We start from the raw sequence: 144,179 nt of genomic DNA on the forward strand, positions 1-144,179 counted from the left end.
CTTGCAACATTTGAATTATCCTTTTGGGGAGGGTAAGAAGAGTTGTAGTTGTACACAAAGGCTTTGCCAAAGCTACATTTGAATTTCACTTCTGGGGATTAGAGGGTAAGCTATTGTGTTATGCATAGTAAATGGAATTGACCAAATACACAAAGCATAGTGTAGCTTGTTACGCTTGAGTTTGACATAGAAATGCTCGAAATCTACCAAAAGTAGAGGGTAAGATTGTATTATTATGCTATTTGGGATTGTCTACTTTCATGTCTCATCATGGATTTTTCACCACTTTCTAAATCTTAATGTCTCCATCCCTCATCATTTAGTAAGCTTACGTAATACTATGTTAAAACTTGTCATCATGGGTTGTTCATTGAAAAAGGTACAAGAAAAACTTTGGAAAATGAAGATGGTAGGGTAGAGTAGTACAAGGGGAAGGAAGTTGATAGGATTGGTAGGTATGGGCCATTGTGTCTCCTCATACATCATCTCGATATCTTTATATCTCTATATATTATTTAAAGGCAGAGCTTCACACAAAGCTGCCACGTGGTAAGAATTTGGAGGTTTAGGAAGGGGAGGAGAAGGTTTGAGAAGGTTCGGTTAGAATTTGAATTTGAAGGTTAACTTTCCCAAGCATGGCAATAACTCTTTCAAGGCTAATATGCATATAACGTCCCAAGCATTCAAGGCTAATATGCATATAACATCCCAAGCATTAAAAAGCTTCGCTTTTTAATGCTTATAACGTCCCAAGCATTCAAGGCTAATATGCATATAACGTCCCAAGCATTAAAAAGCTTCGCTTGCTATGGGAATAGGCTTGGTAAATCTCCTTATATATAGTATTTATATTATTGGATTATAAGTATATCATATATAACCATTCATTAAATTATAAACCTTGGTGCGCTACCCATCATGTTTCTCTTACCTTGAACAAGAAAAGGCAAAGACCTCCACTAACCATTAGCAATCCATTTTCGCAAGTCAAAGCTAGTTCACTAGTGGTTTACATAAAATTTGCAAACCATATCCAATGCACATTGTTATCGTGTGTAAATTTTATTTTCTCAAATTTAAAAAATCTGTAAGATTTAAGCATTTTGGCTCAAAAATCTATAAATAAAAAATTCAAGGGTCCAAGTTTTGTGATTTGTTGACAAAAATGTTTTCTAGAAACACTCAGCTATGGCTGCTTTTTGATGGGTGGCACTGCCCTTAAAAAAAAAATCTGATGAGTGAGAATTTACAAAAGGTTTTTTCACGAAAAAGGGGGAAAAAAAAACACTAAAGAACAGCACATGGACTCATCTCCAACCCCTGTATCACGGGGCTAGGGGACATCCAGTGGTGGGAAAACAATCCACGTCAGAAAAGGTCTGTGGCAACAAAGAGAAAGTGCGCTCATCCATAGGGGCTGGTGAGTCAGCGCCACGTGGACAGACTGAGGAGGGATGTGTGTGAGAGAGAGAGAGAGTGAGTAGCTTCGTGTGTCGGACAGGAACGAGAACTCTCCCCGTAATGCTGACCTCCCCTCAGCCATGCCTGCCCCATGGCCAGTCCTCTCATCAGCGACCTTTCGAGCAGCACCACCATCGCTTCAAGGTAAATATCTGTGTGTGGCGCGCCCGTGCGCGCGTGAGCGTGCACACACTCTCTCTCTCTCACAAACACACAGACATGCACGCACTTCCATTCCTCCAACATCAGTAGGGTTTTTTACCTCACGCAGAGTGAGGGTTTTATATCTGCTAATGCTTATCTCCCCATTTCTCTTTGCCTTCCAGGATGCCTCTCTGCTTCATTCCGGAAGGACTGCGAATGCCTCGGCCTCAAATCTTAAAGGTTTTCTTCCCGGCCCACCCCCCACCCCCACCCCCACTCCCCCGCTCCCCCCCCTCCCGTACGTGTCTTCCCCACCAGATACCGCGAGGGAACATAAAGCACGGTATACTTCCAATCTTATGAAGGTATGCATAAAGCACCTTAGGAAATCTTAGCTCAGGGCTGATATAGCCTCGTGGATGTATCATTCACCATGACAAAGAAGGATCGAGAATAATATATGTGGCCGATAACATGGAAAATGTAGAGTTGGTGATCCCACGTGGAGCCGACTCTATACACCATATGGAGGCATCAGTATTGCTGGTTGATGATTGGCAATTGCACATGGAGCCAGCTGCCATATCCATCTAGTTGGACCAGTATAAGAGGTTGATGATGTCCACAGTATAGGGTTGGCCACAACACATTGAGCCAATTCTATGTACCATTTACTTACAAGGATGATGGATGTAGAGGTGCGAGTTGAATCAGTGTACATGGCTGATGATGTCCGAAATGTAGTTTTGGTGACTGGAGTCAATGTGCCATTGAACCATGATCATAAAGGATCTAGAAGTGGAGCTGGATCAGCATATGATGGATTCAACATATGATGGATTCAACATATGATGTATTATATGACCTGCCCCCTTGTAAGAGGTGTGGCATCTGCGATGATTTGAATCTGCACACTATCTTGAGTGGAGGCTAATGCAAACCATCAGCGCAATTGAGGTTTGTGACAACACATTGAGCCAATTCTATGTACCATTCACTTACGTGAATGATGGATGTAGAGGTGAGAGTTGAATCAGTGTACATGGCTGATGATGTCCGAAATGTAGTTTTGGTGACTGGAGGCAATGTGCCATTGAGCAATGATGAGGAAGGATCTAGAAGGAGCTGGATCAGGTCATGAGGCTTGTGATGTCCAAAACGTAGGGTTGGCAACTGCACATGGAACTGTAGGCAACACACTTTGAAATTATATGACTTACCTCATTTCAATAGACACCTCTAGAAGAAGTACATGCGGTTGATGATGTCCAAAGCTAGTGTTAGTGATCACACATGCCACCAACCCACGATGTACTATTTGACCTGCCCCCTAGTAAGAGGTGTGATATCTGCAATAATTGGAATCGGCACACTCTCGAGTGGAGGCTAATACAAACCATCAGGACAATTGAGGTTGTTGACAACACATTGAGCCAATTCTATGTACCATTCACGTATGAGAATGATGGATGTAGAGGTAGAGTTGAATCATTGTACATGGCTGATGATGTCTGAAATGTAGTTTTGTGGTGACTGGAGTCAATTTGCCATTGAACCATGATGACGAAGGATCTAGAAGTGGAGCTGGATCCGCTCATGAGGCCTGTGATGTCCAAAAACGTAGCACATGGAACTGCAGGCAACACACTTTGAAATTATATGACTTGCCTCATATCAATAGATACCTCTAGAAGAAGTACATGCGGTTGATGCTGTCCAAAGCTTAGTGTTAGTGACCACACATGCCACCTGGGTTCAACACATGATGTACTATTTGACCTGCACCCTATGTCACATGCGGAAGCTCTGGTGGCCATAATCTGTACATAACACTCCTTTGGGAGCTTGATGCAAAAGATACTGGAGAACTTTACGTGAGAGAAAACAACAGTTTCCTAAACTACTCAAAATCTTGTATTACTATAAATATATTTTTGTTTTTACAATCTTTGTGGAGCCTTGCTCCTTCTTGAAAAGGTTGCTAGACCTTCTACTTGACTCCTAGACTTACTACGACCCTCACCCCCAAGAGAGGGCTTGGATGCCTTACAAATGCCCCTTTACATAGGGCCTCCTAGACCTGGTCGGCCTGCTGTAGAGGCCTGTCGGCAGCTGGAAACCCCACGACTGCACAAATAATGCATTTTTTAAATGTCTGCTGATGTGGTGCTCTTGCTGACGTGGCACCTACGCAGCCTCTGCCGACAGCCCTTCTTCTTCCTTGCTCCTGCTGACTGCCTTGGTCTCCTTCTTGCCTGACGCTGAGCCAAAACCTGTCCACTGCTAGCCGGAAGCATGTCCACGTGGCATGCACGTGACACCCTAATAAGAGGTGTGGTATTCGCAATGATTTGCACTCTCTTGAGTGGAGGTTAATGCAAACCATTAAGGCCAATTGAGGTTGTGAGAATCTGGCAAACTTTTTTTTGTTTCATTTTTGGCATCAAAGTTGCCAGAGAAACAAGCATACTGCATGTTTTGGGGAAGGCTTGCTTTAATGCCTCTTGAGAAACCTGTTTATTACATATTTCTTTGTGTAATGCATGTTTTTCCCTTTTTTGAACAGGCAAACACCATTCTGGAAGGGCAAGAGGATATGCAGGACCTTATCAGGCTGTTCCCTTAACATCTTCGCCTTGGCAGGGCATTGTGGCCAAGCATTTGAAGAATATACAGTTGAAAAGACTGGTTCATTGCAAAGTCTCAGGGTCTTTGCCTAGACTAGCATCTGATGATGGCCACCAGGACTTAGGAAATGACAGGGGACGGCAGACGATAAGGGTTGAAGCAGCTCGGGGGGATGCTTCGACCATCTCTGTAGATGTTTGGTCAGAGGAGAAGAATGCTGGAAAACTCTTATCGATCGGAAGTGAGCAGTATCGCGTTTCGGAAAATGGTACTGCTATATCAGATAACAGCAGATTTTCACATAATGACAGAAACTTGGTTGAAGCAAACGGCAGCAAGGAGGATCTTGGAAACGAAGCTGTGAGGAAGTCTTTGGTATTTGAAGCAGAAAAAAGGCTTCAAGAAACTCCAGCTACTTCAGGTCTAGCCGCAGAAGAGCTCAATGGTCCCCCATTGAGCTCATCCACAGGTGCTGAAACGAGTTTTATAGACACAACACAAGCCAGTGAACTATCACTCAAAAACTCAACAAAAGGTTCTCAAGTGGTCAAGCATCATGTAGGACTCTTAGAGCACACGGCAAGTACCCAGGTTTCAGCAAGTAGCAAAACTCCGGCAATGAATCAAACAATGGGATTCTGGCAGATTCTGAAGAATGACATGAACTTTACAATGGACGCTTTGAAGTGGATCAAAGAAGATGCTTTGTCTAGCCTTGCTGAGAATGTGGAGAAAGTAATGACAACGAGACTGTGGGAAGACCCTTCTGCTGCTCAAGCTCTTGAAACTCAGCCTTCTCGACTATACTACCCAGGTTTTTGCTACTTTTGATATCGCCTCATGCAATGCCAACCCATTTAATGAAGGTGTTGTAAAGTTCACCTGAAAACATTTTTCTTATGTAATCTAGGCCCATTCTTTACATTTATGTCCTCGTGTTATTGTGTGTGTGCCAATTCCAAGCATGCTGTACATTGGTGCATCCCTACAAGTGAGGTTCTCTTAAATTTTAATGATCAATCATTCCTGCGCCAAATGGTGTTCTTTAGGCTCCATAAAGCCCTATGTTCTTGCAATTTTCCGTGGATGTGTGCTCAAATTCTAGGCCACAAAAATGCTTCAAGGATACAGTGGAGGAAAGAAGCACAGTGGCAAATGTTACCGAGGTATGATGTGACGACTGATTTGTTTACATTGATGATCTGGTATAATTGCCTTGCAGAAGAGAGTGTTATTGCTTAAGGAGGAATGCTTGCTTCAACTAGGAACTTCCAGTTGAATGATTTGGCAGAGGGGGTTAAGACTTGTGAAGTCAAGTAATAGGATGATGTATAATGTGCTTTGATATAAGCTGACAATCTACTGTTCAACCAGCAACCCCTTTGAAGCAAAGGATGGAAGGTCTTCTTGCCCAATATCAAGATATTATGTTGAAGGATGATCTCCTACCCCAGCTCCAACCAGTTGTTGTGAGGATCATCGTATTGAGTTGGTCCTTGGGACATAACTGCCCAGTAAGTTCCCCAATCGCCTTTCTAAGGCATTGGCGGGTGAGCTAGAGTAGCAGCTTTCCGGTGACTCTGAATTGGATTTATCCGGTCCTCATCCTCGCCCTTTGTTGCACCTATTTTATTTGTGCAAAAGAAAGATAAGTAAGCATGATTATGCATGGACTATAGGGCACTCGATAATCTCACAATTAAAAACAAGGTGAGCGACTCAATGGTGCTAAGTTCTTTTCAAAGATAGATCTCAAAAGTGGCTATCGTTAGGTTCGAATCTTTACAATTGACATTCCAAAAACGGCCTTTAGGATTGATTGCGGCACTACGTGTTTGTGGTGATGCCATTCGGACGCACCAATGCACAGGTGACGTTTAACAAGATGATGTCTCGGGTCTTTGTGGAGCTCGTAAGAAAGCGTGTTTTCATCTCTGTTGATGATATACTCATCGTTTTTGCCACTGCAGAGTAGCATGAGTGGGATGTTGAAACTTGAAAAGGTCTTGCAATTATTGCGGGATAGTGAGCTCTTTATCAATGCAAAGAAGAGCGAATTTGGAGTAGTGGAAATCCGCTATCTTGGATATGTCATTAGTGCAGACGGGATTAGCGTTGATCCTGAAAAGGTGAGGGTAGTTCTCGAATGGGACATTCCCAAAAATGCTATGGAGATCCGCTCTTTTGTAGGTCTTTGTCAAGTATATAATTCCCACATGGACAGATTTTCATACCTTGCAAACAACTTTTCCAGACTTGCTCAAGGGTGTGAAGACGCGTTGTCAAAAGGTGTCTGTTATGGGCAAAGCACTGGAGGCATTCCATGCAATGAAGAAAGTTTCCTCCGAGTCTCCGGTTCTCAATTTGCTTCTTGGGATGATCCTTTTGAGGTGATTACCGATGCCAACAATGTCACATGCACAAGGTAGTGCCATGGCTAATCCTAGATCTAATCCCAACATTTAGCCCTAATCTAGGCAATAGTATTAGGTACATACATGCATCATCATCAAGTTAGCATCTTGTCGGCAAGAGATTTCAGCATATATTTGTCAGTTGGTAGCATCAGCCAGGGTCGGGTAGCATTTATCAATATTTATGGTGAAGAGTTTGGCATTTTATGTCACACATTTCATGTTAGAGGACACAGAAGTTGGCCGACAACCCTTGGAACTGGCTGACCGGCATCCATGCGTCATACATAAGGAAATAGTGCATTAGCTCATAAATCATCTTTCTCTCTTTTGGAGATTGGTCATAAGTAGTCAGTAGCCCTTTTGGGAAGGCCTATGGCCAAGCATAAATGTAACCTTTTTCCAATATAATGTACTCAACAGCAATCGCATTTGAGCATTCTTGAGGACCCATACCAGAGTAGAGCATGTCTAGGTTCTTCCGAGGAAAGTATTTGCATCAATGCTAGGGTTTGCATGTAAATCAACAAATTAGGGTTTGCGTTTTAGGGTTTGCAAACAAAATTAGGGTTTGTGTTTTTGCATTAAATCAGCCTTTTTGCATCCCTTTTTTGCTCATTGTTAGCAAAGTATAGTGCTTTAAAGTCTAGATTTCGTATGTAGAAGCCTAGATTTAGGGTTTTGTATGTTTGTAGGGAAGAAAGGTTTCCAAAAAAACTGCATCATGGTCAACCATCCCCCTGGAAGATGGTACATTCATGTACCATCCCCATTTGGTGGTACTCCATTTGCATCCACAAACAAATCTTGCATCACATCAATTTGGTCATCAGAATTATTTGAATCCCAGTTGACTGGCCACAACCTTTGGAAGTAGGATTTAAGCCTCCAACCATTGGCTTTCCTTTTGTGCAAAGTACCATCTAAGTCTTTCAAGTGATAATAACTTGAAGGGAACACAGTGTGAACCCTGAATGGACCTTCCCACTTCTGTTGAAACTTTACATCATGTCTATTATCCAACTTGTTATTATATCTGAGCACCAATGTTCTTTGTTTAATACCCTTATCTCTTGAGAACTGTTCATCAAATTTCTCTTTCCTCTGTTGCTGCAAGGCCTTTGCTTGACTCATGGCATCTTGCCTCTTCAACTGCAAGTCAACCAAGTTAAGCATCCTGTTTACTATCTCTTCTCCAGGTATAGCACTAATCTTCTTGAGGTACCACAAACTAGATACATCCAATTCTATAGGGTGTGAAGCCTCCTACCCATATACTAAGTGAAATGGAGTAAACCTTGTAATCTGCTTGTAAGTACACCTATAGGCCCAAAGTGCTCCATCCAAAGCTTTATCCCAATGCTTGGGATTACCCTCAACAAGCTTAGTGATACGTTTGCAAACAATACCATTGACTTTCTCTACTAGCCCATTGCTATGAGGGTAATAAGGAGTCACATGCCTATGTTTGATATTAAGGTTTTTTAATCCCTCATCCAGCTCTTCCCCAACAAATCCCAAACCATTATCAGATATAATTTCCAAAGGAGCACCAAACCTGCAGCAAATATAAGTGTAGATAAATCTGTGGACATCCTTGCATGTGATCCTGGTAGTGGACTGTAATATGCAGCGGAAGTCTTTGTATTGGATGATCCTGTCACACAAATGCTCACACCGTCTTCTGTATCCTGAGTTTTGTGAGTTTAGCAATCCACTTTAATACTTCAAACTTTAAAGAGATGAGAGAGAGATATATGAGAACTGTACACCAGATTGGGTCCCGAATTACCCACTGAAGGCCCCCTATCCCGATATCGAGATAGTATTTGCTTTATTACTTTAGAGAGAATGACTGTGGACTGTAGATAAGCCAAACGCAAGATCTCAGAGGATTGGAAGTCTGGCTGAACTGTACACGGCTGTAGAAACACCTCAATGAACTGATCTCGAGCCTATGCACTCTTCCCAAGGGCATGAGGAAGGGCTGCACACCTGAGGCTGAGAAAGGACTGCGGTGGAATGTTCTAAGCTATGTAAATATGCTGAAATGCTTATGAATGATATGCTACCTTCACCAGATGACTATAGCATGTATGGATGATGCATAGAAGGCAGGGTACTGCTGTAGAACTGATGCTGGACTGAAAACGCAGGCTGGTCTGGACTGAACTGCAGCCGGCTCTGATCTGTGCAGAAACGCAGGTATGTATGCTGTTTTGGGGCCTGAAAAGGGGCTGAATGCAGGCGCCTATGGACTGTATGCTGCGCCTAGGTCTGCAAGGGCCTGAATGAACTGCTGAACTGCTGTATAAGCTTGCTGATGTGCTGCGTTAAATTGGAGGGGACTGATTGAAGCAAAACGCAAGCTCCAGAAGGGCTGGGATTAGTCTAGGCTTAAGGCGGGAAATGCTCTTAATGCCGAGGATGAAGGCGCCTAGCTTCTGAAGACTGAATGAATGTCTAAGCCCTATGCAAGCCTATTTATACGAACTAGGGGTTGGTCAAGTTGGCTGGTCATAATTTAATAAACTTTATGTTTATAAATGACATTAAATGCTAAATAAATACCATAAAATATTGAAAAAATACCAGATAAATCCTAGTAAATTTCCTAAGGCTTCTGAGATGTTCTAAATGATGCACAAGCATATGAATGCATATTATGCAAGATGCAAAGTGCTTTCTGATGCAAACCCTAAGGCTTCTACTGACTCTACATGCATGAATGATTCTCTCCAAGTGGGTTAAGGGACTTGACTGACTGATTGACCCACTAAGGCTGAGGAATGACCTACGTAGCTCGTGCTTGACTTATCTTGGACTGAGGATGTACAATGGGGTCACGACGTACAACAAATATCATCCTACTGGGTTCTAATAATGTACAAATGTTGCACTGCTGATGATGAGCCATCTTGTCACCATGCATTGAGTGCAAAGTGCATGTGACATTCCCTTCTACTTAGCTTGGCGGCAGGTTCATGGCTTCCAAGTAGTCCGCCAACAACTTGGAGTACTCTTGGAAGAACTCCACGTCTAGCCATACGGTTTCGTGGGTACCTCGATCTCAGAATTTCGTATAGAACTAACGTATCCATCGACCGGAACCATACTTCCATCAATGAAGAAGGATCTGCTCGGGCTCAATAACTTCTGCTTCGTCTACCATGTCTGGTTGCTGTTCATCTGAAACATCAAACACTTCTGGACCAACATATGGTTTTAGCCAAGAAACATGGAAAACATCATGCATTGTCCAACTGGTAGGCAATTTTAACTTCATGGAGACATCACTTAACTTCTTAACTATTGGAAAAGGGCCAAAACTACGGAATGAAAGCTTGGGACAATGTTTGCTCACTTGTTTCAATCTTTGTTTCATGATATGCAGATAGACCCAATCCCCTTCCTTGAAGTGGACATCTCGTCTAGTCCTTGAAGTGGACATCTCGTCTAGACTTATTTGCCTGTCTGCTAGATGCTTCCTGAGCTTTGGTCAAGCGGTCCTTGATTGACTCAATGATATCGGAAAATGCTTCCGTGGTTTTATTAGCCTCTAAAGATGGGAGACACCATTCCCGTCAAAAGAGAAGAAAAACGGCGACCAAAGGTTGCTTCATATGGAGTCCGTCCGACATTGGATGAATGAGTGTCGTTCAAGATAGCTTAGCAATTTAAAATAACCTTTATCTAATTTTCACTAATTTTTAGGAATTTTTAAAATTTTTTAATTTACCCCGAACGTATAAGAATACGAACAGTCAAAAAATTTTGGAATCCCAATGGTCTTCCCGGAATATAAAAAGCCAACAGTTCGAAAAAATGAAAAGACAAAAAAAATCAGAATGTGAAAGGTCAAAAGTTTCCAGAATCCGAAAGGTCAAAAGATTTTCCGGAATTCGGAAAGCCAAAACGTTTTGTGGGAACGCGGAAAGCCAAGAATTTCAAGAAAATAATTTTCAGAAATATCCACAGATTTTTTTTCCAAATTTCGTATTTTCTCCTCTCTTTTTTTTCAGCTTTTTTTTAAGCTGCTTTTTGAAAAAAACTCTTTTTTTTTTAAATATTTTAAAGCTTAAAAAAATAAACCTTTTTAAACTAAGGTTTTAAAAAACCTTACAAAAACTAATTTTGGGGAGAGAGGTGGCGATTTTCGCCCGCCTGCAGTGACCCCCTCTCCCTGCGTGTGCTAAAAACCAGAGGGAGAGAGGGCTCCCTCTCTCCTCTCCTTCTTCTCCATTCCATTCTCTTGCCACCTTCTCCTTCTCTGTAATCAGAGAGGAGGACTAACCATTTAATTAACTTTTGATTAATCTTTTGATTAATCATAATTAAAAGTTAAGTATGATTAAAAATTAATCAACTTGTGCCTATTAAGAGGCGTTCACATGCGAGAGAGAATAAAAGAAGACAAAATCAGAATTGAGAGACGAAGAGAGTCCCACGCACACGAGAGAGCATTCCATGCATCAACATGCTGCCTCCTACTGCATTCCAGTAGAAAATCGACAGAAATTTGATAGCATAACTGCGGAAAAAACCGCAAAAATGTATAAAAAATACATTTTTAATCATAAAAATGCTCTAATTTTTTTTGAAAAATTAGAAAAAATTTCTAAAAATTATAGAAATTCAAGAAATTGATTCTACCAAAAATATCCTAAATAAAATGTGCGGTATTTTGGTAAAACTTTCATAAATGCTTATTTTTAAACCACAAAAAATAGGAAAAAATAGCATTAAACTCACGGCATTCCTCCGCAACGTCGATTCGTCCATTGAATAGAAGAAACACGCGTTCCAACCGCCATATCGACGGTCCACGTGATAATCATCAAAACAAATCAACAAAATAACATTTTTATTTAGTAAATATTAAAATTTACTTTTAAACAAAAATACTAAAAATTAGAATAAAAAGAAAAAATAAGAACAATTAACTAGAGATTGCTCAGATACCACTGTTAAAATCCTAAGATCTCTCTAAATAATTGTTATGCATAAACATGTATAAATGAGGCATAAACTCATCCACCCGACTACCCCCGAGCCCAAGGGATACACACATGAATTATAATGAAATACATTATACCTTTACGTTGATGTCCCATACCATCAAGAGGTATAACTCCAATCCAGTAGCATGTAGCTATAGTGTGAAATCGTAGGTGAGTAGATATAATACTTTATATAAGAATTATTCAGTATATGACAAAAAGCTTTTGGGTGTGATCAGAGCGCTCAAACATTGGAAGCCTTTTCTTTATGGATAGGCTTTCACAGTGAAAACAGACCACCAAGCACTTAAGTGGCTTCAGACTATGCCAAGTGCCCAATGGAGTGATTGACAGGCCAGGTGGAGTCAAATCTTCCAACAGTTTGGAGGTATGATTGACTACATCCCTAGTCCGCATAACCCAGTAGTAGCAGATGCTCTCAGTCGAAAGTCCAGCATCCAGGTTTTCCAAGAATCTACCATTCTTGAAATCACGGGGAAGGACTTGGATAGTATGAAAGACCAATATGTCGACTCCCCTGAGTTTGGTACTCATCAGTACAGTTTGGTCCTCAATTCTGAGCCTAGTCACTATTCAGTACAGAACGATTGGTTGTTCTACAAGAACCGTCTTTGCGTTACTCGGGAAAAGCGTTCTGCTCTTCTCCACGATGCCCATGACTCCTTAGTTGGAGGACATCGGGGTATCAACAGTACCCTCGAGAAATTAGAACGGTCCTTTTATTGGCCAAAGATGAGGCGTGATGTCTATGCACATGTACAAGCCTGCAAGATTTATCAAAAAGTCAAGGTTCCCCATACAAAGAAGGCAGGTTTACTTCAACCTTTGCCTATCCCCGACGGACCTTTCATCGACAAATCTATGGACTTTGTAGGACCTCTACCAGCATCCATCGGATGCCGTAACACTCAGTGTTTTACCATTGTGGATCGCTTTAGTAAATTCTGCATGCTCATCCCATGCAAGCATACGGCCACAACCGAGGACGTAGCCCGTCTGTTTCTCAAGCATTGGTATCCAATTTGTGGTTTGCCTAGCACCATAACATCAGATAGAGATTCCAAGTTTACCTCGTATTTCTGGAAGGCATTATTTGAAAACTTCGGAACTAAGTTGCAGTTGTCTAGTGCATTCCATCCCCAGACAGATGGCCAGACAGAAATTTATAACCAGTTGGCCTTTGATGTTCTCAAGTCATATTGTCATGACCAGCAGTCCAAATGGGAACATTATCTTCCATTGGTTCAAGCTATCTTGAACGACACTCATTCATCCAGTGTCGGACGGACTCCATATGAAGCAGCCTTTGGTCGCCGTTTTTCTTCTCTTTTGACGAGAATGGTGTCTCCATCTTTAGAGGCTCATAAAACCACGGAAGCATTTTCCGAGATCATTGAGTCAGTCAAGGACCTGCATATAGCAGACAGGCAAATAAGTCTAGATGAGATGTCCACTTCAAGGAAGGGGATTGGGTCTATTTGCGTATCATGAAACAGAGATTGAAACAAGTGGGCCAACGTTGTCCCAAGCTTTCATTCCGTAGTTTTGGCCCTTTTCCAATAGTTAAGAAGTTAAGTGATGTCTCCATGAAGTTAAAGTTGCCTACCAGTTGGACAATGCATGATGTTTTCCATGTTTCTTGGCTAAAACCATATGTTGGTCCAGAAGTGTTTGATGTTTCAGATGAACAGCAGCTAGATGTGGTAGATGAAGCAGAAGTTATTGAGCCTGAGCAGATCCTTCTTCATCGATGGAAGCATGGTTCCGGTCGACGGATACGTCAGTTCTATACGAAATTCCGAGATCGAGGCACCCACGAAGCTGTATGGCTCGACGAGGAGTTCCCCCCCCCCCCCCCCCGAGAAAAGATCCTTTCATTAGTTATATAAAAACGCCCGTAGGGCTACAAAAGATCCTCTCCTGCTCTCAAGAAAAACAGAGCAGAGAACAAAGCAAGGTAGCCAGGGAGACTCTCCCTAGGTGCTGAAAATACAAGAATCAGTACAAAGAACTGAGGGGCTTTATCATACAATAGGAGGGGGGAAAAGCCAAACAGGTGGCCTGTAGTGCCAGCGGGGGGACCCTGCGTGTAGGGTATAGAAGGGGCCGTTGCGCCAGGTGGTGTGGTTAGTGGTTGATTTGGATTATACAGGGGATATTCCATTGTTGCATTGTGACAGTCAGAGTGCCATCCCGTTGGCAAAGAACCCTGTCTTTCATGCAAAGACGAAGCATGTGGATGTGAAATATCACTTCATCAGAGAGGTGATAGCATGTTGCGAAACCACTTCCATACGACAATCTAACGCCTATGGGAAAGGCGAAGGATTACAAGGAAGGGGGAGCTGCAGTGAAGTTTGATACATTCAGTGGGGCCAAAGATAAATTGAAAGCACTTACCTTTTTACAGCAGTTTGATGCTGCTTTTTCTGGTGGGAATTACACAGAGTCCTCTAAGGTGAGGAAAGTTGCCACTTTTCTCAAGGGCAATGCTTTGCAGTGGTGGTCTACTCTTCTTTTGCAGGGCATAGCACCCACTACATGGGTCCAATTAAAACAGGTTTTCTCTTCCGTATGGCTCACATCTACATTTGAGGTGGATGTTATGACTGCATGGCACAAATTGGATGCTTCAAAGTGTGATAATTTGGAGGATTATAACAAGAAGTTTTGGGAAGCTTTACTCCCAGTGACTTCTTATCGTGTAGTGCCATTGTCTGAGCAGGTAGAGAAGTATTGTTGTGGGCTGCCCAAAGAGGTACGAGATTATTGTATCAAGACAAGAGTAACGAATATGTCACAGATGATTGAAAATGCTATGACAGCTAATGCGTTACTCACTGGTGGTTCATTTGCGTTCAAAGGCAGTAAGAACTTGAGCAAGAAAGCTGAAAAATCTGGGCATGCTTCTCGTGATGCTAAAGGGTCTTCAGAGACAAAGTATAAGAAGTTGCCAATGCCCAAGAGAACTTCTGAGGAAAGACAGGCTTTGAGAGATGCTCATAAGTGTTTTTACTGTACTGAAGAGGGACATATGTCATTCAATTGTCCCAAAAGAAAGTCCCAAAAGGACTCTGACAATAAAGGAGAGCCCAAGTCAAAGAAACCAAAACCTTGTGCAAGCTTAGTTCTTGATCTTGTGGGGGAACAGCTAGGTGGTGAAGCTACAGAGTTGTGCAGGGCATGGGACAAAGTGAGAGATCAGAATGCTTGGATCTTCTGTGACACAGGTGCTAGAGCCAACTTCATTTCACCAGATTTGGCTGGCCGATTGGGGATTCGCGCAGAGGAGATGGGGCCGTTACATGAGGCTAATATGGCTTGTCCAGGGTATGCAGAACCCGTTACTCCTATTATTGGGAAGCTTCGGCTTCATTTACAGGGTTATGTGGACAGCGAAGAGTTCTTTATCATGCCACTTGATGGTTGTGATGTTTTGTTGGGGATGCCATGGTGCCACAGAGTACATGCGGTGGTGGATACTTACAATAGGAAAATCACTCTGACTCATAGAGGGAAAGAACATGTATTGGATGTAAAACTCAAAGGGGAATCTGTTCCTATTGTATCTGCTTCGGCCATTTTTATAGTAATGAAAAAGCATCTTTCCGCGTACTTGATTTATGTAAAGGATGCACAGGATGATGAGTCTAAGTCTAATTTGTCTATGTTAGATAAGGACAGGACTGATTTCTTATGTAGACTGTTTTTCCGAGTCATTGCCAGGAGAACTTCCTCCTGAGAGGCCAGAAGATCATGCCATTGATCTGATTCCTGGTAGTACTCCACCGAATAGACCGCCGTACTGTGTTAGTGCAGCCCAACAGGAAGAGATTATGAGTCAGGTGCAGGAGCTTCTAAATAAAGGGTTGATACAACCTAGCTCATCACCCTTTTGCTCACCTGTGCTCTTAGTGCAGAAGAAGGATGGTTCTTGGCGCATGTGTATTGATTACAGGGCGCTCAACAAGAACACCATCAAGAATCGATTCCCCATACCAAGGATCGATGACATCTTGGACCGCTTATAGGGCTCCACAGTCTTTAGTCGTATCGACTTGAAAAGCGGGTATCATCAGATACGCATTAGACCCGAGGATGTGCATAAGTCAGCATTCCGAACCACGTTTGGATTGTATGAGTTCTTGGTTATGCCCTTTGGTTTGACAAATGCGCCTGCCACATTTAACAGAATGATGGACAGGATTTTCAGGCCTCATAGAGAGTTTGTGGGCACATTCTTTGATGATATGATTGTGCATTCACAAACTGAGGAAGAGCATAGAAGGCATTTGGCCATTGTGTTTGCAGAACTCAGAAACCATAGGTTGGTTGTTAATGGCAAGAAGAGTGAATTCTTTTTGCAAGAGATACATTTCTTGGGCCATATTGTGTCTGCGCATGGAGTCCGTATGGATCCAGCAAAGGTGGAAGCAATACTTAATTGGCCAGCTTTGAGGACCGTGCATGATGTACGCAGTTTTCTAGGATTGTGTTCCAATTAAAGGCGGTACATACGGCACTTTGCTGAAATTGCTTCACCTCTTCATGCCTTGACAAAGAAGGCAACTCCGTTTAGATGGGCTGATCGGGAAATTACAGCATTCAAAAAGCTCAAAGAAAAGCTTACTTCGGACCCAGTATTGGTGTTACCGGACCTCCGAAAGGCTTTTGTTGTCTAGTGTGATGCATGTGGAAGTAGCATTGGTGCGGTTCTCATGCAAGAGGGACATGTTATAGCCTATGAGAGTAGAATATTGCAAGATGCCGAGAAGCATTTACAGGTTTATGAGAAAGAGATGTTGGCTGTAATTCACGCTCTTTCTACATGGAAACACTACTTGCTTGGGGTTGATTTCACTGTGCAGACAGATCATCAGACCTTGCGATATTTCCTCACGCAGACTAAACTTTCAGAGAAGCATATGCGTTGGGCAAACTTTTTGTCAATGTTTCACTTCCAGATTGTGCATGTGGAAGGCAAAAAGAATGTAGTGGCAGATGCTTTGTCACGCAAGCCACAGGTCTCTGCAGTTTCACTTGCTTATCATCATGAGCTTGATGAAATGAAAGAGCAGTATGCCCATGATGAGGACTTTGAAAGGTTGTATGATCAGATGTCTGAGGGTCAGCGGCATGAGCACTATACTCTCAGAGATGGGTTTTTATTAATGCATGGCAGACTGTGTGTTACCAGGCCATTGCGACTCAAGGTTATGATTGAAAGTCATGCTCCACCGTATGCAGGTCATAGAGGTATTGACGCCACGGTCAAAGCAGTGGAGACTTTCTTTTATTGGCCAACCTTGAGAAGAGATGTTGATGCCTTTGTGAGGCAATGCATCGTATGTCAGAAGGTAAAGTTTGACCGTCAGAAGACACCAGGGTTATTACAGCCTTTACCTATTCCAGATAGACCTTGGGAGAGCATTGCCATGGATTTTATATTTGATCTTCCACGGACACAAACAGGAAATGATGGCATCTGGACTATCATATGTAGGTTCAGTAAGCAGGCTCATTTCATCCCCGTGCTTAAGACGATCAAAGTGGATCATATGGTGAAGTACATCTTCAAGTATCATGGCTTGCCTACGTCTATCATTAGTGACCGTGATCCACGGATGACGAGTTTGTTCTGGAGAGGGTTGTTTGACAACATGGGCACAACTCTCAAATTTTCATCGTCATTTCATCCACAGACAGATGGTCAGTCAGAAGAGGCTAACTCGACAGTATTGGATCTTCTCAAGTGTTATGTGTCAGAGCATAAGCAACAATGGGAAAAGTATCTTCCTTTGGTGGAGTTTGCATATAACAACACTGTACATAGCTCGACAGGCAAGGCGCCTTTTGAGATTGTGGAAGGAGGGTTGAAGGTACCACCCATTTTGCATACAAAGGATAAGATCTTTGAGGCTGATCAGTATGTGGAAAGTTTGGATGAAGCTTATCGGAGAGTTAAGTTGGCACTCCAGAAAACTCAGCAGAAGCAAAAGAAAGCCGCAGACCGTCACAGACGTGATTTACAGTTTGCATTGGGTGATTGGGTTCTTTTACGCTTTGAAAAGGCTAGACTCAAGAAGATGAAGGGTAAAGAGCGCTTATTCCCTAAATTGAGCATGCGTTATTATGGGCCTTTTCAGGTATTGGAAAAGATTGGGGAGGTAGCCTATCGTTTGAAGCTACCAGATCACTGGAGGATTCACAATGCTTTTCACGTGAGTCTTCTTAGACCATTCCGTGGGGATGTGCCTGAGGATGTATCAGATGAGGCTCAGCCGGAAGTTGAGGAACTTGATGAGGTTCCGATTCCAGAGCAGATACTGGCACTAAAGAAAGGAAGGTATGAGGTAAAATTTCCTGTCGCTATCTTGTGAAGTTCAAGAACTATTCACCGATGGATGCGAAGTGGATGGAGGAAGGTGACTTAACAGATTCACCTCAGGTTTTGCAGCTTTATCTCGATGCCTTTGAGTTAGAGCCGACTTGTCACGATTGTGACGTGTTTATGTATCAGATTCTCTCTTCATTGCTGATTACTGTTTTGCAGATGCAAAGAGTAACCAGCCAAAGGGAACCCCTACCCTCGACTGGTTGCGACTCTTCGTCAAAGGATGTACCTCTTCATCGAATAGCCACATCTCTTCGACGAATGGTTGTATCCCTTAATGAATGGTTGTCTCTACATCGACTAGACACATCCCTTAGCCTAAAAGTTGTACCCTTTCGTCTAAGGTCATGTCCTTTCGTCAAAGGACATGCCTCTTCAAATGTGTCTCTTCATCTCCTATATAAGAGACCTATTGTACTCAGTTTAATAACAACAAGTCAATTCAATCTTGTCTCAAGTGTTCTCCTGAAGGTTCTTGTTCTAAGTTAATTACTTAAGTAGTAATTAGTACTCAATATGCAGGATTAACAACATAATCCTCACAGTGGTATCAGAGCAAATTTTTTCCTACCCGTGGGTTGTGAAGCCCTCACCCTCTCCGCGGTACTCCCTCATCCACCTCTCCTCTCGGTGTTGTATGGAAGAAGCAGAGCGATGGTGGACTTGGTGTGAATCCTTGCTCAAAGTAATGTAAACAAGAACACAAGGTCTCACACCCATACACACGCATTGTGTGTATAGCAGAGAGGGACCCCTGCTGTATTTCCGGACTACCCTCCCTCCCTCCCTGCTAACTGGTGGTGATAAGCGTTCACAAATGGTGCCCTTCGCTGCTGAATATGGAGCCCCCCCCCTCTTCGCCTCGTTCGCTGCCAGCTGTCGGCCCGGAGCCCTCACCGCCGATGAGCACCTTCTCTTCGCTTAGTCGCTGCCGGTGCCCTTCAACGCGGCGCGGCCTTCTCTGGCTACCTTTTCGTCACACTTGATCCATGGTGAGCCAAAGCCTCCTCAAGCTCCTGACAAGCAACTTCTCGGCGTACAACACCCACGAGACAGGTTTCTTGTTCTCAGCACAGTTCGGTAGAGACCACCAGACATGAAATACCTTCGTTCGAGCCTCTGCATGCTCGTCGCAAACATTCTCAGCATTACAACAGTTATGAGAAAGATCCATCTTTGAATCACTATCAGCAGAAGCCAAAGCAGCAATATGAAGCTTTCAGAAGATCTCCCCTTGAAGAGTCATCAATCTCTTCGAAGTGGGCTCACATAGTGGCACATATTTCCGACCCTAGTCGAGTACTCGGTCGTGAATGCCGCAACGCTGGACAAGTTCCCCCTTGCGAGCCATGCCATGCTCCTCCTACTATGGAAGCCTTAATACCCGCTGATAAAGCTGAAGATTCAAGAGGTTCTGGTTCATGTGTGGCATCCCAAATGCACACAACTTCTTTGGCTGTGGTCCAGGCAAAAACAAAAGCCTCGTCACCGCCCTTTCAGAATGAAGTCTTTGTCTCTTACACAATAACCGATGCAGTTGCAATGGTGAATGAAGATTCTTCAAGTCTGAAGACTCCAGTTCTTACCTTGAATGGTACAAAGAATAATTCTCATACAGACTCTTGCAGTATGACTTCCGTCACTGCACATGACTCTTTGGACAATACTTGTCCTAGTCTCGATGCACTATCTTTGCAGATGGAAGAGCCTTTAAACAATACCTCTTCTTCATCTACGACAACCCTTGAAGACATCCGTGTTCCAGACAAGCCAATGGAATCCCTTTCAGATTTCCAAATGATGGTCACTAACCAAATGCAAAGTTTGGTGACACAGTCCTTGATATTGGAGATTCAAGACAGTTTGCTTATGGTTTCTCTAAAGGCAAATGAAGATTCAGTCTTTTCTTGGACAAAGCTCGAAGTTACCAATGATGTTAACAAAAGTTCTACTCAAGTTACAGATATGATTCTCATGCTTTTGGTAAAGATGAGACAAGTTGCAGATGCACTTAATATTCAGTTTGATATATGCAAGATTGTTATGGTCAACAATAATGCCATGACATGGGATCTAGCAGCTAGAGCTTTGGATGCAGAAGCAATACAATCATTTCCCTTCTTCCAGAGTCTCAACAACTACCCTTGGGTTTTATTTTAAATGGGAGGGAATGTCACGATTGTGACGTGTTTATGTATCAGATTCTCTCTTCATTGCTGATTACTGTTGCAGATGCAAAGAATAACCATCCAAAGGGAACCCCTACCCTCGATTGGTTGCGACTCTTCGTCAAAGGATGTACCTCTTCATCGAATAGCCACATCTCTTCGACGAATGGTTGTATCCCTTAATGAATGGTTGTGCCTCTACATCGACTAGACACATCCCTTAGCCTAAAAGTTGTACCCTTTCGTCTAAGGTCATGTCCTTTCGTCAAAGGACATGCCTCTTCAAATGTGTCTCTTCATCTCCTATATAAGAGACCTATTGTACTCAGTTTAATAACAACAAGTCAATTCAATCTTGTCTCAAGTGTTCTCCTGAAGGTTCTTGTTCTAAGTTAATTACTTAAGTAGTAATTAGTACACAATATGCAGGATTAACAACATAATCCTCACACGACTCTTGTTGTGGCTCATTCAGGTTCAGCAGAGCATGGGTCTGGAGCATTACCTGATGCTCAAGAGGGGGGTAGCACCTCCACTCCCTTGATACAGACAGGCTCAGATGACATCTAGAGGTCGCTTGGTGCAGTTTTTATCTCACCCGAAGGTACTGAGGCTGATAGTACATCTGTTTATGGGACTTCTATGATAAATGTGTACTAGTCACATGGGATTTTGTGGATATGTATGGTTCACAGTGCTATACAACTTGGACTATTACTATGCCATTGGTTTGCAGTGAATGTTGATACATGTGCATGGCTTAGAGAGATTGGGACGCTGATCTTGCCATATTGTATATATCACTTTGGATATTTTGCTGTATCACTAGAATGCAATCGAGGACGCTTGCCATTTTTCAAGAGGGGGGTATGTCATGGCCCTGTGAAAATGGAACAGCACAAGTGTGGGCATGGTGGTTGCTGAGTCAGAATATTGAATGATTCACATGGGGGGTGCCCGGACAGAGTTAAAGATGTGTGGACATCCCTAGGTGTGAAGGGAGGGAACTAGAACATTAGTATTTTAATGTTTTATTAAAGTTGCCCCTAGGCCTTAGTGGCCCCTAGGGACTTTAATAACTTTTAAAGTGGGGGGGGCCTAGGATTATTATGGGGAGGGGGCCACTCCACTTTTGGAGTGTGTGCTTCTCTCTCCTCTCTCTCTCTCTCTCTCTCTCTCTTCTTTTTGGGAAAAAGAATCGTGGAGCATAAGTGCCCTTGTGGGGGATGCGTGGAAAGCAAGAGGAGAAGAGCAAGTCGGTTGCAGATCTTTCTGGCTGCTGTGTTCTCTGAGCAAACCAGTCGTACAGCCCTGTACGGACAGGCTGCAGGTTTTCTCTCCTGGTACAGGCTGCGCATAGGAGTTGCTGCGAGTATCTCTGCTGGACAGGCTGCGCACAGGTTCTGGACAGGCTGTTGCATATTCTTTGCAGGTACAGCTGTACGGACAGGACAGAAACAGGCGCTGGACAGTACTGCTGCTGGCGGCGCTGGACAGAACTGGTATAGGCTGACTGCGCAGGTACAGGCGTGTACAGATACTGGTTGCCGGCGGCGTATGCAAGGACAGCTTCTGGCACGTGTTCCGAGGCAGTACAGACTGGTACAGTGCTGTTTTTCAGATCTGTACAATCAAGTACAGCATAGAGTTGGATGCAAGGAGGAGGGTATAGACAAGTACATACACACGTGTGAAGCAGGGTTGTGGAAACAAGTACCTGCAAGTACAGATTGGTACCGTTACTTCCTCCAGTGCAGATACACGGGCTGAATTTGGTAAGCTCCACATCTGTTCATCTATCTCTCTTTCTACTGCTTTATGTATGTTGCAGACATGGTTAGTTAGTACGAAAGGTACGATACGGTACGGTACGATAAAATACAGTACTAATTGGTATCTTAAAATTTTTTGAGGTACGGTACGATATTAGTACGTTTTTTTTAAAAATACTTCCTAAACTTAAAAATTGTAGACAAGAAGTTACAAAATAGTAGAACCATGAACATAATGTCATCATGCCATCAGAGTACAAAATTGCTACAAAAGGATAGGCCAAAAACTCATGGCATGGGCGACCGCCAACATGCGTACATACATGATACTACATACTACAATACATCATCGATGGGCTAGAAGGAGATAGATGCCCAATGCCTAGAGAGCTATAACATATCAAAAGTCTACATCATCACCAACATCTGCATGATCATCAACATGATCACTACTAGAGACTAGAGTGTCCATCAAGAGAGTTCTCTGAAGAGGACTCTTCGAAGGTGGACGAGACACTCTGGGGATCATTCTCGCTAAGTAGGTTGCCATCATCATCAAACAAGGGCTCTCTAGGCAGTGGGGTATCATCATGAGGGGGCAATGGAATATCATCATGAAGGCGGGGATTGGAGCTCGAGGATCCCCGCCTCACATATGTGCGAAGGCCACCCTTTGCCGATGTCGAAGGCGGAGGCCTATGAACTCCAACTGCTCGGCCCCGTCCATGCTGACTCCTGGTGCTGCGAGTATCTGCTGCCACAAGCTCACTATAGAGCTCCATGAAGATTGCCTCCTCCTCCTCATCAGGTTGTTGATTGACACTTGCAAAGTTTTCACTCGTCAACGTGAAAGTGTCAACATTGACCTACACATTAAGGCACAAAAGTTAGAGTCTGTACAGTGTACTCAAAACTTAAAAGTTATGAGTCATGACAAGTTAGAGTCTAGACTTGTAACTTACTTGCTTGGGACTACCCATACTAAGAATGCCCTGCATCATGCGCAAGTTAGTGCGGCAGTAGACCAACCGCTCCAATTGTCGTGTGATCAGTCGATTGCGTATCCTCGTGTGTATGAGAGAATAGGAACTCCAATTCCTCTCACATGCACCCGAAGAACAATCCTAGGCTAGGACCCTTAAGGCTATGGGTTGGAGATGCTCTAGTCCATACCCAAAATTGTCCCATCAAAAAAGGGGCTTCACAAGTGACTCCCTCCTCGAGCAAGTGGGAGACGAAAAGGAGGTTTGACCTCTTCGATCAACATAGCAGCCCAACTCCTCTAGAAAGGCATTGTGCTCATCAACTGGCACAGCTCGAAGCATATATGCATCCCGATCTTGTCGAAGCTCCCTATCGGTGCAAACTACTGGAGACTTGTAGGCTGGATGTACCAATGCTGCAAACCTGTGGATTGGTTTGTGCATCCACCTCCATCTCTTCTGTGCAATCTCCATGATTTGTGCTCGCTCCTCAGATGTAATGTCTGTGCAAGCCTCCAACTCCACAAGGGCAGCTCTAAAGAAGTGGACAAGAAGGCCCATGGTGGACCCCTCGCAATCTGTCATCCGCAAGAGCCTATAGAATGGAGTCATAGCAATGACAATTGCTCGGACTCTAGTCCAAAATCTCTTCTCTAGGCAAAAGCGTTGCATGGCTTTGGCCTCTTCAGTGACGTGCTCATCCCAATCGTTCCACATGGTGGAAACAACTGTCTGGCGAAGGGCGGGCCTCACATCGTATAGACGCTCCAAAACCAGCCACATGTAGGCAAAGCGGGTGGCCGATGGCTTCTTCAAGTCAAGCTTGCTATGCTCACGAAACATAGCGAGCACCTTCACCTTTAGCATGAAGAAGTTGACAATAGATGTAGCTTGTTGCACAATCCTCTTCACCCAGCCGAGCTTCGCCACATCCTCCATGAGTAAGTCAATGCAATGACTCGCACATGGAGTCCACACAATGGTGGGGAATTCCTCCTCAAGCAAGCGGCCCATGCATCGACAATTTGATGCATTGTCGGTGATGACTTGCACCACGTTTTGAGCCCCAACCTACATGGTAGATAAATCATACGAGTTGAGGGCTTTGCACAAATGACAAAATCAGCCACACTTAAGTAAAATAATGCTTACCTCTATGATCGCTTGCCTAATATGGCGGTAGATGAAACTCCCGGTAGTCTTTCTCCCCCTTCTCCCGGTGTCAACCGCACGCAAGAAGTATGTGCCAAGCGGGCAAGACACAAAGATGTTGATAATGCCACGCTTCCTTTGATCACTCCATCCATCTGTGAGAATAGAACATCCATACTTCGTCCATGCGGCTCGAATCGGGGCAAGGGCTCGATCAATTCTCTCCTTCTCTTCATCAATCTTCCTCGTGCGCATAGCCGTGTAAGAGAGCCCCGTCCACCCCTCACATGGGCCCACATTTGCAATCACCGTCACCATCTTCTTCCATTGCTCCTTTTGGAGTACATTGAAGGCAAGATTGCATTCAATAATGGTGCGAGCACTCTCTATCTCCGCAAGGCGTTGCCGCTCCTTAAGGAATGCAACCGAACCTCTCACACTACCCGTGACTTGGTGGAGAGAGGGTTGCACCCCTTCACGCTCCACCACCCTTTGCCTTTTGCCCCGTTCGGAGGCGGACCGTGCATCCGTGGAAGTGGCAGTGGAGGATACACCAATGAAAGAGCCGGTGGCCGCTTCATCATGTGCCGATGGTGGTGCCGGTGCGCGTGTTGATGATGCTCCTCTACTTGAATTTGAGCCGCCGCTCATCTTCCATGAAATGTCATCGGCAATGCTTTGCGGAATCTCCTTGCATGGGGCAACTTGTCCCCCAATCTTCGAAAGGTGCTGGAGAAGCCTTGTTGTTCCACTGGTGTATGACTTGCCGCAATATCGACGTGTCCAATGATGGGAGTTGGACTTCTTGGTGTCCTTCTCCACATTGAGGCAATGCAAATCAAAAGCCTCATGCTTCTCCCGAGGCATGATGGATAAGAGAAGGGCTAAAGCGTGGAGTAGAGGAGAGAGCGTAGAGAAGATGAAGTATGGGAAGAGCTTGGAGGAAGAGAACTTGGAGTAGAGGCTCAAGTGGGATGGAAGGAGCTTGGAGGAGGGCGGAGGAGGGTGGAGGAGAGGCTTGGAGTAGGGGCTTGGTGCTTGAGGCTTGGAGTAGATGGAGGGTGGTGGAGGAGAGCCTAGAGGCTTGGAGTAGATGGAGGAGAGGCTTGGTCCTTGAGGCTTTTATAGGGATGAAGGAAAACAACCAAAAAAACGGGCAGAAAACGGCTAGAAAAACGGGCAGAAAACGGCTACTTCCAACGGGCAGAAACAGGCAAAAGCTTGAGTTATGCCAGATGTATGCTCATGGCTGCCCTGCTTAGTGGTCTTGGCTGATCAGAGGGAGGCACAATGTGTTGCTTTGAAACACAGATCTGTGTGCATGGATCCTCTGTGCTAAGAGGTATTGTGGGCCGTCAGATTGGACATACAGGTGTAATCTCTTGGCTGATTTTTGGTTGTACTCAGCCTTTCATACTTTTGGAATTGAATAAAGAAATACTGCAAGGGGCACCAAGCTTTGGGGCCAACAGGTGTCGTTTTGTTTTCAGATTTGTTCACTCTAGCCCCAATCTTTTCTGTTTTCATATCTAGACTACAAGTGGACGGGTGACTGCTAGTCTACCGCACTCTGGTTTCTATCAGAGGCCAGTTTCACCCTCTTGCTCAGAAAAAATCCCAAGATCTGTCTAGAGCCTAGGGCTCTGATACCATGTCAGAATATGCAGTGGAAATGATAACCAAACTTGGGTAGACAAGAGCAAGTAGACTGCAGAAAATAAACAGCACAAGAAACACAGAGAGATAGGTGTGTAAACTCTTCTCTATACACAAGATCCCGAGAAAACTGAATGAGGAAGTGGTGGGGGCAAGGGGGCTATATATTCATCCCAGGGAGAGCAGTCGGCCAGCATATAGAGTGCCCACGACTGTTGAAAAATGGTCCCACGACTGCATAAATGCAGTCGACCAGCAGATGAATGCCCACGACTGAGAAACTCCAGTCGGCCAGCAGCCCAGTAGCCCACGACTGATAAACATGCAGTCGGCCAGCACTGGAGTGCTCCTGGCATCCTCTGGCAACCCTCCCACCACTAGAAAAAATGAAAAAAATAGGGAAAAATACGGGGAGTGTGGAAAAATGATAAAACACCTTATACAGGGCGGGCACACCCACAACAGAGGCCCTGGTGTATGAATATAGACAGGAGATGACTTCTAACAGTGACATGATCTTAGGAATTCAGTGGTTCCGTCAGTATGAGCCTATTTCCGATTGGGGGCAGGACACTTTTACTATTTGTAAAGGTTTTCCTGAGCCTGTTATGATTCGTGGGGATAGAAGCATTCTTGGCATCCCATTGATTTCACATCTCTAGGCCGGACGAGCTATCTGCAAGGGAGCAATTAGCGGACCTCCTATCCAGACACCAGGACATTATCCTTAGGGACGATCTCCCGCCCAGTCTCCCACCCTCTCGCCCTGAGGACCATCACATTGATTTGGTCCCTGGATCAGATCCTCCTAGTAGGTTTCCCTATCGTCTTTCCAAGACTTTAAAGTTTAGAGGGCGAGTTAGAAAAGCAATAATCTGAGCTTCTTCGTGCCGGATTCATTCGGCCTTCTTCCTCCCCATTTGCTGCACCTATCCTATTTGTCCGAAAGAAGGACAAGTCTGCACGCCTTTGTGTAGACTACAGGGCATTAAACAAACTCACTATCAAGAATAAGTTTCCTATGCCCAGGATAGAGTACATTTTGGAGCGTTTAGACGGTGCTAAGTTTTTCACTAAGATCGACCTCAAGAGTGGTTACCATCAGGTCCGCATTTTTGAAGCTGACATTCCAAAAACAGCTTTTTAGACAGAGCGTGGTCACTACGAGTTCGTAGTCATGCCTTTTGGGCTTACAAATGCACCCGCAACGTTCAATAAGATGATGTCTAGGATTTTCGCAGTCCACATTGAGAAGTGTGTTTTCATATTCCTTGATGACATACTAGTCTTCTCAGCCACTGCGGAACAGCATGAGAAAGATGTGGAGAAAGTCTTGCAACTTTTGCGAGATAAGCAGCTCTACATAAACGCCAAAAAGTCTGTGTTTGTTGTTAAGGAAGTTCAGTATTTGGACTACATCATCGGTTCCGATGGGATTAGACTGGACCCATCAAAGGTTCAGGAGATGTTAGATTGGGATATTCCTAAGACCGCCTAAGAAATTTGTTCATTCGTAGGTCTTTGTTAGGCCTATAGTACCCATGTCCATCCGTTTTCCAACCTTGCAGCACCTCTTACCGACTTGCTCAAGGGGGTGAAGACTATGCCAAGTGAAAACAGACCACCAAGTGACTAGGCTTTCACAGTGAAAACAGACCACCAAGCACTTAAGTGGCTTCAGACTATGCCAAGTGCCCAGTGGAGTGATCGACGGGCCAGGTGGAGTCAAATCTTCCAATAGTTTGGAGGTATGATTGAATACATCCTTGGTAAGCATAACCTAGTAGCAGATGCTCTCAGTCGAAAGTCCAGCATCCAAGTTGTCCAAGAATCTACCATTCTCGAAATCACGGGGAAGGACTTGGATAGTATGAAAGACTAATATGTCGACTCCCCTGAGTTTGGTACTCAGTACAGTTTGGACCTCAATTTTGAGCTTGGCCACTATTCAGTACAGAACGGTTGGTTGTTTTACAAGAACCGTCTTTGCGTTACTCGGGAAAAGCGTTCTGCTCTTCTCCACGATGCCCATGACTCCTTAGTTGGAGGACATAGGGGTATCAATAGTACCCTCAAGAAATTAGTACGGTCCTTTTATTGGCCAAAGATGAGGTGTGATGTCTATGCACATGTACAAGCCTGCAAGATTTGTCAAAAAGTCAAGGTTCCCCATACAAAGAAGGCAGGTTTACTTCAACCTTTGCCTATCCCCGACAGACCTTTCATCGACATATCTATGGACTTTGTAGCCTCTACCAGCATCCACCGGATGCCGTAATACTCAGTGTTTTACCATTGTGGATCGCTTTAGTAAATTTTGCATGCTCATCCCATGCAAGCATACGGCCACAGCTGAGGACGTAGCCCGTCTGTTTCTCAAGCATTGGTATCCAATTTGTGGTTTGCCTAGCACCATAACATCAGATAGAGATTCCAAGTTTACCTCGTATTTCTGGAGGGCATTATTTGAAAACTTCGGAACTAAGTTGCAGTTGTCTAGTGCATTCCATCCCCAGACAGATGGCCAGACAGAAATTTATAACCAGTTGGCCTTTGATGTTCTCAAGTCATACTGTCATGACCAGCAGTCCAAATGGGAACATTATCTTCCATTGGTTCAAGCTATCTTGAACGACACTCATTCATCCAGTGTCGGACGGACTCCATATGAAGCAGCCTTTGGTCGCCGTTTTTCTTCTCTTTTGACGAGAATAGTGTCTCCATCTTTAGAGGCTCATAAAACCACGGAAGCATTTTCCGAGATCATTGAGTCAGTCAAGGACCGCTTGACCAAAGCTCAGGAAGCATATAGCAGACAGGCAAATAAGTCTAGACGAGATGTCCACTTCAAGGAAGGGGATTGGGTCTATTTGCGTATCATGAAACAGAGATTGGAACAAGTGGGCAAACGTTGTCCCAAGCTTTCATTCCGTAGTTTTGGCCCTTTTCCAATAGTTAAGAAGTTAAGTGATGTCTCCATGAAGTTAAAGTTGCCTACCAGTTGGACAATGCATGATGTTTTCCATGTTTCTTGGCTAAAACCATATGTTGGTCCAGAAGTGTTTGATGTTTCAGATGAACAGCAGCTAGATGTGGTAGACGAAGCAGAAGTTATTGAGCTTGAGCAGATCCTTCTTCATCGATGGAAGCATGGTTCTGGTCGACGGATACGTCAGTTCTATACGAAATTCCGAGATCGAGGCACCCATGAAGCCGTATGGCTTGACGAGGAGTTCTTCCAGGAGTACCCCCAGTTGTTGGCGGACTACTTGGAAGCCATGAACCTGCCGCCAAGCTAAGCAGGAGGGAATGTCACATGCACTCTGCACTCAGTGCATGGTGACAAGATGGCTCATCATCAGCAGTGCAACAGTTGTACATTATTAGAACCCAGTAGGATGATATTTGTCGTACGCCGTGACTCCATTGTACATCCTCAGTCCAGGATAAGTCAGGCATGAGCTACGTAGGTCATTCCTCAGCCTCAGCGGGTCAGTCAGTTAGTCAAGTCCCTTAACCCACTTGGAGAGACTCATTCATGCATGTAGAGTGAGTAGAAGCCTTAGGGTTTGCATCAGAAAGCACTTTGCATCTTGCATAATATGCATTCATATGCCTGTGCATCATTTAGAACATCCCAGAAGCCTTAGGGAATTTACTAGGATTTATCTGGTATTTTTCTCATATTTTATAGTATTTATTTAGCATTTATTGTCATTTATAAATATAAACTTTATTAAATGACCAGCCAACTTGACCAACCTCTAGTTAGTATAAATAGGCTTGCATAGGGCTTAGTTTCTCATTCAGTCTTCAGTGTGCTAAGAGCTTTCCTTCTCAGCCCGAAACTAAGCCCTTGCATAGGGCTTAGTTTCTCATTCAGTCTTCAGTGTGCCAAGAGCTTTCCTCCTCAGCCCTAGGAGTTCCCTTGCCTTTAGCACTAGACTAGTCTCATCCAGCCCTTGGAGAGCTTGAGTTTGCTTCAGCCAACCTTGGTTCTCCAACACATGCAGTTCAGCAGTCCCTATAGCCATAAGCGCAGCCATACAGTGCATCTACAGGCGTGAATCAGCAAGAAGACCTGCGTTTTCTGCATATCCAGCAACCGGCCTGTGCACAGCAGCCCCTACAACCTGCGTTTGCTGTCCAGCATCAGTACAACCTGCGTTTTCTGTCCAGCATCAGCATTCAGCCTGCGTTTCAGTCCAGCATCATCCTTACAGGTCTGCGTTTCAGTCTACAGCAGTTCTCAGCCCTGAATCATCAGTTTACATCAGTATCCAGGCTTCAGTGCATCATCTACATCTGCCCCAGCCCTCTGGTGAAGGTAACCAAGCATTCATACACGAGACATCAAAGCATAGTTTACCTGTAAGAGCTCCGCTGAATGACTTTTGTCACGAATTCTATGCGATCTTTGAGGTCTGTCCTCTGTGGTCCACTCGGAGGGAAGCTCCGTAACACCCGACACCCGAAGGGTGTTCAATAACCACCTGGGTACTCGAAGAAAACGTGGAGCCTCCTGTTGCCGCGGGGACTCATCTCCAGCCGCGGGCTCAACCTCTACAACTGACTGAGGCTGTCCATCTTTAACAATAGACTGGGAATCATCTTCGGACTCATCTGGGTCTCCAAGAAGTGGTGGCTCATCAACAGAGGAAGCTGGAACATGCTCGTCAAAAACATCATCTCTGCTGACAACAACCTCGTTCCGCTCTGGGTCATACAACGTGTATCCTTTGGAAAGAGAGTTATATCCCACAAATACAAGCTTCTAGGACTTCGAGTCAAGCTTTCTCCTCTGCTTCTTTGGAATGTGAACATAGACATCACTCCCAAACACATGGAAATGGGAGACATCTGGTTTCCTGCCAAAATGAGCCTGAAAGGGAGTCATCTTTGGTACTGAAGTCATCGGAGATCGGTTGAGGATATGGACAGTTGTAGTCATAGCCTCTTTCCAAAGTGGACGAGAAAGATCACGATGCTCCAACATCGTCCTCGCCATCTCCACCACAGTCTGGTTCTTACGCTCAACCACTCCATTCTATGAAGGGCGAATCTGTATTGGCCAGCTCTCGCATGATGCCATGTTCCACACAAAATCTCACAAACGCATTGGAAGAAAACTCTTGTCCTTTGTCAGCCCCCGAAGAGTCTTTATCTGCAATCCAGACTCTTTCTCCACGATCACATGCCACTCCTTGAACCGAGCAAAGGCTTAGTCCTTCTGGGAAAGAAAATCAACCCATGTGAATTTGCTACAATCATCAACAAGCAGCATAAAGATGAAAACCAAGTGGGGGGACGTAAGAATACGAGAGGAATGCTTCCCTCCTCTGCCATCGGGAATGATCTCTATCCTGTCCTCACCATGATCGGTATAGTGGAATTGTCGCCAATGAAAATGCGACCTGACCGCCGTTTAAGATACTGTAAGAACTCACGGGAAGGAGTCATGTGCCTGGAAGCACCACTATCAAGAATCCACTCCCGAGTATCCCTTGTGGTGAAGCCAACTGCCTCCTCGCTCGAAGAAGATGAAGCATCTGTGTCCAAAATCTCCAAGTGTACAAAGGCTGTAGTCTTTGCAGAGCTGAAGCTGAAGAATCAGCACTCTTCCTAGTATTCCGCTTAGGACACTTTCTCCAACAGTGGGGGTGTGGTGTGAGTGAGAGGCCGGTAGGGATACTGCGGTTCTGGGTGGTGGTCGGAGAGCACGGTAGATGGAAGTCTTCATCGGAGAAGTCTTCTGAAAAGAAGCCCGATTCAAACCGTGAGAAACTAAAGGCCGAGCGGACCTGTAACGATCGGTCTAGGTTATTGGAAGTGTCTGAGAGCACTGACGGTGATGGCGGTCAGAGCAATTGGGGAGCTTCGACGGTGACGGCGACGGTCAAAAGGTGGAGGGCACCAGCGATGCCAGCGGTCAGAGGACATCGGTGGTCGGAGGGGTCGAAGGGAACCGATGGTGATGGTGGTCAAAGGCATCGGAGTGCACTAGCGATTGAAGCGAGTTGGAGAAAAGGGACCGTGGATCCTCTCAGGGAAGTATACCCGCCAAGGATGAGTCAACCTCACTAGCTAGACATGCAAGACCTAGTTCGTAAAACGCTCTTCCTGGTCCAAGACCATAGGCACAAGCTCCTCCCATGTGATGGTGCTGAGCTTGCCACTGGTGATCAAAGAGGAGTAAAATGCTGAGTATTGAGAGGGCAAATGAGACAACAACGTGATGGCCATGTCCTTTGAAGATATCTCTTTCCTTGCCTGAAGAACCTCTTGCTGAAGAGCCTACAACTTGTTGATGTGCTCCCGCATTGTCGAAGACTTTGCAAGATTTATCACCTGCATCTGCACTTCCAAGGAGATCCGCTTCATGGGTGATACCTTGTTATACAGAGAAGCCAAATGTTGCCAAATCTGCCAAGTCATAAGACTCCAAAACGGACTCCATCATTACCTTTTATATGCTGTAGTTGTTCCCGTCCGACTGTTGGTCCCCTGGGAACGTGGGGAGTGTAGGGATCTTCACGTGCTTCTCAGCCATCTCAAGCAAGTCTGCTATCTCAAGGGTTCACAAGGTCTTGTGAAGGGGGGGTGGGTGGGAAAAAAGAAGAAGAAAAGGCTGCAAATAATATGCAAGGTGGCTGTCCAACGGTGATGGCCGCCTTCTACCCGATTTCCAAGTCCTGAACAACCCAAGCAATCTCCAATGAGCACCTCAAATCAGCAAACCCTCAAGGTTCCACTGTCTCCAAGCTTCAGGGAGAGAGAAGCTGTATAAACTCTATATATACACTAGAAAAATCCTGGAATGGTACAATGACAAGTGTGGGGGACAGGGGCCATTTTATATGGGCCCAGGCTGCTGGTCGGCCAGCCCAAAACAGGCCGACAGCACCCAGATGTCCACGACCAGGTAAAAAAACACAGTCAGCCAGCAATAACTCAGTCGGCCAGTACTGGATCAAGTCGGGTAGCAACTCCGCCAGTCGACCAGCAGAAGATGACAGCCGACAGCCCTCCCACACCTAGAAAAAATGGGAAAAATACATGGAAAGTGAGGAAAAATGGGGGAACACCAAAATTGGGCGGGCACACCACACCCACAACAGGGCCCTGGTGTAATGTACAAATTGACTGCTAACATTTGGGTTCTAGGTAACAGTCCAATAGCATCTATGCCCCATTTTTCAGAAGGCCCCATAGCAGTAATAGGTTGTCTCGGCCCTTGGGTAAGTCTTCTATCCCTTGCAACTTGACAAGCATGGCATGATATACACCAATGCTGCACATCAACATGCATACTAGGCCAAATATACCATATACCCCAATTTGTAGAATTTTCTTCACTGTGAGATCATGAGCAAAATGGCCACCACAATATCATCATGCACACCCTTGAGAATTTTGGGCATTTGCTTATGTAAGTATGACCATTTGAAACAACTTGTCAGAGAGTTAAAGCCTTGTTTAACTCATTTGAAGAGGTTCAATCATATTCCAAGGATTGAAAATCAGGAGGCTGATTCTTTGGCCAAGCAATCAATGAAATAGGGTGCTAGAAATGTTTGTGTTCTATCCAATGTTTCTCTCCAAGAGCCTAAATATCAGGGCTTCGAACATCTTCACAATATGGTTATGTACTTACAATTTGGAGAGTACCCAATTGATATGAAAAGGTACAGGTTGGCCAAAAAGGCCCTATCATATGTTTGGTTGGAAGGAATGTTATATCAAAAGGGTTCAGATCTGATTTTGAGAAGGAATCCCAACAATGATGAAATTCGGCGCACACTATATACGTTATTGTGGTTGCCTGAGACAGGAGCTTCAGAGATGCCTGGTTGGGGGCAGTATTGATATTCTGATGATGCAGGAGCACCATTTGGGTGAGAGCAGGATCCGGATATACGGTTCGGTGATGCTTGGTAGATGGGACACCTTTTGGTCTGCAGGGTTTGGCCCCTTGGGTGGGCAGGGAGGAGTATGTATGGTCATTGCGGATGTATGGCGGCAGGCCATTGTGGATCGCGGGATCATTGTGCCTGGTAGAGCACAGTATGTCATTGTGAAAGATGCATGATGAGCTCTTTGGCGTGCTCAATGCGCCCAACCATGCTATTGCCAGAGCAGAGTTCTGGACCCAGGTTACGGATGCATTGCCAGAGGCCGCACATTGGTGTGTCGGGGGAGACTTCAACATGCTTGAGGACCCGGCCGATAGGGTGGGAGGCAGTCATGTTACAGTGCACGGCACGGAGCTTGCAGCTTGGGAGCGATTTTGCATGACACTGAGGATCACTGATGCATGGCAGCATGAGGCTTTCTCCCGCTCTCAGGACAGTCTTAGTTTCTCTCGGTCGGATCGCCGGCAGGGAGGGACTAATCTATCACGGATTGATCGCTTCTAGGTGGGCGATAGGTTAGGGGAGCGTGGGGGCTCCGTTGGCATTCTCGCTGGCACCTCTTTTTCAGACCATGCGCCAGTTATTTTGACACTTGAGGAGAGGACACGGGAGACCAGCTTGCAGTTGTGGATCCCAGAGAGGGTACTAGGACATTGAGAGGATATGGCATGATAGCCAGAGCTCTGACCAGGATGCAGTAGGCCAGTGTGCCCAGGGACTCATCGAGCTCAGCTCTTTTTTGCATGCTGCAGCCTTGACATGGCTGGGAGAGACTCGCAAGCGGGAGCGTCGGTTGAGACGTAGCCTTGCTTTGCTTCAGCGCCAGCAGCCTACATGTGAGTGGGTGGCGTATTAGCTGAGCCAGGCACGCCAGGAGGTTAGAGAGGCAGAGGAGCAGAGACATGAGTTCTACTATTGTTGCCAGGCCTCTCAGTGGACGCAGCTTGGTGATAGAGTGACTGGGGAGTTTTTTGAGATTACTGGACCCCGCCATGCTGGAGCAGGAGTCCGCTAGCTCAGGAGGCAGGACGGATCGGTAGCCACTGAGCCCGGGGGGATCAGAGCCATTGCCACTGAGTTCTATAGGGACCTGCTTTTAGCGGAGCCAGCCACTGAGGCTCGGGATGCTTGCAGACAGACTGTGTGGGCCCATGTGCAGAGGAGGGTCACAGATCGTATGCGCACAGTTCTGGGTGAGCCTCTTTCAGAGGTTGAGCTTGCTGAGGCCTTGAGGGTCCTTTCGCGCCATAGTTGTCCTGGGGAGGACGGATTGACGCCTGCCTTTTTTATGCGCTATTGGGACCTTTTGGGGCCAGGCCTCCGCAGGGGCTTTCAGTATGTTTTGGACACTGGGGTGATGCCACAGAGCTTTTCAGAGGGCTTGATCTTTCTTGTTCCCACGGAGGAGGGAGTATCAGATGATATTCGGCATTAGAGACCTATTACGATCCTCAATACTGTCTACAAGGTCTTAGCAAAGGCCTTGAGTTTGAGGATCCAGCCCGGGGGAGTTGATTCATGATACCCAGACATGATTCGTCAAGGAGCGCAGTATCCTTGAGAACATTTTCACCTTCTAGGAGGCGACGGCCCGAGCTAGATTTCTCGGTGAGGACCTGGTCGTGATGCTTGTCGATTTTGAGAAGGCATACGATAGAGTCGATTGGGGTTTCTTAGAGGGCACTATGCTTCGCTTGGGCTTTGAGCCAGTTTGGATTCGAGGAGTGGCGGCTCTATATTCCACAGCTCATAGCCAGGTGTTGATGGCAGGAGGACGGGGGCCGAGTTTTGAGTTGACCAGATCAGTCCCTCAGGGGTGTCCTCTCGCCCCTTTTCTTTTTTTCTTCTTTGCTGAGGCTATGAGCATGTATCTGACGGCAGAGGAGGTTGGTTTGAGAGGACTCCAGCTCCTAGTCCGGGGGGAGGACTTGCTCGATGCTGAGTTTGCTGATGACACGGGTTTATTTTTGCATGGCCAAGAGGCGAATCTTCAGCGGGCAGAGTAGTCGCTTCAGGTTTTTAGTGCAGCTTCGGGAGCATTGATCAATTGGCGCAAGACAGTGGCCTTTTGGATCAATAGCGCTCCCCGTCCGGCATGGAGCCCAGACCCGGGTTTTAGATGGATTTTTCCTGGCACAGCAGTGTGGTATTTGGGATGCCAGATTGGACTAGATTTGTCCCCTGAGCAGCAGATTGCCCCGCTTCTTCTGAGCATTCGGAAGAAGCTTTTGTATTGGAGTACAGCTCGGCTATCCTTGGCTGGGAGGGTGGTGGTGGCAAATCAGGTGCTTTTAGCGACCATGTGGTACATCACGTCTTGCTGGATCTTCTCGAGCTCTTGCATCAGCCAGGTACAGAGGCTGATGAGGAACTTTCTTTGGTCTGGGCGGGATGGTCAGCCAGCCCGGGCCAAGGTTGCCTCGGCAGTTATTACACTTCTGCTGGCCCAGGGGGGCTTGGGCATTATAGATCCAGTTGATCAGAGTAGAGCCTTATTGGGGAAGCTTATTGTTCGGGTGTTGCTTCCAGGCACTGAGTCTTGGAAAGAGCTTCTTTTTCAGCAGCTGTCTGCAGGCTAGGGCTCCCCCAGCAGGGGTTAGTTGGGCACCAGAGATACGATGGATCTTCATAGAGATGAGGAGGACAGGCCTCAGTAGAGGATGGGAGGACAGATTTGCCTTGAGCATCCTTCGAGCTTGGGAGTTGCTGAGACCGGGACTCTCTCAGAGACCTCCTTCTTGTGATGAGGAGCGGGCCAGACAGTTGCTCATCTGGAGCCCAGCGGTACGCACAAAGCAGGGTCATATGCTGGGTTCTCGGCCTCGTCTAGCCTGGGGACCATTGGCGGGGCAGGCCCAACACGTAGTTTTGGAGACTGGCAGGCCTTCTGCAGTCTCCCAGAGGAGGAGATCCAGGTGGAGAGGGTGAGTCACTTCAGAGGGGCGTTGATTATAAGGGATGACATTCAGGAGGCACTCACAGAGGAGTGGTTCACGCCTCTCGAGCGAGTGGCCCCACGGTGGATGGGAGCCTTTACACAGTTGGAGATCCTGATTGCTGTCAGAGCTTGCACTGAGGATGGTAGATGCCTCTACTATGAGATCCAGGATGAGGGCAGACTTCAGAGAGTGGAGGCGGAGTCGCCTTTGGTTGCAGAGTGCATCTTTCAGAGGATACGGGTAGTGGCCGCCGCTTCCCGGAAGTGGCATATTGATCCAGACCCTGCAGATGTGGACTTTGATTGGCGCATATGGGCATATGCAGCGCACCCCTTGGCCCGGCTCTAGTGGGACCCTGGCGAGTATGAGTGGCATGATCCTTATGCATCCCCCGAGGCCACAGAGATCACCTTTTTCCTGTACATTGTTCGGTTGGGGAGACATATTTTGAGTGCAAGGAGGATGGTCTCTCCAGCTGCATCGGAGCATTGGCGGCTACAGGGACTCTCACAGGAGTTCCTAGAGGATTTTTGGACCAGGCTTTGGGCTAGTCGACAGGCACGCAGGATCTCGACTTTCCACAGGGGCTCTGCAGTTGGCACCTGGCTTGTCTACAGTGGTCTTCCGGTGGCCTGCGTTCGATGCGGCCACCCGTTGAAGACACAGAGACATTGCCTATGGGACTGTCCTCAGGCGCAGCATATTTGGCTGCGGATGCTGCGCATTCTGGCCCCCCTCTCTCCAGAGGGCATGTATACGTGGGGTGCCGCTGCTTGGTCGACTTCGTCAGGGCCTGCTATGGGCTATGAGACGGAGCAGCACAGCCAGGCCATCAGATTCATTAGGGGCCAGCCTCGCCTTGTTCCTTCACCGGATTTCTCGTCTGCCGGCTGGACACAGGAGAGGGATCTACGATGGGAGCTTCTCAGCAGCCTCACCATCTGGTTCACCTGGAGAGCCGAGTGTTTCAGGGCCTTTGAGGGGAGATTGGAGCCACCCGCAAAGACTGTTCGGGGGATTTGGCAGGAGTTGATACACACCCTGCGAGGACAGTATGACCGCATCCGGGGCGACTCGAATGAGGCGATCTTGCGGCGCCAGGCCTTTCACACCACTTGGCGCAGCGGCCCCTTCTATACCCTACACGCGGGTTCCCCCCCGCTGGCACTATAGGCCACCTGTTTGGCTTTTCCCCCCTCCTATTGTATGATATAGCCCCTCAGTTCTTTGTACTGATATTTGTACTTTTCTGCACCTAGGGAGAGTCTCCCTAGCTGCCTTGCTTGGATCTCTGCTCTGTTTTCTTATGAGCAGAAGAGGGTCTTTTGTAGCCCTACGGGCATTTTTTATATAACTAATGAAAGGATCTTTTCTCGGAAAAAAAAAAGTCTTGTGGGTTGACTACCATGAGTATATAACATGCACTTTCTTAAAAGTTGAATTTGGGCATGTTTCTGGATTCATCTAGGTATATATATATAGAAATCTACTCTCCTCTCGATCCCACACACATCCATCTCTACCTACCTGATCACACCCAAACATTTAGCCTTGCTAATATCTACCATGTATGGAACCTCATGAATTTTCAGCCCCGACTTATGCATAAGGACTTTAGACATGATGCTGTAATATGCGGAAGCTTCGGAGAAGGATCGGTAACTTCAATAATCAGAATTCAGCACTCTTTTCGCGACAGAAATTAACGCACAAACTGAAAGGAGAAGTGCAGAAAATAGAGAGAGAGAGAGGGAGAGGTGGAGAGGACACAGTATTGGGTCCCAATTACCCTCTGTAGGGCCCCCACCATGGATGGTGTATTTGCTTTATTAGAATGATGAGAAATCTGAAAGAAAAATACAATAATCTTGGACCTTTTCTTGGCTGGGAATACTCTGCCCTTCACCTGAATCCTTCACCCCTTTGCTTAGCACCCTCTTGGCTTTGTCTAGCCTCTTATGCTTGAGCTCTTGGTGGAGAATTAGATGAATGAACTGAATTATACCTTGGGTATTTATACCCCTTTAGTATGCTCGTCGGCTGGTTAAGTTTCCCTCCACGACCTGTTTTAATAGCATTTAATGCTGAAAATTCCCACGTGTGCACACTGGACTGCTGGAGTGTCCTGGCTGCCTCTGTGGGCTGCTGTCCAGGCCAGCACAGGCTGCTGGGCAGCACCTGGGCACTGGCCGCAGGCTGCCCTATGGGCTGGCCCAAAAGCAAGTCGGCTGCTTGGCCAAGCCCTCTTGGGCTGGCCAACAGCCTGCCCAGCCCCTCCTTGGGCTGGTGGGTAAGTCCTGGGGCTGCCTGGCCCCCTTGGGGTGGCCCATAGTCTTCCCCGTGTCCAAACCTGATGCATACCTACATCTACACAGCTGTCTGACATTTGGTGGCAGACCAAACATACAGAACAACTGACATCATTCCAGAGGGAGACTCACAGCGCGGACTGGCACTGTTTCATGTGCATACCTACATCTGGCCCATAGTCTTCCCCGTGTCCAAACCTGATGCATACCTACATCTACACAACTGTCTGACATCTGGTGGCAGACCAAACATACAGAACAACTGACATCATTCCAGAGGGAGACTCACAGCGCGGAGTGGCACTGTTTCATGTGCAGGACAGTGCACACCTGACCTTGGACTCATGTGCAGGACAATGCACACGTGACCTCGGACGATTGAGATGGATCCCTGGCTGACTGGTCCCGGACTGGGCTCACATGGGACGAGTTCACCATCCTCGGTCCTGCACCTTTTGTACAGAAATGTCTACGTGGCATCCAAGTGCAAGATGCACGTGACATCCCCTTCTGCTTAACTTGACGGAAGTTGCATAGCCTCCAAATAATCCGTCAATAACGTTGGATAGTCTTCGAAGAACTCTTTGTCGAGCCATACCGCTTCATGAGTTCCTCGGTCTTGAAACTTCGTGAGGAACTGTCGTAATCTTCGGCCTGAGCCATGCTTGAAACGGTGGAGAAGGATCTGTTCTGGAACCATTACTTCTGCTTCATCAACAATGTTTGGTTCCGCTTCGTCTTTGACCTCTAAAGGGGGTGGATCTGCATATGGCTTTAACCAACTGACATGAAATACATCGTGCATAGTTCAATTGGGAGGTAGCTTTAACTGCATAGACACCTCATTAATCTTTTTCCAGATGGAAAAAGGTCCGAAGCTCCTGAAAGACATCTTTGGGCATCGCTTGCCCACCTGCTTTAATCTTTGCTTCATAATCCGAAGATAAACCCAATCCCCTTCCGAAAACTTCATATCCCTTTGGTCTTTATCGGCCTGTCGAGTGTAGGCCTCTTGCGCTTTAGCCAATCTGTCTTTTACTGACTCTAAGATCTCCTGGTAAGACTCTGTCACTCTGTTCGCCTCCGGATTGAAGACGAAGTCCTGGTTAACAACGACTGGAAAGGTCTTCCAAACGCTGCCTCATATGGAGTCCTGCCAATAGCTGAAGAAAAAGAGTCATTCAAAACAGCTTCAACTAAAGGCAAATACGATTCCCACTTACCTTGCTGATCGTGGACATAACACTTGAGCACATCAAAGGCCAACTGGTTGTATATCTCTGTCTGGCCATCTGTCTGTGGATGGAATGCACTGGAAAAATTCAGCTTAGTACCAAAATTATCAAACAATGCTCTCCAAAAATGACTGGTAAACTTGGCATCTCGGTCTGACACTATGGTTCTAGGAATCCAGGTACCAATGCCGAATGAACAACTGGGCAACATCCTCGGCGGTCACATTGGCCCTGCAAGGAATAAGCATAACAAATTTGCTAAACCTATCAACAATAGTTAAGCACTGTGTATTACGCTTACTCGGACTGGGAGGCAGATTTGTGACAAAGTCCATCGAAATGTCCTGGAAAGGACCCTCAGGAATTGGCAAGGGCTGTAACAACCCTATCTTCTTTCCACGAGGAGCTTTCACCTTTTGACAAATGTCACAGCGTTGTACATATGTAAACACATCACGCCTCATCTTTGGCCAATAGTATTGCTGTTCCAATTTCTCCAGAGTCGAAGTCATGTCCCTATGACCACCTGTAATGGCGTCATGGGCATCATGGACAAGAGCTGCCCTGAACAACTTCATGACACACAGTCGACCTTTGTAGAAAAGCCAACCATCGAGTATCAGAAAATGACATGGTCCTGTGGCATCCAATGCCTGTTCCCACTGTGTACCGAATTCCTCGGAATCCGCGTACGTGTGCTTCATGTCCTCTAGTCCTGTACCAACAAGCTCAAGTCTAGTGGTCTGAATCGTAGACACTTGTCCCTTCCTGCTCAAAGCATCGGCCACTGGATTGGCCTTTCCTGGAAGGTACTCAATCATACCACCGAACTGCTGGAATATCTGACTCCAGCGGTGTTGTCGATCACTCCACTGTGCACTTGGCATCGTCTGAATCCAGCGTAATGCCAGATGGTCAGTGCGAACCTTGAACGGCCATACAGGAGACGTTTCCAATGTTTCAAGGCTTGTATAACTGCTAAGAGTTCACGATCATAAACTGAGTAGTTCGTCTCGGCGGGCAGTAACTTACGAGACATGTAAGCTACTGGATGCAATACACCTCCAATTGTGATGTCGGTGATCACTTGAAATGGTTCGTCCCATGAGGCAAGTGCTAAACAAGGCGCTTCTGATAAAGCCACCTTGAGGTTCTGGAATGCCTCCAACGCTCGTGGAGTCATTCGAATCTTTTGCCTTCTTGTTTTCACTGCCTTCAACAGATCGGTGAGATCTGCCGAGAGGTCAGAAAACTTGTCGATGTGGGTGGAATATGCCTGGCATATACCCACAAATGATCTGATGTCATAGGTTGTCTGAGGTACTTCCCAGTTGACAATCTCGACCACTTTAGCCCGATCAAGTCGAATGCCTTTAGCACTAATTATATATCCCAAGTAATGCACCTGGAACAGATAAAATTCCGACTTCTTTTCATTGATGTAGAGCTCGTTGTTTTCCAGCAACTTTAGAACTTTCTCCACATCAACGTCATGCTGCTCAATCGTAGCTTAAAATCTTAGTATGTCGTCCAGAAATATGAACACACACTTTCCAATCAAATCCTGAAAAACACGCATCATCATGCGGTTAAATGTAGCTGGGGCGTTTGTCAAACCAAATGGCATGGCCACAAATTTATAGTGGGCCCGTTCTGTACGGAAGGCTCTCTTGGGGATGTCCCCCTCCACAATCCACACCTGGTGGTACCCACTCTTTAAATCCAATTTCGAGAACACCTTTGCTCCATTCAGCCTCTCGAGAATATAGTCAATTCGAGGCATCGGGAATCTGCTCTTGATAGTCAGCTTGTTGAGTGCACGATAGTCAACACACAAACGGGAAGACCCATCTTTTTTCTTGACAAATAAGATCGGTGTTGCAAATGGCGACACGCTAGGGCGGATGAAGCCAGATTGCAACAATTCTTGGAGTTGGCAGTCCAACTCCGATTCCATTGCCTTGGAAAGGCGATACGGAAACTTGCTCTGAGGGTCCGAGCCTGGGAGGAGGTCAATCCTGTGATCCTTCGGTCTGGACGGGGGGGAGCTGGGGAGAGGGAGGGTGTCCCGAAGAAAAATCTTCTGGAACTTTTCATGGAGAACCGAGTACTTCTCGGAAGCACAGGCCACGGTCTAGGCTGTCTGGATGTAAATCATTGCACACTGTGCGCCTTTCTTGACTGCTCGCTTAGCCTGCAAGTGGCTTATGAGCGGAAAGTTCGGAATTCTTGGCTCACACTTAATGGTCACTGGGGCGTTTGACACATTTCGATTGATCTGGAACGTGTGCTGGTCCCACTGGATATCAGGGAGAAACTTGTGAAACCACTGAATACCCAAAATTATGTCTTCTCCTACAAGAGAGGCAACCATAAAGTCACGCACAAACTCTATGCCCTGAATCACTACCTTAGCACCTAGAGCTTCGTACTTGACGCTCGTTGTCATACCTGTGCTAAAACCCTCAACCTGTTTGTCCACCGAAGTCAGCTCGAAACGGGCACGCCTAGCGGCCTGTTCCGTGACCACATCCTCCGTGCTGCCGCTGTCAAACAAGAAAACGACTCTTTGGCCACCTATGTAGCCAAAGGACTTGAGCAATTTGTTGCGCTCATACTCCTGGTCATGGACGTCCTTCTGCTTATCTGCGAGCTCCCGGCTAATAATTGCTCCAACTGAAGCACCGGGGTTTGAAGAACTAGGGGTAGCCGCTGGGGTCTGTGTGGGAGCTGAGCTCACCACGGAAGCTGTGGAGGTGGCGGCGGCGGGCTTTGGAGGCTTCTTTGCTCAATCCCGAGAAGTATGTCCTTTTGTATGACAAAAGAAACATCTACCCTCCTTGTACTGAGAAAGTTCCTCAGCACTTAACTTGCCACCTGTCTTGCCTGCCTCCGCTTTCTGGTCTGGAGTAAGCTTAGATGCATTGTTCGAGTTCTTGGAGCCAGAGGCTCTCGGGCTCTGTCTTGGGGAAGACCCCGTCTGGTTCTGGCTTTTGCCCCCCGAGGCGTTAGCCTTGGGAGAAACCGGCTGGGAAGTCTTGGGCTTGCCACCATTATGTTTCATTTCTGCACTCTGCGCAAACGAGAGTGCGTCCTCAAAGGTGGCTGGCCTAAACATACACACCTCCCATTGGATTTGCGTGTCCAGGCCATACAAAAACTGCCCTTTCTTGTCCGTATCAGATAAGCCTAATTGCAGACATAAAGTCAAAATTTTATTGGCAAACTGAAGGACTGGTTGCGCGTTCTGACGCGCTCCCCTGAACTCGTCTTCGGGTCGCTCAAGGTAGTGGGGCGGTAGAAACCGCTGCTTAAGGTCGCGGACGAACTCGTCCCACACATAAGCTGCCATACCTGCTCTGGTGTGGGCATGAGCCCACTGAGTCCACCAAGGAATGGCATCACCTTCCAAGTACCAGCTGGCTAAGATCACTCTGTCAGTATCTGTTTTTCTAACTGCGGCAAAGTAAGCTTCAAATTGATGTAACCATGAATAAAGAGTTGTGGGATCCAGTTTACCATTATACTTACTAAAGTTCATTTTCTCGGGAAATGATTAGAGGGCGCTGCCGGTGTCAATCTGGCGTCCAAAACTCAGAGGTAACGCTTGTGTTCCATGCGTCGCATGGCGTCGTCTTCTCGTTGTCGGATCTCCAATGCACACATCTGCAACTCAAGCAAGGAGCTTGGCTGCGGCTGTCACCCCGCGAGAGGGTCCTTGTGTCGAGGATTTGGTATCTGGGATACGAGAGGAGATGGAAAACACGATGCTGGAGAGCGAGTACGCTCCTCCAGAGCCAAGATCTGCGCCTTCTGCTCATCCAACTTGGCTGTATGTTTTGCGATTGCTCGCATCATCTACTGGAACATGTCTGTGACACTCAAGCTTGGTGCCCTAGCTGGGCTGCCTGGTGCACTCTGGCCCCATGGTTCTTGGTCTCTCTCGTCGTCGAAGCTCGCCATAGCAAGAAAATGCAATTCCTTTCCGGAACGCAATCTGACCATCCACTATCTATGTGGGAGACTTCCGGAGGCTTCCAGAGGCTAAAAACCAACCGTCCTTCGAGGGACAGGAGTCACTCCGAAAGGGGTAGTCCACCGGTGTCTAAAAACCAACCACACGAGCGAGAAAAAATTCTGGTTTCTTTGCTGAATCTTTGTACTTGAAGTAGGCTTTGATACCATTGTAATATGCGGAAGCTTCGGAGAAGAATCGGTAACTTCAATACTCAGAATTCAGCACTCTTTTCGCGACGGAAATTAACGCACAAACTGAAAGGAGAAGTGCAGAAAATAGAGAGAGAGAGGGAGAGGTGGAGAGGACACAAATTGGGTCCCAATTACCCTCTGTAGGGCCCCCACCACGGATGGTGTATTTGCTTTATTAGAATGATGAGAAATCTGAAAGAAAAATACAGCAATTCTTGGACCTTTTCTTGGCTGGGAATACCCTGCCCTTGACCTGAATCCTTCACCCCTTTGCTTAGCACCCTCTTGGCTTTGTCTAGCCTCTTATGCTTGAGCTCTTGGTGGAGGATTAGATGAATGAACTGAATTATACCTTGGGTATTTATACCCCTTCAGTATGCTGGTCGGCTGGTTAACTTTCCCTCCACGACCTGTTTTAATAGCATTTAATGCTGAAAATTCCCACGTGTGCTGGCTGCCTCTGTGGGCTGCTGTCCAGGCCAGTGCAGGCTGCTGGGCAGCACCTGGGCACTGGCCGCCTGCAGTCCAGGCTGCCCTATGGGCTGGCCCAAAAGCAAGTCGGCTGCTTGGCCAAGCCCTCTTGGGCTGGCCGACAGCCTGCCCAGCCCCTCCTTGGGCTGGTGGGTAAGCCCTGGGGCTGCCTGGCCCCCTTGGGGTGGCCCATAGCCTTCCCTGTGTCCAAACCTGATGCATACCTACAACTACACAACTGTCTGACATCTGGTGGCAGACCAAACATACAGAACAACTGACATCATTCCAGAGGGAGCCTCACAGCGCGGACTGGCATTGTTTCATGTGCAGGACAGTGCACACCTGACCTTGGACTCATGTACAGGACAATGCACACATGACCTCGGACGACTGAGATGGATCCTTGGCTGTCTCGTCCTGGACTGGGCTCACATGGGACCAGTTCACTATCCTTGGTCCTGCACCTTCTGTACAGAAATGTCTACGTGGCATCCAAGTGCGGGATGCACGTGACAGATGCATATCTGTTTCCTCCTTCCACTAAGGTATTGGGTACAACCTTACCTTTAATTGTATAGTCCACATTTGGAGCCACATCTTCATCCATATTTACTGGAGCAACATTTACCTCAACCATAGGTTGAGGATTAATCTTATGAGGCCTCACACTTACACAACTGGCAAATTCTTTTCTTAGTGTTGGCATCATAGCAAGTAGTTGAGGTAAGGAGATATTAGGCTTGAATTATTGAAGATCCTGTTTGATATTATATGATTCTATTCCTTCTCCTAATGGAAAACTCCTCAAAGTAATCCTCCTTCTCTTCCTTGCTGTTGGTCTTTCTGTACTTGGTTTGCTTTTCTTTCTAGCACCTTCTGATGGTCCAGCTTCATCCATAGCTCTTTCCCTTCACTCCTAGTCCTTTTGGCAGCTAATGCATCCAAGTCTGTTGCTTCATTGGGCTTCTGAGCTTCTCTAGCTCAACCAAATGCACACCTCAGGTTTTAGCAAGAGGTAATCAACAAGTACAAGGTGGAAATCAACAAAGAGGAAGGCTTGACCAGGCTCCGTTCTAGGCCAAGGACAAGTATACATTCCATGTTCTAGCTCCCCACAATTCCAGCACTGCAAATTAAGGATATGCCCTCTTCCTTTTCCCATTCCTCGACCTCTACGTGTTCCACCTGTTTCACCTGGTTCTCTGTGTTCACCCTCTCTCACTCTTATGCCCTGTGCCAAGTTAATGGAAAGATTCTGTATATTCTCATTTAACCTATCAACTACCTCTGGAGTAATAGTTTGAATTACCTGAGGGTGCCCTCCTAGCATAGTTTGCTCTTCCTTGCCCTCTATTTCTGTTTCCCCTCCTTTTGCTGCTGAAGGTCCTTCATCTTCCATCTCCACTTGTATGTATTTCTTCTGTTTGTGCTTCTTTGCCTTATACAAACCTCTGGCTTTTACTTCTTCAAAGTCAGCAAGTTCAACCTTCTCTACTTTAGCTTTAAGCAGAGGATGCAGGCCCATAATAAATCTGTCTTTTTCAAAAACTCTACCACCACTCCAGGATTAGTTAAACGCTCTAATCCACCTGCCCCATCACCTCAGAAATTCAGCTTTATATTCAGCATATTCATCCAATTCCTTTTGTTTCATACCAAGAATCTGTTGCCATAAGGTTGCCGCATCTCTTCCGTTGCAAAATTGAGTTTTGAAAGCTGTTCCAATTGATCAGAATCCTGCCGAACCTACCTATCCAAACTATTAAACCATTTTTTAGCCTCTTTCCCTCAGTCCCAAGACCAAGGTAGTCCTCCCATCTGCCTAGTGAACGAGTTTTCTTAGGATCATACCTGCACTGTTGTACCACGTGAGAGACACAAAGCTAGACGAAAGAAGAAGAAGGCAATTGGATGGAAACGCCATGACAACATCCATGGCCCCAGATAGTCTTGTCACCCACCTGATTGGACAAAAGCTGTAGCCCCGTGGATACCAAAGAACAAGACCATGGTACCTCCCGACAATCCAGATGGGTACCATATGGCCGCACCGACTTAGAAGAGAACCTTTGGACCTAGTTTTTGGACTGTTGCAGTTTCTGGTGATGCCTTTTAAAATGAGGCTAGTGCTCACATCTTGTATGCACATCTAGGGTTCTGATCGCAAGATGATTCTACTAAATTTGGCGAGATGATCTGTATCTGTAAGAGCAGTGTCAATCTAAAGTATCTAGGCTGTATTCCATTTCAGGCTTTGAAGTGTCCTCGCCATTCAGTCTTAGCTCTGTAACCTGTACTTGAAGGGTTTCATATGCTTAATGCTCAATAAAGAACTACTTTATTTAAAAGTTTTGCTGTTTTTAAAATCATCTTGTCTTTGTCTTGAGATTTGATGCTGATATGCGGTATGCTTTCAGGATTGTCTGGTTTGGAGCTTCTGGCAGCTGATGTCACAGCTGTAAAAGGTTACTTTCACACTGCTCTGGGCTGGTTAATGGCATGGCGAATCCCGTTGGAACCATGCTATGACCCACATATGATAGCAGCATATTTCAACAGGCGACCTCATGTCTTGTTGTTCCGTATTCTTCAGGTAAGAATAATCAAAGGCTCACGAGTTTATCTCCATGCCTGTTTATCTCAGGAATAATTCCCCACATATCTGTGGTGTTGCTCTTGCTTTATGAAAAATTTAAGACGGTCAAACCCTCTTGTCACTCTCATAATGGCCAAACACTTCTTCTCGCTGGTTTACTTACGAGCTTCTTGTTTTCTAAGACCTTTGGGGGACTATAGTTGGTCTCATTTGGTCACAATGGTTTTAAGGTATCTGCAGTATTTGGGTCCGCCATCACCCAGCTAGAGATTGAGAAGTTTCTGAGACATCCAAAGCTGAATCCCGATGACGAAGCTTATGCACGGAGAAGAGGAGCAGAGCTGATCAAGGAGGCGCTAATCAAGCTTGGACCTACATTCATTAAAGGTTGCTTGCTGTCAGCCATTATTTTATGGTGGTGATTCGTGTAATAGTGTAAATTCCATTTTTGTCTGCTTTTATGACAACTAGTATTTAGCTCTCACAGTCTTTGATCATTTTTTGGAATTGCAGTTGGACAGTCCCTTGCAACCAGACCAGACTTAGTAGGCACAGATGCTGCAAAGGTTTGCCTTCTTGTAACTGCATCATTAGAACAAAATGCCAAATTGTTTTGGCATACAAGGGCTTTAAAGGTTCATTTCTTTTTCAGGTTCTGGCTGAGTTGCAAGACAACTTGCCTCCCTTCCCAACGTGTGAGGCTGTTTCCATAATTGAGGAAGAGCTTGGACGACCTTTGAATGCCGTGTTCCCTTACCTTTCAGAGATGCCCATAGCAGCTGCCTCATTTGGCCAGGTAAAGAATAGATCTATTCAGTTCATGATCTTGTGGCTTCCAAATATGGCTTGATTAGAGGTTGTGCTGCATGAAAGCACTTTCTAGGTCCTTTAGTAAGATGCTTAAGAGGATTTTTTTTCTGTCGTTTGGCTTTGTAGGTCTACAAGGGGAGGACAACCGACGGTCAAGACGTGGCTGTCAAAGTGCAGCGCCCCAACCTCTTACACTCAATTGCTCTTGATATATACATTCTTCGCATGGGGGTGAGTGTGCTTCTTTCCATGTAGTGATGTCCTTAGATGAGTTTGTGCACACAGTGTGTGCATGTGTGCGTGAGTACATTTTGGCTATCTATTGAAGCTATTGAGATGTGAATTCCCGTAACTGTCAATCGTCTGATACATTACGCTTTGAAGTAGGGTTTTGCTGGATGGATTGATGTTTATGCAATATTATTATTGGAATTGTCCATCTGGCAGCTAGCTGCACTACGAGAAATCGCAAAGAGGAGGAGTGACCTGAAACTATATGCTGATGAACTTGGGCAAGGCTTGTTTGGGGAGTTGGATTACACTCGTGAAGCTGCAAATGCGGCTGAGTTTCAGGTCTTTGTTCTTTCATATGTATTTTTGCGTGCATCAATGTTCTCTTGTTTTTGAACTAAGAAAAGTGTTAAGGAACTGCTTTTCTATGTCTCTATAACCAGGTAGAAATCTCCTGCACTGTCACTGGCCTTGTGTGCGCGCGTTGGTCATGTCTCCTGTTGATCAGTTTGTACTGTCATTTAATATTCTTTTGTGTTTTTTTTTTTGATGTCCTAGGAAGCACATTCGAAGCTAACATTTTTAGAAGTACCAAAAGTGGTAAGAAGCCTTTCAACAAAGAGGGTACTGACAATGGAATGGATAAATGGGGATCGTCCTGCTGAAATGCTACTGATTGCAAGATTGCCAAATCCCGACGGAGACATGTACTTAAGAGAGCAACAATTGAAAGCAAAGCAACGTCTATTTTCTTTGGTACGATAAAGCAGTCACTTAGGACTAAAGGTTTGCTGTACTTAATTTTAGAGTCTTGATAATGAAGTATGTTGTTGTGCAGGTCAACAAAGGGGTTGAAGCTTCACTTGTGCAACTGCTTGATACTGGTGTTTTGCACGCGGACCCGCACCCAGGAAATTTGCTTTACACAGAGGAAGGCCAAATGGTGTAAGTGTTATTATATTTTACATGCACTCATCTCGTGTGCTGAAATTTTATGGCGTGCTTTCGGGTGCCATTTCATTTCTTAATCTATTTTAGGGGGGTTAATGACATCTGCCATTAAATTTAGCACTTATATCATCCAAGTATTTTGTTAAGAGATCTCTTCCATTTATCGTCAGCATACAGAAAAAGTAAAAAGTAGAGAAGTTGAGTTAATCTCTATGGAAAGCTGAAAGTGACATATGAGACTGAATCAGCGCAATTGTAGTAAGAGCTTGCCGAGCATGAAGGCTTAGCAGAGAAGTGGAAGGAATGGGTGTCAGGATGTTATTCCTGCTCATGCGACCGACTGACTGCCATAGTGGGGAGGATGCTAGCAGGAATGGGTGGACGAGCATACATTTGCTGATGTCACGAGTCTCAGGAGGCTGTCATGTGAGCATATGCTGGACCCCACTCCAGTGGACGCAACAGCTTCGTTCCATGCCGCAGCAGCACTTAGTATGCACTACAGGTCTCCCATTGGTTTTTGACCTGCAGGTGGGGAATGTGGTGGATTGGTGATCATGACATATAAGATCATCTTACTGATGATGTTATGCATATTCACCTCAGATCTGTACAGTTCATACGGTATCTTTCTGAATGTTCAATATGTATATTATTCCAAATTCCAGGTTATAAAACTCATAATTTCCTGCTTAATCTTGATCAGTCAGTGGCTAGTTGAGATGTAACATGCATCCATGAGATTAAGTTTGTCAAGAAGTCCGATGTCAGGTCCTTTTTTTGGTAAAGGTCCATAACGCCACCAGTTGTGACTACAAGCCTCTGCAATGTATGATATGTAATGTGTACCTCCTCTAAGAAGCCTTGTCGTTTGCAGAGGTGGAATGTGACGTGCTCCTATAATCTTATCCTCCACCTGTAGGTTGTTCATCACATACCAGTGGCTTTTAAGGGTAAGATTATTGAGTTTTTTTATTGAGTGACATGGCTGACCAAGGATTAGTAAGTTGGTGTGACAGGAGTGTCACCTTTGGTTTGAGTGTAAGCAGGTTCTGATTGTATACAGGATGTAGGTGATAGAAAAGAAGGGGTGGTAATAGAAAGTGGAGCAGGATTTGGCCTAGAAAGATCAGTGAGGAAGGAAAAGAAGTAAGATTGTCGGCCTGTGGCATGGGTGGAGAAAAGTGGAAGGCTATGATTCGTGAAACTAAGGCTGGGGACCCCCTGGTCTTACCACCCTCTTACACCTCAAGTAGACTTGCTTACTCGACCCATGCTCTTACTCCTCAGGTTTCCCTTTCCTCCTCTTGGAAGACTGGATCCCATGTGTAATTGTATGTCCTTGGAGTGGGTGAGTGGTTGTGCTATCATGGGCCAATCGGCTGCTTGTAGCTGTTGTGCTTACTGAAAGAGTCTCAATGTGAGTTAAGATAGCTGATCAGAAGGTGTGCATGCCTGATACCCCAAGGCCAACGAGGGTTTGTCATCATGCACAATACTCAACCCTACTCTCACATGTGCACTAATTTCCTGTTGTCTTAAGTGACAAATTAGGTGGTGATATAATTATTAAATGCCCTTTGTTCCTTTAACAGTGTGCCATCTGCTGGGACATTTTCCTTGAAGCTCTGACTCGTTTTTTCAGGTTTCTAGACTTTGGTCTGCTTTGTCGAATGGAGAAGCATCACCAGTTGGCCATGCTCGCATCAGTCGCACACATAGTAAATGCAGACTGGAAAAATTTTGTGCAAGACCTAGCTGATATGGAGGTTCTTCCAGCTTATATCGATCGCAGATCAATAGCTCTGGTATATGCATATTTTTTGCCCACAATTTTCATTGTAGCGTGCTTGCAGAGAAAGGTGTTAATACTTAAAGGTATCTAATGCAGGAGCTAGAGGAAGCCTTAGGTGATGCTGTGCCTCAAGAGGGAATACCAGACATCAAATTTAGTAAGGTAGGCTTGCAAATTTTTTATATGTTTGATAGGTTTTGAGAGGAAACATGCCATCTCCCATGCACATTTATATGCGTGATCAGTGGCATATAACACTTCTATGCTACTTTGATATCTGACGTATCATACTTCACAAAGGGCATACAATATATGGTATGGCCCACACCCTCTCCTTTATTTGATATAGGATCCTGGGCTGGTTGAGGTCAAGCAAAGATAAGATGGAATGCGTTTATGACTACCTTGGCCAGACAAATATCACAGCAGGGCCCTTCACCCAAGTCCTGGAGTTCCATACCACCAGGACCAAACTCTCAGGTCTTAGGCATGATCCTTGCATGGACCTGTTCCAGGTCTTGACCTCCCATGGGTTCTCCTTACTAATTATAGGTACCCATTTATGAGCTGTACTCACTTATATAACTTATCAAGGGAGGTTCCCTTAACTTAGAGTCGCTTTACACAAGGTCATTAATTTATGAACTTATACTTATTTAATGTTATAAACCCAGCATTAGGACCACTATTAAGCAACGTTTGTTGAAATTTCACATGCCTAGGGTGGTTCATAGCAAGCAATAATTTTCATGGTTGAAAGAAATCAAACTTAGATTAAAATGGGCTTAACTAATGGCACATCAAGGCAAAAACACCAATAATCAATCTCATCCCATCATCCAAGAGCCAAGAACAACTAGAGTTATAGCTCAAGTCAGCTCATAATCTCCAGGGTTCTCCTTACTAATTATAGTTGTTAAAACATGTTTGAGCTATGATGGCTTGAAGGTGAAGGCAACCATGGCTATGGAGCAAACAAAGATAGATAGAGAGAGAGTTTAGAGAGAGAAGACTCCTAGAGAGAGTGAAGTACACGACTCATGATGTGACTGTTTATTTCTTCAATGAAGTACATGCACCGTTATAGGTTACAAAGGTTTCCCCAATGACATCACTGCGCACCTCATGCACACATAATATCTAGATATTATTCTTACCCCTCTAAGAGTGGGTTCACATACAAACAAGACACTTACACACTGACATTTACATACTACCACTCTCTAAGAGGTGGTTCACACACACACACAAGCAATACTTTGATCCCAACAAACCCTCCCTCAAGGGATTGCCTCATATAGCGTCAAGGATAAATCTAGGCTCATGATTTCTCATGCCAGGTTTCCTGGTTAAGGATAAATCACATGGCTCTAGTTTCACATGTGAGTTATGGGGTCCCAATCTTGGTCTCCTATATGGAACTCTTCAACAATATTAGCAATGTTTTTCTTGGAATAGCAATCTTTTTCAAGATGATTGCTTTTCCCACAAATATCACAAGGATTTAGGCTAAAACAATCCTTTTCTAAGTGATTACTTTTCTCACATAACTTGCAAGACTTTTCTTTGGCTTGTCCTCTATATGAGCCCTTGGTCTTTATAACAAAACCTTGTTCTGTGACAGCTTCGGTTGACCTTTTCTTCTTCTTTCTTTCTTCTTTCTGTAAATAACTATAGATTGCCTCCAAGGTAGGATTAGCAATGTTCTTCAAGGTAGTCACCAGGTTGTCGTACTTCGCAGGCATGCTTTTGAGAAGCATTGCCATGGCATCATCTTCAATTACTGGGGACTTAACTGTAGCTAGTTGACTCATTTTGTTGACATGTGAAGCAAGAGATTCTCTTATCTTTAGTTGCAACTCAAAGAAAGTGATTTTCAAGGATAGCTTTGAGTTTTTATCATAGGCACCGAAAAGCAAATCAAGTTTTGCCCAAGCTTCAACATACAATTCTAGATCAAAAATGTGATACAAATAGTCATCACCCAAGCCAAGAATAATGACGGCATATGCCCTCCCTGCTCTAAATAGATACTATTGTGTTTTGGGTTCCTTTTCATTGGGTGCATCAGCATTGGAGGAAGATGTTGCATTGGTATCTTCACCAAACCCCACAGATTTTCTTTCACCAAATGAAACTTTTATCTTCATTTTCAAGGTGTGGAAATCTTGGCCATTAAACTTGTTTATGAACATGTGAGAGCTCATAGTTTCAAAGAAGATAAGAGATTTTTACTTCATGCTTTGAAAAATTAGGGTTTTCAAAAATTAGGGTTTTTTGAAATTAGTGTTTTTTTTTGAAATTGGGGTTTTCCAAAAATTACGGCTTTTTGGAAATGATGTTACAGGAGGCTATGGCAGCACTCTAATGCTTGATTTATGCCCTCAATTTTGAAAAATGATGGGAGATTCAAGATTAATGCTCCAATTAAGCAAGATTTTGAGAAATTAAAAAAAAAGCCTCAAATTGACTTCCCTGATTGTGTTGATTTACTGCATCTGTTTTGCTTTGCTTTTGATGATTGTGTTTTCTGTAGTAGCCAGCAAAACATCCTTGGCTGTGTAAGTTGTAGATGTAGGAGGTGCTGTAATACAGAATTCTTTCTTTGCACACTGTGTAACATACGGAAGCTTACAGATAGGATTATACTTTCTTCAGCACCTTGGTTCTTGACAATTGCACAATGTAGCGGAAGTAAGAGAGAGAGAGAAAGAAAGAAAGATATATTAACGTTTGCGAAAGGCCAAAGTGGCCTATGAGACCAAAACATAGTACACAACTGATGGTGTCTCATCAAAAGTAAGACAAAAAGGACTAAAAAAGTCCTAAACAGCTATGAAAGGAAAATACTCCTACTGAGGTACAACAAAAGTTTATAATATCTACAACTAGAATAAGACTGGTGTAATCTTCTCATCTCGGGATCTCTCTCATGGGGTGCTATAAGATAGAGAAACTAAAGTGGCGGGGCAGTTGTCTCCTGTGGTGGGTGATGATGGCTCTAATCCACCGGTGATGAAGCGGCCATGGACGAGGTCCTGGTAAGCGTGGGCGTCTTGCTCGACAAAGTGCTATGGCTCTCTCAAGGGTGACTCCTCCTGAAGGACGTCTATGGGACGTTTGGCTCGTCGAGGGGTAGTGGAAGTCCAGGTCGTATCTGCCGAGGTGGTCCTGGCCCTGAAAAAATCTGTCATGGCTCGCTGGCGGGGTGGATCCTGGTGTGCTATCCTGGCTCGTAGGAGAGCCTCTCGATGGCGTTTGAGCTCCAATAAGAAAAGCCCCAAACACCTCTGATCCTCAATCTCCATCACATGTCGTAATGGTCCAAAACCCTCTCGGACGAGACACCAGTATCTCCCTCGTATCTCATAGTACACAGTACATTGGCATATGTAGTGCTCCTCTGACTCCACTTCCTGGTGACATAGCTGACAAATGCGGTCTTCTGGCTTCATCCCCTCGTATCTGCCAATCTCTACCCTCAGCTGATGTGATGAAGTGCAGATCTGTCCAATGGCATTGCGAATGCCATGTGAGAGATGGGTGTCCATGTATGTAGACCATGTCACAAAGCCATCTGGGGAGAGATGTAGAATATGGTCCCAATAGTGGGCCATCTTCGTGCCTAGTGGTAGGGGCGGGCTGGACCATGTCCTTTCTGCATCTAGCCTCATGATGTCCATCCCGATCACCCTATTCTGCTCAGAGCGACTAAGGTCCAAGAAGGTGCAGTACACTTGATTGGGTCCCAAATACCCTTTGCAAGGACCCCCACCAAGGATGGTGTATTTGCTTTATTGAATGATGAGAAAAAGACTGACTCTTGGAGATCTTCCTTGGCTGTAAGCCTTCAGTCTGAAGATGACCTGGTTCTTGACCTTTGCATTAGGAATTCCCTTGGCTGTCCTAGCCCTTGAATGCCTTCAACTCTTTGTGAATATGAGATGGTTTGACTCTTGACTGGCCCATGTTTTTATAAGCAAGCCCTCTGCTGGTCAGGTTACTCTAGCAGAAGTCGTCCTGCTGGAATAAATCCCATGACGTGTTTTCTATGCTATTAATTGGGTGCCTTTCACATGGACAATCTGGCTGCTGCCCACACTCTGTCGATGCCACTTGTAATGCTGGCCGACTAGCTATGCAAGCCATCTGGGCTGGCCGACTTGCTTAACTGGCCCTTTAAGAGCTGGCCGACTGGCTGTGCAGCCCTTGGGGGCTGGTCGCTTGGCTGCTGCCCAGGCCTGAGTCCAGAATGAAGCGATGGCATGATACCTATACTCCACCCTCCTCTCCTCGGTGGATCTAATCTTAGTGCGGGCGGCAGTAAGCTGACTCTCGATCCACTCGCTACTATCGGGGGACCTCTCCTGAAGCCGTTGTAAAGAGGCTAGACTCCTCTCCTGCCCCCGAAATCCCTCCAATTGGCTTTGGGCTGCTGCCTCCTGCAAGAAATTGCTGATCTCCCCTAGGCCCACATCCAATGTGCACGTAGCAGAGCCTGAGATGAAGTCCAATCCCGCCCATATCTGCTCTATCTTGCTGCATATCTCGGGGTCCTGAATGAGGCTGTCCGGAATCCTAGAGCTTGCATGCTTGTCATGCCTCTAGGGGTCCTCTAAGGATAGAATGACCGGGGCGTGATCAGAAAAGGTAGTGCCTGCCAGGATACCGATCATACCCCCACGGTTGCAAGCCAACTCATCAACATAAAACCTGTCTAGTCTAGAGAGGTTGGGCCCGGTGCTCCTCCTATCCGATCTTGAGAAGCTAAGGCTATGACCAAACTTTGGAAGATGCCAAGGGTCGTGTCCCTTGAGTGCTAGAATCATCTCCTCCCAGGCCAAATACTCTGCTCCTAAGACTGTGGCTATGCCACCTCCAAGTCTCTCCTCTATCATGTTGAAGTCGCCGCTCAGCTGGACGTGCACATGCCTCTTATGTGATGAAAGGGGGATAATTGCCTATGTGTTGTGTCAAACATGAGACAAAAGGTCATTGATGAGTGCCATGCTCCTCCGTATGTAGGACATAGAGGTATAACGCCTACTACTTTTGGCCAGGAATGCGCAAAGATATACATGCATATATACGTGCATGTATCACTTGCTAGAAAGTCAAGTTTGATAGGCAAAAGGCTCCTGGTTTGGTCCAGCCTTTGCCTATTCCCTTAACAGCCATGGGAAAGTATTGCAATGGATTTTATCATGGTGGATTTACCTGGTACTCAACAAGGAAATGATGCTATTTAGACCATTGTTGACATATTTAGCAAGCAAGCACACTTCTTGTTGGTCAGGAACACCATTAACCCTGAGCATATGGTCAAGATATTTGTGGCACAAGTATTCAAACACCATGTTATGCCTAAATTCATTGTTGCGGATAGAGATCCCAGGACTACAAGCCTTTTTTGGAGAGCTCTGTTTGACAATATGGGCACTAAGCTGAAATTCTCATCAGCTTTTCACCCCCAAATGGATGGACAAAGTGAGGCTGCAAATTCAGAGTGTTGGATCTCCTCAAATGCTATGTTGCAGATTAGAAAACAGCTTGGGAAAACTGCTGGTAGAGTTTGCATACAACAACATAGTGCATGCTCCAACAGGAAAGACCCCGTTTGAAATTGTTTATGGCAAAGTGATATTGCCAACCATCCTACGCACTAAGGATGAGATCTTTGCAACTGATGAGTATGCCAGAGATCTTAATGTTGCCTTTGCCCAAGTGCGGACATCCATTGCTCGTTCAGAGGATAAGCATAAGAGGGTTACTGACAAGCATGGGAGATCAAAGAGAATGATTGGGTATTGCTGAAATTTGAGAAAGCAAGACTCCGTAAGAGGCGAGGAAAGGAGGGACCATACCCTCTCTTTACTAGGTATTACAGACCTTTTAAGGTGATCAAGCATATCAATGAGGTTGCTTTCTGTCTTGCATTGCCTGATCATTGGAGGATTCACAATGCCTTACATGTGGGTCTATTGCACAAGTTTGTGGGGCGAGAACCTTAAGGTCCTTGAAAGCCTGTAAACCCCGAGGGGTCATCTTAATCCTCTGCCTCCGAGTCTTTGTTAGCCGTCTGGCCTCCGGGAAGTTCAAGTGTGAACACCTCCTACTCACGGGCATTTTTTACCTTATGATGGCAATGATTTTTTCCCCACGTGAACACTTTTGTGTGTTGGGCTCCTAGCCCTAGGACCTTAGTACTTGTACTTCACCTTTTCATTATTCATTAATGTGAGTATGTTTTCTAGCTTCACAAGGTTCTCTATTTGAGTGTGTGTCTATGCGTCTTCACCTTGCAAGCTCCATCGCTCCCCAGACCCAACATTGACATTAGAGCTCTTTTTTCGTTGTTTGCCCTATTGCCCATACACATCAGAGCCCCTCATTTCACTAGTCCACCTGCTGCCTGTACACTGGCGCATCTGACCGTACTCTGGTCGTGCGCTAGCTGCTCCTTGGCAATAGCTGCCTGGCACCAATCTGCTGCTTGGCGCTACATCTGTTGCTTTGTGTAGCCCTGCAAAACTGTTGCCGCCTGCTCCATTGTTTCGCCTATGCCACACGACTCATCCAGGTGTTAATTTAAGAAGCCCCAAATCAATTATTGATTTGGGCATTTCCGCCTCCACCACCCTAGCAGCGCCCGCTCTGCCAGTTGAGCCGCTGCTTGCTATTGCGGCGGCGCCACCATTGCAGAGCCCGATTTTCACAGTGAAGATTTTTTCACTGTTTTTGCACATTTGTATTCCTCGTCATTTTCTTAGTCTCTCAAGCAGAAGAACTCCCGAATCGGAACCCGTTTAGGGCATCAAAATCCTTCTTTAAATTTTCAGCTTCTCCAAAAACAGAGCTGAATTGAGTCTTGGGTTGCATCCGGCATTCCTCGTGCTCTCTTTTTGTACACTCGGCATCGACATATGACATTCCGACACCCATCACACTGGTTTTTTTTTTGGTCATCAAGCATTTATTCAGATAACTTTTCTATCCCTACACTCTGTCATTTCAATACACTTGCAGGTCCTTGTCATTGGTAAATCCTTGGGCATCTCAAAAGGCTGCCTTTCAAGTTTCAGTGGACGTTGAGGGTTTGCAGTGCATTGTGGAGTGACATTTGCTTGGGGAAGTTGTTAGTTTTGCTTTGAGTCATGGATAATAATAATGTATTTGGAATGCTCTCTGCCGAGGACAAGCTTGACAGAGTGGGCATATATGATGAAGCATGTACTGGTTGCAAATAATATATGGGTATATGTATTTGATGCTGAGTTAAGACCTGCTGGTCCTGCACCAAGAGCTAGCACGTCAGGGGAGTCCACTGTTGGAACTAGGGACTGTGGTTCCACTGGAAATTTACCGCCTGCACCTGTTCCTTTCTACACAGGAACAACTCAGATGGGATGCTAAAGATGCACAGGCTCATACATTGGTTGCTCTCTCATGTAGATGGCAAGTCATTCCTCATATTTGTTCATGTACTTTTGCCAAGGGTGCATGGGATATACTTGCCTCTTTGTATCAGAGCAATGAAGCTCGTGTAGCTTATCCCCGGAAAAAGCTTGACACGGAGCATATGACTGAGGGTGATTCTATGAATGGATTTCTCACCCGTGTGAAGGATTTGCGAGAGCAGTTAATCAATATTGATGAGGTGATACCTGACAGTTCACTTGTTTCTACGGTCCTCAGTGGTTTGCCTAAATTATATCAAGGATTTGCTACCACTCTTTGGCTCTTGATGAAGAGAAATTCAGATTTGTACACATAAATCTGGGACATCTTCTAGTGCTAAGCCTGAGGGCAAGGCACCTGCCCGTTTAGATCCTCCTATGTCAAAAGAGGGTGGGGACAAAAAGAAACGGTGTAACTATTGCCAAAAACTTGGACATGTCATTGAAGAATGCAAAAAGTGTATTGCGAGTGAGCAAAAGAAAAGGCAACAAGGTTTGGTTGCTACCACAGATGACCTTAAGGAATAGGCCAACTTGGCTTATGATGGCTATGCATTGCTTGTCACATGTAGTACTCTATGTATGCCTTCTCCTTGTATGTGAGTTTCTGATGCCGATTGATACTTTGATAGTGGTGTTCCTAAGCACATCACTTCATGTAAGAAGCTGTTTGCCACTTTACAAGATGCACCTAAAGGTGGTACCATGATATGTGCTAATAATGCATCGTATGCCATTAAAGGCATTGGGAATGTAGATTGATGGTGACATTTTCACTTTACATGACACATTGTATGTACTTGGAATTCGTAAGAATATCATCTACTCTTGCTAAAATTGGGTTTAAAGTTCAGTTTTCTGATCATTGTTTCTCAATTCATGACCGTCGAGATGTAGCTTGTATTGTCATGTTAGGTACATTGTGCAATGGTTTGTACAAAGTGGATATGTATGATAGGATACAAGAGTCTCATGGTGTTATGGAGGTATCTACACCTACAGTTTTACGTGACACTGAGTTGTGGCATGCTCGGTTTGGTCACCTTAATTTCCCATCTCTTATGCGGTTGCAAAAACATGTTGGCCCAAGAGGGGAGCTATAGGAAGTGAATTAGGGTTTTGCACAGTAGCACACTCACACAGAGAAGCAGGTACACACAAGATGATGAGAGATGCAAAGAATAGATTGCATTGGAATGTGTGGAGCTAGAAGGTCAACTCCATAATATCATAATACAACTAAAGTAGAAGGTGTTCTTTCACACCAGATGTACAACGTGGGTAGCAGATCACTCTCTGTAGGAGAGTAAGCCCAAAGCTTTGTGGAAAGCTTCAAACTTCTCTCGAGGCAGTACCTTCGTGAATAGATCTACAACATTGTCTTGTGTAGAGCAGTAATGGGATCTCCCCTGCATGTATTCTCTCTTTGACATAATGATAATGAATCTCAATGTGCCTAGTACGTGCATGAAACACTGGGTTTTGTGCCACGACTATAGCACTCTAAGTGTTAATGAGTATGGTAGTGGGTGTCTTTGACACTCACAAAGATAAGCAATCAATCTCCTCAGCCATACACAATCTACTGCGGCTGTAAAGGCCACCTTGTACTCAGCCTCACAAGTAGATGTGGTAACAGTGGGTTGCTTTTTGCTCAACCATGATATGCATGAATGACCCAAAAAGAAACAATTCCCACTGGTGGATTGCCGTGTATCATAGTCACAGGCCAGTATGAATCACTGTAACCGTGTAACTGCAAGTTGTGCCGTGTGGGATATAATACCAAAGCAAGATTGAAGGAACCCTGAAGATAGCGGAAGTCTACTTCACTGCTTGCCAATGCTTTGTACCTAGCCAAGTCCTGCACTTGCTGTACAGTTATGTCCACATGGCATCCAAGTGCAGGATGCATGTGACACACTGAGTCAAGTACTGGTACTGCTGCAATTTGCTGAAACCACTGCAAGGGTGTCGGAACAATGGGTAGGGCTGATGATACTGAGGTGTATGTGCAGCAGGCTTAGTTGTCACGATATGACAATACGATACCGTAGAATTTTTGGTACGATATGAAATTTTGGGATACCGTACGATAAAATACGGTTTTTTTTAAAACAGTTAGAAACTATGGAGCTTCAAGCTTGAATGTGAGGGAAGGTTGAGGGGAGGGGCGGGGCGGGGGGGGGGGGGGGGGGGGTCCAGAGTGCTTGAGGAACCAGATGTGTCTCTCCAAGTTGGATCTCCCAATTGTCTCCCAAAAAGAGCCTACATGGGTAATGCGATACCAAAGGTCTCTCAGTGTAGTGTTTATGACTAAGGGACCGTCCTTGCACGGATACGGGCAGTGCATCTAGGGTGATAGGTTTAGGGACTCCTTTGTAGATCAAAATGGCCCTATCCAAATCTTCTTCCTCGTACATAACTTGAGGATCTGACTGTCTAGTCTACCTATACCAGGGATCTCCAAGTGATGTAGCAAGATTCTCTCATCCTACCAATCAAGTGTACACTACCAGTCTACCTTGCCAGATTTTTTAGGTCTCTCAACAACCCCATATGGAATACTGGAATATTGGGTGGACACGAAAGTTACGAAGTATCGCAGGCATTTGGGATATTTGTTGATCGAGTTTTTTTTAATTTTTATTTTTATAAAGCTTTTGGAAAATTTTTCCCAAGGTTGGGCCGGGGGAGGGGGGAGAGGACTCGTACCGTGCGAAACTGTACCGTATAAACCATACGGTACGAATAGGTTCGTACCAGTATGAGAAACAACCCTAGCAGCAGGTCAAGAAGTTGTGGCGGGCAGCTAAGAGGTGGCAACGAAGAGAGAAGTTGCTGCGCACATCAAAGTGTTGATGGCGACAGTGGCAAGGCGGCCTTAGATGTCGAGGCGGCTCACGTGCAGTTGTACAGGTCGATTAGGTTCATTTGCTGTGATATCATGTTAAAACATGGCTGAGCTATGGTGGCTTGAAGGGGAAGGCAACCATGGCTATGGAGAAAATATAGATAGAGAGAGAGTTTAGAGAGAGAAAACAATGCTAGAGAGAGAGTGAAGTACACGACTCAATGATGTGACAATTGATTGATTTCTTCAATGAAGTACATGCACCTTTATAGGTTACAAAGGTTGTCCGATGACATCACTGCTTAAGTCAGGCATACATATAATATCTAGATATTATTCTTACCCCTCTAAGAAAGGGTTCATACACAAACAAAGACACTTAACATATTGACACCTACACGCTAACACTTACACATTACCACTCTCTAGGATATGGCTAAAACTTAACACACAAACACAAGCAATGCTTGGTGGCTTGAAGGGGAAGGCAGCCATGGCTATGGAGCAAACAGAGATAGAGAGAGAGTTTAAAAAGAGAAGACAATGCTGGACAGAGAGTGAAGGAAACTACTCAATGATGTGACTGTTGATTGATTTCTTCAATGAAGTACATGCAGCTTTATAGGTTACAAAGGCTGCTCCAATGACATTACTCCTTACGTCAGGCACACATAATATCTAGATATTATGTTGTAGTATCTAGTCCATACTATGCATAATGGAGTTGATAGTTATATAGTCTTGTGGGGTGACTACCATGAGTATATAATATGCTCGTTCCTAAAAGGTGAATTTGGGCATGTTCTTGGATTCATCTAGGTATATATTTCAGCCGTATTAGCGGACATGCAGATTTTACATTGTGAATTTTTCGTTCGAGTTGCGGCCAGTTGATATTGTTTTTATTCTTTCTATCTTTAGCGGTGCATTTGCCCTATCAACTACTTATTTGCTGTACTATTTCTTTCTATTTGCTACTTCCCTTAGTTCTAGGCTTCATTATGGCTGAGTTTGCCCTGCATCTCCGGAGGTTTGATAGAAACTCAAACTCAGTACGAAGGCCTTTGTGTGAATATATGCTCTTATGTGTGTGTGTGTGTGTGTGTGAGAGCACATCTTGATACAGAGTTCTACACTCACTATTGGGCACTGATGATGTTAGTGGGGATATCATAGTATCTAGTCCATACTATGCATAATGGAGTTGATAGTTATATATTCTTGTGGGTTGACTACCATGAGTATATAACATGCACGTTCCTAAAAGGTGAATTTGGGCATGTTCCTGGATTCATCTAGGCATATTATTTTTACCCCTAAGAGTGGGTTCACACACAAACAAGACACTTACACACTGCCACTCTCTAGGAGGTGGTTCACACACACACAAGCAATACCTTGATCCCAACAATAGGTATCCATTTATGAGCTCTACTCACCTATATAATTTCCAGGGTTCTCTTTACTAATTATAGGTACCCATTTATGAGCTCTACTCACTTGTATAACTTATTAAGGGAGGTTCCTAAAGTCGCTTTACACAAGGTCATTAACTTATCTACTTACTTATACTTATTTAATGTCATAAACCCGGCATTAGGGCCACTTTTAAGCAACATGAAATTTCACATGGCTAGGGTTGTTCATAGCAAGCAATAATTTTCCTGGTTGAAAGAAATCAAACTTAGATTAAAATGGGCTCAACTAATGGCACATCAAGGCAAAACACCGATAATCAATCTCATCTCATCATCCAAGAGCCAAGAACAACCAGAGTTATAGTTCAAGTGAGCTCATAATCTCCACACAAAAATGCCAAATCACTTGTGATCTATGGGGCCCAAAAGTTGTCCACATCATGACAAACTCCATCCACAATTTTTGAATCTTCTACACACTTCTTTTTTATACATTCACCCAATGACAGATAAGCTTTGCACACATGAACCATACAATAAATAAGGGTGCATATTCCCACTCAACAACACAACATCCATCACTATAATTTTCAATAGTAAATACCCCCCCATAGTAATGGATTCCTTTGGCACTCACGCATACTCACCCCTATATTCCATATTCATTGGTTAGAGAAGTCTAGGTGAGTTGCTTCAAGTTCCAGAACTTCCATAGAACTTTGACCATCAACATGAAATTAGGCTAATCTTACACTTTAGGCGTGAGACATAATGGGACACAATGAGAGGTGGGAGCCATGCCTGCCCATTCAACTTAGTGATAGAAGCTAGCTTGAGGTCACACACTCCCTTTTCTTACACATCACTCAAACAATGGTTCGCACACGGTTCGACTTGGCCATTCTCAACAAAGGGTACAACACAATTCTTTAACAAAGGAAAGTTTGATGAAGAATCCCATGACGCGCGATTTAATGACAACCTTGTTGATGTTAAAATCAATAGATGTAGAAAACCGTGTAAATGGTGATGGGAATCTGTGTAACAAGTCCTCATAAACACCTTAAAGTCAAGGTCTCTTCACAACTAGGTTTTACAAGCCCTAAGGTTTAGCCACAAGATCTTCTCTCCCATTTTCTTCTTTTGGTTGGGCTGTTGGCACAGAAATTGTGCAACTTGGTGGAGACATTGGTTGCTAATATGCTCCTATTGCAAACCGCTTTATCTCTTAGAGCTATCCTGCTCTAGCAGGAGTACAGAGGCAACAATGAGCAAAGATTTCTTCTCAGCTTGACCCCTATGTGCACTGTGCAGCACACATCTAGATTTGTGGAAGATCTGTACACCAACCCTGCAGCAATCTGAGTTCTAACATGGAATCAGAGCCTTGGGTTGAAGTGTAACCTTTGAGCCACTAGAGAAGCTAAGTTGAGCCTTTGAGCCAAGAAAACATGGACAAGTTCAACGTGTGAGCTAAGAAAAAGTGGATAAGTTGGCACCAAGGGAGGGGGGGTGTTTAGAAAAGTGGTGCCAAAGCGTAGCACCGGGCCTTAAGGTTTTGGGCTCTAGATGGCTAGACCAATTTGTGGAAACCGCTAATCGGCGTGAACACAACTAGGATGGGTGGCCTCCCGGGACTTGGCCCCCCATCCAATTGCCAACTATGTTGGTGTACAGATCTTTTGCAAATCTAGGGGTGTGTTTGGGCTAGTCTGTGCATAGAGGGGTCGAGCTGAGCAGAAGGCTTTGCTCAATGGGGTCTCTACTCCTGCTAGAGCTCAGAGGAAGGGTGATGGTCGGAATGAAGTGCTAAAGAGGCTCTGTGCGCTGTAGAAGTTGTTGGTAAGTGAGGTTGAGCAAAGCACACTGTTGTAGTGCGGGCACTGTTTGTTAGGCTGAGATGGATTTAAAAAACATTGTTGTGCTATTGGCTTTTGCTTTGAAGACTGCTGCTTGGTGTGCTTGCAGATATTGATGCTATTGATTGTGCTGGATGTCATGAGCTTTGTCTTCCTCTTCTACTTTTGCCACTCGTGCTGCTCACTATCTCTAGTGATGCTTCTCTCTCTTTCCCTTTTGCTTTCTACTCTTTGTTGCATGTGGAGCAACACCAGTATTGCGTGGTTTTTGCTCTGTTGTAGCCAAGAACACTGTTGGGGCTGAAGAGGAGGTCACTTTTGTTGTTTTGGCTACTAAATGAGGGTTATTTGCCTTGCTAATAGAGAGGATATGTACTCCAGGCTAACCCCATGCTCGATATCCTTGAGGAGGCCTTCTACAGGCTAACCCCATGCTTGATATCCTTGATGACCCCCTCCCCCTACCAGGGGGTTAGCTCCATTGGTTGTATGATGATGATGGTCCCACTTTGTATCATATGGCTCGGATTTGACATTCCCAGCTCATAGCTCTAGTTTGTTGTCCTCTTTTGTACCATGATGAGATTACATGGACACTATTGTATCATGATGAGATTACATGGACACTATTGTATCACTTTTGGTCTCATAGACCCACTCGGTCTTTTGAAGACGTTTAATATAACTTTCTCTCTTTCTCATTACCGTGTGGTAAACACCTCTGAATCCGTGACTGTCGGTTGTTTTGAAGATGGATTCTTTATTGGATCTAAACTTGCGTATTGCAAGTTTTATGTGACTTCTACAGGAACATTGAAAGAGAGCATCATCCTCAGGAGTGGATGGATCGCGGCCACCCCGGATTAGATCGCCAACTGGCAAAGAAGGGCCACAATGCTGGAGCTCTCCTTGGGAATGGTTATCGTACCCTTGGTGGATGAGGGCACCCTGAACTTATCAACATTCCAAGCCTCATCCTCCACTTACGGGACACCACCTCAGGTAATCTCTAACATTACACGACACTCACGGTGTCGGCCAGCCCCTCAAACCATTATGGAGATCCAAAACCTCACCAGCAAAGATGACAACGATCCCCCACACCTCAATCTCAACGACCCTTTAGGGAGGTCACTAAGAAGGAATAGGTACCCAAGAGTACCCTAGTTAGCCAAGGTACTACCCTACATTCACGCATTTACAAACCACTTTTGTACACATGAACCATACAATAAACAAAGAAGCATACTTCTCCGCAGCCAAAAAAATGTCCATCACTATAATTTCCAAAAAAAAAACTCTATCTCGCACTTCACCACCAAGAGAGGATCAATTGGCATTATCATATTATTGTTTGGCTTACATGTCATTTTCTATAAAAGCAACTATTTTTGTCAAACTATGTTATTTTCGTACTTTCTAACATCGTATCTATGGGTTTGAGGCAGGTTCTTGTGAAAGTGTTAGCGATTGCCTTAAAGCATCACTTCAAAATGCCTCCATACTTCATTCTTGTTTTGCGCTCCATAGCTTCATTGGAAGGTACTCTTGTAACTTGCTTTTTAAGGCTACCAAATATGGCTTATTATTTTTTATTGCTCAATTTAGTTATATGGTAAAGTTTGTCTTATCACGGATTGGTGTGAACACCTTGTGTATTAAGTTTCTAGTCTTGGTTGCTTCAAGCTTGAAGTTTTGGAGCCTTGAAACTTGGACATGTTTGAATGCATAAGTATACACACGTGTTTGTGTTAAACACTTCGCTGGTTAACATGGTTTCGCTCATCCGTCCTATTGTAAGGCGCTTCGCCATCTTACTCGCTTGTGGCGGAAGCCCATTTCTTATAAGACGGTGTTGGAATCTATGAAGCGGTCTTCCCTTAGCTTAACGTCAAATAGAGAAGTCATAAACTTCGTGTGCATACTTGCTTAGAAGGCTAGAGTACCTATGAACTTTTTTTAAAAGTTTTGTCCGGCCTAGTGTGAAAGCTAGCCATTTGTATATAAGTTCTTTTTGACTTTAAGCAATGGACATTCATTCCCTTGCAATAGAATACTTGTGAGCTCTCCCTCTACTCTAATCTCTTGCTTGCTTGTGTTTTGGTGGATTCTTGCATAGCTTGATGGTTGTTTGCATGAATAGGATTGAGTGTAGGTCTCTCTTGCTTTGAGCTTCTTCTTTACCCTCTTGTGAGAGAGAGCCACCATGAAGGCTATCCTCTTTTGGCCTCCATCTAGGCAAAGAGAGCTCTACCTCCACTCCCATGGCCATGGAGTCTCCTTGGTGTGACAAGGACAGGATGCGAAACGGGCTAGCACACTCACAAGGGAGGTTGCATTTGTGGCTCTATGACAATGTACCAAAAGACAGTTGTTTCGGCATAGACTAAGGTAAGCAATTGTCTTGAACATATCTGGTGCCGCGGACGGGGAAAGGCCAAGGGCTTAGCGCTGAATTCTATCCGTTCATGGTTATTGGATTTACCCAATATTGCATGGTGTTGGGTAGGAGGTCACACCTTGAAAGGCATTTGGTTTTGGAGCTTTGGGAAGTGTTAGATTTGTTGTTTTTTATTTTGTTTGGAGCTAGTTATGTTTTATATTGACATTCTATTTGCAAGATTAGAAGGGGAAACCTTGCTTCATTGGTGGTTTGCATTAGATTTGAGCCCAAAAGGCTTTGAATTTGTTCTTTTTGAGAGGAGCTGTGATTAGGAGTCTAATCCACTCCGAAAATGTAAGCTACAAGCTCCATTTGTGTGGACTAGAGTAGAGGGAGGAAGTCGTGATATTTTGTTCATGCATTTCATAACTTTTGTTCATGCATTGCTTCCAATTGGTAGCATTAGAGCATGTAAAATTAATAAAAAAACAACCCAAAAACACTTAAATCACTTGCATAATCACCCATGATTAGGATAAGGAACCTTAAAACATCCCATACAAGTCCAAGAAACTTTGAAAAATCTCAGAAACCAGGCAAAAACACCTCGGGTAAGAGACATGTGTCCAAAGTCATGTGCAAAAAATCCGTGGCGTGAGCTATAACCGACGTGAGACTTGAGAAGTGAGAGCTATAACAGACGTGAGACATTGGCCCAGGACGTGAACTTGAGTCTAAGGATAGTTGAACCTAACAGTGTGCTGATTAAGCATGCCTCGAAAACTTGTAAGGACACACCTACCCATGTCCTATTAAGCTTGCCTTGAAAACTCGTAAAGACACACCTACCCATCCTATTAAGTTTTGTGTCATACAATCTGTTCCAGCATCAAATATCCTTGTTCTTCTCAATAATGAGCATTGAGGCCCAAGTATTGCTCATTCATTGCTCACATAACTTGATTTAGGCATGAGACTCCACACACCACGCCGAAGTATGCCTATTTCACAAAATAAAAAATTTCATGAACCTATTATCAAAAAATAATCCGTGAGTCTAGTTATACGTGAGCGGTGAGCTGTGAGACATGAACGGTGAGACGTTGAGTCCACAAGGCATGAGTCAAGAAGACATGAGCAGTGACATGCGAAACGTGAGTCTAGCCAACCGTGAGACATGAGCCAAGCCAGATGTGAGACGTGAGACGTGAACCGCGAGTCTAGCTCAACAAGACGTGAGACGTGAGACTCTTCATACAAAAATCCGTGACGTGAGTGAGCTAGCCGTGACGTGAGCCAACTTCTCATGAGCCAAGTTGCTCAAATTCGTGTGAGCCAACCGAGCATGAGTCTAGCTAGACGTAAGTTAACCAAGCATGACACAAGTCAACCCACCAAAAGAAAACTAAGTTCATAAAAAAACCAAAAAACTCAAACTCAAAAAAAGATTAGAAAACCCTTTATTTTTTGCAATTTGTGTAGTACCCAATGTCTAATTCTGTTCAAACTTATTTGAGTGGCCAATCTCAAAGCTGCATCATCTCCTTAACGCATTATTTTCAAATAACGTCATTATCAAGCTTGCTTGTCTATATCTAGCTACAGCTGGAGCAGGACCGTGACCATCAAGGTTCACTCCAAGTGGAAGTGCGCAAACCATGTTGGCAGATGCCACACTTTTTCAAACTTTAATGTCTACCCTGAGTTAGGTTTTTCCCAAGCTGGGCATGGCCAAGCAACATCATGGGCGGTAATCAGGACTTGTCTCTTTTGCAACACCATTAGGAGCAGGCAATCCAAAAATAGGTCCGCAAGCGCACACAGTGCAAGAAGAAATACCACCACATAAAGGAGCCCATTGGAAAACTTCTTTACCATAGAATCAAGTTCTAGTTCCTCTCGATTCGGATAAGCAATAAGAAATGCGGAGAAAGGTAAACAGGGACTACTTCCAGGTGTTCCATAAGGACAATCACATGTGTCCTCAGCTGTCACAAGCATGCAACCTGAGAGCTAATCAAACGTAGCACCAGTGCCATTATAACCGCATAGTCTAAACCCATGGGGCAAGAAACTCTAAACCCAAAGACATAGCGTTTTGCGCAACCATACCCTTATGTTCCACCACCACATGAATATGCATGACATGCTAAGGATGGCGTTTGAAACGGAAAGGGAGGTTGCCACAAATATAGCACCCAGAGATCGAGATTTGTGCAAGATCAGGCCAATCCACATCTCAAGGATGATAACCAAATTTGATAGAAGTGGAGATCTCATTCAATACCTAGAGAAGTTCGATCAAGTTTGTGAAGCCATGGGAAGGATTGATGGTCCCACCAACATCTGTTGGACTTTGCCTTCAAGACAAAGAAGGCTAGTGGTTTAGGACACTAAACCAACTTGAAAAGGCGAATTATGAGGTCTTGAGACACTTTCATTATGGGATTCTTACTCGGTGGAGTGAGATGAGTCTTATTGCACAAATCCACAACCTTAAAAGCTAGAGGAAGGTGAGACCAAGCTAGAGGAAGGTGAGACCATGCGGGACTACGTTACCAGAGCCAAGTATCTCCACATGAGTTGTAGTCCCGGAGAAAGGCTAGATGACTTATTGCTCATTGATCGATTCATAATCAGTCTCAAGAGCAAGAGGCTTCATGACAACTATCTCTATAGGTCTAGATCCTCCGTGTGATCTTGGAATTGCTACCACCCATTAACTACAAGGGGGTGCAAAGATTCATGGGGCATGTCGGCTATTATATAAGATTTATCTTCTTGTATGCCATATATGCTAGATCCTTGTACAAGTTGCTACTTGTTTCGAATGGAGAGACGAATGTCAATGGAAATACGAAAGATGAAGAATGCATTAGCGAGCACATCTATCTTGAGATCCCCCAATTGGGATCTAGTTTTCCATATGTATTCAACACTTCAGCATCCACTATTGGATGCGTGTTAGCACAATTGGGGGAGCACAACATGGATTTCCGTTTCTTAGTCGTCAATTCAATGATGCTAAATGTAATTTTACCACCAAAGAGAGAGAGAGGGTTTAGCCATGGTGTATGCTGTAAAGAAGTACATACACTATCTCCTGGTTACCAAATTTGTTTTCTATGTGGACCATCAAGCCTTGCTTTATTTGGTGAATAAGCCTTGCACGGTGCACCACGAGGTGCATCATTAGATGGTTGCTCATTCTTTTCGTATTTGATTTCACCATCAACGTGTGAAAGGGATCAATGTATGCCCACGCCAATCACCTTCCCAGAATCCCTCTAGGAGTGGAAGATGGTCTTCTTGATGCTTGTTTGTTTCACATTGACCCCGTATTGGAATGGAGTGAAGACATCACCCACTTCTTGGCCATTGGATTCCGAATAGATTGTCCCATAAAGAAGGATAGAGCCAGATGCCTCATCAAGAAGGTTGTCCCCTATCAACGTATAGCGGAAATGCTTTATAAAAAGGGTCAATATGGCATAAAGAGGAAATGTGTTGTGAGGAGAATTCGGAGCCCAATCCCAGCATGGTATATAGATTGATATAATGTACATAAGATGGTGTATGGTGGATCCTAGGTGATAAAGCGACCTGTGGCGGCCAAGTGTAAAGGCACAGGTGTGAAATTAGAAAAGAAACAGTATGGGCGATGAGTAAGACGTGCAATGCAACGTTCCAGAAGAAAGCGAGGCGGCAACAGGTTAAAGACGGCGAAGAAAAGAGAAGAAAGGTGTGGTTCATCGAGTGTGTGGCTAGAGAGACCACCAGAGAGGGAGAGCGACTGCAATGGAGAGGTCCTGCAGGTCAGCTTTCTTTGATTGAAGTTTGCAGGCTAGAGTTACTGCAGTTTTTTTCAAGTTTGCAGAACAAAAGGACAGTGCAGTGTGAGACGAATTGTTTGAGTCAGAGGAGAGGGTGTGCTGAAGACCGGAGAGTCGACTAGGATGTGTGCGTCCTAGGTTCTCTGTGCAGCATCTCTGTTAGAGACTTGACCTAGTTCAAATTTTGCTCAACTATAACTGTCATCTATCAGCTGCGTGCTAGCTTGTTTGTGTGGATGACGGAGCGGCTGCCATGGAGTCCTCTTGAGGGTGAAGACCAGAATGAACTGAAGCTTGGGGGGAAAAGAAATGCATCGGCGACACCGTGCGGGTTTGAAAAGTTATTTATCCAGTGCGGCTATAAGCATGAAGGATGCCCAGTGGCACTTATAGCGACGCTTATAGCGGCACTAGTAGCGACACTTATAGCGACGCAACGTAAAATGCCGCTAAAATGCTGCGAATAAGCGTCGCTATTGCTTGCTTTTGTTGTATTGTCATCCCCATTACCTAAAGGCAGGGGTAAGAAGATTACCTCACAAACCTATATGTGGAAGTCGAAGGTGTTTGATGCTTGTGCCAACAAGAGCATTCTCTTCTCTTTGAGGGGAATGCTTGCATAGGGATTTGCCAGTGGTTAGCTTGATGCACCCATCCTTCTTTTAATGCTTCCCACAAAGGGATTTGGTGGGAGGTTAGGTTTGTCGAGTCAATTGTTGGTTTTTGTTTGTCGACATTGTTGACACATTGGTCCTTCTTTGGGCTGAGAAATGGACTACTTGAGACTATCCATTTGGCTGGATTCTTCACTTGTATGAGGTGCCCAGTGTTTGCAGGGTGTTGGCAAGCCGGATGGATCCGGGGAGTCTCTGCACTTTATTCTACCCGCCCCCTGTCCAATGGTCGCCTTTCATGTTACCTGTGCCCAAGCCTTCACATGGCCAAACCTGGCCGCCCTTCATGCCACCTTGGCCTCACATGGCCACACCACAGGGCCGCCCGCCCATGCAATTGCGCCTGCGCCTTGTCCGCACATGCCCTGCATATGCTGTCCACGTGCCTCTACGTTGCCTGCTTAGTTCATGCCCATATCTACCTTCCACGCTGCTCACAGCCCTGCCCTCTCACGCCTGCCTGGCTTGGTTAGTTCAGGCCTCACGTTAGCCATGCTTGCTTAGCTCACATCCCGCGCGCTTGCTCAAGCCCTTCGAAATATCGCCATGCATCAACAATGTGCACAAAGCAAGCAAAACAAAAACGCAGTGAGCGACCGCATCGAAGCAAAACAAATAGCAAAAAGAGCAGTGTGGACATTGAAAAAAGGGAAGGGGAAAGAAGAAAAGAGGAGAAGAAGAAGAAGACAAGGGGAAGATAGAGAGAGAAGAAGAAGAAAAGAGGAGAAGAAGAAGACAAGGGGAAGATAGAGAGAGAAAAGGAAATAAGAAGAAGAAAGGAGGAGAAAGAGAGAAAAGAGAAGAAGAGAAGAAGAGAAAGAGAGCGAAGGAAGGAAGAAGGAGAGAGAAGAGATAGAAGAAGAAGAAAGAAGGAGAAAGAGAGAGAAGGAAGAAAGAAGGAGAAAGAGAAAAGGAGAGACGAAGGAGATAGAGAGAGAAGAAAGAAAGAAGGAGAAAGAGAAAAGGAGAGACGAAGGAGAAAGAGAGCGAGAAGGAAGAAAGTAGGAGAATGAGAGAGAAGGAAGAAAGAAGGAGAAGAGAGAGAGAGAGAGAGAGAGAAATGAAATGAAATGAAATGTTATATTAACGTCTTCAAAAGGCCATAATGACCTATGAGACCAAAAGTTACATCATGGTGGATCTGATACAATGTCTGGATAAAAAAAACCCAGAAAATGAAAAATAAAGATGATACTACAGGCACCTAGAGAAAGAGAGAGAGAGAAGAGAAAGACGCCAACAAAGAACAGCTCGTGATAGAGAAAGCTGTGCTGTTTTCTGCTGTTTTAGGGTTCCAAATTGCTCTCTTACTGCTTCGAACTGCTGTTTTCCGCTGTTTTAGGGTTTCAAACTGCTGTTTCAGGATTTTGGGCTGCTGTTTTAGGGTTTTGAATTGCTGTTTTAGGGTTTTGGGTTGCTGTTTTTAAGGTTTCAAACTGCTGTTTTAGGGTTTTGGGCTGCTGTTTTAGGGTTTTGTACAGCTGTATTCTGTTGTTTTAGGCTTTCAGCACAAAGAGAGAGAGAGAGAGAGAGAGAGGAGAAAGTGGTAGAGATGTCGACTCTCAATGAAGGTTTCATTACCAAGATAGTGGTTTCTTTCAGTCTCGACATTGACAAAGGTGAGACAGAGGACGAACTTCGTGAGCTGACCTTTCTAAGATGCCTAAATGTTCTGGCGGTGACAATAAAGATGAGGCTATGGTTGTGGTAGCAACCCCGGAGACAAATATGCCCTTGTTGGGTGATGGGTCGAACAATGTTTGTAAAGATGCACAGGTTGGATTGGGATTACTTGTTGGATTTCGCGAATTCCCTTCTTCAAGAATATGTGGAACATAATGAATCAAAGGCGGTGGATATCCCTGAAGTGTCAATGGACATGCCCCGTATTTTGTAGGTCCTGGCAGCCTTCCATGATAAGGCTGCAATTTTCTTTTTCACAAGATGCTTGCCGCCAATGCATATGATCCGTCAATGGTTGACTTCCCTTATGTAGTCAGATGTGGTAGATGAAATTTTTTATGGATCCAGGGTTTTTTTTGAAATTATGTTTAAAAAGCTTGAAGGTAAGTAGTTGGTGCTTCAGAAGTGCCTTTGTTTTTGAGGGCCAGTTGGTCCATGCTGTCCCATGGAGAGCCTTGGTTGAGTTTCAGGAAATTCTTAAGTAGGAATGTCCCATTTGGGTGGAGGTGGAGAATTGTCCTGCTATGTATTGGTCTCTGCTGCATGAGGCAATGCAATCTTTGGGAAAAGTCTTGGTTCTGCCCCGTTCTATGTCCAACAATCGGAATAGATTATGTATGTTATGGAATACCGCTCGTCCCCGTCCTCTATGCAGGGACGTGGATCTCTTCCTATGCAGTATAATTTGCGCCCTCAATCTACCAGGGCTAATGAGCCTTCTTCTCCTTTGGCTTTTGATAGACAAGGCCGTGTTGTCACCCCTTGGGATAGAAGGTATACGAGTGAAAGAGGTAAACAATGGAATCAGCCCTCTTCATCCGGTCAACCATCTTTTGGAGTTTTGCAAAATGCTTTTGACTATATGGGTGATGTATGTGCAGCATTGGTTGCTAATGAAAGGCAAGGCAGGCCACAACGTCGCTCTCATTGACTTTGTTTCTTGTCTTTATGAAGCTGGTTCATTGGAATGTGCGGGGGATTTCCTCCCGTAAGAAGCAGTATGTCTTGTGGCAAACATTGATGTCTAACAAATGGGATGTTCTTTGTGCGATTGAGCAGAAATAACATAGTTAGGTGGGTGGTGGCTTTATGCATAGAGGTTTTCATGTTTTCTTCAATGGACACTTCCACCCAGTCAGGGGTGACGATGATTGTCCATGATCGTTTTCAACCTTCTGTTGTGCATCGAGATGTACATGGTAGATTTATGGTTGTGGAGATCACTTATGAAGAACAATTTCTTTGGTTGGTTGGTGTGTATGCTCGCCATACAGTAGGGGCTCATTGTTCTCTTTGGCGGAATTTGCAACAATGTTTGAGGTTAGAAAAACCAGGTTTTTTCTCATGAGGGATTTTATTATCTGCTCTTATGCTGATCAAGCTAATTCGCCTCATTCTATAATGGATAATGTGGAAAGGTGGGTTTGGGACTCTTTTATGTCTCTAGTCCTTAAACACGTGTAAGGTTCCCCCCTTCTAAAATAGGGGAAACACTTAAGATAGTCCACTAAGTCTTAACTTGGAGAAAATTTTGGTCGTGCTTGCTGAAGCTCCCGCCCCCCTCCCTGCTCGCGTTGCCTGCACATCTGCGCCCTTCGTCTCCCTGCCAGCTCGCCCCCTCGCCTCCCCTCGCTCCTCGCGCCTCCCCTTGCCCCCCCCGCCTGCCTTCGCTGCTGCGCCCCCTCCCTAGCTGCTCTTCCCGCCGCCCTTCCTCACCTTCGCGCCCCCACCCCCTTCCTTCGCGCCCTCCTCCCCTCTGCAGCGCCCCGCCCCCCCCCCCCTCCGCCAACTCGCTCTCCACCCCTCCCCTCTTGCGCGCAGCTCCCGCGCCCCCCCCCCCCCCCCCCCAGGGTTTCTCCTTCGCCTTCCCCCCCCCCCTCCTTTTTCTTGCTTCCGCCCCCAGGGGTTTTTGTTTTCCTTTTTTTCTCCGTCTTCCGCCTCTCTGTGTGCAGCTCGATTCTTGCAGGATCTCCGCTTTCGCCTCGCCTTCGCCGCAGCTTCAGACTATGATGGAGGTTCCTCCCGCCCCGCCTCAGAGGGACTCATCCGCAGCCCCCTCGCCCGCCCCTGAGAACACCCCCATCAGGCTTTCTCTTTCGCCGGAAGAGGAAGCGAGCCTCACCGCAGAGGTGGAACGCCTCCAGGCTCATTCCACCATCTGCCGTATAGTCGACACTCGCCCCAGCAGAGGGGAGATCTAGGATCTTCTTCAGGCCCGCCTTCTTGCAGATGTGGGCAAGATCCTGGACGTACAGCTCATAGTTGTTTCTCGTACGCGTACGAACCTATTCGTACGTACGAGTCGTACGGTACGATACCGTATGAATTCGTACGATATCGTACGGTGCGAGTGAGTTAGTTAGTTTTTTTTTTTTTTTTCTCCAAAATTTTTTTTCCCTTGAAAAAAAATTTCCAAATGCTTAAAAAAAATAGAAACCCTGCTTTACGAAGATCCCAAATGCTCGCAATACTTCGCAACTTTCGTGTCCACTCAGTATTCCATATGGGGTTGTGGAGAGACCTAAAAAATCTGGCGAGGTAGACTGGTAGTGTACACTTGATTGGTAGGATGAGAGAATCTTGCTACATCACTTGGTGATCCCTGGAATAGGTAGGCTAGACAATTAGATTCTCAAGTTATGCACAAGGGAGAACATTTGGACATGGCCATTTTGATCTAGAGAGGAGTCCCTAAACTTATCACCCTAGATGCACTCCTCGTATTTGTGCAAGGACAGTCCCTTAGTCATAAACGCTACACTGGGAGACCTTTGGTATTGCATTACCCATCCAGGTTCTTTTTTGGAGACAATCGGGAGATCCAACCGGGAGAGACACATATCCATGTACTGGTTTCTCAAGCACTGTAGACTCCTCCCCTCCCAACCTTCCCTCACATTCAAGCTTGAAGCTCCATAGCTTGTAAGTGTAAAAAATAAAAACCGTATTTTATCGTACCGTATCCCAAAATTTCATATCGTACCGAATATTCCCGTACGGTATCGTACCGTACCGTATCGTATTTTCGTACCGTGACAACTATGGTACAGCTACTGGGCCGTGGACATTACCAGATCAAGTTCGAGGCCGCCCAGAGCGTTGCCAAGGTCCTTGCCATGAGTCCCCTTGACATCAGGGGTGCTCAGGCTTTCTTCAGACCTTGGCAGCATGGATTTGACCCAGCAACGGCGGAGCAAGGAGAGCGCCTTTTCCATGTTACAGTTTGCTTCCCTGGACTCCGTCGGGAGTATCTTCCGCTCCTCTCTAGGCTAGGAGCATTGGTGGGCTCGGTACTAGAGACTGGCTCCTCAGCAGCTTCAGTGGTGGCCAGAGCAGCTGGGCTACCTTCGGTCAGAGTGTTGGTGTCTGACATCTCCTCCCTTCCTAAGGTCATTCAGCTACCTAGGATAGGGGGGGGATGGATAGATCAGAGAGTGGAGTTCTCGGGGCTCCCGAACCAGTGCTTCATTTGCAGGCAGGTCGGCCATCTGGCCAAGGCCTGCCCTCGCAGGAGACCCCGACCCTCACCACAGTAGCAGGCCACTGATGGCCCGCCCACAGATGCGGCTCGGCAGGCTGCCTCCGGGACACCTGCTCAGGCCACAAAGACCTCGGAGTGGCAGCCTGGACAGGGGCGCCGCCGAAGGAGACAGCCACAGCAGCACGCCCAGAGACCGCTGCAGTAGCAGCCACAGTCTCAGCCTCACTGGGTTCCCGTGAGGAACAGCTTCTCTCCCCTCCAGGAGGAGACCCCCGCGGCGACGACTGAGGACCAGGAGATGCCAGCACCCCCTCCTTCACCCCCCCCACCCCCGTCCTCTCCCACCGCCTCGCTTCCACCTTTGCCTCCTCCCGTCCCCGCTCCGGTTTCGGCGCAGCGGCTCCCTCTCCACCCCCCTCGCCCCCCCTCCTCACCTTCCCGGGAGGCCCTGGCAGTCCCCTGGCGTTCACCTGCAGTCCGGAGGGCGCTGAGCACCGACCTCGCTCGAGCATCATAGAGGAGACCTACCATGCCGATTCGGGCTTCACGGATTTCATCTATCCGCAGTCGGCTGAGTCGCCTCGGCGTTAGACAGCGCTCGAAGGCTTTTGATTACGCCTTCACACGGCTTTTTGGAGCAGAGGGCCCCCATGAGCCAGCACCCATTCGAGTTCATGTAGTGATACCTCCGGCCCGCGGGGAGGAGGCACTAGATTCAGCGGTGGCCTTCTCGTTCCCTCTATGTGGCCCTTGCGATCGGGAGTGGACTCTAGAGCTCGCTCTCAGCACTTTGAAGACTCAGGCAGTTGAGTTTTCTCATCATATGAGCGATCTGGAGGTGACAGATGTGATAGGCCGACTATGGGAGTTGGCTCATTTTTTCTTGGATCCCGGGAGTGTGGATACCTCAGGGATTCGCCATTTGGTCGTTCGCATAGTGGCAGACTTAGCACGCGACCCTGGATATGTGTGTATACACGAGGTTGCTCTGTCAGAGCGGGAGGCAGTCGCCATGGGCCATAGCCACTGGCGTCTGATCCGTGATTCTTGTAGTACACCGGGTGGGCACATTCGCAGCCGCTCGGATGGGGACTACTCTCCATCCAAGCCGCTTGCGAAGGCTCGCCGTACGGCTGAGACAGCATCCACCTCAACAGGGCATCCATGAGGATCATCTCATGGAATGTACAGGGCCTTGGCGGAGCACATTTTATACGCTATCGTGGTTGCTTGAGGCACGAGCTTTAGAGATGCCTGGTTGGTGGCAGCATTGATATTTTGATGATGCAGGAGCACCACTTGGGTGAGAGCAGGATCCGGAGATATGGTTCGGTGATGCCTGGTAGATGGGACACCTTTTGGTCTGCAGGGTTTGGCCCTTTGGGTGGACAGGGAGGAGTATGCATGGTCATTGCAGATGATGTATGGAGGCAGGCCATTGTGGATCGAGGGATCATTGTGCCTGGTAGAGCACAGTATGTCATTCTGAGGATGCATGATGAGCTATTGGGCGTGCTCAACGTCTATGCGCCCAATCATGCTAGTGCCAGAGCAGAGTTCTGGACCCAGGTTACGGATGCATTGCCAGAGGCCGCACATTGGTGTGTCGGGGGAGACTTCAACATGCTTGAGGACTCGGCCGATAGGGTGGGAGGCAGTCATGTTACAGTGCACGGCACGGAGCTTGCAGCTTGGGACCGGTTTTGCATGTCACTGAGGATCACTGATGCATGGCAGCATGGGGCTTTCTCCCGTTCTCAGGACAGTCTTAGTTTCTCTCGGTCGGATCGCCGGCAGGGAGGGACTAATCTATCACGGATTGATCGCTTTTATGTGGGCGACTGGTTAGGGGAGCGAGGGGGCTCCGTCGGCATTCTCGCTGGCACCTCATTTTCAGATCATGTGCCAGTTATCTTGACATTGGAGGAGAGGACACGGGAGCCCAGCTTGCAGTTGAGGATCCCAGAGAGGGTACTTACAGATCCCAGTCTCGCTGAGGACATTGAGAGGATCTGGCATGATAGTCACTGCTCTGACCAGGATGCAGCGGGCCAGTGTGCCCAGGGACTCATCGAGCTTAGCTCTTTTCTGCACGCTGTAGCTTTGACACGGCTGGGAGAGATTCGCGAGCGGGAGCATCGGCTGAACGCAGCCTTGCTTCGCTACAGCGCCTTCAGGAGCAATAGCCTGCATGTGAGTGGGTGGCGTCCCAGCTGAGCCAGGCACGCCAGGAGGTTAGAGAGGCAGAGGAGCAAAGACATGAGTTTTACTATCGTCGTCAGGCCTCTCAGTGGACGCAGCTTGGTGATAGAGTGACTGGAGAGTTTTTTGAGATCACTGGACCCCGCCATGCGCGAGCAGGAGTCCGTCAGCTTGGTAGACCGGATGGATCGGTAGCTATTGAGCTCGGGGAGATCGGAGCCATTGCCACTGCATTCTATAGAGACCTGCTTTCAGCGGAGCCAGCCACTGAGGATTCAGATGCTTGCAGACAGACTGTGTGGGCCCATGTGCAGAGGAGGGTCACAGACCGTATGCGTACAGTTCTAGGTTCGCCTCTGTCAGAGATTGAGCTTGCCGAGGCCTTGAGGGTCCTGCCGCGACATAGTTGCCCAGGGGAGGACGGATTGACGCCGGCCTTTTTAAAGCGCTATTGGGACCTTTTGGGGCCAGGCCTCCGCAGGGGCTTTCAGTATGTTTTGGACAGTGGGGTGATGCCACAAAGCTTTTCGGAGGGCTTGATCTATCTTATCCCCAAGGGGGAGGGAGTATGAGATGATATTCGGCATTGGAGGCCTATTACGATGCTCAATACTATCTACAAGGTCTTAGCAAAGGCCTTGAGTTTGAGGATCCAGCCCTTCCTGGGGGAGTTGATTCATGCTACTCAGACAGGATTCGTCAAGGAGCGCAGTATCCTTGACAACATCTTTACTTTCTGGGAGGCGACGGCCCGAGCTAGATTTCTTGGCGAGGACTTGGTCGTGATACTTCTCGATTTTAAGAAGGCATACGATAGAGTTGATTGGGGTTTCTTAGAGGGCACTATGCTTCGCCTGGGCTTTGAGCCAGGATGGATCAGAGGGGTGGCGGCTCTGTATTCCACAGCTTGCAGCCAGGTGTTGATTGCAGGAGGACGGGGGCCGAGTTTTGAGCTGACCAGATCAGTCCGTCAGGGGTGTCCCCTCGCCCCTTTTCTTTTTCTCTTCTTTGCGGAGGCTATGAGCATGTATTTGACAGCAGAGAAGGTTGGTTTGAGAGGACTCCAGCTCCCAATCCGGGGGGAGGACCTGCTCGATGCTGAGTTTGCAGACGACACGGGCTTATTTTTGCATGGCCAAGAGGCCAATCTTCTTCGGGCAAAGCAGTCGCTCCAAGTTTTAAGTGCAGCTTCGGGAGCATTGATCAATTGGCGCAAGACAGTGGCCTTTTGGATCAGTAGTGCTCCCACTCCGGCATGGAGCCCGGACCCCGGTTTTAGATGGATTCCTCCTGGCACAGCAGTGTGGTATTTGGGGTGCCAGATTGGACTAGATTTGTCACCTGAGCAGCAGACTGCCCCGCTTCTTTTGAGCATTCGGAAGAAGCTTTTGTATTGGAGTACAGCTCGACTATCCTTGGTTGGGAGGGTGGTGGTGGCAAATCAGGTGTTGTTAGCGACCATGTGGTACATTACGTCTTGCTGGATCTTTTCGAGCTCTTGTATCAGCCAGGTACAGAGGCTGATCAGGAACTTTCTGTGGTCTGGGCGGGACGGTCAGCCAGCCCGGGCAAAGGTTGCATGGGCAGTTATTACACTTCCGCTGGCTGAGGGAGGTTTGGGCATTATAGATCCAGTCGATCAGAGTAGAGCCTTATTGGGGAAGCTTATTGTTCGGGGGTGCTTCCAGGCGCTGAGCCTTGGAAAGAGCTCCTCTTGCAGCGGCTGCAGGCTCGAGCGCCCCCAGCAAGGGGCACTTGGGCACCAAAGATTCACTGGATCCTCATAGAGATGAGGAGGACAGGCCTCAGTAGAGGATGGAAGGACAGATTTGCTTTGAGTATCCTGAGAGCTTGGGAGCTGCTGAGACCGGGGCTCTCTCAGCGACCTCCTTCTTGTGTTGAGGAGCGGGCCAGACAGCCGCTCATCTGGAGCCCAGCGGTTCGCACAGAGCAGGGTCATATGCTGGGTTCTCGGCCTCGTCTAGCCTGGGGGCCTTTAGCGGCAGGCCCAGCACGTAGTTTTGGAGACTGGCAGGCCTTCTGCAGTCTCCGAGAGGAGATCCAGGTGGAGAGGCTGAGTCACTTCAGAGGGGGGTTGATTATGAGGGATGATATTCAGGAGGCACTCACAGAGGAGTGGTTCACGCCTCTCGAGCCAGTGGCCCCACGGTGGATGGGAGCCTTTACACAGTTGGAGATCCTGATTGCTGTCAGAGCTTGCACTGAGGATGGCAGATGCCTCTACTATGAGATTCAGGATGAGGGCAGACTTCAGAGAGTGGAGGTGGAGTCGCCTTTGGTTGCAGAGTGCACCTTTCAGAGGATACGGGTAGTGGCTGCCGCTTCTCGGAAGTGGCATATTGACCGCGACCCTGCTGATGTGCTCCCGGATTGGCGCATATGGGCATATGCAGCGCGCCCCTTGGCCCGGCTACAGTGGGACCCCGGGGAGTACGAGTGGCATGATCCTTATGCATCCCTTGAGGCCACAGAGATCACCTTTTTCCAGTATACTGTTCGGCTGGGGCGGCATATTTTGACGGTGAGGAGGACGGTCTCTCCAGCTGCAGCGGGGCATTGGCGGCTACAGGGACTCTCACAGGAGTTCCTGGAGGATTTTTGGGCTCGGCTCTGGGTTAGTCGACAGGCCCGCAGGATTTCGACTTTCCAGTGGTTGGCTGGTCGCCCACAGGGACTCAGCAGTTGACACTTGGCTTGTTTACAGCGTTCTTCCGGCGGCCTGCATCCGATGCGGCCACCCTATGGAGACACAGAGACATTGCCTTTGGGATTGCCCTCAGGCGCAGCAGATTTGGTTGCGGATGCTGCGTATTCTGGCTCCTCTCTCTCCAGAGAGAATGTTTACGTGGGGTGCCGCTGCTTGGTCGACTTCGTCGTCAGGGCCTGCTATGGGCTATAAGATGGAGCAGGGCAGTCAGGCCATCAGATTCATTAGGGGCCAGCCTCGCCTGGTTCCGGCACCGGATTTCTCGTCTGCCAGCTGGACACAAGAGAGGGATTTACGATGGGAGCTCCTCAGCAGCCTCACCATCTGGTTCACTTGGAGGGCCCGGTGCTTTACGGCCTTTGAGGGGAGATCGGAGCCACTAGCAGAGACTGTACGGGGGATTTGGCAGGAGTTGATCCACACCCTGCGAGGACAGTATGACCGCATCCGGGGAGACTCGGATGAGGCGATCTTGCGGCGCCAGGCCTTTCACACCACTTGGCACTGTGGCCCCTTCTACACCTTACACACGGGATTCCCCCGTTGGCACTACAGGCCACCTGTTTGGCTTTCCCCCCCCCCTATTGTATGATTTAGCCTCTCAGTTCTTTGTACTGATGCTTGTATTTTGCAGCACCTAGGGAGAGTCTCCCGGGCTGCCTTGTTGTATTCACTGCTCTGTTTCTCTTATGAGCAGGAGAGATCTTTTGTAGCCCTACGGGCGTTTTTTATATAACTAATGAAAGGATCTTTTCTCGGGGGGGGGGGGGGAGAGAACTTCGAGAAAATTTCCTATTTATCGACACCTTGACCATGTAGAGATTCAAGGATATGATTCATAGGTAAGACCTAGTCCTATCCCGCGGGGGAGCGTGATCTTCTAAAAATCAAATCACCCATAGGGTAATTGATCATAAATTGGGCAACTACTAGACTTGATTTCTAGAGGCAACGCTTTTTTCCTCATCCATGCAAGGCACAGCCGTTGGCCTAGTCTTCTAGAATAGAGTTGCCCAAGAACCTATTTATCTAGCGTAGGGATTTCACTTAATATGTTGGAAAGCTACCCGACTAATCGGGTCCATCCGTCCGTAGGATGGTGCCGTCGGGACATTCCATTCTCCCACTTTCCACCCTACTCACGCGTCAATTTGTTTTTTAATTAATCCTACCACATTGTTTGACATAAATAAACATGTTCCTTAATTAAGGCCCTTTTCACAAGGTTTATTAAAACAGTCTTTTTCCACAATACAATAATGCCAAAGATAAGATATATAAAAAAAAAGTTTATACATGAATTAATTTCATACAAGCCAAACCGGCTCTCTTATTCTTTTCCTTTATACTGCCGATGATCTAGAATTCGGCCTTCTAGCCTCTACATGCTGGGCAAAATCCTACGGGACCATACACCTCATCGTCGGCCGCTGGCGAGGACTCAAGCCGGCCTGTCGCTCTCTCAGGCTCCATCGCTCAATCCTCCCGTCCCTTAGAGGGATGTCTGCATACTAGGGTGGGCTTATTCACCGCACTAGCCTGGGCCCTCAGAACTAGACAGCATCATAATCTCTCGCCTCAATTGACGAACCTTATTGTGCCAATAGTATGAGGGATACCTTGGGCCATTCCCGGGCTTTGCTAACGATGCCGCCCGGCTACACAAGCACGGAACGGAGTTAGTGTCGAAGCCAGGAAAAACTTGCACTCTTTAAAGATAACAATTTCAATGCAATTTATTGAATACAACATCACACAATTCGTAACTTCATATAATTTTATGTCATTATTTTAAAAGAAAAAGATACATATTTATTAACACTAATATAAAAAAAACTCTTCTTTAAAAGATAACTAAGCTAACCTGGCCACCATTTCCTTGAGGAGCTTGTAAAGGGAGGGTTGGAGCCGCATCGGGAGCATCTTCTTTAATCTCGTTGTTGCGCGTTCCTCCCGAGGCAATATTCTGACGTTTCCGGGAAGAAGCCATCTTGAACGTCGTCTTGTAGGGCTTGCTGTCGCGGCTGAAACGCTCCAGTCGGATCTCAATTCTGAGATCATTTGCTCACCGTATGAGCAAAAGACCACAGCGCATGAACCCTCTCTTAAGGCTAAAACCTCTTACTAAAGTCCACACAAAATGGGGTGGGGGTGGGGGCGGGGAGGGTGGGAGGGTGAGATGTCCTTAACAAAAAAAACGTTTTGCTAAAGGGGAGAATGGTTGAGGGCTGCTGAAAGTCTCTTCACACCGCGCGGGGGGGGGGGGGGGGGGGGGGAGAGAAGAGTTAAGGACACTGCCTCCTAGCAAGAGGGGGATAGAGGAAAATTGCCTTATCTGAAAAGTAACAAATGAGGGGGTGTGAGAGGGGTGGCTGTAAGGGGCGGCTGTACCACAGCAAGTACACTGCACAGAGACGGACGGCGGCACAGCAAAGCATAAGCTACGCAAAAATGCGTGTTGCCCATGGAGCACCCAGGGGTCTATATAGCTGTGGGGTACGGGTACGGGCGCTGCGCAAAGCAAGGACGAAAGGATGGTGTACCAACAAAGGCTGTAGATCAGTGGCCTGCATGGCTCAGGGGGAAAGGTACGGTGTCGGTTAACAGGAAAAGGAGTGGTACGCATGTACCTTATCTGGTCAGGGGCAGCGTGGGTGTCCACGTAGCGGTACGTGTGGACCACACAGTGGGTGGTCGTGCTTTAGTTCTTGTGCGGCCATCGTACGGGCACCCTAGTAAGTGTGTACGATCCAAATTTTGGGGCGGGGTCCTCAAATTTAGGACGCCAGCCTCGATTTGTGTGCCAGACTGCCTCGAGGGGCGAATTTTTTTTTTTGTCCAGGAGGTTCTTTTGGTCGTTGGGGTGCAGACCGTTCGTCAATTGGACGCCCGGTCGTGCATTTATTAAGGTTTAAAGGTCGTCGCTTTTTAATTAAAAATGACTAAAATTTGCGTATAAGCTTGATCCGGTGTCCGTTTTGGATGCTGTAAAATTCTATATTAGGGTAAAATCGCGCGCAGATTCCAAATTTGGGCTCAGAATTTGAAGATTCTAAGTAGAAATGACTCATTTAATAAAATCATTGATTTTTATACCATAAAAACTCATAAATTTATCTATTACATGGACATTTCTTTATTAGTGAAGATGGGTATGTTACAACAGGACATTTGGTCCTAGCTTCATCCTTATGATTTTGGCTTTACTTTTCAGTCTCGCTAGTATTCTGGTACTTGGAGCAGGCTGGATAGAATGTATGTTATGCACGATGATTTATTTTGGCCTGAGATATTGAAAGTGGCTGTGGAGAGGCAGCATGTTCTTTCCGATCATTTCCCAATGGTCTTGGACATCATAATGCATCAGCCTGTGGATGTTTATAAAACTTTGCTTGGGAGGTTGTCTTTGTACTTCAATCACAACTTTCTTGATCATGAGGTCTTTCATGGATACATGCTGCAATTGATTGATAATTTTCAGCTATGTTTTATACTGCAGGGAATGTCAGCCTGGGATTTCTCTGTGTCTGCTATTCACCACCTTGTCAGTATGGTATTCATCAGGCCGCCTCGAAAAGGAGGCAAGAGCTGACACTGTTGCAATCTTTACTAGGGGCCTTGCAATCTCAGGCAGCTATATCACCAGTGAATGATAGAGTGGATACTGTTGTTACTTGGCTCTCTCGTAGAGTTGCTGAATGTCAGGAGGCAAGTTATACGAGGGCTAAGCTATCTGCCCTGTTGGAGACCTTAGGATAATAATCGTCACACATAAATTTTATGCACAGTTGCATCCCTCTTATGCTAGAGAGAATGTTATCTAATGATGTTCATCAAGCACACGCTAGTATTCTAGCATTGGTGCAACATCAAGTGTCTTTGGACTCGGCCAACATTTTAGATGCTGATATTATAGAGTAGGAGATTGGCTTTGTGCTTGCTCATTTGCCCAAAGACAAGAGCCCAGGTTGGGATGGCATTACTAATGAATTGTTTTCTAAGTATGCGGATTAGTTGAAGGGTCCTTTGACATCCATTTGTTAGGAGATCTGGCAATCTGGAGCTATGCCTGATTCTTGGAAAGTGGGGGTGATTCGGTTGTTTCCAAAGGTGCCTTCTCCCTTTGCTTTAAAACATTGGAGCCTATCTCTTTGATGGGTTCTATATATAAGGTTTTCTCTAAAGTCTTGGCAAACAGATTGCACAAACCTCTGCCATACTTAACACACCCTGCTCAATATGGGTTTATAAAGGGGCGCAATATCTTGCATAGTATCCTTGATGTTCAAATAGGCATTGATTATGCAAGGAAAACAAAGCAGGAGGTGGTGATGATTCAGCTGGATTTGGAGAAAGCCTTTGATCATGTCAACTGGTCTTTCCTTGTTGAATTGATGCATTCTATGGGTTTTAGGCCACGTATGTCTCATTTGATCTACACTCTTAGCCATGGATCTCACTCTCAGATTATGATGAATGGTGGAGTTACGTCCCCAGTGTCTCTTACTTGCACTCTACAACAAGGATGCCCGTTGAACCCTTTGCTTTTTGCTTTGGTTACCCATCCCATGCTTACTTTGCTTACTCAATTGGCTTAGGAGGGGGAGGTGGTTGTGCTGACTTTGTCTTTGGGTCAACAATTGGTGGGTTAAGCATTTGCTGATGATTCATTTATGTTTCTTAAAGCCAACAAAGCCAACGTTGAGAAGGCAATGGTAGCTTGGTCTTTCTTTGAAAGCTTCTGGGTTGCATATAAATACTCACAAGTGAGTCCTTCTTAGTTGCACAGAGAGAGATTTATAGGAGCTTGGTTGGCAGGGTCATGTTGTGCCGTGTGGGACCATTGTACATCACTTGGGCTATCCTATCAGGGTGGATGTCACCAACAAACAACTTTTGGAATGGATCTCAGGCCGTATCAGGGATAATTTTGTGTACTGAAACTTGGAAGTCTCAGGCATGGCCGTTTCACACCCGGTTGAAAGTGCCACTGGTCATTATGCGAGCTATGCTTTCTTATTTCTTGCCCTTACTTCCTTGGTCTCGAAAGGCTTTGACAACTCTCTCCCAGCCGCTTCAATTCATGTTGTGGAAAAAGAAAGGCAATAATCCAGGGTTGACTTGGGTTTCATGGACGCATATTACCCCCCCGAAGAGAGTGGGAGGGGCAGCTCCATGGGATGTTTGGGTACACCTTCTTGCCCATAAGTGGACTTTATTTCAGGCTGTGTTGATTCCCAGCCATGGATAGACATGACTTATTTGCTGTACTAATTCTTTCATTTTGCTACTTCCCTTAGTGCTAGACTTCATTATGGTTGAGTCTTCCCTGCATCTCCGGAGGTTTGACAGAAACTCAGTATGAAGGGCTTTGTGTGAATATATGCTCTTATGTGTGTGTGTGTGTGTGGAGTGTGTGTGTGAGAGCATATCTTGATACAAAGTTCTACACCCACTATTGGGCACTGATGACGTTAGTGGGGATGTTGTAGTATCTAGTCCATACTATGCATAATGGAGTTGATAGTTATATAGTCTTGTGGGTTGACTACCATGAGTATATAACATGCATGTTCCTAAAAGGTTTATTTTGGGCATGTTCCTAGATTCATCTAGGTATATATATATGACTTGCATTTTTAGAGGATGTGGGTATTGTGCATGGGAAGACTTGGATTGTTGAATTTTGGTGGGATGTTCTAAATGCTTCACAATCTATGCGTTGTTGCATTTTGGTGGGATGTTCTAAATGCTTCACAATCTATGCGTGTATCTGCTTCTCCTCTGCTGGATCATTTGGTTAAATCATGGTAGGAGGTGTTACGGTTCACTTCTTGGAGACCTCTAGATTCTCGTCCAGATGAGAACTCCTTGCTTGCAGAGGTGTTGGCCACCTCTTGTGTGATTACTTGGCCAGAGAAGAATAGTTGTAGACGGAAATTCAATCGTATGGTGAGACTAGGTGTTGTGAAGATGTCTGATACTTTGTTGGCTGGGTAGTTGCGAATGTTATCATTCGGCTGTGTTCATCATAGATTTTGTGCGCCCCGAGGTTACAAGTGTATTTGGTTGCAGTTGCAGCAACAAGTGGAGTCCCTGGGGCGCCTTCCTAGGATGGATTCTTCTCATGCATGGGATGATTGTGTGTTGGGTCGCAAGATGAGGTTGTTGAAGGCTTCCACTAATGTTGTATATCATCTTTTGGTCCAAGAGAAGAGATGGCTTGCAGCAAAAGCTAAAAAAGTATTGAATGTTAAGAAAATGGCCTCCTGGTCGAAGCGCATTCTATTATGTGGTTGGCATTCCAACCTTCCTTTTTAGGGCAAAGTGTTTATTTGGCGAGTCATGGTTGAGGGCAAGGAGGAGGAGGAGGAGAAGGCAAAAGAAGAAGAAGAAAAAAACGAAGACGTCGACACTAGCAATGTCGACGAAGCCAAGAATGACGGGGAAAAGGAATAGGAGAAAGAAGAAGATCACGCCAACGGCAACAATGATACAAACTCAAAGACGACCACAAGCAAAAATATCAGACGGGAAACAACAATCCAAAGGAAGAAAAAGAACGAAAGATGTCCCCAACAAAAAAGCATGAGAAAAATAAAAAAAGAAGATGGACACACAGAAGAAGACAGCTCAAAACCGACGTCAAGAAAGGACAAAATTCGGGCAAGAAAAAGCAAAGCACATTAAACTGCTGCTATCGTAAGAAGAACCGGGCAAGTGAACCTTAAAGGCACTTAAAAGAGGAGGCATACTAAAGACATCAAAAGCTAATCAACAAAACGCGCTTCAAGAAGTGACTCATGGTTCTTCTTGAACACGGTCACTCGTTGCATGCCAAAGTATGACAAGGTGTGCATGCATCATACGCTCGTCATCTCAACAATCGTCTAGATACATTTCTGGATAGGGGGACCATGGTGGGTGAAAGCTTGGTCCATGATACGACCCATTACCTTGGATTCTCTTAATGAATTCAATAACACCATATCCATTCTTTTTAACCCAACCTCACCGGCAACCAACCCCTTTAACGATAACCTCCTCATGACTAAGTCCTACAATCTTCTCTCAAAGCCAATGCAAAAAATTATCAAGGAAAGTAGTAATAAGAGTCGAAGAAAGCAGTCCTCATGGAGGAGAACACAGAGAGGTACACCTTCAACCCTCATAGCCCATGCACGACACATGCATTTACTCACAAGAGCTTTGCACTTCTCTCAGATACATCTTGCATGAATAGCCTCCCACAATAGCTAGCACCTGCACTAAGCCTTCTCATTGAGAACCATCCAAGTACATCCATGGATGGGGGTCCATGGTGAGCGAAATCATGGTCCATAGTATGACCCATTACCCAGATCCTCAATTGTGCATGAGCCGCCAAAGATCTTCAAAGAAAACAACTCCTTGTGGTCTGTGTTGGATTGTTTCTCTCTTCTTCAACTATCTTCACCATCAAACAAAAGCCTCGCCACAACACGCAACAAAGAAGCCCGATCTCTTGCACCACCATGAGATCTGGGAATCACCATCATACCTTGCTGCGCCACACAATTCTAGGCTACCATCGGTCATTGCCAATCAACCAAAGATGGTCTTGGTATATGAATCCACAAAGCAAAGCCACATGCCCTCTTTCTTTGTACGGGCCCAAACAACTCACAACCCCAGAGATGAGTTCTTGCATCAAGCATTTTTATGCCCACATTACACCACACGGAGCCTTGAGATGCTTCTTACCTCAAAAGGGCCAACCAAACTCTATCTCTAATAAGCCTTGAACCACGTGGATTGGTCTCTTCACCAACTACACCTTTGACTATCCACACCTCTCCGGAACTGGCAGCATCTTCACCACCCGAGCTTGGTGACGTGAGGAAACGGTCACGTGAGGAAACGGTCACCATTAGGAAGGGGGATATGCTAGCCACTTTGCCAATGGAAACATGTTTTCACTTGCCGCTTGTCCTGTTGTAAGGTGCTTCACTATCTTACCCACGTATATAGTGGAAGCCCATTTGTTGTAAGATGGTGCTTATGAAGTAGCGTTACCTTGAGCTTAATGCCAAGTAGAGAAGTCACAAACTTCGTGTACATACTTGCTTAAACTAGTGACCATGGACTTTTTTTAAAGTTTTGTCCAGCCTAGTGTGAAAGATAGCCATTCATATGTAAGTCATTTTTGACATTAATTCATTCTCTTACAATAGAATACTTGTGAGTGCTCCCTCTTCTCTACTCTCTTGTTTGCTTGTGTTTTGTTGGATTCTTGCATAGCTTGATGGTTGCTTGCATGAATAGGATTGAGTATAGGTCCTCCCTGAGTCCCTCACTTGAGCTTCTTCTTTACCCTCTTGTGAGAGAGAACCACTTCAAGGGCTATTCTCTTTTGGCCTCCATCTAGGCAAAGAGAGCTCTACCTTCACTCCCATGGCCATGGAGTCTCCTCAGTGTGACATCAAGGAGGAGGGCACTTCTGGGATGGACGCATGAGAAAAAGTCTCTTCTCTGATTAGGACAGACATTATCCACACCTGGCGGGGATAGTGGGATAGATTGATAGGAGACTCAGATCGCATGTGCTGTGTGGCTTTCCTTCAGATGTGGAGTGGTGGCCCCTGCCTCACCAGCAGGGATGGCACGTAACTTGGCACTACAGGCCCCAGTGTGGCTTTTCCTCCCTCTCCCCAAGATGTAATCTCCCTCTGAGAGTGGCCAGCCATGGAAGGAGCATCCCCTTCCTTTTCTGAGCACTTGTACCTCTACGGAGGGTTGTAGCTCCCCTTGGGTGGACGCTTGTTTTTAAATAATAGAAGGATCCTTTTAAAAAAAGTATGGACATAGTCTACTGACACTTATTCACAGACTTGCCACGTGCCATGTTTAGTAGACTCTACATATGAACTTTGAAGGCCCTTATGGAGTCCACTTGTTCTAAGGATGCACATCTTTTTGATATTTAGTGGGTGTTTTACATGTCGTTTTCTGGAAGTCTAATACGCAGTAGCTAAGATGCTGTTCTCTGAAAGCTGTGGTGTTGTATGCGTAAAATCTTTAAGGGAGGTGTAAGGGAAAAGGAACAACCTAACCTTCTTTGGTTTTCGGGTAACCTTACTGAGATCAGGATAATATATGCACGAACGCATGTGTGTATTTGTTCATTGTCGTTGATGTCTATTTTATTTAAATGTGGCAGGATTGGCTTTGGCAGTTGATCCAGATTTCAAGGTGTTTGCAGCCTCCTATCCTTTTGTATTGCAAAAGCTTCTCACTGACAACTCAGCGCCCTTAAGAAGAGTTTTGATTTCTGTAAGTTGCAGCCAATATTGTTTCACCTCTCATTAGTGTGGTCAAGTGGTGACAAAATAACCTCAGATCTCTTAAGGAAGCAATTTAAAGAGTGTAAGGTAGCAAGGGTTATGGACTACAGGTGGTTTTTTTGGTTTAACATGGTGCACTGAAGACACCAGAGCTTCTGGACACCTGCTGGAAAATAGACATATTACACACATACTCTTTTCGTTTAGGCGGCCTGATATAGTGCAGACCCTCTCTTCTGTTTAAAATGAGATCCAGGATAGGTCAGCAGAGGTCCAAGGACTGCTTTTATGAATTTATGGGTAACCTCCCTCCCCTTTCCATGGGGTGGTGTGCGTGTGCTTGAATGCTTGTGTGCTCAAAATTACCGGTGCCACTATATGCAATTCATACAATCACTACCATCTGATTCAATTCTCATCATTTGAAGTGTGAGACTGGGTGATGGAATTGTAGGTCATGTGCTCAAGTGGACGTATGCTCCTGTAGGGGTGCGGAAGACCAAGAGACCCCAGATTTTACTGTCATTCACTTACGCTTGGCTCACAACCTCAAGAGATATGTTGGACATCCATACTTTTTTCCCCTTAAAGAGGAATACTGTTGCCATCATCGCTGCCTTTATTAAGGATGGGTTGCATCACCAAGAAGCAATGGACCAGACATCCACACATCTCCAGATGCTAGGATTTTGCATCACCAAGAAGCAATGGACTGGACATCCATGCATCTCCAGATGCTAGGGTTTTTCTTTTATTTACTCTTTGCATAGAAAGGTACTGCATGCTTAGCCTTGGAAAACCATCATATAATTATATATGCATCTTTCTCTGTTAGCAACTATCATATTCCTGACTGACTCAGCTAGGAGTGATGGCGTTTTGGAGGAGTCTTCCTTATCGTTTGGTTGAGTCCCTACTCTTGTATGTTCTGTTATATTCAATAGAAAACTCTTTTTGTGACAAAGGTGAAGAATGATTGAGTGGGGAGTGTTGGCTATTAGTTCTTACACAGGGAAACAAGCTAGCTATGGTGGATTAGGTCAAGGATTCAGATCTGCAATGTACTTAACTATCGTAATAGAGCATAAACATCAAAAGTCGGGGGCTTAACTGGAAGAAGAGAGACAATAGACACCCAGTTGGGTCCCCTAACCCATTTAAGGACCCCCACCTTTTAGTGTATTTGCTTTATTATAAAATTGAGATGAGAACATCACAGATCTGAATCCTTGACCTTCGGATACGTCCTTCCTTGCGTCGATGAACTTTTGGTCTTGGTACCTAGACTAAACAATAGCCAGCCTTTTTGCTCCGAACAGATCCTTGTCGGAACAACTTGCCTATTGAGGGATGGAATGGTCTGTAGTAGAATGCTTGCTTTTGCTCCTCTGCGGAAGTGGGTGCCGTAGCCTGTTTTCTTGGACATGGTGCCACCTAGATGCTTCTGTTGATGCTTTTTTGACTTGACTCCTTGATTGGAGTCTGGGAATCATATAAGGAATGAGGGGAAGAGGAGGGGCCCATGGCCTATTTATAGGGAATTTCAATGGTCGGCCTCTCTGTGGGGAAGAGTGATTGAACCCTCTGGCCATGCTACATCGTGCGTGCCAAACGTGTGCCAGGCAGTGATGCCTCTGATGAGCTCCCATTATGGTCGTCGATGTCAGAGAGTGGTGCTGTGGGAATCTGAACAGCCCTAGTATTAATCATATGCCATCCTCCTCGTAGTGTATCACCGGGCCCGCCTCGGCCCTCCATGGCCCAGGTCCCAAGTGGTGAAGTGAATCTCATGGCTGTCTGTCATGATGCAGGATTTGCCATACCTGTTTGGCCTTCAGGCAATCCTAAAGGTAGTGCCACTGCAACTTCTATGGATCCCAGCACCGGCAGCATACTGCAAGGCTGCCTTTAGTCATGCCACCACTATACTCCTGTGGGGAAGGAGCCAAACGAAAAGATATCTTCCACAGGGAAAAACTGGTCTGTACAGAAGTCGGAGAGAATTGTAGCTATAATGCCATGAAAATGTTCAGTGCTGCAGAGCGGCTTGAATGGAGCTCATCCCCTGAAGCTGAATCTGGTGCTTCACACAAGCTGAGTAGGAGATAATTGGGTGCGTTGGCCTGGGGTGGGGGGGGGGGGGGGGGGGGGTGGTAAGATTGTGTTGAGGGATCGCGCCACTGCCAGTCCCCCTAGGTCCCATTGCAAATTGGCCAGGGGGAGGTTCTCTCCCACAGCCAAAGTCATCAAGAAAAGGGTGAATGACTTTGAGTGAGGGGGATCAATATGCCATGCTCACCTCTTAAGTTTGACAATGCTTGAAAGGCATGCAGAACTCCGCTTTCTAGGTGTCCGGAGGAATGTCACATCAGGGGCCGAAGATCCAAAGGGAATGTCAGGGTGAGAGGAAATTGCCAACTGGGTGTGGGGAAGGGAAAGGAGGGAAGGGGGGGGATAGCTCATGTATTCTACCATCACTTTACATCCCTTCTCCAAGTGTTAGAACTATATTCTTAAGGTTCAGTTGAGGGCATGTTCCACGCTCTAGCCCTAGCCTTCTCTGTTCACAGTGCCCATGCAATGATGCATGTGGCCTGCCTTGGCGTTGTTTCCAGTAGCCATAATTTGAAGTACAGAATTTTAAGGGTCATGCCTTTGGAGTTGAGTGGTAACAAAAGCCGGCAAATAAGCACAATGCTGAGTCAGATTGCAAATTTTTTCTTTCTCAGTGCTGCGGAAAATTCCATTGAGCTTTTCTCCTTTGCAGTTGGTATTGAACGACAAAAAGCAGTTCCGCTGGGATCGTCTGGCATCATTTGCAACACTTGCAAGGCAGCATACATTGTAAGTCTTCTAAACCAAATTTTAAATTTGTCACGAAGGCTGTGCTTGTGCATATGTCTATGTGTGTTATTGCAGGAAGCGAGTTGCTCTTGAGACGGGGATGGAGCTACAGCCTATTACCGTTCCTGATTATGATGTAAAAAATACAAATCCTGAGTTGATCCCGCTACTGGTGAACCTCCTTTTATCTGAAAATGGAACTGTTTTCCGGCAGCTTATCCTAGAAGCGGTATGAATCTGATGCATTTTAGTCTTTAATTCTCTTGAATGGCTAGCTGACAGTGCTTATCTCAATGGGGTTTTGTGGTACCATAATCATGTTGTAACATCATGCTTCAGGACACCTTTGACCTAGCACGTGCATTCAATTCTGGCAAAGCAGCAGCTCTTCGCAGGAATGCGGCTATCGCAATGGCCAGTGTCTTCTATCAGTGTGGGAAAAAATTCCTTAAAGAGCATGCAAATACTGAGCTTCAGGATTTAATAAAACCAAAAAGAACATCTTCATCGCCATCACCGGCAGAGTGGTCCCAACAAGCAAGCCTTATTTCTGAGAAGACTTTGGCAGATGATGTGAAATCGTTGATAAATTGCTCTGATACCATGGACATTTCCTTGCTCAAGAGTAAGCAGATGCAGTTTCTCCTTCAAACGGCTGTGGTGAGACTCAGAAGGAGGCCGTTGTTGATGTTGAATACAGGATGGACTGGTTTTACAATGCTGTGCTATGCCATTGCCCTTGCAGCTCACAGGCTTGTAGTGGCAATTTGTTTCAAGTTCTTTGAAACAAGGTCAGAATTATCTCCTAGATCTGACCATGAGCTCGTGACTGCCTAGTTCTTGAAGACAAACTTGTTGGCTCCCCTCCCCCTTCCTGGTGCAACCAGCCTCTTCCACCCATACACCACCAGCTCTAGAAAATGGATGCTTGATGTAAAAACTTGTGGTGCAGGAGCAGAGATTGCTCACAAGGAAAGTAGAGCTCTTACTCATACAAGGCATCAAGCTAGGTATTGTACATACAAGACGTTGGCTATCCAGTTGTAGAATGTAATAGCTTGCACCATTTCCCTCCATAAGTTATGTATTATTTTTATCTTTGTATTATTTAAAATTTTTCAATGCATGTGTGTGTGTGTGTGTGTGTGTGTGTGTGTGAGAGAGAGAGAGAGAGAGAGAGATGCGCAGTGTGTGCATGTGCAAATATACAAGTAGTTGTTGATGACTTGCAACTCTCAATAAAATGATCATGAAGGCACCTCTTAAAAGCATGTCATATAATTTATAGGGTTTAAGTAACTTGAATAAATGGAGGTTGGTCTATACATAGAATGAAACTAAACAAGGTACGTCTTCTGGAACATAATCAACATGATTTGGCTGGCAAGACTCATTTCTTTAATGGATATTGTATATATTTTGCTGGTGGTGCTACTTTCTCTGGTGTGTCTTTTCTTGTCGAACAAGAATTGTAGCTGGTAGATACTTACAATGATTCGGAAGGCAGGTTACTCATTGTACAATGTAAGCTCAATGGTGAGACTTATGGGTTTGCATTTGTTTATGCTTCCGTAGTGTAGAATGTGGTCGTAATTGCACCATTACCCTTACCTGCATTGATGAATGCTCTCATACGTGAGGATTTTAATAACTCTTAAGCAAGAGATGATAATACTCGTGGCAAATCGCACATGATTGTTGAAAGAGTTTTTTGACAGAGTGCAATAAATCACATGGATGATCTTGATATTTGGCTAGTCACGTGCCTTGATAAGAAGAGGTATATCTTTCATCATAATGCTTATACAACTTATAGGACAAGGCTTGGCAGATGGTATTTGTATGTAGCTCGGATTGATTCTCTTATATGTAGAATGTGGGTGGATTACTCTTTACAACACTTTGATCATGCTCCAATATGGTTGAGTTTGTACTTTGACATGCCATTAGATGATTTATAGCTATCAACTAAGAGATTATTGCTAATTAACAATAATTCTGACTTATCAGTATTTCAAAGACATGGTTGCTAATGTAGTCCTCAATTTAATAATTGAAATTTATGAAGATACGGATATTGCTTGGTATCATCTTGCATCCCATATTCAAGGGGTGATTACATATTATGATAAATGGTATATTGGTGATGAGAATGGTATATTGTTGCAAACTTTGGAGGAAACTAGCTATATTTGTTCCTTATCTCCTCAGGAAGAGGACAAGATATGTTTTGCTAAGCATAAGCTTGAATTGAATAATTATAGAAAGTTTTAAAAAGGTAAGTTAGGTCTAGATATAACCCTATCTTGAACAAGGGTTGCTCATATAAACTTTCTTTAAAAGCTTGCATGTAACCAGACAAAAACAATTCATCTCATGAGTGCAAAAGGATAATGGAAAGTGGACGCAAAAATGTATTGTAGTTAGAGCATGAATGTACGACTCACTTTCAACAAGTTTTTGCATTGCCTCTTGTTGAAACTCCTTCTATGACACTTGCTTATACAAAATTGCTTGAGAATGTCAAAGAATTAATGGACGTGCATGAAGCCTTTGAACTAGTAAGCTTATTCGTGTCTATGGAGATACACAAAGTAGTCAAAACCTTAAGCAAATGAAATTCTCTTGGATGGGATGGGTTGATTGTGGAAATTCTTTTTGCATTTTTGGGTCTTGCTTGAGGATTCATTATTCCTTATGATTAATCAATCATGGCAACAAGGTGTTATACCAGCATCTTGGAAATAAGGACTAGTCAGATTAGTATATTGAAGAAGCAACTATGTTATAATCTTTCAGACTAGTGTGTAATTGCTCTTATGCCTGTTATTTATAAGATCATCACTAGGATGCTAACTCGGAGAGTAAAAAAACACACTACACATAGGATCACGTCAAGTCCAATATGGTTCTGTATCTAGAATGTAAATCACAGATAACATTTGTAATGCTTATGTGGGCACTAAGTATGCCAAATACTCACAAACAAGATGTACTATTGCTGTAGATAGATGTTGAAAAGGCTTTTGATACAGTTCACGGGGATTTCATAGTTGAAGTAATGACAAAACTTGGTTTTGGGCCTAAAATGCAATGAATCATTTCCTATAGTATAACACATTGTATATTAGGTAAAACATTGTCCTGTCCTTGGATATTGGGTAAATCAACTAGGCATGGTTTCTCTTTGAGTAGTGAATTGTAATTGCTATAGTGGCATAAGCTTATGCTCATGATTTCTTTTTCTTCTCGAAGAACACTTCGAAAGATTTGTGAACCCTTATGAGAGCTCTCCGATTGTTTGGGAAAGCTACAACATTGTTTATTAATTTTTGCAAATCCAAATTACTACCACTTAGAGCATTGAATTGGGACAGTTTATTATGGCCTAGATAAATTTTTCACAAACATATATTATTAAGACATTTAGGCTACTCATTGGTGTGGAATGTATTTGTTATTGATGCCACAAATTGGGTCTTTCAAAAGATGAAAGCAAAATTGGAGTACTGGCAACTGCCCACCTTGCCTTTACATGTGTGACTACTAAGGATAGTACAACCATCTTAATGGCTTAAGAACAATTTTTCTTGCCTAGATTTGTAACATTTTATGTCTCAGACCATGGAAGTTCCATGGAAAACCAAACATTAGAAGAAAGCTCTTTATCTCTTGAAATGTGAATTTTTTGCCAAAGATGCATGGAGGGTTAAATATTCTAAATATTCTAAATATTCATTATCATGTTTTTGTAAGAAAAGCAACTGTGTTGTCCACCTTTGTTGTCAAGGAGCAGCCTTGGACAGTGATGAGTGCAACTATGTGTATTGTACTTAAAGGAGATTCTTTTGGTAAATGGAAATGTACACATTGGGATTTGCTTCTTGGAAAGTGACACATTAGGTGAAATATGGACTCTCCATTTTTTCCCTTAAGGAGTGAATAAAAAAAAGAATGGCCTAACCAATAGAGCTAGGATTCTAGATCCATGTAACATCTTTTTTTCATATCTTTGCCCAAATCTCTTAGTACAATAAAAAATAGAGCCCATAACTTAAAAAATTAGAGAAATGCCAGATGTCCTTGTGGTTTTCACTATGAACTTTTCTTTCATGTCAAATGTACCTTGTTAGTACACATGGAAGTTTGAAAAGCAAATTTCATTTTAAAATCTTTTTTTATGTCAACTTTCTGCTCTCCCTCCTTTTGTGTTGGTCTACCTTTTCATTTTTCTCCCTTTTTTAATGAATTTTAATTTTGTCATTCCTCTACATTTCTTTCTTGATGAAATTTTACAGGTAGCTTGCTCTCCACCATAGCTACCTTCTCTTAAATTTTAACCTCATTTGGACAAAACCTCAAGTCCATTTTCTTCGATGAGCTTTCTCTTCTATACACCGTAGCTTCTTTGTTGTGTTTTTTTTCTATAGAGATAGATTCAAGTTGTTCTCTTAAGCAATAGTATTGTTTATTTTTGCAGGAGCAAGGTTATGTTAACATTAGAGTAGTGGGTTGTACGAGGTTTTCTTATCGTTTTAATGTTTATTTGTTACGTATAATCTTTATTTCTTAGTGTTCTAACTCTAGAGTCTAACTTCAATGTTTTGGTGCTATGTTTTTTATTGTAGATGTCGTCAAGAAGGAGAAATATTAGTAATATTCACACATTGGAGGTGTTCAATAGAAGAGATGATGAAGGTACTTAGATCTCTGATTAGTACACTAGGTTACATTGGATTTTAATGTGACCTAGTACTTGTGGGAGATTCAAGGTCAAGCTCAAGGATGTAATCGATCCCAATAAACAATGGAAGGGTAGAATTGTAGAGTTTAGGAGGCATACCATGGTACGAGAACAATAACAAAGGCTTTGATCCAACATGTTTATATACATAAGGAGATTCGAGTATGTCATGACGACTTTGGTGCAAGACATAAGCTTGACAATGAGTTTATATCTCTGTGCTTTGTGTTCTTTTTCTATGAGTCCATGGTTGTTAGATAGGATTTTAATATAAGAATATTTGTTAGTTGCAACCTTATATCTATCTACTTTGCATGAATGGCAGAACGTAGAGTATTTGAGTGGAAAGGTAAATGTTTTTCATGTAGAGATAGGTGTAACCTTATATCCATCTACTCTGCATGAATGGCATAACATAGAGTATTTGAGTGGAAAGCTAAATGTTTTTCATGCAAAGATAGGTGCCTTGATCTATGACAACGAGTGAAAATGATTTAGTATCTCAAAATGATTATTTTTATAATTCATTGTATGTTGTGGAGAGACATAGTACTCTTGGTCCTTTGGAGTACATAGTAGTCTTGGTACTTTGGAGTACATTCCACTTCAACCGTTGTCTAGCCAAGAATGGTATAATCCTAGCTTAGGCATGTCAGAAGCATGTAGGGTGAAGATACAAACTCATATTCATGCTGCCATAAAACCCTCCACAGGCTCGAGAGATGTGCATAAGAGTTGGTTTGTTCCATTTGGTTTGTTTGCACATTTGTTTGGATCGTGTGAAGTGGCAAGGAAAACTAAGACTGCTTATCATGCAAGTGCCCATATAAGGATTGGATGACTCAATTCCTAGGTGAGTCATGGTATCTCAAAAAACTCACCATGATGACATCATTGAGTGTAGAATCACTCCATCACATAGGTGAGATTACACTTATGTTTATTGTTGCTATTTTTTATTGACAAGTATTTCATTGTACTTATATTGGTTTGTTTGATACTAATGGCAAGTACTTCATATTGCAAGACAAACTTTGTGCATTCGCTTTAAGTATAGGAGGTAGTGGCTTTTGCGAGGAGAGTGACTCAGCTTGGACCAAGACATGCAAGATGGCACGTATTCACCACTCATTGATGTGATTATTCTTTGTGGGGTCATGATCCTTTCTTTTAGCGTCAATGTAGAGAGTCATTGATCACTTTGTTTTCTTAGGCATGAAATTCAACTAATGTTCAATGATCCCCCCTATAACTTCTATTTTAAGTCAGATGGTAGGAAGATTGGGAGTAAGAGTGAACGCTGCAAAACATGCCAAAACATTATTTTTTTCCACACATCCTTGAGATTATGGAGTCAATGTAGATCTTTTTTTTCAATAAAATACAAGAAACCGTTTCTCTAAGAGTATTGTAAATTTGTTTTAATAAGCTTTAATAAAGTATTGTGATTTTTTAAGTATATTCTACCCTTGTATATATAAGCAAAGAAAGATAAGTATAAGTACAAATATAAATACTAAGTTTATTTTTTGACAAGTAGTAATATAAGTTGTTATGCTACACAGAGAGAAATACAATCTATAATCAATTATATTTAAATGAAATGTTTAAAAAAATCAAGTTTATAAATATGAATTTGAAAATAACTATAAGTTTATAGCTTTTTACAAGTACTATAAAGGTCATAAATCTAAATTTATTAAAAATAATATAATAAAGACTATAAGTATAAATATGAGTATAAGTTAGATCAAACTCATTTATAACTTCTATTCTCTTGCTCTCCACTACCCTCACTAGCACTCCACTACCCACACTCCCATCATGGTCTCCTCCCATGCTTTCGCCCACGAGTGGATCAGCAACACTCAGTATGCTTACCTTGGGGGAGCTAGAAGTATCCCAAGTTTCGCAAGAATATAGAGCTCAATTCAATGATCTCCACCTTGGACCCTAATAGCTCATCGTTGTCTATGTTTAAGCAATGCGATCGCGATGACATCACATACTCCATCCTAGACTCAACCTTGAGCTCGATCCCCTGGAGTTTCTTTTTGGTTTGAAGAGAGGATCCAACAATAAGAAGGTTGTAAAACCAAGCTCTCTCTGATGTCATAGCAGTGACGAGAATCTTGGTGCTAAGGTAGTCCTGACCTCCTACAAAGAGCATATCCCACTTGATCTCATTGAGTGGGATATTGCTTTTGCCATTCTCATATTTTCCTTGGATGTCAAGAGTTGTACGACGATGACACCCTGATCTCCCACCGATGGAGAACACAGATAGGGAGCGAGAGGATACCACTAAATGGATCCTATCGTTGAGAGGCAGCAGAGAGCTCTCGTCCTGTTTTCTACAAGATTTCTTGAAGCTTCTGGAGTTGAGGGAGGAGGAGATCTATAGTATTCTCATGTGGGATGCTAATGATGAGTTCTTGGACTTCTACATCCAAGATGCTCTTCCTCACATCGACGAGGTGGGGTGATACAATAATAGCAGTCTCGATGACATCTTTGCTATCATCGTCATCCAGATGCATCTCCCCAATACACCATCGATAATGCCAAGTTTGAGCTCTTGTTTGCAGAGTGAGAACTCTTCGGGCCTTAGCCATAATATGCCCCACCTATACCTGAGCCGAATGATGGCAGACCAATCCCAGGAGCAGACCTGGGAGGCACCCATGCAAAAGGCGCCCAATGAGGCAAAGAAGTTTTTTTTTTTTCCAATGCATCCCAAATTTGATGTGCAGGGCCTAACGGGCATGTACATTATGCACATGTGATGGCATGCCAATCGGCATGCAGGCAACCTATTCGTAGGGTAGGCCTTCTCGAAGGCCTAATGGGCATGTACATCATGCACATGTGATGGCATGCCAATTAAGGCCTATAGGCAGCTTGTCCAAAGGCTCACGTTTGCCCACGTGAGCCTTTGGACAAGCTGCCTATAGGCCTTAATTGGCATGCCATCACATGTGCATGATGTACATGTACATGCCCATTAGGCCCTACACATCAAATTTGGACTCAATCTAATTTTTAAAAATGGCTTTCTACACTTTGCATGTTAGATGCCTAAATTTGTATGGTGGTGTGCAAGAAATGGTTTATCTTGATGAGTTTACATCAAGACAATGTGTAAGATCCAAAAGGGCAGGAAGAATCAACGTGCTCAAGGAGTATATTGGAAAACTTGCTAATGATCTCATTGTTTTCCACAAGAGCTACTCTCTTGGATTTGTTTAAAAATAATAATGAAGCTAAAAGCACTCACTAAGGGTACTCTATTTAAAATGATCCCTACGACATCTAGTCTTGATAAAGTACTTATGTTGCTCCAAGCTTCTTTATCTATTCTCGACACAGAGGTAGGGCGCCTTGTATTGTATGGTGGCCCATGGCATTGTTGTGGGGGTACATGATCCCATGGTCAGTGCAGAGCTCCAAGGATCGCAGGTGTATATTCCATCTTATCAAGGTGGCTTTATAGATAGAAGAGCCTAGTGGTAGGATGAAGCTTAGGGTATAGCTATAGATGTCTAGCATGAGACATCTTTTTGATATGTTTTGATGATTTTATACTCTTTTTTACTATGAATGAAAATTTGGGCTGTGCAATTTTTGTTTAAATATGCCTTATGCTATGTTTTATTAATGGACTCGAGAAGTTTAAATCAAATTAAAGATGGAACGTAGACAAACTTTATAGCCATTCAAAGAGGCAAATAAAACAACAAATTATATTAACTTAAATTAAATGAGACTCATTTGTAACACAAGATCACAATAAAATTATTTTATATTAAATCAAAATATACACCGAGGTTTTCATAGATTTCAAGTACATATATGCAAGATGGGTAGGATGAGAGAGCTAATAATCCTAAGGATTCTGGCTAAGAGGATCTCTCTGATGCTGCATGTGTCGCACCAGATGCATGTCTTTCTCGGTGATGGTGGTGACCCTCTTTGCATGGATCACCACGTGTACGGTGGCACCAAAGATGTCCCCCGTATAAGCCTATGCAGCCTCTTATAATGTCTTCATGGCTTGTGATGTCCCCCACCGCATAGGTAGTGGACATGTTGCCTCACAAGGCCAAAACCTTCTCTTTTGGTACAAATCTTCCATAATCTCTCAAACGATGTGTTGGAAGGACACCTTCAAAAGAAGCAAATCTACAGACTTTTGGTACTTTCTGATCTCACGGAAAGCCACTATGTCATGCTTCCACTTATACTTATAGTGTTGCTGAGGTGGTGGTGGTGGGGAGGTACATGGGTCCACTACATCTATTCTTTAGAGGGGGAGCTAGACTCACCTCATGTTTTGCTTAAGTCTTTTGATTTAGAGCATGCTAAGCATTTTCAAAATTTTCAAAACTAACTCTTAATGAGGCAACATCACTCTTATCTTATAAATCAATAAGTCTCAACGTTTCTTAAAGAGGTGAGATGGAGAGGAGAGACATTATTTAGTAGAAGCTTATCATATACATAAAGACATCAGGAAGATTCTAGACTTTGGGTGATCCTAAAAGCTAGCAATCCGAGAGTTGGATCAAAGATTCATGAAGTAGGATCATTTTTGCCAAGTTGGAACATTTTGAACCAAAAATTTATTTCTTTTAGAAATTTTTAAGTGCTAGTGCCTGGGTCTCAACACTTTTTGGTACTTAATGTGGCACCATGTAATGTTAGTTTCCTAGTCATAGACTCCATAGCCAAGAACATAGACATGGAAGCATGTAAGAAATAAGAAGATAACAAGACAAGCCAGGATAGAGGAGCTCCCAAGCTTGTATTGCCAAAAGTGTCCTTCCACACCCTTATTAGTCACTTATATACACGTGGGATTTACTTGACTGCCCACACTTATGGGGTGTCCAAAACATGTTCTCTTCATATGTACAAGCCTTATGTGGATGGCTTGCATTACAAAGGTGGGCCCCTAGCCATTTGCAATGTGAAATACCTAAGCTAGGGTGGGGATCACAAAATGTGTATGGAAAAGCAGTAATAATGCAAAAGGTGGCCTTTACTTCAATCATCACTATGCTTATTAGAGAGCTTAGGTTTGGCATTAATAACTAGGATGGTCAACAATTGGTGTAATTCAATTCCTTTTTATGCTATTGTTGGGTTTGAGTTCTTAATATTTGTTGGATCTTGTGTTGAGTGATGGCCTACACTTTTTAAAAGAGTAGGGAATTTTAGGCATGTCCTAATTTCAGAGGATTATTTTCTAGTTTAGTCAACACTCTATGGTTATCATAAAGACCCAAGAAATGGGAAGGATAGAATATACACATGATTACTATTTCTAGAGGTCATTGTGGATGCTTAGTGGGGTGGGTAAGCTCATTAGGTAGCCAAACCACATTAGGTAAGCTCGTTAGGTAGCCAAACCACATTACAACTATGGTGGGCAATCTCAGCAAGTAGCTCCATGGTTATGGGCTCGCAAGATAGAGGTGGAGACACAACACAAAACCATGCTTTCAACCTCTAAGATGCACATTGTGTAGCTTGGGCCTTATTGTTAACATGCATGCCACCGATGCAAAGATATGCCTAAATGGCATCCTAACTAGTGTGTGTTTTCTACATAAAATATGGACATATGCTCATTCATCCTAACTAGGCCTAGGGTGAAGGGGGTGATAATGTGATGGCCCCGCTTGAATACCTTTTGCACAGCTACTCCCATTTAATGTGGGTTGAGATTCAAGTTAACAAGCTTGGATGACCACACAACACTTTTGGCTACTGGGTCAATGTATCATAGGCTAGAATGTAGTCCTTAACGTGAAGCTATGGTGTTCTTTTTTCTTTGGGAACATAAAATATTTATATTAAAGCCTTAAGAGCAACTATTAAAAACAAGAGTTATTTACAAAATGAGTTCCTTTTCCCATCAGACTCATTCAACCTATTCACTATTCAACAAGCTGCAGATTTGATCCCATCTCTCATCCTCCCAAAAACAAAGGAAGAGTGTTCCCAAGAGACATGGTAGCCCACCAACTGCATATAGGCTGTAAGTATAGAATCAATAGTACAATTTGTAGGAGTCTGTTCCTCCATACAATCTTCTTTATTCCATACCTTCACCACATGCCTCTTGCCCAAAGGGATTCTCAATGAAGGCTACAAACGTGTATATCAATTGTTTCGCCTTCAAATACCATCTCTTGGTTCTTAGCCGCCCAAACCTTGGAAGTCTTGCCTTCAAATCCTTCCTGTATAACTCTACCACATATCAAGATTTGTTAGGTCACCCTAATTTGTACTAGTATCTCCTCGACCAGAGAAGCTTATCTAATCCTTGCCTAGAGGGCCTGAACCAGCTCAACAAAAGTACAATCACTCATTTTGTGAACATAATATATAGACAAGCATTTATAAACACATCTATACATCAACTCAGTCACATCTATCCCTTGGCTTGGTTCTCTTTGAAATATTATAATGTTCCTAGAGTTCCATATCTCCCACAAACAACAATATCTTATAAGGCAAAATACCAAATTAGTAGCCCCATTAGTTTTAGACAACCTTCCCACCAGCAACCAATCTCCCTAATACCCTTGTATGCCTATATAGCTTGAAACCCATTTCCCAATCCTACCCCAAGCCCTTCTAATAGTAGCCGGACAATCCCAAAAAGCATGTCTTCCATCCTCCAATGTTGATTTTCATCTAGGGAAAATCCCAAAAGTGAAGTTCCTCTGTAACAGTTTGTATCCAATAGGAAAAGCCCACATACAAATCCTCCACAAGAAGAACAAGAATATCTAATTCCCATAGGAGCTTCCATCTCTTCATCCAAGTGCCAGAGTTCCCATAGGACCTTCCATCTCTTCATCCAAGTGCCAAAGTTCCATCTGACCTTCCAGATTTTATTGTAGTATAGAACATTCACCTCACTTGCACATCTTTTCATACAAGACCTTGGTAGTCACCTTATGCAGTTTAACTCCATTAAACCATGAGACCAATCTTTCAGCCCAACAATTCTCATTAAAGGTAGCAGAGCCCTTCTCCACTTTCTCCACAACATGATTTACCACCTGTAGATCACTTTGTTGAAGCCTTAACTCTTCCTTTAAATGTCCTAACTCCTTCCACCCAACCTGAATCTAGTCCAAGCAATCAACCAACCTTCTCAATCCTCTATTATTCAATTTTTTAGCTATCCTGGCATCAAGCTGGGCCAGAGAAGGGAAAAATTTGTGGGCCCACCATAATCCAAGGCTAAGGACATAGTTCCCTATAGCTCTGGTATAACCATCCCATTTCACCAAACCAAACACTACCTTCCAGTTCAAACATAAGAACTTACAAAAAGGGGCACTTGTAATTTTCAAGGGAGCATAAGATATAAGCTTGGCTTTCCAGTCCACCAGTCCAAGCCACCTACCTTTATGTTGCACATTAGAATCTTCAACAACCTCTTTTACCATGCTGGTCCAAATCTCCTCTTGCTAAAGACATTTAGGCAAGCTAGTTACAACCCTTGCTTTAGCATGGATTGGAAGATGCAGAATCCCAATACCTCCCACCTTCTTAGGTAAGCTCATTTTCTCCTAGGCTAACCAAGCTGAGGGTTTTCTGTTATTTCCACCATTTTTTCATTAAAAAATTCATGATTGGTGCTATAATCCTCGTTCAGTGGCATTTTCTGAAATCTAACACAGGATAGAGAAACATAATATAAGCATTTAACACAATATTAGAAATGGCCATCCTATCATGAAATGGGACTCTAATACCCCCCCATTTCTTCAACTTATTTAGAAACCTTTCAATTGCCCAATTAGTCAACTATTTGTTTGACACCCCCACTCCAAAGGTAACCCCCAGGTGTCTAACAATTTGCCACTTCCTTATTACTTCACATCCCCATCTTTCCAAGTCAAAATCATCTTTCTCAGTGAAGCTAATCCTAGATTTATGAATGTTGCATCTAGAGCTAGAAGCCTCTGTAAACTCTTGCATCTAGAGCTAGAAGCCTCTGTAAACTCTTGTACTATCATAAGGCATGTCTCAGATTGTCATTATCAACCTTCATAAATAATAGTGAGTTATCTACAAAGCATTGAATCACCAGTTGTTCCCCACCCCTCAAATTTAATCCAGTTACCACCCCCTCACAAGCTATTAAGGCTCACCCTAACCCTCCTTGAAACACATCCAAAAAGAGATTACCTGGTTAACCGCAACTGTCGTGGTGAGGATCTTTCCAATGGCCGAGCTCGTAACCCTTGAGGTCTCCAAGCTCTACAACTCCTTGAGAAGCAATTCCACCATGCCTCCCATGAGCGTTGTCACACCGTCGCGTTGCACTACGGGTACTCGTCCCTTCTCTCACCTCACTTCACTCACACACACTCACTAGCATGCATTAGGGAGAGATATTAGCAAGAGGATTAGCAAGAGCAAGACTCAATTGCACAATGAGAGAGTATGTTGTATTATGAGAGATATTCACTTATATGCATGCCCATAAGTGTTCACACGCACTTAAATCGTGGTGGCCGACCGGGCACTTAAGAGGCCTAATGCTATTACAATGACTGCTCTCATAATATATCCATGAAGTACATCACTTAGGACCTCATCCTAACTTGCTACTACCACACACTCTTGAAGTAAGAATCGCCATAAATACTATCTCACACCATTGCGGGCGCTCGTCTAAGTTGTAGCTTTGGACACTATTGCTTCATATCTTGAATGTATGACCCTTTGGTGTATCTATCGTAACTCCTTCATGTAAGATAATGGGGCGTTAGATTTTGTTAACCCTAGAATTGGGTTAACATCCCCCCCCTTCCTGATGGCGATCGCGTCCTCGTGATCACGTTGAAGACCTTTGTCTGGGGAGACTAGACAAGCTTTGTCGATGGCTTTGATATTGAGTGACGTTCAATGGTCTTTGTTCCCCTGAAAGGAATAAGAAAAGCTAGCTAGTGAATGAAGAGGTTAGTGGTTTATTGGGAATTCCTAAAATGGGGTGGGAGGTGGGGGTTTTTGCAAATGATAGACGTGAAACTGTTAACTTGTGCGCGACCTAAACTCATGAGAGTGCAAGTGTTTTGGCCGTGAAGGGATATTCCGTGAAATGTCCTAATCTCGTGAGATTGTAAGTTTTTTGGCCGTGAAGGGATATTCCGTGGCCTAATCCCGTGAAATGGTGTTTCCGTGAAAGTGCAAGCCGTGAACTAGAATTCCGTGATTGTGAAGGGTAATTCCATGAGATGGAATTCCATGAGGTTGTAGGTCATGAATTGGAATTCCATGAAAGTGTAGGCCGTGAACTAGAATTCCATGAAGTTTAATTCCGTGAGATGGAATTCCGTGAAGTTATAGGTTTTGACCTTGATGGTTTTTTTATTTTAATTGATTTAATGGGTCAGCTAGGTCATGACTTGCAAGCAACAGGTTCTTGTGCACTTATTTCTCGCATCCAGAGGGGTGACAAGAGCATTGTTATTTTCTCCTTGATGCACTCATAAGTCTCCTTTCGTAGACGTGGGTATTGATTCTTGAATTCGTTACTCAAATGTTATCGAGAAAGTAGGTAAGACTGCTGGTTGTTTGCTTGAACACACAGGCTCTGGTGTTAGTGCTGAATGCACGAGAGTGGTTGAGTGATTTGCTTGTTGTTGCTTGGGCCTCCATTCTAAGACTTGTCAAACTTTAGGTGAAGTTGTTGGGGTGTTGAAGTCGGTGGTGAGGTTTTCTTCGCATTTTTCGATTTTGGCAACCATATGATGGGATTACCATCATAGTATCCTTGTTGTTGAAGCACATGCACAGGCTCCCATCTTTGATGAACATTATAAACAGGTGGTGGATGTGCTTGGTGCTGAGGCTTCCTTCTTTGTGCAAGCTTAGGGGAATTTGTGATGCGCTTAGGGATCCAAGCTTTGTTAGTACTTTGGTAGTACCCTTGTGCTTGCAGTAATCTTTTTGGTACCCACACTTGCTCACTTGGTGGAGTTCTTTGAGGAATTCGCATAGGGTGTTGTGGAGTATTTTTCTTTTTCCTTGGCCTCTGAGTGCTGTGTTGAGGAAGAGGCTTTGACTGTCGAGGCACCCAAATTTGATTGGCACCTTTATAGTAGCCTTGAGCTACAAGTAGTTGCTTTTCCACCCACATTTTGATACTATTAAGATACCTTGATCTTGGCTGTCTTGGTGGAGTTTTCTTTTGGGTTGATGTGGAAGGTTTGGGGTCCTCCTTGACTTTGGTTGGCATGGAGACTACAGGTTTGAGACTCATGGACATTGTTGACGATGATTGTTGGAATTAGGGTTGCAGGAAAGCACACAAAGCTTGGAGAAGAAGGAGCAAGAATGCACACAACACAAAGTGTATTAGATTGTGTCAATGTACAAAAGATAAGTTAGCCCTAGAATGATGGCCGTATATACAAGCTGGGGGAAAAAACCTCCTAAAGAGGGAAAAAGTGCCCCGACGGTCCTAAGTGTGTTTACACACATCACTGCCTATATATATATATGGCAACAAATCCCCCCTGGGAGTGATGGTGTGAACGAGAGCTGGCACTCATGTATAGGGGAGTGCCATGCCCGAAGTAGATCAGTCCACAAAGGGGAGCAAGCCCAAAGCTTTGCGAAAAGCTTCAAACTTCTCACGAGGAAGCGCCTTTGTGAAAAGATCGGCGAGGTTGTCCTGTGTTGGCACATAGGCCAAGCTGATCTCTCCTGCTGAGAGTCTCTCCCTGACATAGTGATAATGCACCTCAATGTGCTTCGTGCGAGCATGAAAAACTAGGTTTCTCGCAACTGCCAATGCGCTCTAACTGTTAGTGAAGATAGAGGTGGCAACACCCAAGTCAGCCACCATAAGCCGTCTGAGCCACACACACTCAACCGTAGCTGTGAAAGCTGCCCTGTACTCAGCTTCACAACTAGAAGTGGCCACAGTAGGTTGCTTCTTGCTCAACCAAGATATGCATGAGCTACCGAGCATGAAACAAAAACCACTTGTGGACACTCTTATGTCATAGCAACCAGCCCAATCTGAGTCCGAAAAAGCATGTAAATCTGGCGACAACGATCCCCCCTTGGGATAAAACAACCCAAGATGTATGGTGCCACTCAAGTAGCGAAAGATGCGTTTAACTACCTTCCAATGCTGAGACCCTGGGCTATGCATAAACCTGCTCACCTGTGAGATTGCAAACTGAATGTCCGGCCTCGTAATGCATACATAAATGAGGCAACCAACAGCTCTCTGATAGAGTGTGACATCAAAGTGATCTCCAGCATCATGAAGACTCAACTTCAAACCTGTCTCCATTGGAGTAGCAATAGGCTTGCAGTCTTCAAGGCTAAATCTCCGCAACAATGTCTCAATATACTTTGTCTGACACAAAGCAATACCTCTATCACACTGCTTAAATTATATCCCCAAATAATGATGCAAATGCCCCAAATCTGACATCTCAAAAGAGGCATTCAAATCAGCCTTAAAATCAGCAATATGACTTTCATTTTGTCCTGTGAGCAGCATGTCATCGACATAGAGAGCAATGATTAGATGTACATCATCCACACATTTAACATATAAAGTGCTTTCTGTTGGACTATTCTGAAAACCATGTGCAGTCAAATATGCATGTATCTTTTCATACCAAGCTCGTGGGCTTCTTTAAACCATATAAAGCCTTTTTCAACCTGCACACTTTGTTTTCCTGCCCTCTTTGAACAAAACCACGAGGCTGCGATACATACACCTGCTCGTGCAAATCTCCATTCAAGAACGCAGTCTTTATGTCCAACTGATGTACATTCCAACCATTATGAGCTGCCAATACACAAATGCTACGAATGGTAGTCATACGACAAGTAGGAGCAAAGGTCTCATCAAAATCAATGCCCTTTTCTTGAGCATAACCCTTTGCAACAAGTCTAGCCTTATAGCGATCAACACTGCCATCTGGCTTTCGTTTCAACTTAAAAACCCACTTACATCCAATGGCCTTTTTACCAATAGGCAAATCACACAAAGACCATGTACCATTCTTGATTATAGCATCATATTCACTTTGCATTGCAATCAACCAATTTTCTGAATTTTGTGCCTCATCAAATGAAAGAGGTTCTTCCTCTTCACACATACTAGACACAGCCAAAGCATAACAATCTGATGCATAAGAGGCATGCTGAAAATGTGAACGAGTACGACTAGTCATAGGTGCATCAATCTTACTATCATGCAAGGTTTGCACCAGCCATTTAGGCATACCTCTAGCTTGCTCATTTTCAGCCCTATCCTCATGAATTACATCCTGTAAATCTGCATCAGAAATAGACTGATCTATGATGTCGTTTGAAATCTGCATAGGCTGAATATTTGCCTCATTAAGACTTACATTTGAATTCCCACCTGTAAAGAGAGGCAACAACGTATCAAATACATCCCGTGAGCTTACACCTGTCTCTTTGGTACATGATAACAAGGGCTGCACAGCATCTTCCACAAAAACAACATCTCGACTAATCAAGATACGCTTTGACTTGCAGATGATACAATCTGTAGCACCACTGTCAAAATACCATACATTAGAGTCAACAGAAACTGCCAAACATACATCATGTACAGATGGGTCATATTGGCAATACACGCTAAACGCCCATTCTGTATCCTGCACAACATTTGCAGAATCTGCATTTGTAGAAGCATCCGCTATTGTGGCTGCATTTGACTCTTTCTTCTTTGCCTCTTTAGCCTTTAGCTTAGGGTAATTCTTAATGACATGATCATTTGCCTTACAATAGTTGCACCTAGTCTTTTTCTTGCCTTTATCAAGAGCCTTCTTAGACTTATTGTTGCTACCTATGGAAGGAGAAGAAGTTGCAGACCTACTAATAGGAGAAGAAACAGTGGAAGGGGCTGCCTTACCACTTCTTCTCTGCTGCTGAGCAGCAATAAATGCTTGATCAACTGCACGCTGCCTGGCCCTGTTTTGCCTAGACTGCGCTTCTTACAAGAGTTTGTTGACTAAAGTATCATACTTGACAGCATCAGGTCTGTCCTCATTAAGAAGTCTCCACGTGGAAGCAAAAGTCTGATATGTCTCAGGTAAAGCATCAAGAACAGTCTGCACAAGAGAATGATCAGGAATAATCTCACTTGCAGAAATCAATTGTTCTTTGAGATCTTTAATCTCAACAAGAAAAACATTCATGTCATCATCTTCTTGCATAATCTTCAATTCTAGCTCTTCACGCAGGTAAGCGATTTTTGCCTCGTTACGACCTGCATACAAACCAGCTAGAATATCCCAAGCCTGTTTTGATGTTTTAGCTGAACGAATATGTGGGGTGATGTTACGTTTGATAGAAAGTGCAATCAAGGCATGAGCCTACGTATCTTTACCATCCCAACGAGCTTGTTCAGCAGTGGGTAAAACAGTAGCAACAGTAGAGCTGCTAGAACCTGCAACATCCTCAACAGATCCTACATCCACAGAACCTGGACGTACATCCATACCCTGCACAATGTTCCACACTCCTTTTGCAACCAAAACATGCTGCATCATGTATGCCCAAAGTGAGTAGTTGCCGTCTCCATCCAGTTTGTCTTCAGCAGACAACATGCGAAATACATCATTGCTGTTATCAGCCATGGCCACTGACTGAAACTGATACAAAAGCTACCTATAATGAAGCAAAGATTGAACAGAAGACAACTTGTGCTATGTAGCACGGTCCACACAATAGAACACGTATGCCTGTTTTTTGCAGAAAACTGCACTGTCGAAATTTCTGCAGAAAATGACGAAAACACCTGTGCAAAACTTGAAATGCGACCTCATATGCAAATTGTGAGAACGCATTGCCCTATGGGCTTATTTGCAAAGTATAGGGACCTGCAAGCGCTCGTGAAAACTCACCTTAATCGGAGAACGTGAGTCGGAGGGTGCTGGCGGCGTAGCCCTGGGAGCCGATGCCTGCTCTGATACCAATTGTTGGAATTAGGGTTGCAGGAAAGCACACAAAGCTTGGAGAAGAAGGAGCAAGAATGCACACAACACAAAGTGTATTAGATTGTGTCAATGTACAAAAGATAAGTTAGCCCTAGAATGATGGGCGTATATACAAGTCGGGGAAAAAAACCTCCTAAAGAGGGAAAAAGTGCCCCAGCGGTCCTAAGTGTGTTCACACACATCACTGCCTATATATATATGGCAACAATGATGAGGCTAGAGTCTCTTGTGGAGTGGCTGTCGATGATGAGGCCTTCGAGCATGTGGTTGTCTCCTTTGGCGAGGTTTGTCGATGAAGATACATAGGCTCCGGGGCTTTTCCTTTGAGTTCCTTGTTAGAGATAGATGGTTGAGCTGTGTGAACTTCTTCAGGAATAACTATTGATTGTGAGGTTTTGACATCAAACTTTGTAGGTGAGGATGGGGTTGAAGGAGTAGATGCTTTAACGGAGTCGATTGTTGACGCAGATGGTAGGTAATTGTGTAGAGGGGCTTCTATGGAAGAGGCTTATAACTTTTTGCGTTTAGCATCATAGAAATCCATTAAAGTTGGATCCTCTTCCTTGCAGTATGGTATTGTTAACTTTTTGTCTTTGACCATCATGTGATGACTCTATCACTAGTAAAGCACAGTGGTGCTTAGGCAGCAATAGTCCATTTATACCCCAAGATCAAATCTACTTTTAACACATACTCAACCACAAAAAACTAGCAAGTAAGGGGGTTAGTTTCAATATACATTGCATATACATTGTATGTTCAAAAAAGTATCCCAAACATGGCATGTTCAAGTCTTGTGTAAAGGGAATTCTTTTAGGATATGCCATGAGTGTTGGTTGACCTAACAAATCCCATAGCTCGAGGGTCATGGGATTGTGTTCTCGTGTTGGATAAAGCTATGGTGATTTTATTTGAAATTTCCAATCCAACCAGAATCATAGGGATCTTTTCAATAAGATATGTTGGAAGTTCCAGCTCCTCCAAGGTCTCTTCCTCTTGTTTAGTAACAATTGAACATTACCTGCAAGAGTATTCAAGGTGACTATTTGCATGGATTCATCTATTGAATACAACGATTCACCTATCCAAGTTCCACCAAGGACGACATCATACTCAAGGGAATCTAGGGTAACATGGAATGTAAATTCATCTATTGAATACAACGATTCACCTATCCAAGTTCCACCAAGGACGACATCATACTCAAGGGAATCTAGGATAACATGGAATGTAAATTCCATATCACCAATTGATTGTTTGAGTAATGTAGCTAAAGTAACCTGGAACTTCAATGTTTTGTCCATTGGCTCCTCTTGCAAGACTATTGTCTATAGGGATGAGTTTAGGTTGTCCCAATGACACCCAAGTGTCTATTGTCATGATGTTATGACTAGCTCTTGGGCTAATCAATGCGCATTTGTGCTTAACATCATTGCTTGTAGGAAAATCCAACCATACCATGATAGAATCTGGGAACCATGGATGTTTTAGTTTTTGTTTTAGGTTTAAATCCCATTTCTATTTCATATTCCCATTCACTTTCATCCTTATTTTCGCTCTCAGCTTTTTCAAGAGTACCTAATGAGTACATTGGCACACTTGGCCCTCTGACAATTCTTAATGAGGTCTATTTGGAAACTTGCGAATCCTCACAGTCCTGTTCTATATGGAGTTCTTTATATCTAGTTATAACTCATGTTGAGCCCTTAAAGGTGCAAGTGCTGATGTTATGCTGGCTTCACCATGAGATACGAGCATTCCTCCAAATGAGGTTTTGAGAGATTGTTTTAATCTTGTAAGGGAATTATCAAATTCCTCACGTGCTTTCTCAAGCGTATAGTTCGTGCAATCTGTCTCTCAAATGACTTTTCTGTAGAGAGTATGTCTTCCTCTTGAAAGGAGAAGCGGTACTTCTCTGAGCTTTGTATTTTGGTTGCTTTTTTAGGATTGGCATTATGAGGCTCAATCACAACCGGTGATCCTATAAGACACTCAACCAAGCTAAGCATGCTCTCCTAAGCTTGCTTTTTGCGTTCCGCATATGTTATAAGATCAGGATTTTCAATTTGGGGTGTTGGGTGGGTTTTAGTTTTTTGATTGGTCAGTGGGGTGCACTGAGTGAAGAGTCAAAACTTGTTTCATCCTCACTTAGTGAGTACTAGAACTTGTTTCATTTTCAGACTTTCTTTGGATTCTAAGGTTTTCTTTATGTTTGCCCATGCGACGGGATCGAATTTTCTTTTGGGCTTTTGTATCCTATGTCGCACGTGGGGTTTTTGGTTTGTGTGGTGGCCTTGGAGATGAATGCTTCTGCATAATGTATAGCTTTTGGCTTTTTTGGTTTTATGTCCTTCACAGGCTCCTTTTCCATGTTCTCTGATTCAATCTTGGTTTCGATAGTTTGTTGTCCTTGTTTTTCTTAGGTTTAGAAGGTTTCATTTTCTGTTTTAGGTTCTGTTGTTTTAAAGCATGTTCTTCTACCCATGTTGAGGTATTATCTTTTGCGTTCTTTTTTACCGTCTCTCATGCCTTGGCTTGTAAGCGTGTAAGCACATTCAAGGGTATCTTGGCTTGTAAGAGTGTAAGCACATTCAAGGGTATCGTGGCCAATTGCTCGTTTTGTACACTTAAGATGTTAAGAGTTGTATTTTATGAGACAAGTTGCATTGAAGCAACTCATCTTGGGCAATTTTGGAACATGTGATCAATGCCACATCGTTCACATATGGGTCAAGTGTCAATAACTATGGGCATGTAAATATTCCAAACTGTGCAGTCTGCCACCTTGTGAGGTCCACGACAATAGAAACACTGAAGTGTTCGATTAACTGCTTCCTGAGTAGTTTCTACCCTTTGGACTGTTTATGTTTGATGCACGAGAGATGGAGGTTTTGAGTCAATTGTGGATGAAGTGGGATACTTTTTAGTATCATGGTCAAAGGTCTTACAATATATGTAGTATAGAAAAACAAGTGCCTTGTATGCACAATGGGAATTGGGATGGTTGTAGTGATTGCATTCAACACAAGGCATTTCGTTCCTCACTTGTAGAGGCATTAAGGATGTTTGGTTTTGAAGGAGTTCATCCTCTCTTAGAGATGTCGATTGAAAGGTTTTAAGCAAGGCTACATAGAATTTAGGGAATGTCAATTTCGATATTGATCTTTCTTTTGCCACCATTGCTTCACTTGGTTTAGATGAGAAACACCTCGTAGCATGATCATCTTCCAGCATGTTGTCATCCAAACGTATTGCTTCTTTACAACATTGATCAAATGTTTCCGGATTGGATACAATGATCAGGTTGTGTAAGCTGTTATTCTTTAAGCCTCTCATAAAATATCTCTTCAATTGAGAATTGTTTAATTTTTCCCATTACTCACATCGTGAGTCTAAGAGTTTTATCTAAAGGATAAAATCTCTAATGGATTCATTTGGTTGACGCTTAATTGAATAGGTTTCTGTTGTTGCACTCCACTGATCGCCTTGTCTGGAAAGCCATGTATAAAGGCAGATTTCAAGGTTTTGAAGTTGGTCTTGATTACGAGCATCAATGTGATGAACCATCGACTAGCTTTTTCCTCTAAGCATAGGTTCAACGCATGTACCTTGGTGGGATAGTTGGGATTTCCAAAGGCTTAACATCTCTGTTCAAACGTTTGAATGAATTGAATAGGGTCTGTTGTTTCGTCGTATTTGCCTATAATTTTAGAAATTTGTACGGCCGTATTTCTATATGAGTCACTGAGGCCGTATGTGAGTACTCTTGTTGGGAGACATTCACTAAGTCCTTAGGCTACCCCCCTTCCTAGACTAGTAAGTATGTCGAAGGTGTGGGCATCCAGGAAAGGGTCGATATCTATAGGGTTTGTGGAAATGTTAGGTAAGGGACCAAAGCCATGTGGGATCAAAGTGACAGGGGGTGTAAAACCCGATGACACGCTTGTTATAGGCATGGCCAATGGTATTGGGAGATGTATTTGTGGCATAGATCTCAATGGCTCGAAGATGTCAACCATTGGATTCAGTCCTTGTGTGATCTTTAGCAATCCCTCTATCGTTGCCATATCTAATTACGTAAATGTTCCTTAATGAGTAAATATAGATTTATTTATTTATTATTCTCTCATAGCTTGTTAACAGCCTCAAGAGGCCTGGCGTTCTCTTCGTTGGACTAAACGGGTGTCGTTCGCCCTAATTATCTTACGCGTTATACGCACGTGAACGAATTGAGATAATTTTTTGAAAAAAGTATATACTAGTAACTTCCCAGACAGAAGAGGAGGTTCTAAAACCTATACTGTCACTGTCTCAAGACGGAAAAAAATTTCGAGAATTTTTTCCTTGTTTCGCAGCACATTTTTTAGGGTGTTCCAAAATGAATTTTGAAAAACTCTGTACGAGGGAGTTGTAATATTTTTGGAATACTACAACTTTGAGGGAGTTGTAATATTTTTGGAATACTACAACTTTGTTTCCTTAAGTCATCCGTGATTTTGTCGTTTAGACCCTCAAAAAGTAGCCCGAATATGGCTCATCATCGTTTTCGCACTGTTTTTTGCGATTTTTCATGGTTTTTAGATTGCTTTTTGCCTCGATTTTGAGGCTGCTGGTCAGAGGCCAAAATAATCGATTTTGACTTCGAATAGATGAGTCCAAAGTCAAAGAGCTCAATGTCAGCTTTTCGATGAGTCCTAGAGTGCCTTCATCGGATATACGGTTTAGGAGATACGGGCCTCCAAATAAGGGTGTTTCCAGAGTCTTTTTTTTTAAGCCGACATACCCCTTTTTACGTCGTGAAGCAGACCACCAATTTTATAAATTTTGATTTATTTATTTATTTTTTGTTTGGTCGCGTGAATGAAGGGTCTCATGCCGTGAATCCTTAACAGTTCATGCCGTGAACCGGACTTCACGAAAAATTAAATTTGATTTTGTTTCCCCACCATGAATGAAGGGTCTCATGCTGTGAACCGGATTTGCTTCACAGAAAAGTTAAATTCAATTTTTTGTTTTTGTTTTTATTTGCGTTTGAACAAAGGGTCTCATGCCGTGAACTCTTAACGTTCACGTCATGAACTGGACTTCACGAAAAAGTTAAATTCGATTTTATTTTTTAGTTTTTTGTTCGCGTGAAAGAAGGGTCTCCCACCGTGAACCCTTAATGGTTCACGTCATGAATCGGACTTCACGAAAAAATTAAATTCTATTTTTTTGGCGCGGGCTCGTAGGGCGTGAATCCTTAGGCCGTGAATTTGTAGAAATAGTTCACGACATGAACCATTTTTTTATTTTTTTTTTGGAGTCTAGTGGAAAATACGAATTTTCTTTTTTGGGGAGAGATATTCTTTAAATTTAAAATTAAAAAGATATGGGCATTTTCCTAAAAAGGTAAGTGGGAATTAAAAAAGTCAACCTTTTTATGACACCCCTTACATCCTTCAAACGATCCCCAAAATGGACTCTAATTAACCACTAATTCCTAATTAATTCACATAATTGAGCACATAATTGGATAGAGCAAGGGAATGCTAATCTTTTTGCATCAACAAATGTGTAAATTAATCTAAAATAGGGGATTAATTAGACTCTTAATTGTGGTCTCCTCTTTTAAGGCAAAATTAAGTAAAGAGTCAAATTTCTCCAATTAATGAAAAAAATGATGTGATTACGTGTTTTGATGCATCTAGATGCTCTCAAAAAACTCAAAAACACCAATTTCGACTACTCATAAAATCAATTTAGATCTCAATAAACACATTTTCTAAAATTTTTACCTCTTGAACAAGATTAATCACCCTTAATGACAAAAACCAGTCGATTAAGAGAAATTAGTCAAATTCAAGTGTTTTTTGATGGTGTTAAGAAATTTTTTAAAATATTAAGCTACTCCTAATGCTTGCCAATACTCTAATGCAAATAATTTTCAGCAACAAACACACAATTAAGCTAAAATTAATGATTTTAGTTATATGTTTAACATTAAAGAGAGCCAACATTTACTAAAAAATGCAATCTATTGCATTGCTTAATGCAATGGATGCAAACTAAGCCTAATACAAACTATGTGCAAGCCCTAAGAACATGAAAAACCACAAAAACAACAAATTAAGCGAAAAATTAAACAAAAGGCATTCTTTTCAAAAACAAAAAAGAGAGATGTTCTACACCAAATCACACACAAATCACCATCAAATCCACATCTTTTTCATGGAAAACCATTAATAAAGATAATGGGCAATGGGCAATGGGTAATGCGTAGATTAGAGAAAAAACGATGAAAAAAGCCAAGGGATGGCTCTCCAAAAATGTTAAGACTCACCCTGACCCTCCTTGAAACACATCCAAAAAAAGATTACCAGGTTAATTTCAACTGTCGTGAGGATCTTTCCAAGGGCCGAGCTCGTAACCCTTGAGGTCTCCAAACTCTACAACTCCTTAAGAAGCAATTCCATTGTGCCTCCCACGAGCATTGTCACACTGCCACGTTGCACTACAAGTACTCGTCCCTCCTCTCACCTCACTTCACTCACACACACTCACTAGCATGCACTAGGGAGAGAGATTAGCAAGAGCAAGACTCAATTGCACAATGGGAGAGTATGTTGTATTATGAGAGATATTTACTTATATACATGGCCATAAGTGTTCACACTCACTTAAACTCTAGGCCGGTCGGGCACTTTAGGCTCATAATAGGCCTAATGCTATTACAATGACTACTCTCATAATATATCCATGAAATACATCACTTAGGACCTCATCCTAACTTGCTACCAGACATTCTTGAAGCAAGAATCGCCATAAATACTCTCACACCATTGCGGGCGCGCGTCCAAGTTATAGCTTTGGACACTATTGCTTCATATCTTAAATGTATGACCCGTTGGTGTATCTATCGTGACTCCTTGATGTAAGATAGTGGCGGTAGATTTTGTTAACCCTAGAATTGGGTTAACACAAGCATCTTCCAAAGCCACAATTAAGGGATGGGAAGCTATGGCAAATAGTAAAGGGTACAGAGGACATCCCTGCCTCACAAACCTTTTGATTTCAAATCTCCCAACTAATTTTCCATTTAACAGCAGCCTGGACTATCCACCATGAGCTGTGAGGATGTATATACAAGTAGCCATCTTGTTACCAAATCCTAGCCTTTCCATCACCCTAGCCATAAATGACCAGTGGATCCTGTCATAAACTTTCTCGAGATCAAGTTGAAGCATAACACACTTTTGATCAGTTCTCGGAGCCACTTCTCTACCCAACATGGCATCAAAAATATTGTCATAAATAGACCTTCCTTTAATAAATCCATATTGTTTTCTGGAGATTACTTCCTGAAGGATTAGAGTGATCCTTCAAAGCAATGACCTTAGCTAATACCTTGTAGATCACAGTGAGCAAAGTAATAGGTCTCCAATGGTTAAATGTATGGCAAGCAGTCTATTTGGGAATTAGCTTCACAACTCCTTCCTTCAAATCCTTATCCAGCCTTCTTGTGAGACAAAGGCATCCTTGCATATGTTCCACACAACACTAGTTCTTTGATGGAGGGTCAAAAGGCAATGAAGAACTCCACAGATAACCCATCCCACCAAGGAGATTTCTCCTTCCCAAGTTTCTGTAAGGCCAACCAACATTCATCCATTTCCACTTCTCTTTCTAACTAGTTAGCCCTATCAACCTCCGCCCTCTTACTAACCAAATCTAAAAGCCTACTCTCAGCCTAAAATCTCCTTTGAGAATAGTCCTTCCTCGGGCTTAGTGTGGATCCAAGAAACTCCACCCATTTTAGGGCAACTTGATCAGTGTCACCCAATTCCTGACCTTTCTCATCCCTAACCTATCCAATCACTTCCATATTCCCCTTCTCTTTAGCTAAGCCAAATAGATATATGTCTAGCTTCCTCTTGCTATTGTAGGGTTTCCATTTGACTCCTCTCTCTCTCTCTCTCTCTCTCTCTCTCTCTCTCTCTAGCCAGCTTATCTTCCTCTCTCTTCAAATATGTTTGGTACTTAATGTAGTGCCTGATACTCCAGCTGCTCTCCCCAAGTCCTCCTCTCTTGCCTCTTCTCTTTTGCCCTTAATTTGCCAATTCTTTTGATAATGCCTTGCATGTCATTGGCAAAAGACCTCTAGGATCCATCTTTGCCCCCTTGACTTCTCAATCTAATAGCATCTTCAGTGTGCAAGATATAAACAATTCATCCTTAAGGAGAAGGTTGTTCAGTCTCAATTTCCTTGTAGGGAAATGTCTAACCTTATCTTCCCCCCATTCTACAACATGCCATCCCCGTTTCAATGGCATATGATCAGATAAAGTTAAACAAGGATCAACTTCATCATTCAAGGTATGAGGGACCCATGTGGCTTGTTGACTAAAGAAAACCCAGTCAATTCTTGAGGATGACCCAAAATATTAGAGGCTAAAATAGGTATGACCAAGCTCAGACCCCCAAGCCCCCCAATCTCCATCCATCAGCCATACCCAACTTGCCTCTGAGATTTTTCCACTTCCTTCTCTCTTGACCCATTAAAATAGTGCTCCCTCCCCACCTATCCACATGTCACTCTACCATATTAAAATCATTAATTATCCATATGCTCTCCTTTTCTATTTGAATCTCTACTACCAAGATCCTACCATTATGGTGATTAGCTACAATACTAGGATTTAAGTTTTTTTTTAACAATAGTCAAAACACCACTATAGCCTGAATTCACATCCCCTATAAAACCACCTAGTAGGCCAAAACCCTGTATTTTCTACAACATCTCATACCAAATAGATTATGTTCTTGAATCGCCATAACTAACATCCCCCATTCCTTGACTAAACCCCAAAAAACTAAATTCTTCTTCTTATCCCTAGGCCCCTTCACATTCCAGGTACACCCTTTCACCTCACATTTCCTATTCATTCTAAGCAGTCACTAGAACCATATCCACCTCCTCCTCCCTTTTAACCACTGGAGCATCCTCGTGCCCCCCATTCCCACGCTAGATATCCCTCCACACTGTCTCCACCTGCCAATTAAATCTTCCCATAGAGGATGTTTTGCTATCATCTACTCCTAATGGGCTGAAGGGATTAGAGTATAGAGATGGGCCTGAGCTATTCAGGGATTTGCTACCCCCTATTCCTTTGTCCAAAGGTTTGCTTTGATTTTTTCTAGCTTCTTCCTTGATTTGCCTAAAACTAGCGCTCCCCTAAGCTCTATCCCTAACTTTGGTCTAGCCTTTTTCCGCAAACTCCTCTTCCTCCGATACCAATATCTCCTTCCCTTTCACCTCTTTCCCCTTTTTATCATCAGGATTATCACCGATTTCAGCTTTGCTTCCCCCGCTTGGCTCACCTCACCTCCCCACCCGATTGAGTGTTCTTCGTTGTGCCATAGTTTCTAGCTATGTGATCGAAACCGCCACATCTAAAACAAGACCTAGGGAAGATACCGAATTTGAGTTTGAGTTCCATAGTTTCCCTAGCTCCACTTCGAGAATTTTAGGTGTCTCCAACAAGGTGCTCTGTGTAATACAAACTCTGTTCGATTGTCATCCACTATCTTCGTCCCTTGGGATAAACAGAACTGGGCATAGCGCTTTAGCAAGATCCCCCAGCGCCGCCGGTCTCAACCACGGCGGAAGTCCCATAATCTCCACCCATACTAGGGGGGGACTTCTATTTACATCAAAGATCAGGTCGAAGATTAGTGCGCATGCACTTTTGCCCTAGGAAGATCAGAGCCCTCGCAAATAAGTCAAACACAGTTTGCCCTTTTGTGAACAAAACATTAAAGAAGCCTTTCCCAAGATAAAAGATCTGTAAAACCACCTTCTCATAAAAAATATCATCTTGCAGCCACTTTCCTAATTCTGCCTTACTCGGTGGTCTCCCTGAACAAAATAGAATAGCGTTGCACATAGAGAACAAACCAATCTGTCTCCTCACCAACTTAGGGGAGATACTCGTACATACCTTTCCTTGGTCAATGTTCCTTTTCTGAGCCTGTGCATTCAGTCTCATCGAGATCCACTTCGGATGTTACCTTTTTGCTTCTTTCTCCCCTTCTTCTTCCTCGCGCGGTTCCTCTTCAACTCTTTGTCTAGCTCCAACCTCCCGAGTCTCCATCACCAACCACATCAAATTGTTCCCAAATGCCTACCATCTTTTATCGGGCGTCACCACCTCCATGTGTGAGAGGCACGTCGGCCACTCACCACTGTACGAGTGCATGCACTCACATGTGTCGCGTCAATGCTCCACCCCCCCTCCCCCTCCCAATTTGTCTCGAGGCTATGATGTTCTTCTATCCACTTTGGTATCATTGAATTGGGGCAATGGGTTTGGTTCTTTGCAAACATGGTGATGAAAGTAAAATTAATTCCCAAATTTAATAGACCGATGAAAGAAACATTAATTCCCAAATGTTCCCGAATGTAATACACTACTATCTATTGTAAACACATTAATTAATTAAAAATAATAGAAAAGAAAACATTAGATTTTCACGTGTCCCTTTGTGTTCAGGGGATAGATAGAACCCATTGGCCCTTTAAAATACAATTGGGAAAAATTTTTGCAGGAAAATTAGAAACGTTCGACATTTCATAGCATGCCAGCTTGGCTTCGGTTTCTGTCTTGGCAATGGATTGTGTCTCTGCAGCCTTACGTTGGCCTTCTCAACCTCAGCAGTACAATAGCTTTTCTGTGATTCTTCTCTCCGCGCTAACAGAGACCGAGAACTTTTCTTCGAAGAATGCAGTTTAGAAGGGGCTTTACTCTGCATTTCCGCTAAACCCTAATTTTCGCTGCGAAGAAGATGGTGTCTGATGAGGACATAGCGAAGAGGCTTGTCGAGCTGCTGGACCAAGCCGATCTTACCACCACAACCACCTCTGCCATTCGGAGACAGTTAGAGCAAGAGCTTGGAATCGACCTCGGCGACAGAAAAGCCTTTGTCAGAGAGCAGGTTGACCTCTACTTGCAAACACATCATCAAAATCAGCAGCAAGAAGAAAAAGAGGCAGAAGCAGATGAAGATGGAGAAGAAGAAGCTGCAGAGGAGGATGAAGACGATGACGTAGAGGAGGAAGAAGAAGCAGAAGAAGTAGAAAGAAAGCCAGAACAGGATTCCAGGCGTTTGCAAGCCAAGATCAACAGAGCAAAGAAAGACAGGTAGGAAACAAACCCTTGCTCTTCCTGCTTTTCATGAAAGCACGGTTTGCTTTCCATCAGGAAGCTGATACCAAAAACTTTTGGTCTTTGCTTTGAGTAATGCCATAGGAGAAGATAAGCACTGGCCCGATGCTGGCTGCAGCTGCTGGCACGATGTTGCCTATCACGAATATACATTATGCTGTCTAAAGACAAAAAGCATAAGATAAGATGAAAAAGAAAGGAAATTGTAGACCATTATTATGTGCGTCTTCCATGGTTCAGGTTAGCAAAGATGCAGAGACTATTTCTATAAGGAGCTAGTCCACTTGTCAGCAGAGTCTTCTAAGGTTCATTATGCAAGGGCTAGCAAAGGTGGTGAGACTATTTGTAAGGAAGGTTAAGATGGAATCCATTACCGCATTGGATACTTAAAAAAACACTTCAAAGGGGTCAAAGGCGTTCCTTGTTGGACATTATTTCATCCCCAGATGGACTTTCCCATGCACATTCATGCTTGTATCTAGCTCCATTTGAAGCCCTGCATATGCATCTAGGCACTACTTATTTTTTGCCTATTTTTTGGCATCATTTCAGATTTTTTATGCATTGTGAGCCAGTCCTTTGATTTGCTACTGGCCGACCAGCTCCTCTCCCACCTATATAAAGGTGGCTAGGCTTAGCCTAATTTTCATCTCTCTTTTCAGCTTCCACAGTGATAGGCAACATCTACGGGACCTCCTTGATGCTGCTCCACGTCATGTACTTCAAGTGCTGTGTTTTTCTTCCTACAGAGCTGCGTTTTTTCTCTTGGAGGTGATGGCTTCTGGAGATTACCATTCTCCCCTCTCGGGGATTCTCTTCTCTTCCCCTACTCACAGTTCACAGTGTTTTGTCTTCTCGATCTTCTCGTTTGTTCTTCCGGAGACCTTCTCGGTATTCAGATGTACCATATCTTCGCGAGCTTTGTGCCTTTTATGAGGAGGTTGTTCCCTTAGACTCTTTAGAGGATTTTTTGCAACGTGCCGGAGTTGGTCCACCCATCTGGCGCTGAAGAGGAGGTGTTGGAAATTATTTCATCACCAGATGGACGTTCCCATGCACATTCATGCTTGTATCTGGCTCCATTTGAAGCCCTGCATATGCATCTAGGCACTACATATTTTTTGCTATTTTTTTTGCCTATTTTTAGGCATTCTTTCAGATTTTTTATGCATTGTCGGCCAGTCCCCTGATTTGCTACTGGCTGACGAGCTCCTCTCTCACCTATATAAAGGTGGCTAGGTTTAGCCTCATTTTCATCTCCCTTTTCATCTTTTGCAGTGATAGGTAGCATCTACGGGACCTCCCTCATGCTGCTCCACGTCATGTACTACCTTTTCTGGTGATATTCAGCAGTGATCTTCTTTTCTCCTTTATGCTTGCTGTCCATACACAGTGTTGTTGCAGCATTTCTTTGTGGGTATCACAGCATAGTACCCATTCTTTTATTCCTGAGTCTCACGGTGATTGAGTGTAAGTGGATGTGGATGCCCCGGTCTCTAGTCTTTGCTAGAGGACTTTATGTAGTGGAGGGATTCAAGATGGTTGCATACTAGGAGTAGGATGGGGACAGTAGTAACACCGAATAAATGGCTTATGGAATTTGTGACGTTGGGGGTGCTAAGTTTAAATGTTGTCCATAAGGCCTTTAGTATCAGTGACCTGGATTGGTACACTAAATCCAAGACTATGGGACTAAAGTGGTGTTAGATGCCAAGCTGTAGTGCACCAAGTCTTGGCAATATGACAGGATGGTTCAAGGATATCTGATGTTGATCATTGAGGCTTAACTTGAGTCTTAGCCACAGCCATAGTTGTTACGAGGCGCGCCTCTAACGGTTAGAGGCGTTCGAGGCGTACGACTGCCTGATTGAGGCATCCACAAAACAATTAAAAAAATAAAAAAATAAATTATTATTATTTATTTATTTTTTGCTGGTTCAAGTCTTTAGACGGGGGCTTTAAGGGCCCAAGGCAGCCCCTCTCACACACACACTCTCTCTCTCTCTCTCTCCCTCATTCTCTCCCTCCCTCCCTTAAGCCTTTCTCAAGACCCAAAGTTCAAAGTTCAAACTTCAAACACACTAGGATGATGATGTTTTTTATACCCACTTTTGGAGCTCTCTCTATACTCTACCGGTTCATTTCAGTTCATTTCATTTTACTTTGTACCCTATGTATCCAGATGATGATGATGGACTATTTTCGTCTCATAGGTCATTTTGGCCTTTTGCAGACGTTTAATACAGCTTTCTTTCTTTCACACACACCTTTTTTTTTTTTTGTGAAATGAAGAAATTATATTATGAAACATCCATTTTACATCAGGGCAGTGCTCGAGAAAAGAGCCTATGTCCTATCCATCAGAAACAGTAAAAGAAAAGCTGAATACAAGAAACATCCAAATCTTCCTCATGTAAGGCATCATATAAGGACTGCCGCAATGAGGCTCGGAAGAACTCATAAGGGTGCTAAAGGGGTGAATTCAGATATGCATGATTTCGCTGTAGCCAGAGGGTCCATAAGGCCCAGTATCTGATCCAATGGAAGAAAAGAGAATACTGTGACAAAGAAGCTGATAATCTGCCAAACATCCAGAAAAACCTGTAGAACCTGTGTGCAGGAAATCTGAGAGATAAAAAATAGGAGATCTTGTCCAGAAGGTCTCTGGAATATGAACAAAACCACAATAAATGCGGAATACTCTCAGTAGTATGATGACATCTTGGACAAAGAGGAGAGGCAATCCTTCTTTGAGCCAATTTCACTCCCATTGGAAAAATACCAACAATGCATCTCCAAAGAAAGAGTCTCTGCTTCAATGGCATTTTCAACTTCCATACCAATGTCAATTTTCCTTTCCACCAAGCTAAAGACTTATTCAGATGCCAAAGAGAATTAGCATGATGAGCAATCCATGGAGGAGGTAATATCAATCGATAAGCCTGTATGGAAGTCAATAGATGCAAAGGCTGAGAGGATAATCTTGGACTTGAAGACTGCAGATGCCAATCTTGAAGCCTGTCTCTTACATCCAATGTTGGAATCGGAATGAAAGGGTGTAAGAGATCTGCAATAGCTTTCCATATAGGTCTATGATGCATCCCAAGATTGTATTGTTGGCATGCTGCCGGAAAAGAGAGAATATGCCCTTGAGTATCTACCACCTCGTCAATGAACCGGATGCCCAACTTCATAAGATTGTAAGCTCTGATTGGTTGTTGTACGGCAAGGGGAGAGTAAAAAACAGCACTCCAATGTAGGCTTTCCATTCGAAGCGAGGAAGCTATAGAAGCAGGATGGGGAGACCATTTGATGCGAGAGAGCACTTTCTTCTAATCCTGAATCAAGGAAGTAGAAAATGGACAACCAGGGATTTTACCTTGAAATTTGCCAAGTACTACTTCCGATGGATCAACTAGCCAATGTCCATAAGCATTTGTGCGCATCTGACCACACAAAATTGCCAACATGATAGACCAAGGCTGCTCTTGTTGAAAAAAGGTTTTGAGCATAGTGATCTTTCTTGCCAACACATGAAATTTGATGTTTATAATATTCAAACCACCATGCATTCTTGGTGAGCAAAGCAGGTCCATTTTGAGCAACCTTAAAGCTTTTTTATGAAGCTTAGTTTTCCAAAAAATCTCCATGGCTTGAGACATAAAAGAAGAAAGATCTCGAGATGACCAATGTAATAGAGGAAGGTAGAACTGGACATAAGCTAGAACAATGGACTGAACAATTCGAAGCCGTACGTGCAATGGCCAAGTGGAGATCTTCCAATATTCTAATTTGTCCTGAATTTTGTTTAATACCCAAGATATTTGTTGCTTATTTTTGATTTTCCAGCCAATGGGATAACCCAAATGTCTTACTATGTTTTCCGAATAAATAATCTGGCTGGGCCACAGGATAGCATGCCAGTCACAATGCTTGAGAGGTAAGAGTTTTGATTTCTGAAAATTAATTTTTAGACCAGTTGCCAACCCGAAATCTGAAAGAGTATCCATCAATAGGCGAAGCTCCAGAGGACTGTTCTTTGGCATGAAGAATGAATCATCTGCATAAGCCTGTGCAATGAAAGGCCGTGAACCAGAAATCTGAAGCCCCTCTAACTGTCTAGTATCAACGAGATGATCCATATAAAGAAGCAAAGGATGTGAAGCAATAGCATAGAACGAAGCACTGAGAGGGCATCCCTGTCGAACTGATCGTTCCAGAGTCCAAGACTTGGACAAATGATTCTCTATAAAGCATTGAGCAGTGGAATCTGAGTAAAGCCAATATATGACATTAACTAGCTTTGGCCCAAAACCAAGTTTAGACATGATTTGAGAGACATAATCCCACTGTACCGTATCAAATGCCTTTGCCACATCCACCTACATGACCAAGACATCTTGAGCAGAATATTTTGCATATTCCATTGCGATGAGAGTATTGGAGATATTATCATGTATATGCCTTCTTGGAACAAAACCATATTGCCTGGGATGAAGTCCATCATGAAGGATATCCTTTATCCGATGTACCAACATTTTAGCAATAAGTTTATATATAACAGGCATCAAAGTGATAGGCCTCCAGTCATCCATTGTCTCACATAGAGGTTTTTTGGGCACAAGCTTAACCAGACCATGCTTCCAAGCTGAGGGAAGATGTTGATACTGCCAGGCTACATTAATGAGCTTCAAGATTGGACCCTTCAATTCAGCCCAGAAGGCTACAAAAAATTCAACCGTCAAACCATCCCAGCCAGGGGATTTATGTTTACCCAAATGCTTGAGGGCTTCATCCAATTCAATATCTGAAAAGGACATTTCCAGCATTGAAGCTTTTTGCAAAGAAACAATAGGAGAAACAAGCTCAATAAATCTGCTGCGAGCCAATGCAACCTGAGGTGTAGAAGATGGTTGAGAAAAAAGAAGCTGAAAATGATCCGGACATTGTTTTTCTAGCTGAGATAAAGTCTGGGTCCAAAGACCATCGGGTTTCCTGACTCTCATGATAGATTGACTTTGTCTATACGCATGTAAATTTCGAAAGAAAGATTTCGAGGAACAACCCTTATCTAGCATAGGTTTAACTCTAGCCCTTGTCTGCCATTTGGAAAGCTTGCGTTTATCATTAGCATCAATTATGAAAGAAGCACAAGACAATGAATTTTGCTCAGAAGCAGAAAGAGACCTTTGATGGCTAATCTGTACCAAGGACTGCTTGTATGATTTTGCCCACTGGATATGCTGTCTGGTTTCTGCCATGTACCATCTTCCATATTCCTTAATGACATTTTGAATACGATGTACAAAAGAGTTCCAAGCAAAATCTAGATCCTCTTGAGCATGGGATAACAATGGCCTGCAAGCCAATCTGATCATTTGCTGGAATTTTTCATGAGAAAGATATAATTGATTGACCTGCAAGTGTCTGACTAAAGAGAGTTGCATATCATCCAGAGGCATACCAAATGAAAGGTTGAGCCAAAGTGGAGTGTGATCAGATAGTTGTTGAGAATAATCAGTCCACATTTGACATGTATAATCATCATATTGCTGAGCATGAATAAGATACCATCTATCAAGCCTGGCCCAATATTCTGTAAAAGCATTATGATGATATGTAAATCCCAAAACTGAAGGGTGAGTTGCTGTCCATATGTAAGATCCCTATTCCCACCGAGCAACGGATTCAGGGTACTGGCAGCGGAAGTAGCGCTTCTCGCGCGGGACAGGGGTCCCACACTCGAGGCCTCGCCCACGGATATCCGGATAAGAGACTAATCCGTCGGTTGTTCCAAAACCGAACCCAGAAAAACTTCCTCTACCGGAAAGCACGGGCGATTCCACCAGGATAACTTCTTACTCTAACGTAGTCAAGATCATTTCTGATCGAGATGATCCGATTACATCTATAAGATACTTAGTCAGTTCAAGGAAGAAACTTGCACTTGGATCATTGGGATCAACGCTTTTTTCCCTGTTCAAGAGGCACAGCCGTTGATTCCTATCCATAGAACAGTTTTTGTCCGGGATTTTTTTTTTCTATCGTAAAAACAAAAGTTTGAGTCTCGATTTACGGATCCATCAGTCCAGCCTAACCCCATCCAATCCCATGGGTTAGCCAACCGCCCAACCACTGTAGTGATGGGATCCAATTAAAAATTTGGTTAGGTTTTGTCCCGGGTACCAAGGAAAAGAGTTCCAAGGCCCCCTAGCCGGATGTTCATGCAAAATAAAACTAGTCACACCACTCACACACCCAATATGAAATTGCCTTTTTCAACCAGATTCAACCAGTTTAAAACAATCCTTTAATAAAACCATAGTATCATTGATCACCATCTTCCAATTTATCCAATTGATTCTTAATTTCCCATCATTCCTTCATCAGAGTATCTATGGCATCATTGGCAACTAGAACGCTCAGGAGCCGTTTCGATAGTTCCTAGCCCATAATACTTGGCAATGTAATCACTTAACATGATGGACTCTCGTTGAAGATCAGCAAGATCAACCAACAGATCCATATAAGGAGCCATGGACTCATCCATTGAAGACCAGCAAGGTCAATCAACCAGATCCATGCTCGATTTCAGAAAACAACTCCAACTCTGTTCCAATATCTTCCTCGACGCACGCGTGGGTATCCTAGGCGACCCAGAGCCCGAGCATCGTATGGTCAGCACCCTCTAGGATCCTTCGCAGGTAACCTAGCGCTTCACGCATAGGCCGCTTCCTTGGCCCCTCATCCACCGTACTGGAAGCTCACCATTTTAATCGCACCGAGGCTGGTCAAGACCTCGGCCGACCTTGCTACGCGAGACGTCCTTCATTGACTCCCCGTCAGCAGTTGCAACTTTCTCATCACGACCTTAATCACAAGACGGTCAAAATGCTCCCCCCAGCATTCTTGACATAAAACAATCATTTACAGACAGCATTTACAAACAGCATTTACAAACAGTTTACAATACAATTTCTATTTTAACTTTCATTTTTCCACATTATCCCTCCTCAATCTACATTACTTATTCCATATTCCATTTATATGTATACTCATCCCATCACATCATTTCCATCTCATCACTTCAGATTCCCTCACATCACAATCGTATATTCACATCCATACATCCACAACTATATGCGTACATTCACATCTACATGCATACATCTACATCCCTATGCATACATCCACATCCACATTCACATTCACCTCCATACATCTACATCTACATGCATACATCCACTCCACATTCACATCCACATCTATACATCTACATCTACATGCATACATCCACCTCTACATCCACATCTACGTCTATACACCTACATCTACATGCATACATCCCCATCCACATCCACATCTACATCTATACATCTACATCTACATGTATACATATACATCTCCATTCACAACTACATCTACATGCATACATCCATATCTCCATTCCCATCTACATCTATACATCTACATCTACATGCATCCATCCACCTCCACATCCACATCTACATCTATACATCTACATCTACATGTATACATCCACATCTCCATTCACATCTACATCTATACCTCTACATCTACATGCATCCATCCACATCTCCATTTACATCCTCATCTACACATCTATTTCTACATGCATACATCCACGTCCCATGCATACATCCACCTCCACATTCACACTCACATCCATACATCTACATCTACATGCAACATCCACATCTCCATGCATAATAAAATTCTTTTAATTAATCTAGGATGATAGTTCCTAGAATATGGTAGGAATTCCTCTTTTTATACTTTGAATGAATTTATTTTATGCGTAATTTCTATAAAAATTTTGCCATAGCTCCGCTACTATGACTGATAAATCTCAATTTTTTTTCTAAGGGATAAAGCTCATTATTAAAGAAATAATTAGAATGGTTTCTAATTGGATCATCAATCCATAATGGTCTCTAATTGGATCATTAAGAAAACAATTAGAATGGTCTCTAATTGGGGGTCATCAATCCATAATGGATTGAATCATCAATGTGCATAAACTAAAAGCATAGCAACAAGCCATTAATTTGGCCTCAAGCATAGCTTAATCTTGGATTAAGGAAAGGCTTTATGAAAAGCTTCATTTGGATTGAGAATGGTTCATGAGTATGACCATTTCTTGAGTGAGAGAGAGAAATTACATAAAAACCATTAGAATTTAAACATAAATGGAAATTAACTTCTATAGCATTTATTAAATTATGTAACTCTTCACTACTATTCACCAATTAACTTCAATAGCATTTAAAAAACCATACCAATTAAACTTCTCAAGCTTGAGAGGGGTTGAGAAGAGAGAATCATTGAGAAATTATAGAAAGATCAAAATTCAATATACTTACCTTATAATTTGCTTGATTCTTTATTCACGGTAGAGGCCCCCAACCAATCAATTGGTTTAGTATGTTGATGGAGCCACCAATGGGAATTGAAGAAAGAGAGAAGTATCAAAAACTAGTGAATTATTAAAGAATTCACAACTCTTGGCTTAGGTAGAGTAGAGTAACAATGCATAAGACACTCTATATTTTGGCTTAGGTGGAGTAGAGTAACAAGCATAAGACTCTATCTAATTTGGCTTAGGTGGAGTAGAGTAACAAAGCATAAGACCCTATCTAATTTGGCTTAGGTGGAGTAGAGTAACAAAGCATAAGACCCTATCTAATTTGGCTTAGGTGGAGTAGAGTGACAAAGCATAAGACACTATATATTTTGGCTTAGGTGGAGTAGAGTGACAAAGCATAAGACACTATATTTTTTTCAACAAGGGGAGGCTTCTATTTATAGGAAAATTTGAGCTCCTAACCAAATAAACTGATTCTAGAATTTTTCAAGTCAGTTTGGTTGAATTTGGACTAGATTTGGACCTAGTTTGGTTACTTTTTGATTCGGTTTGGTTCCATTTTGATTTGGTTTGGTTCAAGAGAGATGAGAGATAAAAATATCACATTATTTTTGAGTTTAAAACTCATTCAAGCATGTGAAATATGCACCTCCTTTAAAGAATTCCCCTTCCTTACATATGTGTCAAAATTTTATTGCTCATAGTTTTTTACTAATAAACCTTGTACATTTTCAACTCTTCATCTTATGTGAAATATGCATCTCCTTTAAAGAACTCCTCTTCCTTACATATGTGTCATAGTTTTTTTGCTAATAAACCTTGTACATTTTCAACTCTTCATCTTATGTGAAATATGCACCTCCTTTAAAGAACTCCCCTTCCTTACATATGTGTTTATTTACTAATAAACCTTGTACATTTTCAACTCTTCATCTTATGTGAAATATGCACCTCCTTTAAAGAACTCCCCTTCCTTACATATGTGTTTATTTACTAATAAACCTTGTACATTTTCAACTCTTCATCTTATGTGAGCATTTACTCATTTTTGGATACCCAAAATATCTCATATTTTTAATATTGCTCATAGTTTTTTTACTAATAAATCTTGTACATTTTCAACTCTTCATCTTATGTGAGCATTTACTCATTTTTGGGTATCTTCTTTTACAAATTGGATTTATCTCCTCCCTACACATGGATTGATGCTATTGGCCCATAGGAACCTTAATTGGACCATAATCTAAAAATTTCTGAAAATCTAGACCCTTAGACTAAGGTTCTTTATACTTATTTCCAATTAATTCCAATTGCACATTGGAAGATTCTTTTTGAATTTCTATTTCAGGGGAACTTATTTTAATAAGATGAGTTAATTTTCTATCCAAAAATATTCATAATCTGAATATTCTCTCTCTAGCATATTTTTCTCTCTCTAGGCTAAAACAGTTAGAACAAGACCTTTATATTTCTGAAGAGGGATTGATTACAGGGGAAGATACTAGACATCAAAAAGGGGTTGGGGGAGGAATCTTACATTCTACCCCACTTAAAAAATGCGAGATGTCCTCATCTCGCAAACTGGGATAATTTTACAAGATGCACGAATATGAGATTTAGAGAAAAATTTTAATCAAGATTAACCACCAAGAAAAGTCTTAAAGAGAGCAAGATTCAAAATAAGAACAAGATTTAAACTTTATTCATTCACGGAACTTATACAGTAAAGATAGAAGAACTCTTTACACTTCCATAAGCCCGTCCATCATATGGTCACAAAAGCAGTCCTCACAAGCTGCACAAGTATAGGGTAACTCATCTATGGGAATGATTCTGCTGGTTATTGCCGCACCTATCTCAGTGGTATGAGGTGATTTAACAAAAGGACCTTTGAGAGGCAAGCCAAAAATGGGATAAAGGCATATCTTCTCATGAGGAAGAAAACACGCCAGTAAGAAGACCCGCTCAGAAAACCCAAGATGTCTTGATCTCATGACGCAGTAGTATCGGGGACCCAAACCCAAAGCTTCAATAACCATGGCCAAGCGGACATTGTTACGAAAGTGCTGCTGACCCCAGGGTGTTACCCTAGTTATGTTTTGATAGGTCCGCCATTTGGTCTGCGCTACAGAAGTTCCTAGGTGAGGAAAAAGTGAGCGCTCATACTGTTCTATAAAGTCTTTCTTCACAGAGTCTCTTGCGTCTTGAAGGTGAGAAATCATCAGGGATAAAACTAATTCCTGTTGCCAAGCCATGAAGGAGATTAAGAAAGAAAGGAGATTGATGGGAGTAAGATTACTGTGAGCGGCAAGTAAAAATTACGACTTATATAAAGGAAGGAGCTAGCGTAACCTAGAAGCCAACAGTAACTTGCCACTGAAGTTTTACCGTCTTTCCATGATTTGAGTTTGACACATTTTTCTATAGAAGGCATTAAGAATTTTGAGATGAGGGAATAAAAGAAACTTGTAGGCTAAGTCACCTACTTTCATTGAATTCAGATATAAGGGTCACAATATCTGGGGGATAACTTCTTATACTCCCCAAGAGATAAAGAACTTCTTTTGGGCCGTACTCGAATGAAAACCAAAACCTTGGTATCCAAAACACCGATTCTCACTTCTGGACTCATTGTTCTAAAGCCTTAAAACAGGTGGGACTCCTGAGAAGTATTCTAGGGAAAGGGTCTTCCTTTTTTAAACAGAAACTTTCTTTTATTTTAGAGAGGGAATAATTATAAGATCAGAAAGGAAGATTCTTACCCCTGTATGCTTCGAAGGTTGGGGAGGAATCTTACATTCTACCCCACTTAAAAAGTGCGAGATGTCCTCATCCCGCAAGGTAGAGGACAGCTCTTTTTCTTAAGATCCAATTTTATTCTGGGGTTCCTTATATTCTAGTCAACCCAACAGAACACTGGGATAAATATCCCTTATATAGAACTCATCATTAAATAACAATTCATTCAGATTATATCATTCATATCTTTAACATGATAATGGTCCATTCGACTGAAAAGTTTCCTTCGGAACATTCCTCCACGGAAATTTCAGTCAAGTAAGTTCTCAATTTGACATCCCTTAACTCGATCTACCGGTCAAGTATTAACAGTAGCAATCTGACAGCACAACCCACTAATCTCATAGTGATTTGCTGAATTCGTTATCATCTTTCTAGTTATGAATATCATCACAGAGACTCGTCCCATTCCCCCTCATTGTGGTTTCATTATATTTCAACTAATTTTTAAAATCAACATTTTTCAATCAGCATTTTCAATCAGAATCCAAATCAATTCATCAATTCTCAAACAGAATTAAAAATCATATCAATCACATTCAAAATCATCATCTGGATAGCATTAACACTTATAATTTCAAGTCTTAGATTTACTCGTATATACTGTCAGTAAAGAGCTGCAGTATACTCTCGGTATATATGGGTAGTCACGGCCCTTGGAATTATAAGGTAAATACTATTATGTCTAGGCCTCAAGCACGTCAGGGATTCTATATAATTGCGGCACTTCCATCTGAAGACTCAATTACCAAATTACGAATTTCAGTTTGAATATCAAATTGTATGAATTATCTCACACAATTATAATCTTTTTGTGTCTCTTGATAAATTTTTGATATATTTGTCTTCTTAGTTGATCTTTATTAACCAAATGCTCTGATACCAACTGTAAGATCCCTATTCCCACCGAGCAACGGATTCAGGGTACTGGCAGCGGAAGTAGCGCTTCTCGCGCGGGACAGGGGTCCCACACTCGGGGCCTCGCCCACGGATATCCGGATAAGAGACTAATCCGTCGGTTGTTCCAAAACCGAACCCGGAAAAACTTCCTCTACCGGAAAGCACGGGCGATTCCACCAGGATAACTTCTTACTCTAACGTAGTCAAGATCATTTCTGATCGAGATGATCCGATTACATCTATAAGATACTTAGTCAGTTCAAGGAAGAAACTTGCACTTGGATCATTGGGATCAACGCTTTTTTCCCCGTTCAAGAGGCACAGCCGTTGATTCCTATCCATAGAACAGTTTCTGTCCGGGATTTTTTTTTTTCTATCGTAAAAACAAAAGTTTGAGTCTCGATTTACGGATCCATCAGTCCAGCCTAACCCCATCCAATCCCATGGGTTAGCCAACCGCCCAACCACTGTAGTGATGGGATCCAATTAAAAATTTGGTTAGGTTTTGTCCCGGGTACCAAGGAAAAGAGTTCCAAGGCCCCCTAGCCGGATGTTCATGCAAAATAAAACTAGTCACACCACTCACACACCCAATATGAAATTGCCTTTTTCAACCAGATTCAACCAGTTTAAAACAATCCTTTAATAAAACCATAGTATCATTGATCACCATCTTCCAATTTATCCAATTGATTCTTAATTTCCCATCATTCCTTCATCAGAGTATCTATGGCATCATTGGCAACTAGAACGCTCAGGAGCCGTTTCGATAGTTCCTAGCCCATAATACTTGGCAATGTAATCACTTAACATGATGGACTCTCGTTGAAGATCAGCAAGATCAACCAACAGATCCATATAAGGAGCCATGGACTCATCCATTGAAGACCAGCAAGGTCAATCAACCAGATCCATGCTCGATTTCAGAAAACAACTCCAACTCTGTTCCAATATCTTCCTCGACGCACGCGTGGGTATCCTAGGCGACCCAGAGCCCGAGCATCGTATGGTCAGCACCCTCTAGGATCCTTCGCAGGTAACCTAGCGCTTCACGCATAGGCCGCTTCCTTGGCCCCTCATCCACCGTACTGGAAGCTCACCATTTTAATCGCACCGAGACTGGTCAAGACCTCGGCCGACCTTGCTACGCGAGACATCCTTCATTGACTCCCCGTCAGCAGTTGCAACTTTCTCATCACGACCTTAATCACAAGACGGTCAAAATGCTCCCCCCAGCATTCTTGACATAAAACAATCATTTACAGACAGCATTTACAAACAGCATTTACAAACAGTTTACAATACAATTTCTATTTTAACTTTCATTTTTCCACATTATCCCTCCTCAATCTACATTACTTATTCCATATTCCATTTATATGTATACTCATCCCATCACATCATTTCCATCTCATCACTTCAGATTCCCTCACATCACAATCGTATATTCACATCCATACATCCACAACTATATGCGTACATTCACATCTACATGCATACATCTACATCCCTATGCATACATCCACATCCACATTCACATTCACCTCCATACATCTACATCTACATGCATACATCCACTCCACATTCACATCCACATCTATACATCTACATCTACATGCATACATCCACCTCTACATCCACATTTACGTCTATACACCTACATCTACATGCATACATCCCCATCCACATCCACATCTACATCTATACATCTACATCTACATGTATACATATACATCTCCATTCACAACTACATCTACATGCATACATCCATATCTCCATTCCCATCTACATCTATACATCTACATCTACATGCATCCATCCACCTCCACATCCACATCTACATCTATACATCTACATCTACATGTATACATCCACATCTCCATTCACATCTACATCTATACCTCTACATCTACATGCATCCATCCACATCTCCATTTACATCCTCATCTACACATCTATTTCTACATGCATACATCCACGTCCCATGCATACATCCACCTCCACATTCACACTCACATCCATACATCTACATCTACATGCAACATCCACATCTCCATGCATAATAAAATTCTTTTAATTAATCTAGGATGATAGTTCCTAGAATATGGTAGGAGTTCCTCTTTTTATACTTTGAATGAATTTATTTTATGCGTAATTTCTATAAAAATTTTGCCATAGCTCCGCTACTATGACTGATAAATCTCAATTTTTTTTCTAAGGGATAAAGCTCATTATTAAAGAAATAATTAGAATGGTTTCTAATTGGATCATCAATCCATAATGGTCTCTAATTGGATCATTAAGAAAACAATTAGAATGGTCTCTAATTGGGTCATCAATCCATAATGGATTGAATCATCAATGTGCATAAACTAAAAGCATAGCAACAAGCCATTAATTTGGCCTCAAGCATAGCTTAATCTTGGATTAAGGAAAGGCTTTATGAAAAGCTTCATTTGGATTGAGAATGGTTCATGAGTATGACCATTTCTTGAGTGAGAGAGAGAAATTACATAAAAACCATTAGAATTTAAACATAAATGGAAATTAACTTCTATAGCATTTATTAAATTATGTAACTCTTCACTACTATTCACCAATTAACTTCAATAGCATTTAAAAAACCATACCAATTAAACTTCTCAAGCTTGAGAGGGGTTGAGAAGAGAGAATCATTGAGAAATTATAGAAAGATCAAAATTCAATATACTTACCTTATAATTTGCTTGATTCTTTATTCACGGTAGAGGCCCCCAACCAATCAATTGGTTTAGTATGTTGATGGAGCCACCAATGGGAATTGAAGAAAGAGAGAAGTATCAAAAACTAGTGAATTATTAAAGAATTCACAACTCTTGGCTTAGGTAGAGTAGAGTAACAATGCATAAGACACTCTATATTTTGGCTTAGGTGGAGTAGAGTAACAAGCATAAGACTCTATCTAATTTGGCTTAGGTGGAGTAGAGTAACAAGCATAAGACTATCTAATTTGGCTTAGGTGGAGTAGAGTAACAAAGCATAAGACCCTATCTAATTTGGCTTAGGTGGAGTAGAGTGACAAAGCATAAGACCCTATCTAATTTGGCTTAGGTGGAGTAGAGTGACAAAGCATAAGACACTATATATTTTGGCTTAGGTGGAGTAGAGTGACAAAGCATAAGACACTATATATTTTGGCTTAGGTGGAGTAGAGTGACAAAGCATAAGACACTATATTTTTTTCAACAAGGGGAGGCTTCTATTTATAGGAAAATTTGAGCTCCTAACCAAACAAACTGATTCTAGAATTTTTCAAGTCAGTTTGGTTGAATTTGGACTAGATTTGGACCTAGTTTGGTTACTTTTTGATTCGGTTTGGTTCCATTTTGATTTGGTTTGGTTCAAGAGAGATGAGAGATAAAAATATCACATTATTTTTGAGTTTAAAACTCATTCAAGCATGTGAAATATGCACCTCCTTTAAAGAATTCCCCTTCCTTACATATGTGTCAAAATTTTATTGCTCATAGTTTTTTACTAATAAACCTTGTACATTTTCAACTCTTCATCTTATGTGAAATATGCACCTCCTTTAAAGAACTCCTCTTCCTTACATATGTGTCATAGTTTTTTTGCTAATAAACCTTGTACATTTTCAACTCTTCATCTTATGTGAAATATGCACCTCCTTTAAAGAACTCCCCTTCCTTACATATGTGTTTATTTACTAATAAACCTTGTACATTTTCAACTCTTCATCTTATGTGAGCATTTACTCATTTTTGGATACCCAAAATATCTCATATTTTTAATATTGCTCATAGTTTTTTTACTAATAAATCTTGTACATTTTCAACTCTTCATCTTATGTGAGCATTTACTCATTTTTGGGTATCTTCTTTTACAAATTGGATTTATCTCCTCCCTACACATGGATTGATGCTATTGGCCCATAGGAACGTTAATTGGACCATAATCTAAAATTTTTTGAAAATCTAGACCCTTAGACTAAGGTTCTTTATACTACATTGGAAAATTCTTTTTGAATTTCTATTTCAGGGGAACTTATTTTAATAAGATGAGTTAATTTTCTATCCAAAAATATTCATAATCTGAATATTCTCTCTCTAGCATATTTTTCTCTCTTTAGGCTAAAACAGTTAGAACAAGGCCTTTATATTTCTGAAGAGGGATTGATTACAGGGGAAGATACTAGACATCAAAAAGGGGTTGGGGGAGGAATCTTACACCATAAATCTGCAGTATGAAGTGATGAAGTCATATGTTCCCATTGCTGGATTTCAGAGGGCAGCATATGGGATTTATGTGTGGTATTGTCCTTCCAGTGAGGAGAATTATTGAAGTCACCACAAAGTAGAGCATTTGAGAACCAAGGATATTGCTTTATGGAGTCCCACATTTGAGCTCTGGAAGCTGAAATTTGAGAGGCATACAAGGAGCCTATTTCAAAAATCTCTCCATTGATCATACATTGGATAATCATCCATCGGCCACAAAGATCATTATATGCTACACAGGGCTGCAGATCATGTCTGGCTAAAATGCACAGCCCAGAGAATTGTTCAGATCCTGCATAAAATATATCATATCCTGAAAAGAACCCATGCTGGCCCCAGCAAAAGAATGCTGATTATGCTCTTGCAGACACACAACATCTGGATGAGTTTTATTTATATAATGCCATAGGAGCCTCCATTTATGCTGGTTGCAGAGGCCCTATATGTTATAAGAAATACATTTAAGAGAAGCATGCATGAAAATATGTACAAGAGATGAGCAGTCCTCAAAGAGAAAGAGAGGCATCAGGCATCTGCCATTGCCACAGGGTCTTGCTGACCCTCAGAATCCAATTCCCTGACTAGATCATCTTCTTCACAAAGTGGAATACCCTTCTTGATTGCATTGACCCATGCCTTTGAGATGGGGCTGTCCGAAGAGGTAGAAGGTTGACCAGGAGATGAAGCAGAAGCATCCCAATTACGAGATTGGAGAGGTCTTTGTTTGAGAGGCACCGTCTTCTTTGCATTCTGCCAACCCTCGTGAGTAGATGAATTATTTTCCACTAGCTTGCTTTTTCCTTTATCCTTGTTTTGAGCTGAATTGGCTATGAACTGAAGGCTTTGCTCCTTTAGCTTCAGTCTTTTCCACATATGTCTTCTGACCTCCTTTATTAGATGGCGGAGGAATGGCAGCTGGAGGAGGCGGATGAAGGATAGAGGGACACTCAGAAGCTAGGTGCCCAAACTTGTGACAAGAGAAACAAGCTCCAGCAAAAATGCCCCATTTCAAAGTGAAATATTTCTTTCCCAAATTAACACCCTCAATCTCAACTGCAATAGCAGAGGGGGTTGGTCTATCAGTATCCCATAAGATGCAAAAACGATTTTTATTACCTGTGGGACGAGGGGGACAGATCACTTGTCCCAATGTCATCGCTAAGCCTGGAAGCTCTGTTCTCATGTAATCTGGAAAATCAACCACTTCAACCCATACAGGGCAGTGATGTTTGATGAGATTCTGATAGTCCTTATTAGGAGACCAAGGCATGATGTGCACCATTTGACGACCGAAAAATAAAGGGGACATTTCCAGCATCTTTTGTTTTGTCAATGCATCCAAGAGATGAACTTCATAAAATCCTCAGGAGGCAAAATAGACTCCTTCTACATAGCATCCACCTAGGAGAGAATTCACCCATTGTCCCACATCATTAGCCGAGGGTATTTTGCCTGGAAAAAAGATGATGACTGCAGTTTGAGAGAGCTTCTTCAGAGGATACACAAGAGAAGGCAACTTCATCTTGTAAGTGAGTTCCGGAGCAGGTAGTATCCATTCTCTTCTACTTTGTTGAAAATCCTCATTCAACATGTCAAACACATAGGAAGCATCTTCAGATGACGGAGCTATGGGGGGCAGAGTTTCCCTTGATTGTCTTTTAGGTTTAGGAGAAAGTGCTCTCTTGACATAATACTTGCTTGTTTCTGCCATCGAGACTTACACAGAAGGGAACACATAGACCTGTAGATAGCGAGGCGCTTGGAGGGTTGAGAGGGCAGACAGGATGGCGAAACAGCGAGAAGTTTTGAGCGAGCAGAAGTAAGGGCTGCGAATTGGCTGAAATCGTGGAGCAGATCGTCGTGTTCATAGACAAACGGAGTGTTGGATGGGACGCACACACTAACGGTGGGCTGGATGGAACGCGCTCACAAAACGGAGAGCTGCAGGGGGCTGGAACGAAACAGGAAAGAGACAAAACGGAGCTCTGAAAGGTGGCTGTTCACAGCGAGCTGGCGCAGGAAGGAGAATGAACCGTAGACTACAGTATGAACAGGTCGGGATCACCAGGAGGGCCGGCTGAGGGCTGAAATCGCCATGGCTAGAGCTCGTAACACACACACACACACACCTCTCTCTCTCTCACACACACACACACCTTTCTTTCACACACACACACCTTTCTTTCACACACACTCTCTCTCTCCCTCTCATACACACCCTCTCTCTCCCTCCCTCAAGGCTCATACATACACACTCTAGTCTCTCTCTCTCTCTCTCTCAACTTTCACTATATATATTATATCTATCTATCACTATATATATATATATATATATATATATATATATATATATATATATATATAGTTTGTACACCGTTTCTTACCTTCTCAAGGTATATATATATATATATATATATAGTCTGTACACTGTTTCTTACCTTCTCAAGGTATATATATATATATATATATATATATATATATATATATATATATATATATATATATATATATAACAGACGCCTCTAACGTCTCTAAAAAATAGGAGTCTTTCGAGGCGCGTACCATACCCACCTCGTACCAAATGCCTATGACGCCTCTAACAACCTTGGCCACAGCTCAACAGGTGTTATGATCCCTTGTGGCTTGTGGGGAGGATGAGAGTTGCCAGTTTTCTCTAGCAGCTCACACAAAGTAGTGCACAAACTTTGCTTGGGAAGGCCTCCATATATAGCTCCTGACAACACAACGGGAGGCAAATGTTGAGCCTTGTTAGTGCTTTGCTTTTTGTCTTTATCCTCTTTATTCCCCTTCCCTTCTTCATGAAAGTTTAATAACAAGATACTCCAAAGTGCATTGAGCTCCCTATTAATAGTAATCAGTAATATGATTGCTCCTTGAACAACTTTAACTTCATGGAGGTGGAAGCTGCCATAGGTCTTGAGGTGCCTATAATGGAATGCTTGTGTGGGGCTAGTTCGGCTTTCCAAATATACTTGGTATACACTAATCTATGGATTAGGGATCTAATACAGAGGGGTTAGGGAGCCTGATTAGGGATTAGTAGGCAGATACTTGGTTAGGGTTCCTAGATCGATAAAACAAGCTTAATGGCCTTTTATAGCAAGTTAGTTATTTATGACATAGTTATCACTATATAAGTGAGAGCTTGGGTTATTAAGGTTTGGCTTGGACCTGTAGAGCAGACATGCTCATGCCACGCACATGGCGTGTATATAGGGTGGCGTGTCGAAGGCCTACGGGTAGGCTTCGGTGGTATGGGACATCGGAGTTAGACACGGGCCTATGGGATTCTGTAGGAAGCCCTACCCTTGGCATGGGGGAGATCGGTGGATGCGGGTTGTGGGCGGTTGGGAGGTGAGCTAGCCTGGTACCTCATGATTTGGTTTATGACTAACCTTGATTTTCAGTTGTGTTTAGGGCAGATTTTGGGAAGGACTTCCCAGTTGGTATTAGAGTGAGGTTTCGATCCTAGCCTGGGCGGTGGATGCCGGTCGTTATTCAAAGGTGAGCTAGCTTGCTGCTTCATGATTTAGCTTAGGACTAACCTTGGTATTCCTCTCATCGTTTTCTCTTTCTATCAAAAGCGAATTGCTCTACTGAAGTTGTACATGTTAGAAGTCATCTCCTGTCTTTATTAGACACCAAGGCCTCTGTTGTGGGTGTGCCCGCCCTTTGTAGGTGTTTTATCATTTTTCCTCACTCCCCGTATTTTTTTTCCATTTTTTCCTATTTTTCCAGGGTATGGGAGGTAGTATTGGACCTGTCGGCTGTACCAGATGCTGGCCGATTGGTCACAGGCAGTCCCAAATTCTCTCTGTTGCTGG

The 144,179-nt window shown here is 43.8% G+C and overlaps 3 protein-coding genes across 4 annotated transcripts in view; 2 read left to right on the top strand and 1 right to left on the bottom strand.

Annotated features, from left to right (window-relative positions):
- Nucleotides 1-1,478: 1,478 nt before the first annotated feature.
- ATATH8 (Protein kinase superfamily protein) lies at nucleotides 1,479-95,116 on the top strand. Its single transcript, XM_086809764.1, has 18 exons — nucleotides 1,479-1,605; nucleotides 1,788-1,845; nucleotides 4,172-5,047; nucleotides 47,290-47,465; nucleotides 47,699-47,855; nucleotides 47,982-48,034; nucleotides 48,121-48,264; nucleotides 48,405-48,509; nucleotides 48,726-48,851; nucleotides 49,068-49,265; nucleotides 49,348-49,454; nucleotides 51,106-51,268; nucleotides 51,352-51,417; nucleotides 66,292-66,385; nucleotides 91,027-91,139; nucleotides 93,918-93,994; nucleotides 94,070-94,223; nucleotides 94,334-95,116. The coding sequence occupies exons 1-18, from the start codon at nucleotides 1,522-1,524 to the stop codon at nucleotides 94,829-94,831; spliced, it is 3,249 nt and encodes a 1,082-aa protein (XP_086665890.1). The 5' UTR covers nucleotides 1,479-1,521; the 3' UTR covers nucleotides 94,832-95,116.
- Nucleotides 22,417-23,033, bottom strand: LOC147631369 (uncharacterized). The gene is made up of 2 exons (XM_086809765.1): nucleotides 22,965-23,033; nucleotides 22,417-22,868 (listed from the first exon to the last, which is right to left on the bottom strand). The coding sequence occupies exons 1-2, from the start codon at nucleotides 23,001-23,003 to the stop codon at nucleotides 22,455-22,457; spliced, it is 453 nt and encodes a 150-aa protein (XP_086665891.1). The 5' UTR covers nucleotides 23,004-23,033; the 3' UTR covers nucleotides 22,417-22,454.
- A 28,228-nt stretch (nucleotides 95,117-123,344) lies between the features above and the next one.
- Nucleotides 123,345-144,179, top strand: part of LOC147631370 (uncharacterized) — a 95,055-nt gene continuing 74,220 nt past the window's right edge. For both annotated transcript variants that reach the window (XM_086809766.1, XM_086809767.1), the window contains exon 1: nucleotides 123,345-123,948. In XM_086809766.1, the coding sequence (XP_086665892.1) occupies nucleotides 123,593-123,948 (356 nt within the window). In that variant the 5' untranslated portion in view covers nucleotides 123,345-123,592. The remainder of the gene's footprint in view (nucleotides 123,949-144,179) is intronic.

This window comes from Cibotium barometz, chromosome 15, assembly GCF_041138505.1.
Source record: "Cibotium barometz isolate CiBa-2024 chromosome 15, ASM4113850v1, whole genome shotgun sequence".
NCBI classification, from domain to species: domain Eukaryota; kingdom Viridiplantae; phylum Streptophyta; class Polypodiopsida; order Cyatheales; family Cibotiaceae; genus Cibotium; species Cibotium barometz.

What these genes read in the sequence shown, in the direction of transcription:
- LOC147631369 (XM_086809765.1), bottom strand. Translation starts at nt 23,003, where the DNA reads ATGATGCAGGGCATTCTTAGTATGGGTAGTCCCAAGCAA. An exon ending in GTATGGGTAGTCCCAAGCAA is followed by an intron (nt 22,869 to 22,964) that starts GTAAGTTACAAG and finishes CTTAATGTGTAG; the next exon opens with GTCAATGTTGACACTTTCAC.
- ATATH8 (XM_086809764.1), top strand. Translation starts at nt 1,522, where the DNA reads ATGCTGACCTCCCCTCAGCCATGCCTGCCCCATGGCCAGTCCTCTCAT. An exon ending in TGTTGTTCCGTATTCTTCAG is followed by an intron (nt 47,466 to 47,698) that starts GTAAGAATAATC and finishes AATGGTTTTAAG; the next exon opens with GTATCTGCAGTATTTGGGTC. An exon ending in TATACATTCTTCGCATGGGG is followed by an intron (nt 48,510 to 48,725) that starts GTGAGTGTGCTT and finishes TCCATCTGGCAG; the next exon opens with CTAGCTGCACTACGAGAAAT.